Raw genomic sequence first — 144,179 nt, 5'->3', positions numbered from 1 at the left:
AACACACATGCACACACATATCTAGGAACTCTCCGGGTGACCCAGTGTCTGCAGGCGAAGCCCTGCTTCCCCAGGTCTCCAGGTCAATTTTTTCTTTCCCTTGGACAGACAAGCAGTGTTTGGCCACACCCACTTCTCACCCCTCCCACTAAAGGTTGCCCGAGGCTAGCCCTACCTCTTCATAGAAATACTTCCCAGAAGCGAGAGCGCTCCGGGTAGCTTACCCTGGGAAGATCCCAGTTATGTGCGCACATAGTTACATAATACATAAATACATGTGTATCGAGTGATGTATTTACATTCAGCACTGCCCTAGGCATAACCCAGGGCAGTGCCACCAGCTGCCCCCTCTGCACCGCTGTCTTTACTGCTGAACGTGGGATACAATGTCATAGCCCTGCTACGGGTTAATTATGGATGACTGTGCCAACTTGGCTCCTTTTTTTTTGCGGCCTGTTCATTTTATCACAATATGGATACTTGTCACCGTACAACGTATCAATTACAGTAAAAGTGGACCCTTTTTGGCTTTAAACATTCTAAATTATGTATTTAAATGTACTTTTCAAAAGGAGAAACCATTGAAAGCCTTCATCCTTTCCTCAACTTTTATACAGGTTACTAGTGCTTTTGTCCAGCTTCTGTGGTTTTAATTAGAATATTAAATGCATTAAATGCATTTGGTAAGGAGTAATCATTCTCATTCACTAATTCACCAGGAACTATCTCTTATGGAAGGCAGACAATAGTGACAGTTGCAGGAGCCTGTCTGTTACATAATCGCTAATTATATTCCGCACAATTAGTGTGATCTCATCAATGTGAATTGCTAATGGCTGATTTGTGTCATCAGCGTGTTCTGGCTATAAAGAAAGATAACAGTCTGCATAATTTTCCGATCAGATTAACATAAAGTATGGAGTTATTTGCAGGGTATCAGCTATGAAGAGGTTTGATGTATGTAACAGGCACAGAAACTAAACAGTGTCACGTAGGTGTCACTTATTGAGTGCATGCACTCCATTATAAACTTCAAAGCTTCAGGTTTGTACTGAGGAGAGCTGCAGTGTTCTCATGGAACAAAATAAACAATTCATATTATTGAAATAAACCCTTAACATTGCCTATTACCTGCTGATGTGTTTTTATTTGTCTTGATACTTTATATATATATATATATATATATACTGTATTTGCTCGATTATAAGACAAGGTTTTTTCCAGAGCAAATGCTCTTATATTCGGGGTCGTCTTATAATCAGACCTCAACTAGGTCTGACTATGAGACTAAGATCCAGATCCCCCGCAGCGATGCAGGGGACCTGGATCCTCCTGTTTCCCCCCCCCCCAACCTAGCACTGGGCAGCGTGTAGAGCTCTACGCGATACACGTACACAATTTCCGCTGCAGCCGGGAGTAGAACTTTTTTCCTATAGGGTCGTCTTATATTCAGGCTTTTTCTTTTTTCATAAATTAATATTCAGATTTTGGGGGGTCGTCTTATAATCGAGCAAATACGGTATACACACTATATGGACAAAAGTATTGGGACACCAGACCATTACACCCACAGGGACTTTTATGACATTGCATTCTAAATACATAGAATCTATGTAGTTCGTACCCCCTTTGTAGCTATAACAGCTTCCACTCTTCTGGGAAGGCTTTCCCCAGGACTTTGGAGGGTTTCTGTGGGAATTCTTGCCCATTCATCCAGTAGAGCATTTGTGAGGTCAGGCACTGATGTTGGATGAAAAGGCCCAGCTCGAAATCTCTGTTCCAGTTCATCCCAAAGATATTCGATGGGGTTGAGGTCAAGGCTCTGTGCAGCCAGTCAAGTTCTTCCACACCAAACTCATCCAACCATGTTTTTATGGACCTTGCTTTGTGCGCTGGGGCACAGTTATGCTGGAATAGAAAAGGGCCTTCCCCAAACTGTTCCTACAAAGTAGCAGGCAAAGCATTGTCCAAAATGTCTTGGTGTGTCCCCTTCAGGATACAAATGAGGATGTACTTTAATTAAAAATACATTTTCAAAAGTATTGCGCTATTACATGATTTGTAATTACAAATCTATTTTGCATTATATAATGTTTTCAGGCAGCTGCATATTAGTAATTTTTGTGTCCTCTATTGTCTAGCACAATCTATTAGACAGAGTCTTCTCCTCAGTCCTAAACTCACAGACACCAACATTATAATCTATAACAGAAAGGATGTCAGTGGACAAGCAGGAACTCTTTAGCATTGCCATAAAGAGTTAGCTAACTGTGGGAAAGGTCACCCAAAATATCACATGATTGACGCCAAAGGGCAGCCTCTAGGTCTGCAGGTAAAGGAAGTTTTTTGGAACAAAATAACTCCCATCTTATTAAATTGTAAACTCATTTGGGCAGGGCCCTCCTCACCTGTTTCTGTCATCTTGTTATGTTATATACTAATTGATATGTCCTGCCTCTCCATTATACACTGCTGTGGAATCTGATGGCACTATATAATAATAATAATAGATATAATTATTATTATTATAGTATACAGCACTGTATTTTATGCTCAAACTAAATATTTATTTCCATTGGACTTCCCCTTTATTCAATTAATCACTCCAAAAAAGTATACTGACTTTTATGTGTGTTGACACATATATGAACTGCCTATGGGCTCTAAAAGATACAGGGCTCTATTGGGGTTTATATAAGCGATACAAATCAATTAATGTCATTAATTAGAAAGACAACAAAGGTTTATGTGGTTAGACAAGTTATCAATAGGTGAATGTCAAGGTGAGGAAGGAGCTTTTGTTTTGCTAACTTTCTGAGGTTGTTCCTACGCTGTACTTATCCTGTAAAACCTAGAAAAACATAGTTTTATAATAATAGAGTTTTATTATCTAGGGGCCAGTCATCTTGGACTGTTGGTAATTACCTGTAATTAACTTTAACTACAAACCACCGGTTATCTTATGACCCTTGGCCATGAACATGTCTATATTATCTATAGTTTGGTGATGCCATAAATGCTGTAGGCATAAGTTCACATATCACTGGCTTTGGGACCAAAGGTTTCCCATCACTCCTACAGATACTTGTGTATGTTTTGATAATAGTCACAGGTTTGGTACACTTATAGTAAACCTATGAGATCCTGGTCCTTCTCGATTGCTGAAAATCAAGCTGGCTTATGATTTTCTTTTGCTTTATTTTTGCTTTATTTAAAAGATGGGCAGAAAAGTGGTCATCGACCTGGTATAATAAGGACATTGCCTTCACCCGACTGTGAATTACCCATCTGCTGTGAAAGAGGAATGTAGTGTACTATGTTTTGAGTCTTTGATTGAACTATTGATTATTATCATCCACCAGGAGCACAGAACATATCACATAGTATGTACACACTTACCTGTTAGTGACTCAGTGTCTTCTTAAGAATCAATTGGAGGTCATCCTGCAGGTCCTAAGTGCTGTCACAAGTGTTAGAACATCTTACATATGAGTTAGATGGTAACATTCTACACCCAATTAATGAATTCAATGTAAGCATTGTCCTCGTTATTAGTAATTGGTCTGTTATAACTGCACTAAAAATCTGATGCTTACCTTTTATGTTTTGTGATCATACATGCTTGCTTATCAATGCCATTAAATTCCTTTTAATAACTCCTACCGAACCATGAAATATTTCAATACACATGGACAAATTCTGATATAAATCCCTGAAAAATGTAAATAATAATTTAAATAATAATTTTATAAGGAATTTAATCATCACTACTTGTCTATTCGTTCTATGTGATAAAATGTAATTATTTAAAGGATGTATGTGTGTTTGTATATATATATATATATATATATATATATATGAGAGAGAGAAAGGTATAGATATAGATATATACAGTATATATTTAGAACTAGGAACATCTAATATACTGTGCAGAACCCTCAAACCCCCAGGCCTCTAGCAGAGGACCAAAGGTTGAGGAAGACACATCCCACCCATAGGGCTGAGAATGGAATTTTGTTGATACATATATTACTTATAGATATTATTTCCTAAAGAGAAATTGTTCAAAACTTTTGTATTGTTGAAATAACTTTTTAATGTATGTGATAACATTGTTGCCTGTAAGTGCTTCATTTATTGTTTGCAGAGACATAAATAAAATAATGATTTAATTTTTGTAATTGTTTACTTTCTTTTAATCACTAATATGAGATATATATTATTTTTTGGCATAATATAATGTTTTTAGACAGCTGCATATTAGCCATTCGTATTTGTACTCAGTTTTGTGTTTTAGCGCAATCTACCAGACAAGCCCCAGGACTCCTTATCATACTGTCTGGGGTAAACAATAGAATGGCTCAGTTTCAATCACTTAGCCATACACTCTGACTAATGAAAGTTTATGGGGGAACAGACTTCATTAACATCACCATAAAGAATCAGCTCAGTGTGGTGTTTGAGCAAGGAAGTCAATGAAAAATATCACTTCTGACAACAATGGTAAGCTCCGAGTCTACAGAAATGTATTGAAACAAAATGAGATAAAACCTGTTTTTGTCGATGTTAACATACTTAGCACTGTAGTTAATGCTCAATATATTTATTTTTCCCTCTAAACAGACTGATTAAGAATCATTGGAGCCTACTTACAGTGTATGCCTCTAACCAAAGGCATACACTCTGCTATTACAATTTTTATGCTATATCCAGAATATTCACAAAATCTTAATCAGAATTTGATTCCTGGAACCAGACATGGCAACATCAGCAAGAAGTTGACAAATTAACATCAACAGATGAAGACTAGGTCTTAGAATTTCAATGACGGTGAGCCTTTCTGCAGTCCACACTAGTGTTTACTAAATGTGGTCAACCAATTTCAAGTGCATTCTTGCATGGAGAGCCAGGGAAGGCAATGGACAGAAAGGACTGACAACCTCTGGCCTTCAAATTGCTGCAGAATATGATTTCTATTTCCAGGTTGTTTATGGTTGCTTGATGGCGTGACCGAGAGACGGCCGATGCACCTCTTTGGTGCTTAAAAGTTTATGGGTTATACCAAGCAGGCGTTAAGGGATTCTATTTGCATTTTGAGAAAATTTGAGTCAGATTCCCGTAAAAAAATATTATCTTCAGCCCATACATTTTGAATTGAATATTTGCATGTGATCTCTAAAACATAAAAGCTTTACTGCAAACAAGTAAGAAAAGATAACAAGAAATAAAAAGTTTATTGCAAATATTAACATCTCTGCAAACTTAAGGCATTGCGATCCTTATTTTTCAAGCAAAATATTTTCTGTTTTTATAATAATCCCTTTAAATGTGTTAGAGATCATAAACACGAATAGTCAGTAAATCTATATTTTTATGAATTGGATTGAGAACATAATGGTTCAACAGCAGCATATCATGACAATAGATTTCAGGGTGTCCTGATTGCTTTCCGTCTTATTTTGATGTACAGACTGTGGCAGCTTTCACAGAGCCTGCATGCATAATAATAGGACAGCTTCCTCTATCTTCTTATGAATATTTTGCCGACTTGAATTGTTTTCAGATACATCTTTCAAAAACTGTTATCATTCCTTTTTAGTTGTGGGGGGGCACGAGTGTGAAGGTTGGTGGGGGAGTGCGGACTAAATATAGAGCTCTGGGTTGAAGACAATTTACATAATTGCTGTCTGTGAAAAGCAGAAGCTATTCCTTACATTATCAGCAGAACATTTAAATCTTAATGATTGCCATTGTTGTCTAAAAGACAGTGTTTTTCCTGCTGAGAAACTGCATTAGATTCAAGAAATGGAGCTTATTTCCATTCACTCAGCAGTCTCTCTAGAAATGACATGCAGTGCTTGAAACTGTTTATTTCCAAATTCTGGCCTCCTCCGCATCAGTCATCAGCTTCAATTACCAGTTTTCCGGAGCCAAGCCATCAGGCAGTCTGACACCAGGGTCCAACCTAATTCCCACCTTCTCCAAAGTCAAGAGCATAATGTGTAGATGAAAAGGTGGAAAATAGCCCTGACTTCATTAGCATGCAGAGCTTGGCTGTTCATTTGCTTGCTGTGAATGAAAGTTGTGACACTCAGAGCTATCTGCAATATGAGAAAAGTCCTCTTCAGAGTATATGATGTCCTTACTGGAAAGGAAACAGGTCATCACAAAAGGCAGAAGCTGACCTTGCTCTGTGCTCTACAGGACTAGTTTATTGATTCCAGGAACACCTCATTATATGCTGGATCAACATAGTATTGCCATGTTCACAGACTGAATTGTTTACAAGTGTTTGTATCACAAGCTGTAGCCCACCAGATGGGGTATGACTAGACTCATTTGGAAGTGACCTTCCAATTAGATGTTATCCGATATGTTGCTGGATTGCTTGATCTCTGACCAGGTCTCTTGCCCTCACATGAGCTCAGTCCCATTTACTATATCTCCCTAACCTTTCTTTCTGCAAGTATCCATTAACCTGACAGAATGAAAATTGCATCCCCCCCCCCCACCATCTCTTTTCCCTGCAGAAAATCTGAGCAGTATTGTTTGGTGATTTGCAATGCATGAGACCCATCGGATGTAGTGGGAATTGGTAAGAGGTGACTTAATTATTTTCTTTCTGGTATCCATTTATGATAGCCCCATAAGTGACAATCAGTATGTGTGGAAACAGGGTGCAGGTTCCAATTTCATACCTTGCCTTATATGAAATAGCTCTTTCGCTTCATTGTTTTAATCCGAACATGTGCATGTGTGAATAGAGATAGATAGATAGATAGATAGATAGATAGATAGATAGATAGATAGATAGAAATAGAACATCCACATAATAGCATTTCAGGTGGTAATTACAGTTTATATTGGTTAACTGGTAGTCTCATATTTGTTGTAGATTTATGGGATAAAGCACATATTCCACTTCAAGTACCCACAATTAGTGCTATAACATGCCCCCAGCATTTGAAGTGTCCATAATGGGATATCTTTGTTAGGGTGCGTGGCTGGAGGCCGAAAGGGTCAGGATTAGTAGTTGGAGGGGCAGAGCTGGAGACAGGGCCTGGGTGAGGCCTCCTGTCCAAAGAGCCACATCATACCACTCAACTACAGAGTCTTGTGAGGAAGCCATTTTGGAGATGCAATGGTCATATATGCTGAGAAATTACAGACCTCAATACATGCAATCAGCCACTTTCATTTTGCCTTCTTTCATTTTTTCTTAAAAAAAAGGAAGCTGTGGTGGGTTGGCTTACGGGGAAGCACGGCTACTGGCCTACTTAGACCAGCCAATTCTGAGAGCAAGAGGGGGCCACGTAATGCAATGTTATGTAAATTTGCTGTAAAAGCTTGGCTGCTAGTGTAGTATGAGAGCGGCCATGGGCGAAGGCTGTGAACAAGGTAGAGGTGTGAAGGTGTTAGGTGAGTGGTGTGATACTGTGAGGTGTGAGGGAGGGATTGAGGTGCGGTACAGTAAGGTGAAGTGTGATAGTATGTGTAAGTGAGTGTGTTACAGTTTGTGTGTTTTAGTGTGAGAGCGTGTGTGCTAGTCCACATGTTAGTTACCAGTTGGTGGCAAGGATTACCTGTACCCCCAGGCTTGAAGGTACCAACCATCTCTTGAGGGTAATTCATGAAATAAAAAAAAATATTTTCTTTCAGTGCTAATCTACATTATGTTGGACACCATTGTCTAAATGTCCAAACAAAAGAAAATTTTCATGTAACATCTCAATTAAGAGAAAACTAAATGTTGAACGTGTCCACCTTGGTGTAAGATAGAAGAAGGGGGTCAATACCTGCATCAGTAAACTGAGCTGGAGCATTTCTGTGATCTTGTCAGAAGAAGCTAAAGTTTTCAACCAAGCAACAAGAAGAATTAAAATGTTAAGGAAGGTGGGCACTTACTCATTACGTACTGAACTCGTACATTCATTTTGTTTCCCATATTTTCCTTTCTCTCTGGGGCAGACCTGTGCTATTAATAGAGTTGTATTTATATCCTTGATCCTATCTATCCTGATAGATATGTTTTCCCACTAATCTATTTTTCTTATCCTGTAATATTTGTGGGAATAACACATTTTGCATAGTTTTTTCCCAGGTATTACCTTAACTCTACTTGTTTCCTGTATTTCCACCAACACACTGAGCTGTGGCCCACTGCGGTGACACCTGATTCACTCTTTCTTCCGATTACTCAGATTTTATCATTTTGCACAAGGATTGTTCATTATACATAATCTCCCTTGTTTGGAACCAGCCACCCTCCTTCCTTTTGCCTGACGTTGCCCACAGACACAAACCAAGCGCCTCGCCTTCAGACCAGAGGAGTTATAAGCTTAATGGCAAACTAGATAAATAGGTTTGATAGACTGAGAAAACACGAGAGGATGTTTAATTGCCCTATTAAACAGGCCTGGGTACAGTTCTGAGGGACAGCCTTATATATTTGCACAGCCATCCTATTCAAATAGGCGAAATGAGTTCAGACCCCAGAGGCAGGGAAAGGAGAAGGAGGAGGACTTGTCCATCGGCAGTGAAGGAGGTTGAGTAAGTCATCTTGTGGTGACAGATAAATATAATTATGAGATTTTTTTTTGGGGGGGGGGATTTGTGCTTTGAATACAAATTAACTCCTTTCCTGCCTTGTTAATAGTTGGTTGATATTAGCACAGAGTAAAATCACTTATTCTGCATGTTGGGTATTTATCTAGAAATTAACTCATCATGCTGCAGTCTGGCATTGAATATATATATGAATTAGAGTGTTATATCTGAATTCAAAGCAAGTACCTGGAAAAAAGTAAACAAATGCACACTCATAAGCTGATCGCTGTGCAGACTACCACCTAAAATTATGGAGGAAGCTCAAATACTACTACTAATAATAATATAGTTATACTGGTAATCACGATTCCTCACAATTTACTTGTTAAGGTGTGTGGGTCATCTTGGCATGTGTACACTATCCCTAAAATACCAAATTCATATTTGATTTATCCATTCACAAAATATTTTGTAGCCTCTTTATAAGACATACATACAGGAATACTTGTTTTTCATCCAACCCAATAAAAAAGGAAGAATTTTAAAATTGGCAGTCCATAAGTACTCAACTCACTCATAAAAATTAAAAGTTTGATTAGAACATCCACCATTTTAATCACTATAACAACATCAGTTGAATATGTAAGTAATAATGTAAGTAAAGGCAATCCACCTTCACTGACACAGGATGGAGCTGTGAGACAGCAGGCCAATATACATACATAAGTACAATATACAACATTCATACAATTTACGCAAAGTGCCAGGGGTAGGTGCCACTTGTCAGTCTGGATAATATGTTTGGTAACTTTCTAGTATTTTCCTCTCGCCACCCCTATCTAGAACTTTGAGATGTCACCCATGAGTAGGAAGCAGTATTGGGTAGGATAATGCTTTTGCAAAGCTGAACATTGTAGCATCTTTGTGTGTTATGTCCGTCTCGTTCTCACTCAACCTCCTAATATATTGTAAGCTGACAAAAGCAGGATACTCCTCTACATCCGTACCAATAGTTCTCGACCCATGTCAAAGTTATTATTAATTATTTATATTGCTACTTTTAATGTTATAGATAACTTTCAGTGTTCCCTATTGTAATAGTGCTACTGAATGTTCTGGCACTATAAATAAACGTAAAAGAAAATATGTTATACAGAAAATGAGAATAAAGAAATTGTAGGAGGGTACATCAACATCTCGTTCAAAATAGCAGTACAAAGCTCAGAGGAACAATACTCTTATAGATAAAAGAAATTGTGACAATTGTGTGTCTAAAGGTTCTGTGGCTGGAGAACCTTTAGATACATCTGCAGAATTTGTATAAAAAGTGGATGACAGACACATTGCTTTGAATGCTGAAATGGTCATGAGCTTCATCAATTTAAACAAGATCTCCATACAGTCTGTGACTAGGATCAAGTCTCATCCATGTTCTATCTCTTCTCTTTAGGAGGGAGCTTGAGGGTATTTCCAAATAAAATTAAGGGTACTTTTGTAAGAGTATATTGTGCCAATGTGTTTCTTTCAGTTAGTATCATCAATATTACAATTACAAGATGGAGGTGAAATTATGAATAATGATGCAAAATGTATGTAGAATAAAGACAAAGCAAGAAACCACTCCTGGACCTTTCTTTTAATAATGTTCAAGTTTATTGACATTTTTCTTCTTATAATACTTCCTGCAGCAGGATATCGAATTAAATGAAGGTTACCATCAACACAAAGCTCTGAGGAAGACCTCCAAGTAGTGTCTCATATCGCATAATTCTTAAATTATGGACCTAGGTGACATCGAGGAATGATATTAAACATTATACCTCTTTGAAAACATTCCATATTTGTTTGTTTCAAAAGCAACTATCCCATTTTTCAGCCCAGAAGAACTAGGTTCTGTTTTGTATAGAGATCAAAAATACAAGATTATTGGCAATGGTTAGAACTAAGGAAGGACAACTAAGTGACCGCTACACAGGACAGAATAAGACACATACAACGTTAGTACTCTAGCGCTGTAATTTCAGCATAGGACATTTATTAGATCTGGCAATTTTGTCACTCTTTGTCACAGATCCCATCTACCTTAAGTCTTCATTTTTAGTTTTAAAGCATTTTATGAAACAATTACACTATACTGTTACACCAATTTATATAAGTAACCAGATGATGTAGCAAAAAAGCATAAATATATATGTTTTTCTTATATATAAATAAAAGATTTAAGAAAACTACAATACTACCTGAATATTGAAATATACATTATATGTATAAGAATATTGAACTAGCTTTGCACTTTACAGAAACCAGTAGCCTGACATTATTTTATTTTGATCTGTATATTTTTTGTGCAATGACCCTTATTTGAATATAGCAATGTTCTCATTGGCTCTTAAGCAAAATAATCCGAATATAGCTCATTGAAATGTGTCATATTTAATGTTTATGATGTATGCATACGTGAGATTCCACTTAAAATCACATTGGAATATTTCAAACAATTTAATTATTTCATATTAAACAACTGGCTGGTAAAGGTACCAATTATCCACAGGATTATGTTTTCTCTTCCCTGCAACAATACATGGCTGCAGTTGATGACCAAAACAAGATATAGTCATAGTTAAATTTGAATAGCATAAAAGCTCTATGTATAATCACTTTTTTTGTATAAGATTTTGCAGGGAGATGAAAAAGATATAAATTATGTTAGAAAATTTTATTTATAATCATTGTAAAATAAGAAATTTGGGAGTCTTTAAAGTGGTCTTTTCACCATAGAAACCAATAGAATGTTGGAGCACTCGATTGATTATTATAGACCATTCCATTGTTCCATTCCATTGCGATGGTTCTAAGACTGCTTTTCCATATGTTTCCCAGATTTGCTTTTTATACATAACCCCCAAATTAAGTGTTGTGCACTAGCTCTCCATAACGGGAAGGAAAAATGAAGCAGAATGATTATAGCTAGGTTAGGACATAGTCCCTTCAGGGCTAAGACAGGGGGATAAACTCAAATGCAGGATAATCATAACATTTTGGGTTAATAAACTGTTAAAAAACCATATTTTATTAAATGTCAGATACAGAAAAGAAAGTTGGAGAATAGAAAATACAAGATATATTTATGTCTCTTTATGAAGTCAATATAAATATGTAAAACATTTACTCTTGTATAGTGAGAATGTGAAATTAGATTTTAAAATGAAACAAATATGTGGTAGTTCTATATTATAGTTTGTATGCAACCTTGGTTTGCTGACGGAAATATGTGAAGTATGCATGGTGATATTCATTTCAACTGAAAACATATTTAACCCTGTTCTCTGGATCAATATAATGCTATTTAAAAACTCCAGTTACATGAATAATTCCAGTTCACTGTGCCAAAGCAGAGTAGTTTATGAAACATCAATTAAACTCATTAGAAATACTGATACGGTTGTTTTGTTTGTGTCGCTAGAAAGTTGAAAGTAGTAACATAACAATATAGAACTATTTTTTCAGATCAAGACCATTTGAAAAGAATAACAATATGAAAACACCAGGGCCAAAAAATTGGGTGACATTCTTCTTACTTTAAGCAATGAAGCAACTCAAAGGACTTCGGTAACTCATTTTTACTAAAATTATTTTATTTTTCTATTTACCAGAAATAGCAAATGATAGTAATTCAACTCAAACACCTTCTGTGTGTTTGGAAGCTGTCTGTCCATTCAATGTGAAATCATCTTCTGTCTGGGGTACCAGCTACCCATCAGGCAAGGACTCATTCCATTGCATTTTTAGATGGGTCCTTTGGCTGTGCACAATGAGAATGTGTGCTGCTTTAAGCCACATTATATAACCCAAGCTTGAACTTTATTGGGTCCATCATACACCAGGGAATTATGAGGTCTGTGCTGTCCATTGATGGGACCTAAAAGCGTTTAGGGTGGGTTTGAAAATTCTGATGAAAAGGTGAGAACTATATCAAGTTGGTCCACTTTAAGTTTTCCCAAAGAGCATGGTAGTAACACTGATATGGTAACTTTATCACTGTATGTCTAACTATATCCCCTTTAAACTATGGTAATTATCTTCGAAACAGTTCTATTGATTGGCGATTAAAGAAGAAACATTTTAGTAAATTAAGTTTGTTATGTTCTATAAGCGATAAAGGCGTCAGCACCTTTTTAAATTGAAATAAAGGGGTATGGATACGCACTGCATGGTACACATAAACACAGGGAAATGGTTATTATATACACTGTTAACTACAAATGTCTGCTTAACTCAAGGCAAAAACATGGATCTATGGCTGAACATATTCAAAAATAGTGCTGAATTGCTAAATTATAAAAACTAACTCTTAAATGCCTCTTTATGTTTTCAGCAAATGTTCCTGTATTATAAAAAGCAAGGTATGCAAAAGCAGGGACCTCCAAATCTATCATAAACACTTAAGAAGTCAAAGACGCCATCAATTCCATGCACTTGAAATGATTGTGTTAAATAGCATTACTTTTATCTAATGCATTTTCCTTTTATCATCACTTCAGTATCTGCATATGTTAATACAAAAGAGTTATATACAAAATTGCTTAGTGATATCTCATAGGTTATACCTACATTTTCATATCTTGATAAAGGTCTGTTGTCTTCATGTTTGTTAGAGTCGTTGATTTGTGGTCCCTTGAGTCAGGACCGTTCTTAGGTCGGGGAGAGTGGTACTCAAGCAAAGTACTTAAATTTTCCATTTTGAGTTACCACTTGCAGCTATAAATAAACTTTCTAGTTGTCCCTAGCAATGTATCTATCTTTGGCTGACTTAGGCCCGACCAGGGGCAGCATCCCCACCTGCCCCTTCTGAAGTTGCCTTCTTCATTGTATTAAAGACACGGCGCTCCATCTGGCACGGCCTCCATTGTGTATATGGGCTGGTTGAGGAGATCACTGGCGGGCTGGATCAACCAAGTTGACTTAGGCTAGGATATGTTAGGATAGGTTTGTTTTGTCAATTTCTTTCTGATCATGTGACCATTATTTTTTGGTTCTAAACACTAAAATTTAGTGGGCTCAGCCAGCCTCACCTATCACTGCCCTTAAAGAGAAAAATATATACAATTTTAATGTTCAAGAGAATGCAATGCTTTCTTTTAATGTTCCATGATTTGCAAGTTTAATAAAAAGAGTAAATAGACATCAAACAATGGAGACGTTGTAACAAAATTATAAAGAATATGTTTGGGTCGATTAAACACCATTTAGAGCTTTGTAAATAATGGCAAGTTTAGCAAAATATTTCTTTTTTTCAACAATAATTAATTAGTTACCTTTTCACTTATTTTTACAAATTTGTTCGACACAATGACCACAGTTTATTTAGGACTCAACTTACAGCAACTTGCTGAAGCAGGGATGCAAATAGCAAATTTAGCTAGAGCTTCTACTGTTAGTATCTACAAGATTACCATGTAGGATTTAGTAAATTTAACCTTTTGTTGCTGTAGAATTGTTTAAGAAAATCTTAAACAATTTATCTCGCATTTTGCTTGTCTGGGTAGAATAGCACCTTATAAGTGAATATTTTCACCCATAGGAAACTACAGTAGAAATTCACATTAAGTACTGTATATAAAAACTACTGCAAAGAACATCATACTACCACAGAGACCATTTAATTGTCCATTGTGATCTGTCATGAAGTCCTTTTATAAGCATGACTAATAGGGAACAATAGACAAAATACTTAATTACGTATCTGTGTCTTTTTGTTTGCCATTATATATATATATATATATATATATATATATATATATATATATATATATATATATATATATATATAGTGAATATTCTACGTAGCAAAAGCAGTATCCATATACCCAACCTATTTAAGCAAATATTCATATAGTGAGAGCATCTTATTAAAAGTCCATTACAAAGCTTTGACAAATGGTTAAATCACTGCTGTTCCGGCAGATCATTCAGAAACTATTTGTATTAGCTGTTTATCAAATTATTAACTGCACAGATGTTGCTGGCTTAAGAGCAGATGATCCTTCTCTCTGCCAGAGACACAGACAAAGGTCTGCAGGAATAATTGGAGATGTGAACAGAATATGAAATAAATTTGCCGCTCTTAATTCCTATGCAAATCCTGACCTCTAATAGAGACTATCAATTACCCCGCATAGAATGAAAAGAAAGGAGACAGTTTCCTTTTTAAGGAACTTAGAAAAGAGAAATATTTACAATAAGCAGTGGGTTTGTAAAGAACCGAACATCATGGAGTTCTAATTGAATCTCTAAATTTGGAATGATGCCTCGAGGGAACAGAAAGAAAAAAAACTACTTTCAGTGAACAAATAGAGAAAGAAATAAAATATTCGGCTTAATTGGTGGCACATCTGTGACTGTCAAGAGGGGGGGATATCAGTAAATACACTTTGGATTTTTCTGCACACAAAAGGTAAGAGTAAATCATTGAAAAGAATGGGAATGTTTTAGACGGTGGTGACAGACGAACTGGAAGGCATATGCATGAATAGAAGACTTCTACAGGTTAACGTTATGGTATGTGTCATCTGCGTGTGCTATAATAAAGCCGGTTTATATCTCGGTTTACTAAAAGATGACATGACTAAATAGCCTTAATGTTTATGGGTGTGTAATATGTCATGCTATTTTATTATACACAGTTGCTCAAATGTAGATATTATAAAAAAAGGTTATATATAATGGATAATATATATATATATATATATATATATATATATATATATAAAAAAAAAAATAACATATTTTCTTGTAAGCTTTTAAACTAAATTTTGATAACGAAGATAACCGCTTTGAAAATCAAGAGGTTTAACTTAAATTTGTTCTATTCTTTCCATCTATGGAAGATATTGCTGCTATTAGTGATATAAAGGATACCAATGTGTTAAATAAAATCCCATTACTAACAAACAGACAAACTCCGATCTAGTGTTCGCACACTCCGAGTGCCTTGGTTTCTCTATTATGAGGCCGTAGCGTTATAAGCCACAAGAATTATTATTACCTTTAATGCGCTATAATTAGATGAGCTCATAGGAATAAAAAAAAAAATATGCGCCTAAACAAATGAGAATTTACCCTATAAGTGCATTGTTGTGTTTTGTGATATGATCTCTTCCATGAATCCTGTCTGTGCCCTGTCTCTTTATTCTTTTATTATATTTTCTAATGAGCAAAAATAAATAGAAAGAATAGCGTGATGGTCGTATTTGTCGACCCCTGAAAGACCTGAGCATTGAAGTGATGTTGTGAGCTCCTGTCCTCACATCCAATATGCTCTGCCTTTCAGCTCCCTGCAGCCCAAACAAAAGCTATACAACGGTATCAATTAATCATGCAGCAGGCAAACAAGCAGATTTATTCCACTACAAATAGCCTCACAGAGAGACGCTGAATGGGTGTGATTAGCATGTGAAAAGAAAAGCAAAACTCCACAGTTCAACAGCTAAAGAGCAATTTGATGGGGCTGGGATGGGGAAATTACTTGATTAGTGTCTGTGCTAGAGATCACAATTAGAGCACCTCAGTCATGAATCCTGACTGGCAAACATAAGGGCCAGCAAAATAAGGCATAGTATTGAAGAGCACGAAACCTGGAATGACAAAATAATGTCAAAGGGAAGCTGGGGGGAGGTTGTGGAGTGAGAGGCTGTTTGCATACATAGAGGCAATGTGTAAGAGCCAGCTCTTTGCAGAATGTATGATCTTCCTATACTAAACTAGCCTCCTTCAGAGGCCTGAATGCTGGGAAGGTGTGGGCAATTCCTGGCCCAGGAAACTTGGGCTAAAAAGATAGCTAAATATCATGTGACCCCCTGCCACTCTATAACATCCCCCTCATCTATTTTTTTATCTTACGCTCACACACACGCTCTCACTCACACACTTCCTCTAAGACACACACTCCCTCTCATTCCCTCTCTCGCACTCGCACACACAATCTTGTGCTTGGCTGCCGCGCTACTACCGTGGCATCATATAACTTCCCGCTATGTGACTCTGCTGGGTGCCTGCCTCCCTTTCCAGTGTTAACGGTTATGTTAGACCGCCCATGCTTGAAGAATATGGGCAGAGCGACTGTCTGTGTGTGAAGAATTTGACTGGGCCAGGGGACAACTGCCCAAGGCCCACCCGTCCTGCGCTAACTAACCATTATAAAGTGTCAACTAGAGATGGCCCTGTAAAATATATAATTCCTGTGGCATTATGAGATGTTTTTGTTTGTGAAGAAACACAAGAAAATGCTGAAGGAATAGGAATGTAATCTCTAAAAGGAGAGACCGGGCATGTATGAATGAATTAATTTGAGAATGAAAGAGAAAGCAATAAGACACAATATTAAACTCTATGAAAGTGAATGAGACAGACATAATGGGAAGTAAAGTCATATTAAATGACGGACTCTCATGAGCAGGCCGGGGCAGCGCTATTATATAAGCAGAATAAGCAGCGTCTTTTTAAAACAGATTTGGATCATAAATATTGTATTCCATAGTTTTTGTATAGTTTTTTTTGTTACCTCTTATGGATTATTAAATCCTGGAGCTGCACCGGTGAGCAAGAGCAGGAAAAGCGTCAGCAGAAGGGCGCCATTTTGTATATATGGGATATTTAGTGAAAATTCTGCCACATAATTTTTATGCTTCTTACCCCTGCCCAAATCTAGCTTTATTTGTCTACAGATTCTTACACAGAAAATGGACTCGATTCCACTCGAAAAGGATATTCTGCTGTGGAAGACGCATTTGGATTATGACTTGGGAGTACCTGTGGATCCAGAAAAATCCCTCATACAGCTTTAAAAATGACTTGTAGCATGGCTAGTTTCCACCATCACTGGGGTGGACTTCAATAACAAACTGCAGAATCACACAGTATTTTGCTATCTACACTTTTTGGAACACCTGAACAACAATTGGACGCAGTTACACACTTTGACATAAAAATGTGTTTCTCTGGCTTTCAAATCTTGAGCAGGCATAAGGACTGTAAAAGGATACATGGGTGAAAGACCCCTGAGATCCTGAAAGCTTTGTAACTCTATGTTCTTTTCTACATTGGACCCGATAAAAGGTATCAATTTCAACAATACTCCACCGTTTGCCACACACTACAGTTACAATAATTCTCCTAGCTTGTAATAGTACAAGGTGATGGGGTGAGACTCGTTTTCTTCTGCTCTGAAGTATTACCAATTTTCTTTCTTTGTGAGCCTCTATTTTGAAAATGAATAAACATTATTTTTACAAAAAAGATTTCACTGTTTGACTTAGAAAATCAGAAACATTTTACAGTTACCAAGGCTCAGATTCTAGATACAATAAATCTATCTATCTATCTATCTATCTATCTATCTATCTATCTATCTATCTATCTATCTATCTATCTATCTCAACAGTTGATTTAACTAATACAATAATAGATGATGACCCTTCACTGCATAGCCAAGTTGAGCTTGTGTAATGAGAGCTCACTGTTGGAAGACACTTATCCTTCTGGGGATTTAGAATCCATAAATACAGAAACATTATATACACACATCTAGGAAAACAAAAATAAAGTAATAATGTAATAAAGTTACTTTTTTATTTGGCATTCCATTTAAATTCCATTAAAAGTCAGCCATTTCCAGCTACAATAGTCATTTACACTTTTAACAAAGTCTACATTGTACTTCTGATCAATTAAATGTGATTTAAAAGGAAAAAAAATTGGCTTCTCTTTCAAAAACAAGGACTTTTTTATGCATATTATTCACACATCTGATATGGTGGTCCCTGGTCTTCATTATTCCAGTGACCTTTTCTTCTCTATACGTACTGGATTACACCCCCATTAGGCAGAGGGGCACTAATGGGAGTTCTACTGCAACACAGACTGGAGGTCTTCGGATTAACCAGTTCTGCCCTAGATGCGTGACACCTAGCCTAACACCAGTAAATAAGTGATCCGGTGAAAAGCTGATGAACTGTCAAACAAGAACATGGCTTTGCTTGATTTCCCATGGCATATGCTTCTTCTCCATTATTCTTGTTCAAGACCAAAAAGGCCCATATGGTGACAGATGTTTAACATCTGATCAGCTAGATATTCTCCGGGGCATTGTTGTGCTAAAACCGATATTGTAGAAAGAGATCCACAGCACCCACATAACACAAGGGGGTAGATCTACATACGAGCAACTAGGGTTTCAACCAATGGGTTATTAGCAAGTTGTATTACAGAATAATTGTGATTTTTCAAGCTATTTGCAAAAAAAAATAAAGATGTCAAAGTAAACTCTAATGCTTTAGAACTGTACTCTCATACAACATCTAACAACAGGTGGATAGTTGGTGGGTTTCATTGGTTGTTGTAATTGTTTAAAAATGTATATATTTTATTTTTATTTTACAGTTTATAAATAGAACTTGTACCCAATGGTGAAGGACTTAGGAACGACCCTAGCTTAAACAACAGGCTCTTGATAGGCCTGTAGGCCCTTTATGACTCCCATCACTCCTATGTTCTAATGGCACCTCCTGTCCCCTAATCAAAGCTTAGTTTAAAAGGCTGCATTTATGTTACAGCTAGAACTTTCCTTGTTTTTTCATGGAAAACAGCAAAGTGACTCCAACAAATGAACAGTAATATATCTATATATATATATATATATATATATATATATCTATATATATATATATATATATATATCTATATATATATATATATATATATATATATATATATATATATATATATATATATATATATATTATAGTGTGTGTAAAGGCTCTTTTATTGTCAGTGTGTTGTTACAGTGTCTGAGTAGTAACCGATCACTGCCGATTCCAAATCTCATGAAGGTTGCCTCTCCTTACAGGACCTTGGATAGCTGCTCCCCATAGAAAGACTCCATGCCCCATGGCATACAGACACAAACCTCCCAGACCTCCTTACAATATGCTGAAGGATCTGGATCAGGGCCTTTGACAGCCAACAGCAGGCATAGCAGTGTTTAGGCTGCCTGAGCATGATGAGAGTTTATCCCAGGTTAAATTCTCCTCTATGAGACGATCTTGTCTGTTTTGCAGGCAGGGCCACCCTGTAATCTTCCAAAACCAGACGAGTCATTATTTTATCCTGATCATTTAAAGGGACAGGGATTATATTAGAATTACAGGTTTTGGTTAAAATATACTACTTCTTTTCACACGGGGGAAATATCTTGTGAGGATGTTGCTTTTATTATGGCACCTGCATTGTGTCAGCCACTGATTTGGTCACAAGTGGAGTCTGCACCTTTTATCTTTTTTTTTTTTTTTTTTAGATATACACCCGATTCACATCATATTCATGTGAAAAAAAAGAGAAGCAATTTATTCCAATGGGTGGTTTTTAAGAAACTGGCAATTTGAAGCCGTTGGGTGTTATTTAGTGCAATATGAAATGGAATGATCCTATTTCTCAAATAACAGTGTCTGTGAGGAGATGTGAATGGTCTCTAAGGGTAATTGTCTTGTGATGATATTTCCATTAGACGCAATCTTGGGCTCTAATGACATTCACTGGCTGGGCTGAAAATAAAGAAAATCAACACAAAACTCAGCATTTAACAAGTTAATTTGAGTCCCAGGGATCCCGATCGTTGCGGATTCTGAAGTAGGGGAAATTACAAGCCGATTCCTAACAAAAGGCGTAAGGAGAACTTTCAGTTTAACCCTGTGTTGTCATCACTTCAATATTACACGGGAATGATCATTTCTAAAGGCACAGCATTCGAAAAGACGTAGGCTTATTGTGTCATATTAACACAACACTGTCCCACACATTCTCACCGAAAAACACATTGTGTCTATTGCTAAGATGCTATGTTATGAATCCTGTAAAATTCATAAACAACATAACGTCTCCAAATAACGTATACATTTTTTTTATTCACTTCAACTGAATAATATATAGTGTATATATATATATATATATATATATATATATGCAATATATATATGTATGTATACATATATATATATGCAATGTATATATGTATGTATATATATATATATATATATATATAGTATTAATGTATACTGTATATAGTGTATAAATATATGTGTATATATATATATACACACATATGCACTATATAGTATATAGCATACTAATATCGATATATCTATCTATATATCTATCTATCTATCTATCTATCTATATATATATAAATAGGAACACTGATGGGATTTGTAATGTGAAGGAAAAATGTTTATTACACAGGAAGCATGATCGACGTTTCATTCATAATTGTGGGCTTTTATCAAAACAATATAATATACATGTATATATATATATTCATCATATACAATATATGTATATATATATATATATATATATATACATCATATACTATATATGACATATATTAATAAGCACACATTGTAAAAAAAACAAGAAACCACACACTCAACAATAAGGTTAACATAATTCTGTTAGATTCATGTCCGACAATATATATACACAATATAAAAACCATGATTATTTTTTACATTAAATGAAACTAATATAAATGATGGATATTGTTAGATGTGCTACCGATAAAGAAACACAGTCAAAAATAAGCTTGCTATAATTCTGTAAAATAGATTGGAATAGAAAATCAGAATATATATATATATATATATATATATATATATAGTTGTTATATATAAGTTGTATCATAATATATATAATGCTACATATAGTATCTATATTTCTATATATATATATATATATATAAATCACATATAATGATAGACATACACATGTAATAAAAAAACAAGATAAACTTTTCCTCAATTAAAAGAAGACTAATGATTACAATAAATGATAATAATAATAATAATAATAATAATAATAATAATAATATCAGATGTGCTGCCAATAAAGGAATGGACTGTGACTTTAGATTTGTGCTTAAGTAGAATTGTATCTACTACTATATTCGTCCTTTTAAATGCAATATATATGTATTAATCTCCGTGTGTTTGTATGTAGTATGTGTATAAACACATATCTATATAACACAAACATACATGGATGTATATTCACATTTTTTTATCGCTTAACCCTTCCACTGCCAAGGGGCAGAGCTTGACGATCCCCCCCTCCCCCGATCCGACAGTGAAGGAGCCGAAAAGTTTCCGTGTCCTTGTTTAGTTTTCGTAGCCCTTCTGCCGTGTCCTCCAGTCCGTGTGATTCGGTTCCACTTTAAGTGCAGATTAACACACACAGGGCACAATTACGCGCTGCCTTTTAAACTGGGAACAAATGAAGTTTGGGCTTATCTCCTCGCCTTTGACGTTAACAATTGCAGATGTTTATAGATTTGCAGACGAGTAAGTGGCTCATATTAAAATTTAAGGATAGCGCAAGAGCAGCAGGGCTGAGTCAATCTGCCATCTCGTATTGCGGAGCAGTCAATCAACTAACATCTTATCTTGCACTTGTCTTCCTTAATATTGGGCTCGGCTTTGCTTTGTGTAAAGGGGTTTTTTTTTTACATCAAATTATCATCAAAGTTCCTCCGTTGGGGACAAAAAAAACCCTATTAATCAGAGATTGTTTTTTTTTTCCAGCTCTTCGGTTCCATGTATTAATTGATGAATTTATATAGGAAATGTGGTTTTGGAATGTTACACTCTTGGCTCAGTTTTCTTTGTTTCTTTCTTCTTCTCAATCTATAATTCATCAGATCCATTAAAGAACACAATTACAGAGCCTAACAGCCAGGGATAGAATGGGGACTAGTGGCAGACACAGAGCACAGACCTACCTTGCACATCCAGGATCCAGGAGATGTCCCATGCTGAGCTGTTGTGATGTGACTGGAATAGATGGGATTTTCTTGGAAGGAAAAGAAGGTACTTAAACTTCATGAGGAGGCGAGAGGTTGGTTTTCAAGGCATATCCCCAGTCCTTCTAATTGCTGCATGGATCAGTCTCCCTGTGCTCCTCCATCAGTAGCACATATACATTCACACTGTATGTTTCTATATTCTGGCTTTCTGCATTGTACATTTTACATAAGCATGTGCATATGTCCACAATGTAGGTCCTATAAACGCATATACACTCATATGGTCAAATGGGTAGAAAGATAATGTGTAGACACAAATACACAAATAATAGTCATATATACATTACACAGAACATACACAAAGCGTATATGCATATGATAAGTATATGTAAAGTCGAAGAAGCAGTGTCTAACACCACACTGAACGCAGAATACGCTATTATTTTTTTATAATTTTATATATAAATATTCTTCATATATATATAGATATATATTAAAAAATATGATTCATATATATATATATTAAATATATTTATAAAAAATAAAATATTCTGTATATATATATATATATATATATATATACACCTTGTTGTCTACAGTACCTACAGCACCTTCTCCTTCTTTATGTGTTAGTAGAAGAGATGACCTTAATATGGTAGTGAATATTCTTCTTCTGCGTAATTTTTTTAAGTAAGCTCTCACCTCAGTGTATGTAAGAACAAACGATCCCTGTAATTATATTCGATATATTGACATTTCAAATACAGGAGCCTAATTTTATTGATTAATGAACCATGCCATAAAATTAACTAATGATGCACATGAGTTGGGAATCACTGTATTACTATAAACTCCTTATCACCCATATAACCCGGATTTCTAAATTTAACAAAATCAATATTTAAAATAATATTTTCCAAATGTTTAAATGCAAAATCCCACATATAATTCGAAATACATTGGTTTGATCTGTAAATGGGATCTCTTTGTTAATGCTTATTAAATCATTCTAAAAAAAATTATCTATTTTTTTCTATGAATCAATTGTGCATTAGCAAAAAATCATACTCATTGTCAATATTTAATTCGTTTAAAACTCTAATAAATTGTGTGGAATAATTTTGTTTGTTTTATTAACAGATTAACAGATGCCGTTTTTTCACTGTATTAGGAACAATAAAAATATGTACAACAAATTAATTTATGTATTATTATTCAATTTATATTTTTTTATTATATACTTAATTGGAATTAATATATATATATGTATATATATATATATATATATATAATCAAATGAAAGCCTGTGTTACTATGGCGGAGTGGTGCACTTTAAAGTTGGGTTATAACACACTACAAGGTAAATTGAGGAATCAACGTTCAAATTAACCCCGTCAATGCGAAGACGCCTGACAAATAATCGATCAGAAACTGGAGCTCCCAACCGACAATCTAACAATTACATGAACATATTCTTCCTGTAAAAGTAACACAAAGCTAATATTTGTCAACTTTTGCAATTGTTAAACAATTTCATTAAACAAAATTGAAATTTTGTTTGTGTGGAATCTATTCTCATAGATGAAATTATGTGCACGTATATATACATTTTCTCCTCTTATTTGTGTACATCAAAACACCTACAAATCTCAAAATTACAATTTGTTTACCGTTTATTCATATTATGCAGTGATTAGAAATACTGCTGGTAATGCAATAATAGCCAATGCAATAGTTACATGCTAAGAGTAGGAGGTCCACTGTCCTTGATCCAAGCATGAAACTTTGCTCACTTTTGAGTTCTGCCAGATCATGTTGTAGTCATAAGTATGAAAGCAGCAAGTGAGAGCAAGACAGAAAACAAATGGACCAGTTGCTATAAAAAGAAGACCACCAGTAATTCATTTACTAAGATATCTGGAGATAAACCTACCAGACTCCAGGTAGGAACCTTCCACCATATCGGTAATAGCATTGATCCAGATGAAAGCAATAGACACATTAGTAAAACACTCAGATGGATTATGGGGGTTAATACAGTATTTTCCTAATAATGGTTGCATTTTTTTTTCTTTCATTAATCTATGCCCCAGTTCCAAGTGGCTTCTCATTGTAGTTTTTCTTTCCATTTCCTGATGATCTAGAGACTAGAAAAAAATGTTTTTTGGGAAGTAGGAGAAAAAATAAAAAATACTCTTATGTCAATATGCACATGTATAGACATGCACACAAGGACCCAAATATAGGTACATCCATTAACCAAGCATCTGTATCACCAGTATTGGCAAATTAAGAAGATACATCACACATAAACACTTAGGAACCCAATCTGAATGAGGATTGTGCCAATAACAATGGAATCATTGATTACAAAAATGGCCTGGGTTCCAAACAAGGAACAATAACCAATGGCATGGGAACTGCTATTCTTCTTGATACTAGGCAAGTAGTCAGTGAACCTGGGCATGCAGTGTAGGGTCATGTTATGTTAGAACAAAAGTGAAATAAATAACCAGCACATGCACTGAGAGAATCATCTAATCTTTTGAACACCAGAATGAATTTAATAAAATAAAGTGTTAGCATACCAATTGACCATGTAACTATTGCAGATATTGGATTCTGGGTTGGAGTGGACACACAATATATATTGACATGTCTTTGTATGCTATTAAATAGATAAAGGGCATGTTCTGGATAAGATGCAGAACAATGTTTCTCAAGTGTGGCCACGGGGTCAGACAGTCTCATTCAATATGCCGCAAGTTACCTTGGATATAAAGTGGTGTTCCTGAATTATCTCAGTCAAGATGGATTATCCATTAGGCACACTAGGTACATGCCTAGCAGACCCTGAGCTGTGGCAACGCTTTGTGCTTTACTGCATAATCTGACCACGTCATTGCCAAAAAAGATGAAAAACCACACTGCCAGGGCTACTGGAAGTGGAAGGCAGGTGCTCATCCAGGTCATGTAATGTGACCCTGTAATACTAAAGTGGCAGATCCTACTGTGAGGGAAGTTGCACCTGACCGGTAATAGTAAGGCAGTGAGTGTAGTTTAGTTTTGTTGGGAAGTGACATTAGAAAATATACCTAATGTGTAGAAGTCAGTCTTGTACTTGACTGGGTTGTAATGGAAGCCTCTACAAGGAGTAGATGATGTGTGCAAGAGATCCAACCTCTGTATTTCAATTCTTTTTTTTTGGATATTTTACATTTTTATTTAATTTTTAGTTTACATTAGACAGTACATACCTGGGGCACAGAAGATAAAGTAGGGTTTTACATTGATGGGGTACATTCCAAATACTGAATGTTAAACCACTAGCACATCTCCTAACAAATCCCACAAATGATGTTCCATCGGTATCCCTCATCCAATTTCCCCTGGATTTAAGTACTTACAGAAAAAATGGAATAGAATAAAGAAGATACATAGGAAAAACAGAAAAAAGGTAAGTTTACTTAAAAATAAAGTTAGGTTCTACTAAATATATTAGGTTATACATGAGCCTGATAGATCAAAAAGGAAGGAAAAGGCAAAAACACCCTCAGCTCACTTATCATTAGTAACCCCAAAAAATCTAAGGGTCACATATCTCTAAAAATGTATCATTCTGATTTTGAGCATTGAAAAAAACCTTTTCATATTGACATGCAAGCATCATAAAACTACACACATCTTGCAATATTGGAGCTGTAGGATTCTTCTTAATGTGTGACATGTAGAGGTCAACAAAGAGGCTTCTTGTCTGGGACCCTATTTGGTTTTGGACTGGCCCTAAAACCAAAGATAAAAAGTAGCAAAGTTTAAAGGCTTGGATGTAGGCATGGTAGAACAAAGTATACCAGAACATACAAAGCATATGCCACAATGATGTGCCCAATATGCCTGATACGTTAAGTGCTAAATATCCACCACATCTGGGCTACTTAGCTACAGTCATTGCATTAAAAAATATGCAAAACTAACAGGTCCTTAAGTAGCCAAGAAATATATCATCATATCCACAATGAAACTACTCAGATATTCAGTAAATGTTCAGTTACAGATTATTTTGCCAATGGTCCAAATAGTACATTTTGATAATGGCTTTTGCGTTTGAAATCTAAGAGCTGTATTTATTAGATTACAACAAGAATGTATACTCTGCATTTTTATTTAGAACATTAATGTGCAGTTTTAATAACTTCATCAATTCTCACGCAACCTTAAAACATCAGTGAAGATGTAATAGATCTTGTAAAGGCAGGAAGCGTCTTTGAATCCTAATATATCCGAGTTCTTTTAAATTCAGGCATGGTCGGGATTCAGTTTGTTATAATAAATGGTGTGTGGAATTCATTGATTAGGCTTAAAACAGTAGGGGGTAAAGCTAGTGTACTGGCATGGTTTACTCAGTACAAACAACAGGACTTGCCTTGATCTTAAGGTATATTCACAGTGTAAAAGGGAATAAAAAGACTTTTTTTTTTGGCTGTGTATGCCATTTATGACTTTTGTGAAATTGAAATATTTTAAAAGTGTTAATAAATACAGAAATAAAAAAAAATGGTGATTAGCGTAATTGGGTTGTAGACAGTCACACAAACTACACAATATACTGTATACAAACATGGATCAATTGGACACAGATTTAGACCAATTAAAATGCAAGCCCTAGTGAGCTTCCTATTTTGTAAGCAAAATATGTTTATTAGTGTGTCTTATAGTAAAACAATATACCATTGCAATAAAGAAAGGCAAACGCATTTCACAAAAATGGGAAAGGATGGAGAACGGGCTCCTAGGGCTCTGTACGATGAAACTTAATTTACATTAATGGTGGTGGGAAAGACAGGGTAAGCAATTCAACCCCTTCACTATACCCCCAAATTGCAATTATGGATTCAGTGGGGTGCACAGACCACGATTCGCTAGAAATGCTTTTTTCAAGAGAAACAAAAGTGAAATAAATAACCAGCACATGCACTGAGAGAATAATCTAATCCTTTGAACACCAGAATGAATTTAATAACATAAAATGTTAGCATAGCAATTGACCATGTAAGCATTGCAGATATTGGATTTTGGGCTGGAGTGGACACACAATATCTATTGACATGTCTTTGCATCTTTGACATGTTGTTCCTCTTGATGTGGTTTACACATAGATAAGAGTTACTTTTCTGGGCTTCATGCCTGAAATGTATCACTTGCTAGTTAGTTAAACTACATAATAGTGATTGATTAAACTGCTTTGAAACAAATGTATCAATTGTAAGTCAAGTTTCTTTAACTTACATTACATTTATTTATAAAGCGCTGGCAGATTCTGCAACGTTGTTACAGTCAGTAGAACAATTTCACATACAAAAACACATACAATAACAAACCGGTGCAAAGGAGAAGAGGGCCCTGGTCTTGCGTGGTTACAATCTAGTCGGTGGTTGAGGGGGCAGTGAGACAGTAGGAGAGGACTGCTTGGATGGGGATGAGTTGATCTGGTTCCAATGATGTGTTGAAGCTGTTGATCGTTCAGATGGCTTGATTGTGATGGTGGTTGGGAGTAATGGGAAGGAATGTTGTACGCCTGCCTGAACAGCTGGGTTTTCAGAGAGGTTTTGAGAGTTGCATACGAGGCAGAAAGTCTGAACAGAACGGAGAAGGGAATTCCACAGGAAGGGTGCGGCGCGGGTGAATCCTTTCTGCAGTGGTACTTGGTATGTAGTTTCCCTCCAGTTTAACTCCAGTGTAACTCTTAACTGCCCAGTTATGAAGAGTCCACTGGGGGTAAGGCCACAGCAGCTACATTTCCAAGTGAGGCCTGTGAATTTATAGGGCTGCCTCACAAGTGGTCAGATAAGGTGATTGTATACAGGAGGCATATGTTTCACACCTTGGCTAACAAATGCAATTAAGCTAGACTAGAGGGCACCACATTTAACCCTTTGAGAGCATCAGGGTATGGAGACATGCAGGATAAAGACATACCGGGTGGAAAACAGGGGCAACAGCAGGAAATGAGGGGTTCGGGTGAAAGATGTGATAGTCATACTGGGTGGAAAACAGGGGTAACAGCAGGAAATGAGGGGTTCAGGTGAAAGGTGTGATAGTCATATCTGTAACAGAAGGAGATATGGCAGACATTGGTGATTGCCAGAGGAGCAGTTAGATGAAAGCATGAAGACCAGGGATGGATGTCTGGATAGTCCAGTGTAACTGCCCACTTGGGATAAGGCCACAACAGCTACATGCATTACATGCAGTTCAATGCATACAATAACTGCATGGCCCCTTTATATTTTGCATATATATTCGCCCCTTTCCTCACCACCAGCTAAATGTCCTGCAGGAGATGTGCTCAGCCAAACACATCTTCCTACCCCTGATGTACTCACCTCCAGTCAGCTCCAGCACTGGCTCTGGAGAATTCTGCACACAGGGGACTGTTCGAACCCCTAGTTCTCCCATTTATTTAAGTGGGAACACTTTCCTGTCACTGATTGACAGCTTGTGGCCCTTAGTGTTCATGCAGCAGTTATTTCTCTTTCCTGTTGTTTTTTTTTTCTTACCTCCTTCTCCTTGCCTTACATTCTTGGCACATGGCCATAGTGTGATGGGCATAGTATTTGCATAATGTCTGCTCACAGCGCCAGCTGGGTCTTAGACCACAATCCATATATAAGATAAGAACACACCTTCACTGACCTGTCCTGATAGTAATAGGAAGACCTGTTGCACTGTTATTAATTTGAAGCTCCGCTGGAACGTGGGACTACATTGTCATGTCCTGCTGTTGCCTGGCGTACTCTCAATGGTGGGCATTGGCTGATGCCGACAGGAGCTTGCCCTTCATTGCTCCAGTAACCCCAAGCTAAGTATATGCTCTTGATGTAATAAACTATTTCTGTTCTTTAACCCCTTAAGGACAATGGGCAGTCCCTAAACCCATTGAAAACCATGTGTTTTGAGCCCGTACATGTACGGGCTTTGTCATTAAGGGGTTAAGAGCGTGGTTTGATGTTAAGTTCATTTGGGATCTTAACTAGTTTACTGACATAAGGTATCTTCCCCATCAATTCACACATCTTAAAACAGCCAATCAGTGGCAAGATATGTAAGGTCATGAAGAAAGTGGATAGCTGCGCCTGGAGGACTGCAACTCTTGTTTCAGCTAAGTGCATTAATTTTTGTTTTGTTCAGTAAAGTTACTCACAGAGCATATTAATAGGTATTCCTCTACAGTGTGGGTGTCACTTTAAGAAAAATGTTAGGTCTCTGCATCACTGATTTATTTGCATACATCAAAGGCATAGTCAAATCTTGAAGCTAGTGAAAGCTACTTTGGTAGGATTCCTTTACTTGTGCTATATTTCCCGCACTGAAATGAAAGAGGGTGGTGGCAGCCAATCTCATCTCTGTTAGCCAAACATCAGTGCTCAAAATGGACACCAATGTGCAGGTTACTTAAGTATATAAGAACAGTGTACCTTTAAGGGATGCTAATTTGATTCTAAAATGCACAAAGAAAATATTTGGTATGGTAGAAACTTATCCTTTCTCTCTTCTCTTTCTTTCTTCTTCTTGTTTATTTAATTCCTTCCCTGCACACAACACTATCCATCAGCCCCCATCACACTATGCACAACCCAACCCAGTCCCCCATCTACTCTACCCTACCTGTCGGCTCATCTACCTTACTTGCAACCCTACACAACATTTAGGTTAGCCTTTTCCTCCCTGCGCACAACACTATAATACAGTTCCCATCCTAACTACTGTACACAACACGATGGTAGCCCCTCTCATACCTGCAAGAAACACTGTGGGTTAGCCTCTCCTACCCAAAAACACCAGTGGGCATTCTTTATCCATACTGCACATAACACTGTGCGGCAGCCCCTCCCTCCTCACACATACACACAGCACCATACTATTCAATACGATGGGCAAAACTGGCAAGGCTTTCCAGCGAAAGGGACTGAGCCAACCAATGTGCAATTCATAATTCAAATAAAGTTTTAATTTATTATTTGATTTTCATGTAATGGGAAATAACAGGGACAATGTTTTTTTTTATTAATTTGTATTTGTACCATTATATGAATGTGATGTATGATTTGTCCTAAACCAGGAACTTTTCTGGAAGTTAATAATAATTACTATATGTATCTTATAAGGCTGTCACCTAAACACAAGTGCAGCGAAACTAAGAAAACTGTTCTGACCTATTACTAAACGTGTTAAGACATATTTACTACGACTTACAGCGTGATTTTACGATACGATACTAGAGAGAAAAGCAGTTCATGTATTTCCAAATAACTATAAATCAGAAAGACACCCTCACACAGGGGTAAAGACAGGGCCGGCCCGACAGTGGAGCCGAGTGGGGCAACCGCTCCAGGCGGCACTCTTGAAGGGGCGGCACTTCGCCGCCCCAAGCCCTTTTTTTTTCTTTAAAGCGAAAGAGAGAGAAAGGGGCGCCGCTGTCAGTACCCGCTCGGCGCCCCTCGCTCTCTCCTCTGCGGCGAGTCTCCCTGTTCGGTCTCGGTGCTGGCTTGTAATGCTGAGTGCCGGAAGATTTCCGGTGCTCAGCATTACAAGCCGGCACCGAGACCGAACAGGGAGACTCGCCGCAGGACTGCTGAAAGGTAAGTACAAGGGGGGGCGGCAGGGACGGAGGAAGGGTAGATAAGGTGGGGGCGGCATTTTAAAATTCGCCCCAGGCGGCATTTTGCCTTGGGCCGGCCCTGGGTAAAGACATACACATTCATATACATATGTATACATACAATACTGTTGGAACTGTTGAAAGGTGCAAACGTCGACTGTCTGCCTTTACTACATAAAAACACATTAAAATGAATTGACTACGTATGTTGATGTTTTGTTTTTAAAAAAAAACGTGAGAATATAAATACTCTTTATATGACATTCCATAAGAAATTAAGTTAACCCCCTACGGGACTGTATTGGACTGATCGTGTACATAAAGAGCAGAAGCATCATTTCCTAATTCGCACGCATGGCACAGGGACTTCCGGCGTCTCTGGTTCCCGTGGGTTACCAGCGACCGTGACGTCGCTTTGCATGATGGGAATGGTTTCCTATAGCTACAGTTTGTTACCCTAGACAGATCATTAGCAGAGGAAACAGAAAGAAAAGAGCAAATGGCGGAGTACATAGAAAACCTGCCTCGAGCTACCGATTACGGTCTGCGAATTGAGGAACTGCAACGGAACCTGAGGGAGTGGTAAGAGACGGAAGCCGCAAAGCATACCGGGAGAACTCAGCTCAAACAGAATGGCAGTGCTCTAAACACAATGATAAGGAACACACAGGGGTGCAGGCTTTATGGGCTTGCTGCTAGACCTCTCTTCTACTGGTTGTCAGATCCTGTAAACACTACTGATGGACTGATATACTAGTCTGGGTCTACTAGAATGCAGCTCTATCTAGGACTAGAATCCCAGTGCTCCTACAATTGGCATTTAACTAATCCTGGACTAAAATCAACGAAATCTTGATTGCTAATAAACTAATTAAGAAACTGGTATTGTAAAAGGGTACAGTGCTGACCGTAAATTACACGAAAGTGTGTATTCTTCAGTCAAAGGTCATACGTTTTATAGAAAAACATGGAAAAAGAATTGCTTATGTTTTAGAGACTTCGGAGGTATCTTTTATGGGTGGAATGCAAAAAGATGAGACCTCTGAGATCCTGAAGGCTTATATGATATCTTGTTACGTTAGAATGTCGCTGATCATCTCTCTGCACCACAGGCTGCTTGTTCTCAGGTTTTGGAACGTTCTTGATCATATATTTACTAGAACTTTGAGAACATGGACCCACCCAGATGTCTTACGCAAACAGATGCTCAGTGGTAGTTCATTGTGGGTTGATGTGCCCCATGGGCATTAGGCCACTGGCGTTCTCCCCTATTGTTGAGCCAGGGCTAGCTAGGCGCTGAACTCGAGGCAACACGCGTGACGCAAGTTATACTCTTACCTGTACCAGAGACGTTCCGCACAATCTTGGTGCGCGTAAAAGATTAATTGTTACCCGTGTAATGCAATGTATTGTTTGGTATATTCTATATATTATACGATTTGGTTTGAGCAAAAAAAATAAAAAATCTTTACAATTCTGTTTTATTCCAGTGAAAAAAAGAGATCAGAATTAGAAAAAAAGTTGTACAGCTCATCCGATGTCAGTTTGTAAGTATTCTAAGTAAGAGAAACACTGTTGGTCTTTTCATTAATCTGCTGTTTTCCTGTTAAGGACTCAAAGAATTAAGAAAATAAAACAAAAAAACAGTTAACTTCTAATTTTAAAATTTAAAAATACTGTACAAAATATAAATAGGCATTGGGCTAATTCATATAGATGATAAATAGCGTTTCTGGTTTTTTTTTTAGATGTCATCTGAAGTACATGAAGCTGAAACATTCTTTGGAACAATTATGTGAAAAAGAAACAAAAGCCCGTGTTCGCAACCAGTCATATTTACAGGAATTTGAGCGCCTTGAAACTCACCTGCATGCTCTTATATCAAACACAAGGACACTTCAACATAAGCAGGTAAGACCTTGAAAGGAACAGAAGCTTGATATTTTTGACTTGAAATAAATACAAATTTAAACATATTTTACACTGGGAAATATAAACGCTCTGTGCAATAGCTCGTATGTTTATGTTCACTCGTATAAATGAGTCTAAACCAGGACACCAGTGTCTAGGGGCAGACCGGCTCTACTGCCCAAAATTTGTAACTGGCCGCTCACGGAGGCGAGAATGCAGTGTTGCGTGACCTTGCAGTGTAAGTGTGAAGGTGTAAGGGAAAGGAGGGAGACGATAGAGCGGTGTGGGAGTGAGTATTATGTACTTATGTGTGTGTGTATGTATGTTAGCATGTGTGTGTGTGTATATGTGGAAGTGAAAGTCTGGGTGTTAGTATGAGTGTGAGCATGCGTGCGCCAGTGTGTATGTTAGTTACCAGGGGGAAAGGCAAGGAGCCGATAGCGCCACTTTACCTGCTCCCAGTGAAGATGCCAGCTCTAACACAGCTTGCGGAAGTCATTGCTGCTTATGGGGCTTATTTTAGCTGCCTATCCCGGTACTAGAGGAAAATTCTTTTTGGATGGGATGGGAAAATTTACTAAGGTGTAATCGGACAATTTTCTTTTATAGTCTCTCATTTACCGGAAGGACTTCTAAATGTGGTTACAGGGCTTAATCAAGGGGGTAGGTGAACAGAGCCTTAAAAATGGGCTTTTGAGATATTTATAATGAAAGATCTTTTTCTACCTCTCGTTAAACTGGTTATGAATTGGGCTTTGATCTAATCTAATGTCTGTTTCCTGTTATATACGCCAATCAAACTGAATATTTTAAAGTTCTTAACTAAGCAGCCAGTCAGTAAGCAGGAGGCCCTTTGTATGCTGGGATTCATCAGAAACAGGAATATAAGTGCAAATAGTTTATTAGGAACGTTATGGAAATACTGCCATATGGTGAGATTCAAAATGTAACGCAACATGTAACAATTTTAGCCCCCTGCAGAATGAAGTAATAATGCCACGTTTACATTTGGTGAGTGGTGTCAATAAAAGGCCTGGCAACATGAATATATACGTGTAATGTGTATGAGTTGGTATTGGTGAGCGCGATGGGTTGTGTGTAGATGGTGAGACTCTCCCAGATTAATGCTCGTATTGATGCTTGTAGACTCTTCCAGATTTGGCATATTACTTTCAGGTTTTGTGCGTTGGGGACATGGCAAGGGTTGAGCCTGTCTGAGAGACAAGGGGACAAGAAATTTGGGGCAGCATCTGCCTTACTGAATGTTACAAGACCAATAAACCCATAGTTACATCAGAAATAGTGTTTGGAGAATTCCAGCCTCTATTAACTGCTACAATTAGATAGGAGTCCTTTAGTCCATGAATCAAATGGCTACTTAAATGCTCAATGGATCATTATAGAGATGTTGATTAAACCCATGCTTTCTGTTTTCAGCAGTATAGTACACATATATATTTAAACAGACCGACGTCAATATCACTATAAATAGTTTTATGCAAGCTCAGGCTGTAATTAAAGCTAAAGTGGATAATACCATATAGGAGTCATTTCATTTGTTTGAGAATTGTACCAATTACTTTCTCATAGAGTAACATGTGTATCATATATAGTTTTCGCTGCTATACTTTGTGGCTAGAAGTTCAAGTCCTTTAAAGAAGAAGTCACATGGAAAAATGTATAGTCTTCTGGGAGCATGAAAGTGCTGTCTAGAACTGGAGGCTACAATTGTTGTAAGTCATGTGATTGTCCTGCACAGTCACCATGCGAAGCTAATTCTTTATACCAATGCTAAAGACGCCTGTTCCACCATACATGTTTATTAGGCTGGGTGATTATGACTGAGCCATTCTATTGTTTACCAAAATGATAATGAGTCTGGGTGGATTGGGTTAAGATTAACAGGGCTAGAACACACCCAGATGACTAATATACTGCTGAAAAATATATTATTATTCAAAAACCAGGACTGTTTTAAAGTACAGGTTCGACAAAATTCACATGGTAACGTGAAATCTTTCACCTCCTATGTCAGAAAGCTTGACTGTTTCATTTGGATTTCTTCCCCGTCAAACGTGAAATAATTTAAAGAAGCACACTCGACAAACACTTCTCAGAAGGAGTTTCTGTGAATTCACTGTGTGTTAATTTACTCAGAAACATGCTGGATTGTCTCATTAACGTCCTTTGTCTGAAATGACAGAGTTGTCATGCCAACTTGGACTCAAGTGGAATAAAGACGAGCATGAGTTCTGGGCCAACTTTTCATGAATGTATTGTGCGACGATGCTATATTTTCTTTTTCTCTTTCCAGTTTCTGTTTTTTAAGTAGTTGTTCTTGAATTATAATCTTTACAGATGTTCTCTTTGTATCATCGTATTGTTGTTGTTGTTTTTTTTAAATCTATTGAAAGGAGCTTAATTGAAAAGCTGTATACTGTGAAGTATCCACACATAATAGACATGTTTTATAGGTGCAACATAACAATACTGGCTTACATGTCCTCAAATGGTTAAAGAAACAAATATGCTCATTTTAGACAATTTGCTGAATTTACTGGAAAAAAAAAACCCCAAAAACCTAAATAACCACACTTTCGCTGCAACAAACACACAACAGAAGAATTCATCACTCTACTATATATATAATAAACAGTGCCCTCCACAAATGTTGGCACCCTTGGTAAATATGAGCAAAGAAGGCTGTGAAAAAAAGTAATTATTGTTAAACCTTTTGATCTTTTCTTCAAAAAATACACAAACGTGCTTTGCTCTCATGGATATCAAACAATTGCATACACAACACAGGTTTATCAAAAAAAAATAAATTGTGAAATATATGTGTGGCACGGTCATTGGTGATGTCGGATTGTAGTTTTGGAGACTTTCTGACTAACTTCTGCAGTTCTCCAGCTGTGGTCCTTGGAGAGTTTTTGGCCACTCAAACCTTGCTCTTCACAGTGCGTTGAAACAATATAGACACACACCTTCCTCCATGTTGATTCATTCATGGAAACCAGTTGACTGGAACGTCTTAACTATTGCCCTGATAATGGAAATGGGGATTTTCAATGCATTGCTATTTTCTCGTCGCCACTTCCCATTTTGTGAAGCCTCACAACCTTTTGCCGCACATCACAGCTATATTCCTTGGTCCAACCCATTGGGCTGATTGGCTAAGGGAATTTGGCCCGTGTGTTAGTGAATGTATATATATATATATATATACCCCTGTAAAACAAGAAGCCATGATTGACAATTTCCTGTCCCTAGTCACCCAGGTATACTAAAAAATGTAAAATATCAATGGGAATATACTTCAAATATATTTATTCTCATATGAATACATAGGGGTGACAAGACAAATTTTCTTTACCATTTTTGCTCTACACATTTTGTGGAGGACACTGATATAACACTTTAGCCACAAATATGTTGTATATATTCATATAATGAATTAATATAATGAACTCATTACAACGTAGGCAATTCATGTCAAGCTCAACAGAGAACATAAGATTTCTTTACCATTATAGAGTACAAATCTCTACCAGTAGATCACACTAATCTTGAACATTAGGGCAGACTCAATTTGAGATGAAAAATGTATTATGCACAGTGAAACCAACAACCTGGGACATATGGGGCTTTGGCCCCAAAATAGTGTCTTTCTTGGAACGTCAAGAGTGTATGCCAAAAAAGGTATCTTTGCCAACTCACTTAGTGATGGTGGCACATCTCTGGGATTTTTTTGGTTGGGAGAAATTCTTCTCCTAAACTAGACAACTAGGCTATTGCTATTTTTGAAGGACTTTTTGTAACTTAACAGATAATAAAGTATTATTCTCCTGCGTTACCTTCTGTGCCTTGTCATGTAAAATGCGCCAAAAATCAGACTAGGAAGCCAGCATTCTACAAAAAAAAACAAAAAACGTAAAGTGTAGTTCCATGTTTAGACATTCTATATAGGGGAAAAAATAAAAATAAAATACCCAAAATAATACTGCAAGCGGATCCCAATCTGCCTGCTCTCTATTCATGTATACCAGGTTAAGAAAAACTTTCCATCTTATAAAGAGTTGACTTATAAGACATCACAATGTATTGATGAGTTTTTTTCTGGCTGGGAAGATAGCTATCACAAAATCTCATTTTGATAATTTTGTAGATAAAATAGTTGTAGTTAGAGTGTATAACTGTTTTACTAATCTATAGATCTATGAAAAATGTGTTTATTGTGTACATCAAATGTATATATTTTTTTCTTCTTCTCAAAGAAGGGGAGGCAGATTCCATATCTGCAGCCCTGGCTAAAGAATGCTTTAAATGTATTCCGCTATGTATCTGTAGTAATGCAGGCTTCTAATCCCTCCTACTATCTCCTTATAAACGATTCGGTTCAAGACCACGGCTTCTTTCTTCGCTAAAAGCGGCAAAGCCCTTTCAGATGAAATGTCTAAAAAACATTGCGTAATAACTTGGAGCATGCTGGCAAGAGCAGTCACTTGTTAGCGCGTGCGAATCCCCCTCAGCAAGTCAATATTGTAATAAGCAGAGCCGGTAACATCACTCCGTTATTCAGAGGAGCCAACAGCGTGCTTGTCCCTTAGGCTGTAGCATTCATTAAGAACAGCTTACTGGGCTGAAAGCTGGAAACAGATGATAACGGGATATGATTTTCATATTTAATACATCCCTTGGAAGAGTATGTGTGCTGCAGATTGATAGAAGAATCAACTGATACTTTACTGAAAGACTTTCTAGTTTGCCCTATAGCTACCGATGGAATCATTCAGCCAAGAAATTACCTTTTCCTCCTTTTTACCTGCTTTATGTATCTGCCAAGCAGGCAGCCTGACTGCCAGTTAATGTTATTGTGCAGTTAACTGTTTGGTATTTAAGACTCTTATCAGAAAAGAAACAGAGGCCACACTGTTTTTTTTTTTATAGCAAGTAGTGTAAGGTTTTATGTTTTTTTTTCTCTCCTTTGGTATATTAGCCAGAATAAATTTGAGTTTACGGGAAGTTGTTTATGTACTTTAACTTCTCGATTTTCCCCCCTGTACTGAATCGAAAAGTTTCGATTTTGAATGCGGGTGGCAAGTCCTCTCGAGGGATTTTGTTCTGTGGGTTATCTGGGAAACATTCGGAAGAGAAAGGAAAATCCTTTTAGTGGACCATTTTTTGTAGAGTTTGTAGGGTAATAGTGATTTGTGATCAAAGATTCCAGTTTTTTTTTAATTGGTCATAAGCGGGGTATTTTGGGTCTTCTGTATTGGGCACCATTTTTTCTATACCTGTCTTAACTTTGATTTCTTACTTCTGTAAGTATTTGTCTCAACATCATCGTTACAGGGACTGAATTTTTTCCCCATTTAAGGTTACATAAAGAGGCCTTATTACCATAGCAAATGCTTCTGGTTCCACGTATTTAGAATCACTTTATATACATAACCTCCGTTGCCCACTATTAAATCATTGTAGCCATTATGGAGTATTTTTTTCCGTTTAATTACATTTATCATACCCAGACACATTTTTGTAGAGGAGACAATTGTTCAGCAATCCTTAAGATGGATCCCAGAGGAGTATAATAAATTTGCCCAAAATGTTTAAATTTGTATAATAAACTGGGTGTTGAGTTCTCCGTGAGGTTGGCAAAATGAGGTGAATAAAAAATGCACTACCTTGTATGACATTCCTTTATATATATATATATATATAATATAGTTTTATGATACTCAAGTGTTGTTGGTGGTGAAAGAGCCGAGCAAGTGTGTGATAATATGTGCCGTGGATCAAGATGAGATGATTCTTGTTTTGGGCTTTACAAAACTGACCCTAGTCAGCAGTTACGAACATCTCTAATTTTTAAGATGCATAATTAAGATTTTTTTTTTGCTGATTAACATACCTGGGAACTACCCGGAGCCTTCCCTTGCGGGACGCGGCCAGGACTGCACACTGACGTCGGGGGCGGTCCCGTGGCGTCAGTGGGAGTTCCCCTGTCGTTGGGGACGTTCCCGATGACGGTAGCTGGAAACACCCCCATTTGAAAGGAAAATGGGTGGGGAGCTGTCAGGACCCGACCCGCAGCCACTCACCCGAGTACCCGCGGGTCGGTCCCCTGCCGCGTCCACGCTGATCTGGCCGGCGTGCGCGCTCGATGACGTCATCGCCCGGGAACATTTAAAATTCCATCTTCGCTACTGCTCGTTGCTTGATGTATTTTCGTCTGCTGTTTCGTGAGTTTCTATATCCTGATTATTTTCCTGGCTTGTTTAACGGATTCTGCTACCTTTCTGGAGACCCTGACCACGGCTTGTTTAACGGACTTTGCTACTTTTCTGGTGCCCTTGACTTCGGCTTGTTTCCTGAATTTCGGGCACGATTGCCTAAACTGTGCTTTCTGATAATCAGCTGTTATTAAGCCAAGTCTACCTGTTCCTGCATACCGGACTCCCTTATACCCGTCCTCACAGGAGCGGGGCGTGTCAAGACCCCGCTCCCATGACCCGGAGGATTCGGTCTTGACCCGAAGAAGCGGTGCTTCACCCGGCAATCTCCGGGTCAAACCCGGAGAGTTCCCAGGTACGCTGATATACCGCAGGCTCATATATGGCGCAATATTGCATTTGTTATGTTTAGTGAACATACATGAGCCCTTGTTTCACATGTTCAATTGCATGTTATAAGACACCGCTAGTTAGATCTAAAACAGGATATCTACATGCAACCCTGCTTGTAGGGGGACTGCAGGATTTATTGTTATGCCGCTACCTCAAAATTGCCCATCTATGGATTGGAGGCATACTGGGATGCTTGGCAGAAAGCACATGCACTGCTCAAATTAATCTGCAGATGCATATAGCAAGTGCCACTAGGTCATTAAAATAAAAGTAATGCATAATCTATACATTAACGGGATCTTTGGCTAGTGGCATAAATAGAGAAAAATAAAAGATCAGTAAAACGATACACTTTTTACATGATATATATCTTTAAAATTTGTTATCTGTTAATTTTAAAATTCACTCACTATTTTAATTGAGTTTGAGCCACATAAAGTTTAACCTTATCGTCAGATGAAATTCATGCTGTTACTGCATCTTATCTTCTAGATTTCCTTTAAATGCTTACATTTGAAAGCATAGCACTTTTTAATATAGTTGTAACATAATTTGCATTGGCAAGATTTTTTCAGTGTGTTCATGCGGTCTCCTGGTGTGAAATCTACAGAAGTCAGAAGAAAGCAGATGTTTGACAGCTACAGATAATGAAGCAGTTTGGATCACTCTTCCAAATATAGCTCCAACATTTCATTATACTTGGGTAGACCCTGATATAAATGCTGCAAATAATTTACCGACACCAAGCTATCTTCACTGTTGCTACATCAGAGGAAGAATGTTGATATAATGGCAATAATGAATCTGTCAAGATATATTTTATTGCATGCTAAGCTTATATAGCCTAGAATTACATACACTATATGGACAAAAGTATTGGGACACCTAAACTCTAAATACATAGAGATTGATATGAAGTTATTTCCCCCTTTGCGGCTATAACAGCCTCCACAAGATTTTGGAGTGTTTCTGTGGGAATTGTTCCCCATTCATCCAATAGAGCGTTTGTGAGCTCAAGCACTGACGTTAGATGAGAAGGTCTGGCTCGTAATCTCCAGTTCCAGTTCATGCCAAAAGTTGTTTGATGGGGTTGAGGTCAGGGCCTTGTGGGGCCAGTCAAGTTCTTCCACACCAAAGTCATCCAACCAAGTCTTTATGGATCTTGGTTTGTGCATTGGGTGCAGTCATACTGGAATAGAAAAGGTCTTTCCCCAAACTGTTCCTACAAAGCTGGAAACATAGCAAAATGTCTTGGTAAGCTGAAGGGAACATGCCAATATATTTTGGATGTGGTCTCTAGAATAGCTTGATATATATATCAATAGCACACTGTACTATATTAAATATGTTCAGCATGGGCATTTGAATTATTGATCCCAAAATGTTGGTGTATCTAGTAAAAAATCTAAGAATTTGGTTAATGCTGAGCAGGGTTACAAGGCTTTTGTGAGCATAAGACAGACAGGACTAAAAACCCAATATGGTTTGAGGTTTTTACAGCATAAAACATAGGCAGACTGGAAGGGTTGAATGGTTTTCTGCCATCAAATTCTATATTTTTATGTTTCTGTACTTGGATATAGTGATTTATTGTAATGTATTGCACTGGTTCTGTATTAGCCATGCGTCCCATAGTCAAGATATATAAGTAGTGCTTTGGTTTTAAAGCAGTGAGAAAACAGGAACAAAAGTAAAATATATGTGGTGCTGGGAAATGATGCCACTATTGAACCATTAGAACATATGTGGGTTTAGAAGGGATCCATTCTCTAGCATCCTAAAAGCATCTTAACAAAAACCATTTTTTAAATATAATTTTACAGTCTTAAAGAGCGACAACCTCTATTTTCAGATGCTGCAAGTTTCACGACAAGCCGAAATTAACACAGGACGAGATATGTCAGAGAGAATGTATCATCCAGCAACAATCTTTATGGGCCGCCAAATGTCAGCCAACTCAAGCATTGAACATTGCCTTACACAGAAGAAATCTCCCCAGCCCACAAAGAGCTTTTCAATTTCTGACCCACATTCAGTAAGACAGGCGGCAATAAACAGCACTGTGACAGACAGCTGTGTAGTACCATCTAATAGTGATATTCAGTGCTTAAATAAGCCTGACAAAATAGATGGGAAGACATCCTTCCAGATTAGTCAAAAAATGCCGGTCACATCCATAGAATCTTCTCAGGATGGAAGAACACACCGTATAGAGATCGACAAGACTGAAAGTGGTAGTAAACATTCACTTGAAAGCAGGCAATCTGCACAATTTAGCTCACTGAGCCTGGAAAGATTAAGTCCAGGGAACAGAGCAGAGGATTTACAGAATGACAACCCACGCAACAAGGTGGAAGAATCATTGATGTATGAAAGCCTGGTTCCTAATGAAGAAAGATTTACACACACGAGTCCCTCTGGATATTCACCTGATGCCTGTGATTACATAAATAAACAACCATCAGATAAACATAGTGCCTGTAAAAATCTGGCCGGTAAGTTTTTGTCCTTTTTTTTTTTTTTTTTTCCCCTTTATTTACTTTTTGGCATCCTTTAGAGAACTTTGGGATCTTTTTACCTACAGACTTGTTATATAGATAGTAGTCAGCAAGCTCACGTTCAAAGTTCTACAAAAAATGAAAAATCCCAAAGATGTTATTGACTGCGTTAAAATACACAGTCCCTGTTTTTTTAATGAAAGCAAGGAGATGTTAAGGTGGGGGTGCGGTGGTCTTGAAGAAAGCTGTGCTTTTTGATTACATGTTTTTTTAGGCGAAGCTGAACTATGGTAATGCTTTGAGGGTGGAGGTAGGCATGTAAGGGTGTGCTGCCATAATAGAGGCAGGCATAGCCACTGGCAAGCATGGCGCTCCCATGTTCTGAAGAAGGCACTTTAACCAGAGACTCGGAGTCAAACCCAGAGAGTTCGGAGGTATGAGTTTCAGGGTATGTTACCAACTGGCAGAGAAAAAAGTATGGCTGCCTGTCTAAACTACATAAATTGACTCTTCGAAGCAACTCTGTAACTGCTATGATTGAATCCTGTGGTTGGATTAGAGCTTCAGACTTACAACAACTGGAGAGCTGTCCAGGCTCCGACTGGCCATCTGGCACACTAGGCTATCTCCCCATAGTCAGCTGCAGTGTGTGTGGCCTCTCATATCCTGCCATCGCCTGCACTTATGTCATTGGCGGCCACTGTACTTAAAGTGCCAGGGCAATCTTGTCCCTATCATGACCAGTCTGTCTATGGATCTTTCTGTTGGAGACCCATTCTGTGAAATCAAATATAAACCAAATATTCAATGTTGGATTTCTTTTGTTTTGCAGTTGATAAAGTGCAAGATTATCACTCCATCCAAAATCAAGAAGACCATGAATTTGGTGACCATGGAGACAGCAGCAGTGACCTTACAGTGTCTTTTAGTGATTCTGACATTAGCGATGCTGAGCCCCATGGTTTGAAGGAAAGAAAGCCTCAGCCTACTAGAACAACAAACCCTAAGCAGGAGGAAGGTGTAATAACAGCCAGTAAAGGAACCCTAGATTTAAATTCTAAATCTGCAACAGGTCAGAATTTGAGTGAAGATTCTTCTACCGTCTCTACAATCAGTCGGTAAGCTTTTAAACAAATTGCCCCATCACATTAATTTCTTTCGGTTTAAATATTCATGTTCATTTATATACTTGAGATTATGCTGTTTTAAGTACACCAAGTAAGTAGCAGTCAATACTATTGATTGCACAGGAAACATGTGATGCTAATATCTCTACTTCCTGTTTCACAATAACTACCAACATCCTCAACTTTCTGCATGTAACAAACATGAATAGCTATATTTGCTACCACAATAATCAAATACTGTGCTATTTAATGAGGATCCAACACTTTCCCCAAATCTTACATTTTATAGTTCCGTACACTAAATAAATCTATATAACAGTCTTTACAAGTTTAAATTAGCATAATATTTGTATTAGAAAACCACATGAGGCGCATGCCTGGTAACTTTCCAGAGATGACTGCCCAGAGCCCACTAATTCTGGTGGTATGGTTATGATTAGTGGACAGGGCGACCCTCAGTTAGAATTTAAAGTGTCAGGAAATAGGAGAAAAACCAGGATGATAAAATTCTGCCTCCCTGAAATTCATTACACCCCCATACACCACTCTGCTACCCTGAAATTCATTATACCCCCATACACCACTATAACTCACCCATACACCACTTTGCCTCCTCCCCCTCCCATACACCACTCTGCCTCCTCCCCCTCCCATACACCACTCTGCCTCCTCCCCCTCCCATACACCACTCTGCCTCCTCCCCCTCCCATACACCACTCTGCCTCCTCCCCCCTCCCATACACCACTCTGCCTCCTCCCCCTCCCATACTCCACTCTGCCTCCTTCCCCTCCTATACTCCACTCTGCCTCCTCCCCCCTCCCATACACCACTCTGCCTCCTCCCCCCTCCCATACGCCACTCTGCCTCCTCCCACCTCCCATACACCACTCTGGCTCCTCCCCCTCCCATACTCCACTCTGCCTCCTGTCAGCAACGGAGGTTCACAAGACACCAAGGAGCCGGGTAGAGAGGCAGAGTGGCGTATGGGAGGGGGAGGAGCCAGAGTGGTGTATGGGAGGTGGGAGGAGGCAGAGTGGCGTATGGGAGGGGGGAGGAGGCAGAGTGGCGTATGGGAGGGGGGAGGAGGCAGAGTGGTGTATGGGAGGGGGAGGAGCCAGAGTGGTGTATGGGACTCCTCCCCCCTCCCATACACCTCTCTCCTGACTCCCTGGTGTTTTGTGAACCTCCGTTGCTGACAGGCACTTTCACTGCAACTTCATAGAAGCCTCAGTGTAAGTGAAGGACAGTAACGGAGGCTGTCTGTGCGATGCAGGGGGATCTGGATTCTAGTGTTATAATCCAATCTCTGTTTGAGGTCGGATTATATAAGGAGAGGAGTTTTTCAGAGCATTTGCGTTGACAACGATTTATCAATTGGTTGTTTCAGCCCTACTTGTCTGCCTGTTCTCAGGATCTGTATGTTTATTCACCTCCAGTGTATTATTTCTCCTCTTTTATTAAGTTTCTGATTGCGTCAGGCAGCCTTTGTAAGGGTGAGAGGGAGAGAACTTCAGCACAGCAAAATGATTAGATAATGCTAGTCGTGCCACTTTGAGACACACATCTTAGCATCCTTGAAGTAAACACTTAAACCGCATGATAAAATAGACATAATTCCACATAGTGTTTTATTTTACTTTTACAATTTTTCAATGTAGGTAAATTCTTCACGCCTGTAAAATGCCAAGTAGTAGAGTTACCATAGTAACCAATGTACAAATGGAAATCATAATGTTAGGTTTTTAGAAATATCCCAGAGGTTTTAAATACAGTATTATAAAGAAAGGGAAAAAAAAAGGGCGTAAGGCTATGCACCCTCTAATTTGACAGACCACTTGTTGGAGACGTAAACAATATGTATAGATCTACTGGAATATAGCTAACCTACTTCAGACAGCTGGCTCAGCATAAGAGCCCTGCGCGGGACGGCTGATTTTTTTGCCCGCTCCCGCAATGTGGGTGTTCCACTCCCGCCACATTTGTGGCCAATCCCGCCCGCTCCCGCCACATTTGTGGCCAATCACGCCCACCTCCTTACCTGAACTGCAGAGTTCCTGCGCAGTCCCGCAAGGCTGCCTTCTCGCTGCTCCCTCACAGTGTCTTTTCTCTTTCTCCGCCCAGGAACAAGGCGGAGTCACGGGAAGTGACGTCACATCACGTGACTCCGTTTTGTTCCTGGGCGGAGCAAGAGAGGAGACTCTGTAAGGGAGCAGCGAGAAGGCAGCCTTGCAGGACTGCGCAAGATTACCGGGACCCGCAGGTACAGTGCCTGACCGCCCGCAGCACCAGCAAGACCGCCCGCGCCCACAAGTTCCTTCCACCTCCCAAACCAGTCCTCTACTTGGTATACCAATTACCAAGTGCAACCTGTGTTATGTGTTTCAAGGCTCGGGGATTATTCATCAGAAATTTTTATTTTTCAATAACAATTTTTGGAAACTGTAACCGGTAAGGGGTACTTGCTACACAAATACTTAGTTTCTCTTAAGATAGTTCCATAGGAATGGGTATCCGTCCGTTCCCAAATGTAGTAGTTGTCTACACTACAGAAACCAATGTAACTGTGCTTACAGTTTAAGATAACCAACATACAGTATTGTGTACAGATTTATACAGGTGTGAAAATGCTGTAAAGTATGAATATTTTCAAAAATTTTAATAGGTTGAATTTTGTTAATAAATAAACTAAGTGAACAGGAGAAAAATCTAAGTCAAATCACTATTTGGTGTGACCACCCTTTGCCTTCAAAACAGCATTAGTTTTTCTAGGTACACTTACACAAAGTCAGGGATTTTTGTAGGCATATAGGTGAGTGTATGATTAGCACCTATTTGGTATATCTGTTTAATCATCATCAATTTAATATATAGCTTGAAACACAATTATTAACTAAAACAGAAAGAGCAGTGTAGGAGGAGTAGAACTGGGAGAGGAACAGCCGATCTTCTCGTTCCTGAGGTTAAGGTCCAGTACTCGCTCTATATACTCAGGTTGTATTCAGCAAATGTCAAACTCTATGGGTAAATGGTTACTGGGTTTATTCACTTACAGAACATCGAGTATATTACAAAGGGTAACCCATGGCAAGTTTCTTCTGCGGGAAAAGCCTTATAATGCAAAGTCATTGTAATGAGGTCATCGGTATTCTGCGTTATAAGGCTTATAGTGTGAAGTCAAAGTGAAGAGGTAATCAGTATCCTGCTTCATCATGAGCAAACAACCTAAGAAAACTGGGTTATTTTCTAGTAGTAACGCTACATGATCCAAAAAAAATTTTATGCTTAGTTGCACTACGTACAATTATTGGACGTTCAATAGATGATTCTGATGAGTAACACAATAGCAAGTTTGGGAGTTTACCCTCCAGTTCAGATCATAACTTGGATGTGTAGTACATGTTAAGATTTATGATTAAACACATGAGGTTCACGTATCCTGCCAACTGCCATTAATATCGATATAGTTGAAGAATGGACTTCTGATTTTTTTCCAGAGAAATGTTTTCTCATAAACACTGGTCTCCTGTCGATGGCTACCCAGCTTTACACCCACTGTGGTCTCATTTACTTATCATCCATGAGTTCCTTCCGTCATCCCCTTGCTGCATCTGCTCACCAAACCATTGCACCGTTTTTCTGGTCCATTTAGATAGGGTCCGGTTCACTCGCCATGGCAACAAAGTCTAATATGTTTAATAATCCGCACCTGTCTGCCAGTGTCTAGTGAACTAGCTGAGTGTGGATCGCGTATGCAGGGAGCAAAGGGGCCTGAATGAATATAGTCATATTAACATAAAAATCACAATGCTTATCTAAGATCTTTAATGCTTGTGAAGAGATTTGATGACAAGGGCCAGTAGACATATTAATGTTCATTTAAAAAAAAAAAAAAAAAAAAGAAAGGGATTCTATCATCCCTTAAAAGATCAGAAATAATTGTAGTGTTAGGAATATGTCAGGTCTGACATTATTATTTTTATTATTTTATAATAAAAGTACTAGGAAATAATGTAAAATGAAGAATAACGATTTCAAGGCGCCTAAGCTGTTTTTTTTATTTATTTTTTCCTGTGTGTGTCTTCGGTAGGGTTGACGACGGCCTTGCACAGATGTATTGTGCACTACAAAATGTAACAGATATAATTCAGGCTGTGGGCTTAATCAGACTGTTACCAGGAAGCAACCTGTTCAAGAGAAGAGGTTCTTGTTTGGTGACCTTTGATCCCAATCCTGCTGCAGATTGTCATAAATTTAGTTTCTTTTTTTTTTCCCTGCTAGTGTCCTTTCCTTCCCCTGCGTTTTTTTTTTATTATTATCCTCTTTAAGTGGCACCCTGAAAGACCACCCAGTTATAGCCACAATGGTAAATGAGCTATCCAAAAAATAAAGCTTTTTAGTGAAACTAGTTAAGACACCAATGAAAAGCTCAGCCTAGCTGTTATATGGGTTATATATTCTTCAGGGTAGCTTTGTGCATTGAGAGACGTATAAATAGAAACGGGAAACAACCGTCGTTTGCAAACACTGAATTATCGTATTATTCTGTGATGGATGGAGCTGTCCTTTCAAAGGTATGGTGTTTGAGTACACAGGAGAGAAAAATAACATTTACCACTTATAACAATTTCTTACAGATTAAAAAAAAAAGTCTTCAAAGTCAAGCAGAATTTTGTATGACTGGTGAGATATCTGATTCTTGTCCTGCTTACGTTAAACCCCTACACAAAGCAGGCGGTCTGGAAGTGAAGCCTGAATGCCTATTTACAACGCTGTAAAAAGGATTAACAGATTCCTATTGTCATGATGTTTAAATCTTAATTTGCATTATTAAACAACTGAAGCCTTCACCAAATCCTTATTTGTCCACCAAGTAGATGTGTGTCCCCGCAGGTGGTCCATACATTGGATCTCTTAGGAAAGCGAGAACTAGCAAGCTCTGTACTAGTCTTATCAATTGTTTCTGGGTGTCAAGGCCTTTGCTGATGTGTTGATTTGTACCTCAGCAAATTATTATAGTTTTCACCTCTATGTCTGGATGTTTTAGGACCTTAAGATGCTAATTAATATAAAAACACATTAAGATTGCACAAATATAAGTCAATACATTTATTTTTTAATTATTATTATTTTTACAGTTCAGCTAAACTGACTGTAGAATAAATAGATGTACATTTCTATAAAGGGTATCAAACGGTAATGTACCATGAGTCAGAACTAAAAATTGCAGGAAAAAAAACAATAACAGATGGTAATATATAAAAAAAAACAAAAAAAACCCCCATCCCTTTAGCCAGAAGATTTTGCTTTGAGGAATGCTTTGGGGCTTAAAGCATACATGCCGCCAACTTGCGTGAATAATATCCTAAAATTTGAATAACTACAAACTCTCATTCTGTGCACTAAGCACTCTTAATACCGTTCAGACTCATAAGCAAATGCATATCCACTTATCACCTAATTAAATATGACTAGTGTTATATTGACCAAATTAAATATAAAATTAACATGTTAAGCAATGCACATGCTAGTAGGTTTGGAGGACTAAACTATAGAAACTCCAGAATGCAAAACCCCCTCATATGTTTATCTTTATAAGCATAATCCTAACCAGGGTTCAATTCTGTCAGGGTCAGTATGTTTAATAATAATAGTATGAATATAATATTGCACACAAGTATGTTGAGCAAGTAAATCCTAGCATTTGTTTCTGTAAATGTGTAATCTCACAAATACAACACAAACTTTTAAGAAACGTTCTCAGTTTATATGGAAATTAACTGCCCCCTCCCCAAAAAATAAATATAAATGATGCTAAATTTCACTTGATTAAAGAATTATTTCCAGGAATGGGTTGGGCATTCAGAAGTACTTTAGAAAGATGTTTCTAATGCTGCATTTGGTTACATAAGTGTTACACCTGGTAGAATAAGTGAAAATAGTACCTTGAAATGTATATTACTGCTGCTTAGTGTGTGTGAGAATCCTTAAGAAATAGCTTTGTTGATATTTGTAAGTTTGTAATAAAAAATACAATTACAACTGACTGGAGTCCAATTGTATGTAAACCAACAGCTTAGAAATAAGCTGTAAATGACAATTTAGTACTCCAGCCCCAAAGAATGCAAATTAACCACTAGTTAACGACCGATGACATGCCTGGCATGTCATGGCATTAAATAATCTTAGAAAGTGGTTAAAGGTTAAACGGAGTTGCTGTAATGCCTCAATGTGGAGGCATTCAGCAAACGGAAATCTGCAGCAGGGTCTGCTATATACAATCATTTGTTTGCCTTCTAAGCTTCAATGGTGTTGCTGAAATATCTCAATAGCAATTCTGAAAAACCACCTCAAGACACACTGTGACCACTCTCAAGCGCCATTGCAAGAGATTTTTTTGCAAGATGGCGGTGCCCATAAAAAAAAGAGTCTCTCCAAAAATATAAAAAAAGTTGCTAAACTGCTAAAACTAGCACTGTATCTACCCAAAAATCTTGGCATGGAAAGACTCAAAATACTAGCATTTGAAATAACCATAGGGTGTCTATTTAAAAAAAAAAATATGGTTTAATGGAATTAAATTGAGTGGCCGGGTTTAAAGATGTCCCAAATAGGACATGGGAGCCGATGTAAAAAATTACTACCACAAACATTGACAAAGGCTGGTGGTAGAATTAGAGTGTGGAAAGGGTTAGAATACCACCATTTGAAATACCCTGGGAGGTCTAGTTTTCAAAAATACATTGTCAGATGAGGTAAATTTAATTGTCTGGGTTCAAAGATGTCCCAAATAGGGTGTGAAGGCAGGATGACCAGATGGTACAATTCTAAATTGAAAAATGCACACCTCCAAAATGTGGCTTTTTAGCCCCCAAACAATCAGGTAAACCTATGCAAAGGTGATATGACTGTACTGAGGAGATGAACGGATGTTGTTTTGAAGTGACATATACCAGGTGCTTTTAAGCAGACTTGTGCATTCGGATTCATACAAATCTTAATTTGCTAATTTTGTTCATTTATATGAATGTCTAAAAATCAGGTGAAACCAAAAGAAACTCTCTTACATACACCCTCTCTAACACACACTTTAACACTCTCCTGCACACTCTAAAATGCTCTCTCTCAATGTCTCCCTACCATCTCTACTCACCACTTCTCTGTCACTGTCTCCACTTCTTCTCTTGCCTCTTCTTGTTCTTCTTTCATCTGTCTTCTTTCTTCATCCGCTTCTACCTGGTATCAAGGTTCCTAAAAGGGTGGAGCCTCTGCGTACACCCTTTCCCCCAATTTGGGTGTACACTATGTATTGAGCAAACACAGTATATTTAGCATGTTATTGTTTCTTTTTTGGCAAGTAACATGTGATTTTCTATTCTTAGAAATAACTTGTCTGACAGAGGATTCTTTCACTTGCTTCAATCTATAGAAGTGATGATTGTTCAAATGGAGCCTCATCATGTACATGTATATAACAATACCGTCATAAATCAGGCCAAACTGGATCATCTCATAAGGTAAATACTTTTTTATTATATATATTTATCAGAAATGAAATATTGTCTTTAATTCCCCCAAACAATAGTTATAAGTATGTAGAAAAAAATGAATAAAACTTGTGTGTACTGAAAGGGTTGCGCTCAAAAAAGTAATAATCTTAATAAGGTTTTACTATTGCAGCAGTTGCATTGTTTTTATTTAACAAATCAAGTATGCAAGCATGGGATGGGGCAGGAATGGAGTGTCTTTAGGTACTGGGCCCCAAAATTCTGATAGTGGTCCTGCTGAGTGTGGTCCTACAGTAAATTCAGAAAGAGTCAAGCTAATTATATGTAACTTCAAGAATTTTTTTAACCCCTTGATGACAATTGCCGGTCCGGGCACGTCACGGAAAAACATGTCGTTAACGACAAATGACGTGCCAGGACCGTCATTTGTTAAAACGGGTAACCCAAACGGCGTTGCTGTAATGCCTCGACCTCGAGGGATTCAGCAACGCCATGATCGGAATCAGGGGCCATGTCGGGCCCCTCCCCAGGGCGTCAACATCCGCCATACAATGTATGGTGGCGGACGCCCGTTTTAAAAGCGTTTAGGAGGTGATCAACGATCACCTCCTAAACTTAAATGGTGTCGCTGGAATGCCTCGATCAGGAGGCATCCAGCGACACCAAACACTTACCTCTTGATGGACTGTGACCGTGTGATTAGAAAAAAATAAATTAAAAATAAAATAAAATTAATAATCATTAGAAAAAAAATAGTAAAAAACCAGTAAAATGTAAAAATAATTTCCCTCTGATGTCACTATCAGGGGAACCTTCAAGTTGAAAAAAAATCTTAAAAATGTTTTAAAAAAGGCAAAAAAAAATTAAAATATATATATATAAAAAATATATTTTTGTGAGCAAGTCCTAAGATTAGCACATTAGCTTAAAACAATTCTCGCATGGAAAGAGTTAAAATACTGGCATATTAAATGCCCATTGGGTGTCTACTTTTAAAAAATGTATGATTTGATGGGGTAAATTGAATTGGCCGGATTCAACAATGTCCCAATTAACACGGGGGGAAGGATGGCCACACATCTAATTTCCAATTAGAAAAATGCACACGTACCAAAAGGGGGGCCTTTTAGTTCCCCCCAAAAATGACAAACCCATGCATGTGGGGTATCACTGTACTCAGGAGATGTTGCTGAACACATATTGGGGTGTCGTGTGACAGCGGCATATACCAGGAGCTGTAAATTCATACATAAAGTAGGTGTGTGTGGGAAAAATACACACACAAAAATACTACTGCAAACTTTGAAAAAATGCTGGTGGTAAAATGTGTGCATGCAAAGAGTTAAAATACCAGCATTTAAAATACCCTGGGGTGTCTAGTTTTCAAAAATATATGGTTTTGTTGGCACACTGAAATGGCCCGGCTCAAAGATGTACCAAATAGGGCATGGGCAGTGGATCCCCAAATGCCAAAGTTCAACATTGAAAATGCGCATGCCCCAAATGTGGCCCTTTTGCCCCCAAACAGCCAGGCAAAATCATTCATGTGGGGTATCACTGCGCTCAGGAGATGTTGCTGAACACATATTGGGCTGTTTTGTGATAGTGACATATACGAGAACTTTTTAATTCATACCTGAAGTAAAATGTGTGTGACAAAACAAATGCAAAAACATGACTACCACAAAGTTTGACAAAGACTGGTGGTAGATATGGTGCATGGAAAGAGTTAAAATACTAGCATTTGAAATATCCTGGGGTGTCTAGTTTTCAAAAATATATGGCTTTATTGGGCACACTGAAATGGCCCGGCTCAAAGATGTACCAAATAGGGCATGGGCAGTGGATCCCCAAATGCCAAAGTTCAACATTGAAAATGCGCATGCCCCAAATGTGGCCCTTTTCCCCCCAAACACCCAGGCAAAATCATTCATGTGAGGTATCGCTGTACTCAGGAGATGTTGCTAAACACATATTGGGGTGTTTTATGATAGTGACATATACCAGAACCTGTTTATTCATACCTAAAGTAAAATGTGTGTGAAAAAACAAATGCAAAAAAAATGACTACCATAAAGTTTGACAAAGGCTGATGGTAGAATTAGTGCTTGGAAAGGGTTAAAATACTAGCACTTGGAATACCCTGGGCTGTCTAGTTTTCAAAAATATATGACTTGATGGGGTAAATTGCATTGGCCGGCTTCAAAGATACCCGAAATGGCACATGGGGGGAAGAATTACCAGATTTGGAAAAAAAGGCTTTGAAATAGCAAAACGCTACCTGTACTTTTTGCCCCATAATGTGTAGAAAAAAGCAAAAAAACATAAAAACATTGGGTATTTCTAAACTTCGGACAAATACTTCAATCTATTTAGCAGGTTTTTTCATTACCTTTTATAGATGAGTAAAAGATTTTTCAACTAAAAGTTAGAAACAGTCATTTTTTTCACAATATCTAATGTGTGTGGGTTCAGTAAACGGGAAAGAAGAAAATTACAACTAAACACGAGCAGCGCAGAAATGTTAAAACGGCCATTGTCACGAAGGGTACAAAAAGTAAAATCAGCCTTTGTCACGAAGGGGTTAAACCAGGTTATTAAAAGTCACAAGGAGCTTTTTATTTAAATAGACTGTTCCTTAAAAGCTGAAGAAATTTTATGGTAGGATTTTTTAGAGCAATTCTGTCTTCATTGTTAATGCGTGTGTCATAACACCCCACATCTTTCTTTGTAGAAAAACAGTTATTTCATTTCAGTGCGTTAAATTGAAGTGTTAATCGCAATTCTGATAGAAAATGCATCAATTTGATTAATTTTTTTGGACATTATTTCATCTCCATATACAAAATCAGCATCCAGCACACACTTAATCAAAGCTACAGGTACTTTTTAGAAAGTGTCAAAAACGAAATAACACATACATGCATTTCGTTATTATGAATAAGGCAATTCCCACCTACTGGTACAGATGACTTAATGTCCATGCAAACTACCCCAAAATATGAGCCACGTGCACCATAGTTCTCAAAATACAAATTTGCGTTGATATTGTTGATGTGACATCTCTAACTCAAGCAAGGGCTTTCCACACCCAGGTCAACGTGATTTTTTGTGATAATGACAAGAGCTCGTAAATGTGTGTTTATAGCACATCAAGACTCCAGTATATTTGGTAATTTGAATGTTAGCCTCTATTTATTTGAAGAACGACTTTGATCATACCGTACATCACCTTTCCTTCCATAATACTGATTTCACTCTATTTTTTTATAACGCACAATGAATTTATAAACCATTGTTTGTAGTCCCTGCATTGATTTTTCAATAAATTTTTGATAGATTCTACTTTTCTTTGTGTAATAGGAGCTCTTTTCTAACTGCCTCTGTTCATAACATTGTAGTACCCGTGCTTATGTTTTAGCCTTTGTAATCAGCTGAAGACTCTGAATGTAGAAGACCTTGAGGCTTGTTCAGCACTCGTCCTCTATCAGCTCCAGAAGCTGTTGAAGAGCACACTGACTACATGCACCTCATCTAAGAAAAATCCTAAAGACTGCAAAAGCGATACAGGTGAAAAGAGGTATGACAGTCCCGAAGCTGAAGGACATGTCTTAATTACCAATGTTCCGTTTTAACTATAATATACATATCAGGTTGGTGTATGGTCATATACAAGTACGTTATTGTGGGACTTTGTCTATGAAATGCAATGATGTATTTTATATTTTTAGGGAGTACAGAAAAAAACCTATAAGTAATAATAAAAGTTAAGAAAAAAATCAATTCATAAATGAAAATCACATTTCTAAAAAAATATGCGGTGTAAGCATTAACGTTAAACCAGAAATTTGATAATGTCAGTGTTTGCCAGCTATACAGCTCTGTTAGATAATGTCACCATTAATGTTAACAATTTCCGAAGGTAACGCACCAAGACAGCATCTAGTTAATCCCAGTGCTGTGAGTACAAAGCCTGGCTATTAATATTTAAATTAGGTTTATGCATAAGAACATATTCATGGCGTTAGTCAGAAATGTGACACTTTTGCTAAACCCGGATATTTTACGTTACCATATACTTGCAAATATATGGATATATGCTGTAATTTGAATGAATTGATCGCTACGTCTAACCTCGTATTCTATATTGTATATACACCAAACATTACAATAAGTCATTTGAGTATGATTTGCAACCACAGAAACCATCTGCAGCATCTGAGTTTGGTTTTTTTTGCTGAAATTAAGATGTGCACCATAAATGGGAATCACGTTAAAGGCAAATGTGATACAACATCTGCGTAGCTTTCGTATGTTCTCACACTTGAAAACAAAAAGAGAAAAATAGGTCTGAGAAAAGTTGGCAAAAGTGTTACAGAAAGTGAATGTGTAATATCAGATGAAGAGGAACTTCCACCTTGATGTCACTAGAAATAACTTTTTAGTACTTTTACTACTGCTAAAACATTTAGAAATACATCACTTAAAACAATTAGTGACAAACACAGTTCTTAAGGATGGGCAAAATATACCACTAATGCATTTATCACCAAAGAAAACTCATCATATTCTGGGCTCCAGAACTAAGCATTAAGGCATCTTAATGTGTATCTGAATGTAATCATTTGCAGTGCACCATTCAATAGTCCAGTACTAGGCGACCATGTTTATTGCCAATACAATCTCCATTTTAAGAAGACACTGGCAACATCTGGCAATCCAAATGCTCTGGACTGCAAATTCCCCCACACCTTATATATATATATATATATATATATATATATATATATATATATATATATATATATATATATATATATATATATATATATATATATATATATATATACTTCGTTCACAGCACTATACAGTTAGTGATTAATAAATATATCCATAACATGCAAGAATGGACCATTAAAATAAGTGCCGAAAGCCTCGCTGTTAGGAGCTTGCAAGCCATTGCCAAAGGACAGTGATTTAGAAAATTGTGGAAATATAGACCGAGCACAGAGGGATTATTATAAAACTAGGAAAACGTGACATCGGGGAAATCCCATTGTGCAGCAATGCAGAGTGTAATGGTGCTATATAAATCAATAAAAAATCATTAAGGTCAAATTAACACGTAAAGGTTTCAGATCAAAGTAAAATGGTTAAAAGGGTTGCAGTTATGATAGCCCTTAACTGGCATCATCCCTAAACCCAGAAGGGATCTCCAAACTCCTTTTGTCTGGAATTCGATAATAATTCGATATAATAAGATCTTCTATCAATATAGAAACCCCAAGAAATCTTGCAGGGGGTAAGGATGTTACTGGTTCAGTATGGGGATTGTTTATTCTTACCTACCCCTTCCCATGGCTTATACAGTAATGTTTCCCCCCCATAAACATTTTAAGAAAAAAAAAATAGTATTAACAAAAATATGACTTCCTAAGGTTTCCTTCATTGTGGCCATACCTAGTAAGAGCGCAGTCAAAACCGTCGATTTTACCTTCTAAATGTAATTTGTGATGCCGGGTGATGGTAAATTAGTAAGTTCCACTGATTTTTGTTAATGCACCATCACAGTAAGGAAAAGCATTCTTATATTGTGTTTATTCTTACGTCTTACAGGGCTTTCTCTAAATCATTAGAAGAACGTGTGCTTGATCACATTTCTTTGTTGAAAGAACAAAGAATTTTCAATGAAAGAGATCTTCCTAAATGCTTATCAACAATATTGATGTGGAACAATAAACCTCACCAGGTAATTTCAATTATGGCTATATTTCAAACTTGAATGAACACAAAATGTGTTTAGTAACGAGTGTGTGTGTGTGTACGGCGCTGTTCAATTTTTGCCACATTTAAATGCTTCAGATCATCCCTCTAATTTTAATATGAAACAAAGACAATGTGGATAAACACAAAATGCAGCTTTAAATGATAATTTCATTTATTAGAGAATTGATGAAAAACTATATCACTCTTTAGAAAAAGTAATTGCCCCTAAACCCAATAACTGATTGTGCCACTCGCGGCAATAACACATTTTGTGTTGGCCCACTCTTCTTGGCAGAATTGTATTTAATGCAGCCACAACGGAGGGTTTTGGGGCATTGACTGCCCTTTTAAGGTTATGACACAACATCTCAATCAGATTCAAGCCAAGACTTTGATCTCCAAAACCTTCATTGCGCCATTCAGAGGTAGACGTGCTTGTGTGCTTCGGATCATTGTCCTGCTGCATAACCCAACTGCGCATAAGCTTTAGGTTACAAACTGATGACCGGACATTCTCCTTTTGGATTTTCTGGTAGAGAGCGGATTTCTTGGTTCCATCAATTAAGACAAGTTGCCCAGTTATATATGTGTATCTGTGTGCGTATATGTATATTGGCGATATCATAACTGCCTTGCCCCGATTACAGTTTGCCTACATTTGCTAAAAAAAAAAGGAGGGGTTTTCGGTAAGAATTTCTCATTATTCTGTTGCAGCTTTGTATGTTTGTGAAAAATATATAGACCAATAAAGTATGGTGCAGAGGAATGGAACCGCAACATCCGACTTGCTGAATAGTGATGGACAAAGCATAAACGGTTTAATAATAAATAAATAAATAAATAAACGCTTTGTATGGGTCAAAACTCTTATTTTAATCTTAAGAGTCCCAATACTAAGCAACACTGCCTGCAAATGAAATACTGTTACATCAATGAAATGCAGAGTCGGTTATGAAGCTTATTTATTTAATTTTTTTAACATATTTTTATAATTACATGTTGCAGATGTGTTTTCACCCATATGCAGAGATCAAATCATTCCATGGTTTCACTTTCATTTGTACTTCCCCGATTTACATTGTCCTCTTAATAGCTTATTAGAGTGTTCTTCACTTTGTAATAGAGTAGCCTTGGAGCCTTTTCCTCAGTACGAGAGTGGCCTTGGAATATGGCCTTTGGAGCAGAGCAAATGAACCTTGTATCTGAGCCTTTGTGAGCTATGGAGTCGCTGTGGAATTTGTCTACAAGATGTGAGCATGTATGATCCCTGCCATTCTAGTGAATTCTTGTGTTGCAAGCTTTGTGTAGTGTAAAGCATTTAGCTTAATTACGCTTGGGATAAAATCCTTATCTAACCTTGAATCAAACACAAGTGCTTTGTGTAAAGTGGGTATATATTACCACCATGGAAATACTGATTTTTTTCTTTTCTTTTACATACACTTCTTCCCTTTTTTTTTTTTTTATTTGGGCTTACCAGTCCATTTTTTGTGATCTTTGAATTTCAAAATATTTAGCAATTATGGCTTTTTACTGTTGCTTAGCTTTGGCAATACAATCAAGGATGTTTAACCAAAATATTGACTTGTGAACTGAAATGATCAAACATTGAACGCCAGCTCAGACAGGCAGCTTTTTAATATAAATGAACATTTAAGAACGTTTCATTTTAGGCGAAGTGTGCGCATACTTTGTTTGCTGTCACTGTCAATATACAGTATATACAAGTAGAACTGTATGTATATTTATACTGTATATGTGCACATAGGCATGGAACTTGCCAAATTTTACAAACATTTGGATCCAACGTGGAAAATATAGGATATTTTGGACGCATGGTTGGAAACGGGCATAGTTTGTAGGTAATATGGGGCATAGTTCAGACTAACGTAAATCCTCATCTGTTGATGTTCATCTATAAAAAGCCCAACAGCCTATTGAAGTGGTTTCCAATTTTGCTTCAAAGTGGGAAGAGTCCATTCGACTCCAAAACAGAAATCAAATTCCTCCTTGAATTACCTTTCTACTGGCCAGTTCCATTTTTTTGAAGATTTCTTTTTTTGAAGATCTGTTAACTGTAAAAAAAACAACAAAAAATATAAAAAACTTCATGGATTTTCTTTGAGCATTCTACAAAGCAGATTTTAAGGTTTTGAGGTCCAACATCTTGCTACAAAAATAATGGAACTCTTTCCTCCAGGGACGTTATATTTTATATAGTAATATTCTAGTTAAAAGATAAAGGTCACAGACTCAAAAGTGTTCTAATTATCTCAATGTCCATTAAAATATGTAAAACAGAGTCGTAAAAAAAACAAACTAGTCGTTAATTAACTAAGCCAGCACCTCATACTACTGTATTCTGGAGACTTGGGTGATATAAATTGTAAGAAGGACTTAATTCTAGGAACATTGTTAAACACGATGGTTTAATTGTGAAGCCCGAAAATATTTTGTGGCCTTTTATACATAATAAATAACTCCAAAATGTACCAAAATTGTGTATTGTCAACCAAAAAATTATAGCATCTTCTAAAATCATTTTTATGATGACTTTTACTCGACGGTAGCTTCTGTATTCCTTGATTGTTGCAGGCCATGGCAGGTTTTTTAGAAGATGGAAAGGATGTGTCTTCTTCTCAGAGTTGTGTATCATTGGGTACCACGCCTCCGAAGACTCGTCAAGCTGACCATGATCTTCATGGTCCCCTTCGCTACAAAAATGAGAACTCAAGACAGCAAGGTGAGTTTCATAGAAACAAGTCAACACAAAATGATTTGGTCTTCCTTTAACTGGTGCAATCCGAGTAACATTTCTAAAACACTCTGAGTGTTGTATCACAAATGCTGTTTTTTTATTTAAATTCTAAAAAAAAATGTTTTCAAACTTTTTAAATAAAATCCCATATGAAAAAGCACCCCATAAGGTTATAACGACACTACTTTAAAATAGGAAAAGTACTACAAAAAAAAATTGTCACAGGTACCTTAAGGTTTAATTAAAAGGTTTAATTAAAAGACCATTGATGATTTAGCCCAAGGTGATTAAACTTGCCATATACAACATTTGCCCAAAATGTACCATTAGCTCTTTTGCTGCATGCTATTATTACATATATTGAATTATGTAGCACCATCATATTCCACATAATATTTCTGAATAGGCTTGCTTTTTCATATCGATATATTGAAGAGAGCTTTGGCCTTACATATTAGGTAACTGGAAATGAATGAATTTAACGCGCTGAATGAGATTGTGCCATTTTTACATTGCTGGACACACAAAAGGGTTTGTGAAAATCCATGGATGTGCGTGGTGTAAATAATAGCACGCTATGTGCTTTCAGTAAACTAAATGTTGGATGAAATAAATGTAATTAACTAGGTGTGGGCATTAGATGTACAATGAGAAGTACTGATTCATTTTCACAAAAATACAGAGCATTTTTTATTCTGTAATTTTAGCCAATTTGAAAAGCTGCATACATATTTTTTTGCAGTGGTTTAAAATAGTATCAATAATAATCACCACATGATATATTTTAATTATGTCAAGTCTGTGGATAGGAAAAGCAATTATGTTAGCCATATACGCCAAGAATCCATTTTAATAATCAAAGTTTAGTCTGGGATAATGACTGGGTAATACACACTCGCTGGGTTATCTTCCTCAGCATCCATCTCATCAAAATCTAAAGAGCTAGGTAATTAGGATGAAAAACTCTTTATATGATTAAACCGGGCACATTGATTTAGGTCTGTGGAGTGCGAGCTACTTTCGTTCACAGTGGAGAAGGCAACTTTGATTCCGGCTAATTACGTTTGTTGGGTTTTTGTAGATGCCATGCTATTTAGAGAGAGACTGATGGTATGTATGTACATTTTTTTTTATTATTATTTTTATCTAGTTAGAGCATAAATAATTTAAGAAGCCTGTTTGGGTCAATCATTTCTACAGCAGTCGAAACAGACCTACAAGAAACATATTTGATAAAGAAAAAAAGTTCACAGCACGCTTTTTTCTTTTGAGAATCAGAAAGTAGAAGGCTAGATCAATAAACTTAAGATGACAACAGTATATGGAGAAAAAAAAAAATATTCAAAGCAAGGGGCTCGACAGAAGTAAGCCAGGCCTGGTCATCAGAACTTTGAAACATTTCATTATTTTATGTTTCGATGTACAGATGTCGCAGGCTCCTGTGAAGATTATAGAAAACGTTATAGTAAAAATTGTGTTCCAGGTAAAAGCAATTCTTGCATTAAAAGCTTTATGGTAACACCCACATTGCATAACGGGGGAAATAAAAGTATAACATGGCAGCATGGATTTTCATAAACTTATTTACTGCATTGAGAGCATGAATCCTAAGTTGAAAAAAATGATATCGACTGATATAATTGGTATTATTTTTAAATATCTGTATTTACAATCAACACTGAGCGAATTAGCACACGGTGGAGACACATGCAAATAACATAATATACTAAAAACATTTCCTATTTTGTATCTGTCGGTATATTAATTTTTTAATATTTTTTATTGTTACTATTCCTCATTTGTAAAGCACCGACATTTTGACTGTTTAAGACATGCCTATTAAAAAGCCACATAATGTTATAATGTTCCTTCAATGTTTCAGTTCTTGATTGAGGATAAGCAGCTATTTTCCTTCAGCTCTATGCCTAGGAGGTCATATCACAGTCCATAAAGTTAGATAATTCACACATATTGGTCTTTATGGGAAGACTAGATGGGCTGAATGGTCCTTATCTGTTGTCAAATACTATGTTTCTGTGTTGATTCAGCGACACACCTGAAACCATGAAATTTAAAGAAAAGGCAGATCTCATGCTAAAACCCCACTAATTTGTAAGATAGTTGGTTACTTGCTTCTGATCATTTAACATTGCAGCAAATAAGGTTAACAATGATCAGCTTTCACCTCTATATACACTTTATATATGGATCCCTTGAGAGCAAATGTCTGCTGCACCACAGCTTTTAGACAGAGCTCGGGTGCAGTAGTTCGATCACCTCTCATGAACAGCTGTTTGGTCCTTTATGAGACTTGTCAGCATGAGGTTTGTGATGCGGGCTTAATACTTAAGGCTTGGAGGAGCACAAGAAATGTACACAACAAAAGTTATGGTAAGGTAAAGGTGATGGAAATCCCACTCAAGGGATCCATTTATGTATGTGGATATAGAGGCGAAAGGTGATCATTGTTGACCTACCCAGAATCCCTTGTGGTTGTGGCAGCACCACAAGAGATCTGAGGAAAATAAATAGCCTTCTGATTTGTCTGGTGTTTGTAGATTAGTGTTTAATGCTTCTACTTTCCCCTTCATTTTAAGTGGAAGGGTTTTCCATTGTGCTGGGGTTGGCAGAGCTGGCTTTGGACAGGGCTTCCACATTTTGGAAAGTTCTCCATGTATAATATGGCTCAGCAACTGTTGGAAAGCTAGAGCTTGGTAAAATATTGTCATAGGGTGCCAGATAATTGTGAATGTGTTATCTGAATATTTGCTACACATTAATTCTTTTTTTCATAGGTTTCATACACTTTTGGAACATTTTCTGTTTAGGTTCCTTTTTATCTGTTTAAAGTTTACAAACAAAAAAAAAATCACATAAATGTACGTTTAAGATTTTCACAGGTTTTTATTATATTTTAAAAAGTAAATCGAGAACATAGGAATATTTGTTAAAACACTAGCCCGCTGATGTCAATAAAAGGGAGCAGAAGGGAGAACAAATTCTCTAATATCTCTTGAACCTATGTAGCCTTGAAAGAAGAATAAAATAGATAAATGATCCAAAAATTCAATATGTTTTCTGTGTGCAGGAAACAATGAGCAATTTCTAATGGTACAGAGTTATACGTGCAGACTGAGCAGTAAAGCTGCTTTTGCAGCTGTCACTTTTGCTGACAAGTACAGGACCGCTTCTTGAGATATCTGTATTGGTGGCGGTGAATGGTAAGGTCCTCATCAGTGGTCGCTGGTCAACAGTCCAAGAAATGGTGGTCAGAATTAAACATTTTTAAAACCTGATTCTGGGGAGGAACTCGCAGAGAAAAAGTCAAGCAGGGAAATAGTTTGGATTTTGGGAGAATGGAACTACAAAAATGACAAATGGTGTACTAAAGAGTATCAGAGGGTTAAAATGACTAAACAAGTTATTAAAATAATGCAGAAAACTAGAGTATGGTCTTGGGCAGTGGGTGACAACTTCTAGTAATTATTGAGAACCTTATCGATCATCATGCCATTTATTATATAGGTTTAAACAAACAGTATATATAGATAGATATGTGTGTGTCTATATGTATATAATTATTTCAAAATGTTATACATACATAGTTACATAGTACATAAGGTCCCTAAGTCCATCAAGTTCAACCCTTCTACCTAACCTTCCTACTCTTGATCCAAAAGAAGGCAAAAAACCCTAATTAAGCGATTGCATTCTCTATACATACAATTTCTAACGTGATAGCGATTTGTTGAAAGAGACTGTGTTTCAGTGCTACAGCTCCACACTTACGTATTTGAAGTCAAAGCAAAGCTCAGCATGGAGCGTCAGTCAGCCGCAGGAAACCCACGTTGTCAATTAGGTCTTTGAAAACTGATCCTTTCCAAAATCTCTTGAGAATTAAGTTTTTTTAATTAACATTTAGTAATTTTATATCTTTTTTTTTTTTTTTTTGAGCCAACTAGATTTTCATTTAAAATATCTTATATGTGATGGGACATTACAATTGCTTGGTCTATTTTATAATTTTTATTTATTTTACACAACCATCAATCATTTGTATTAAGCTAATGTGCATTTAAATATGAGATAATGAAATACCTTTAGAGGAATATTACACATGGTGTTAGCTTTACACGTATCATCATTTGTTAGTCTTCCTTTTTTTTTTGCACTTATTACTGTTTTTATTTTCTTACAAAACACAAATGTTTTAAATCGACCTACATATATTGGCCTGTAAGCTAAAGCCATGGAAGTGGAAGACAATGCACATAATCTACTTTTTAGAATTTTTCACTCAAAAGGAAAATGTTCAGAATACTCAATTTTAGAAATGGTAGTTTGATGTGGTGTAGTATTGTAGCAGATAATGACAATTAGTGTTAATATAAAGGGCCAATAAACTTTAAAACTTTAAAAATAACTTTGGCTTCTTCAAAAAACATTTTGAGACAACAGATTGTACTTAACTTTTATTCTCAGACTTACCAGCATCTTGACTAGAACAACAACTTGTATGAGGTCGCACTAAAGGGAGTCCTCACTAAGTACCGAGTTTGATGTACTTTGTATGGTAGCTAAAAGGATATTGGGTGGTTTTTGGGCCAATTTGTGGATAATTCAATACTGTATATATGCCGCTTGTCTGGAATTCCCAAGATCTGTTTCAGTTTTGTTGATTTTTTTACCTGAGTTACATTCCAGGTAGATGTCTGTACAGTTAACGGATTTTAAGAGATTTTTTGGCTGAGCACGTTGGTGCCCTGGGGGGGGGGTAGAAATATTAAATAAAATCCACATAAATAATAGAGAATAGTACTCAATATATATTTAAGAGGATATATATATATATTTCTGTGTGGCTTTATTTAGGTGTGCTATCTCACAATTCATGGTAGATAAGGTTGTAGGCAAAAGATCTCCTAAACACACTTGAGGCAAGTGATAGAAACGTCTAACGTTACTGTAGGTCTTTTGGAGTAAGAGGTGGACAAATGCAAAATTGTTTCATTCATACTTGCAGAGAATCTGCCACTTGGTGTCACTGTATTCAAGGTAGCCACGGTATTGTAGACAACTCCGTTTTTAAACATCTAAACATTCTGTCCTTTGTATTTTAAGTTTAATGATAGTATAGAAGCACTTAATTTGCTTAGTTAAAAAAATAATATGGAGCATGGACTTGGCAAGTTAATTTGAATTTGCCCAATTTGAATTTAATTTCTGCGTTTAACCTTTCTATTTCAAATGAATGTACAAATAAAGGACTGTCATTAATCCCAGTTGATTACTCTGGGTTGGTATATCTCATCATTTTATCTCAAATTCTTCCCTTGTATTCTATGGGTGGATTCATATATACCTACTTGTAACAGATGTGCCTCCAGCATTAAATCCAACCTGATGTGTTTACTTACAAATTGGACAGATGCTACCGCTCAAGACCTCCAGAACCTACAACAAGACCCTCAACACCAAGATGAGGAAGATGACGAAGAGGAAATTAGTGATGTCTCAGAGCTTGAAATCCCTGGTAGGTGAACTCAATAACACTGATAAGAGTCATCTATATTGTTTATATATAGAAAGGTGTTTTTAAGTAGCTTTAACTACAGTCATGAGCATTTATAACCTTTTTGATGTGAGTGTGCTGATTTAGAGATTGTGTGTGTGTGTGTGTGTATATGTATGTGTATATATATATATATATATATATATATATATATATATATATATATATATATATATATATATATATATATATAATTTTATAAACACTGACCATTTATTCTACATTACATTTATGGAAATGTTAAAAAAAATGTTAGGTTTTTGTGCAGTTTGTCAATGGTGTCAAGGGGAAGATAACGCATTGCAGGATGGCAGCATACAGCTATGGAATACTTGCAGAAATTATCCTCCTATAACAATGAACACAATAATATTTACTTTGTATATAACAGCTGATCCAGTATAGATTTAACTCTTTTTGTCACTGTGTATTGTGTACAAGAGGTACTCTACATTCTGCCTGTACATTATGTGTGGTGTGTGTGTGTGTGTGTATGTATGTATATGTGTGTGTGTGTGTGTATATATATGTGTGTGTGTGTATGTGTGTATATATATATATATATATATATATATATATATATATATATAAAATACAGTTTGAAATATTACAGTATTCAAAAAACATTATTCTAAAATAATTTACGTGCTTCTGTGGTCCCAGATAAACTGTGGTATCTTATATTAATACTAGTACATGCTGTTAAATTAAACATGCTATAATTGTTTATGGTAGAGCAAATTTCCACATAGACAGTATATTGTCTTTAAAGGGGGTAGCTTTATTAAGCACAGGGAAGAGTAATACATTCACATAAAATATATAGTATAGAGGGAAATGTATACATTATTTAAATACTGAGGACTGTGGAACACAATCAAAAGGTGGTGGCAGAAAATAATGTAATGGTATAACATGTTTGTAAAGTGTTGACAGAACAAATTGCTACTTTAATTACACAATTGAAAAAAGGTAAAGATACTCATTTAAATGACATCCATACCGAGGTCCATTTTGCACAGACACCAATGCATTTTACTGCGTGCAAAAATTGGTATCTGCTTTGTTTTGCTATTAGAGTTTGAAAATGAGACTTCTGGCCTATTTCCCTCCTCCCCTGCCTGTCTTTACTGAAAACAGGAAGTGTACCTAGGTGTCCTTCCTGCACGTGTGTTGTAGCGCTCCCATTGAATAAAGGGAGTATGCTGACTGAGCATTGTGATTGGCTGATACTGAAATCTATTATTATCTATTATTTAGTTGCTGATTGTTGCGGGTAAGGCTAGTCGAGAAGAAGAGCGTAAACTATTCAGGGCAGAAATTTGATGACATCATACTGGCTCTGCCTTAGATTGCTGCCATTCTCAGTTTTCATAAGGACCTTTAAACTAGATATCTGCAAAACCGTTACGTAGCTTGACAATTATGAAATTAATGGTTTTAGTTATGTTGTAAACTTCTGATGGCAACAACACCCCATTTTATGTCTAGGGAAATAGACACATCATAAAACTGCATTTTTGTTATCGGAATATTTTAAAAGGCAAAATATATTAACATAACATATTTTTATGCTCAACTGAGTAACACACCATGATTGTTTGTTCTTCAAGTTTAAAAGTAATCTTTTAGGCAGATCAATGGAACCATCTTACCCATTCCTCCACCTCCCAAAGGTTGTTGTTAAAGATGCCACAATCCACCATTTCACAGAAAGGCTTCGCTTGCTTTTATATCATGACGTGCAGGAAAGTCTACCAGTTGGTCAAGTGCAAGGCAGATGTGATTATTAATTCCCTGCTCTAAGCAGACGCGATTTCTCTCATGCATCAATGCATGCTGGGAGATTAAGGCATAGATTTCCCAAACAGTGTCATTTTACCTCACATGAAAAATACCATGCTACGTTACACAGCGGGGTTAATTTATCGGTGACCAAACGTTCCACTGTGATGTTTCCTTCTTTGAGATGAAAGTTCACCGATACCCCTCGGTCTAAATAAGGCCAAAATCCGCACACATTTAATGATACCGGCAGTGTGTAGGTCTGTTTTTGTGTGTGAATATTTCATAGATTGAAACTAAAGAAACTGCTTACCAAGAGCTTTACTTTATTTTTTCTATACGTGTGGAAGCATGGAGTTCCCGGAGAATGCTGCGTTGCCAGTCAGTGTGACACTAATAGCTTAATTTAGTAGCTTTGAAGTGATAGGTCATGAATGCAAGCTTAGATTAATAAGCGGGCCAACTATAGCTGCAGGAGGGTAGCTTTCATGGTTTTTTTTTGAAAACTTCAATGCAATCCGTGTGACAAAAAATTGAACAAAACATCAGGATATTTTCTTTAATTTATTTTTGTTTAGGCCTCATTTGGCAAATATACTTTTTTTCTCTAAAGATTTTGAAGACACTAAAGGAATGTAATAGCATCAGATACATAATATTGTATTGGTATTGGTGGCCACATGGGAGTGACCTAAAACGTCTTCTATGTCTTGTCGCCTTGTCCCGCGTTTCATGGTTGTCTATGCATATATCTGCTACAACTTAAAGGAGTGCGTTGTAAGGAACTAGATGTGAGAAATCTGCATTACGGTGACCTTCATCAGCTCTGGTTTTATAGAAAGGCTTTTATTTCCGCTGATTTATTCAATTGAATAGGATCCATTGATGAATTGGCCAAATAACAAATTTCCATGAGTATTCTAATAGTACATTAGCAGTGGTGTATTTTAGTTGGTTGCTGCCCAAGTTGCCTAGCGTTGTGTCTTAGAAAGGATCTGTGGTGTCGGATAAATACACTAGAGAGGTTTTGTCGGCAAGGCATAGACTGTCATATGTTACTGGTCTGCTCACAAGGAGGATCTACAATCTCCCCAACTGGTCCATTGAGTATCTGAGCACCAATATTTGGATGCCTCTTAGGGACCTGCCCTTGGCTTAATGAGTATCTGTACATATATCACCTTCATACTGTAGGGTCTATTAAGCAGAGCAGTCCATGCTTTCTATATGTATATCTCACGTTCAGAATGTCACTAAATAACTAAAATATTTTATAATAAAAATAATGACAATATATGAAAGTTTGATAATGAAGCATTGCATACCTGAATCTCTAAAGAAAATGGTGAAATTTGAACATCCTCTCATAGTTTTGAATGCAGTACCGAAAGGTCCGCATGAAGGAAAAGGAATAACACATGCTTTGTGCCAACGAAACTGCACTGTTGTTTAAATATTTTTAAGTAAAAACAATATTAAAATGTTTGTCTACTTCCCTAAAGTAAAATTTGTTATTACGTGTAATTCCTGTTCGCAGGCCATTTTAGTAACTGTATACCAGATGTCTACAAAGGGGCCAAATACAATTTGGTTTGGCTTTGTCCCATTAGTGTTTCAGGTAACAAATTGTGTTCCCTGCCCATTCAGTTCAGACAAGAATTTGGGGGCATTTTTAATTTGGTGCCCGGTGCCCACATTCACTCTGACTCGCTCTCTCTAAATGTTTCCTTACCTTCTCTGCCGACCACTTCTGCATCTTTTTGTTCTTCATCTTCTCTCTTTTATCTTTGATCTTCGTCTGCATATCTGTAGACATAACCTGGTGCCAAAATGGTGGTATTTTTGGTGATATCCCCTCGACAATTTTGGCGGAAGTTCACCTTATGGCAAAATTGCGGAGCTTTTGATGGCGGCCTCGCACCCAATTCGAGGATTGAGTGAGAGCACATTACTAGAACTTCGTGACAGATTTTGTCCGCAGAGATGCGGGCGAAGACAGAAGATAAAATCTAGAAGATGAAGAACAAGAAGATGCAGAAGGAGTCGCCAGAGAAGATAGAGAGTGAACGAGAATGTGAGTGAAAGGGCCTGCGAATTTCAGAAGAAAGTTCTGGCCTCGTTTTCTGTACGAATTGCAGAATTTGGCTCCATACGATCCGAAAGCGCAAGTCTAATGTGTACAGTGCTTTATTTAAGAATTTGGCAATGATATACTGTATTTATGAAAAGGGATTATGGTTCCAAAGGCAGGAAAGTGGTTTTATCACCATAGCAACCAATGGAATATTAAACAATCTTTTTTTATCTTATTATTATGTTTGCAATTTTTAAATAACGGTTGATTTTCCCCCTCAGTTTTGTGGTGATGCAGTTTTAAGGTATCCGTTATAAGCTGCCTGTATCATTTCTTATGCTGTCATTTACCGTCATTTTATGTCTTTATATTGCAAATCTCGAAGATAACTGTGTGTGAGTAACCTGTCTGTATCTTTATAGGATTAGCTGCTGGTGACACCAATTTCAGGACAAAGACAAATAATAAACCGGGCTCAGATGCTAGTTTATCATCAAGTGAAAAAACTTCTATGTCCAGGTAAGACAGATCTTTTAACACGTTTGAACTGCTAAATATTTGTAATTTTAATTTCCATGAATAAAGTTATACTTTCACTAATCTGTGATCAGAAAATCTAAAACAGTTACTACTTGTTGCCTTTTATTTATTTTTTTTTTTTAAGACCCAGGTATTGTTTTGCAGCTGTTATTTCTCATTTTAAGACTCAATTGACATCTCAGTGAACCTCAAATTAGCGTGTACAGCTGCTCTCTGTAGGGCTACTTGGCGACCAGACAATGGAAATTGTCAGTCTAAGAGCAGACATAATACAGGAAGAGTATTGAAGAAATAAAAGAGCTTGTTTTTTAATGGTGATTGTCGAAGGGATGAAATTCAGCCTAGGCTCAATACCGATTTACATGCCCAATTCAGAAAAGATGTTAACAATGTATTTATTCTTAATGTCGACCCCAATCCTAAATAAAATAGTGTGGTATCAAAATAAACCAAGGAACTGTGTTTACAGATTAAAGGCCACCAAATTAGACACTGTAACTAAATGCAGCATTAGAAACATCGCTCCCAGTAATGTTGAATGTTTGAAATTCAAAATTAACAGAAATCATTATTTAATCATGCTAAATTTGGCTTCATGAATAATTTTTTACCAGGAACTCTTTAATTGTCATACATATAAGAAAAACATATCAAAAATCTGTGTTGTTTTTATGAGATTAAGGGTGTAGAGGAATTGTTAAACGACAGATCTGCCAGGGTTTATTTGCGTAACATATCAGAGCGTATAATGAATGTCTTGCGTACGTTAAACTATTATAAATATATCTGATTGTGAGGAGCCATCTCATATACATACCATAGCCCCCCCCCAAAAAAATAGTCCTCTTTGGTGGAAACTGATTGGTTGTCGCAGCTATACGAGGAGGAGCGATTGGAAGAGAATTAATTAGCAATGCAAGTCTTGCCCCAGTGAACCGAGGGAATTACTCACTCATTTTTAAACCAAATGAAGGTTCCAATTAAAGAATAAAATGTATAAGCTACAAATAACTAGTCTGAATGCGTTTAATGATGCTGAAGATGACAGCTCTGTTTTGCTATATAAAATGCTCAGTTCAATTTGACTATATTTTTTGGCAAAATAATAATGTTTTATAATAATATGTATTACTTATATATGGTAAGGGTGTAATATATCTCAATTATTCTGAAATTGTTTTAGCAAAACAATGTTAAATTAGTAATGAAATTACTTATTAGCAAACTGCAATGCTGCATCTTTCCAATAAGCCTCCTTTTCTTTGTGAATTGACATTTCTTCCATGCAGAATTTAATTTGTTTCCTAAATGTCCTAAAAGTATGTTAGCTCAAGTAGTCATATGAGAGAGCACATGGCAACTAATGGGGAGGAAAAAAAAAGATCACACCCAGAAATGTATTCTCCGTATAAGGTGTAATCTGGAGCGGGTGCACCCAGTTTAACAACGCATTCTACGAGGCCAGCTAGGCCCTTCTTGCCGCAGAAACTTTCTGGGGTTGGCCCTTCATAGCTCTGAGTAGACGGCGCTGGGATGTTCCCGGGTATACATATTATCTAGTTCACTAGTAAAGTAATGTTTAATTAGGTTATGGTGGTTTCTGCGATAAAATGACTGTATTAACTTTTCTTTTCTTTCCCATAATTACAGGGAATTTAAATGCAAATGTTCGGTACAATTGTCGCATAGCATAGTAAAAAAGAGTGATATCGCTGCCAGCACAGTCGCTAAACCCGCTCTGATGACAGTGTTTTCCTTGAATCAGGCTAGTTTAAGATGTTTTCATTAGAATATGGTATAGGAATAAAAGCAGGTGCTTAAAAGCAACGCTTTAGTATTTACTCCATTGACGTTGGTCATGTTGGGACAATGAGATATTTCAGTATTCAGTATACAGACTACCTATTTAATGTCCTTATGTAGTATTTTACATCAGACTTTGACATCATAAGACCTACATGTTGCTCAGTTCGGATCTAGAGTCTCTAGAATCGAAAGCCCTATATACAAACTGTGTCACAATAGTTTTTCCTCCTCATTTTGACAATGAAACATGTATTCTTATTGTAATGATTCCCACTCTTGCAACAGGCAAAGGACCAATGCGCTCAGTAGATTTGATACCAGTGAGGGGACACATGCTCTCTTGTTCAGTACTACTTGTTAGAGTACTTCTTCGGATGACAGCCCTCTCTGTGACAAATAGTATTGCCTTACGTTGTGATGACCACAAATAAGGAACACTACTGTAATTATCACAAATCTTTGCCACTTAATTGATGGACTGTCCAGATGAATGGAGAAAAGCTGCAGCAGTACAATGTACAACTCATAAGCACTCAGCAAGATGCCTGCATCTGTGTGCTGTGGTCACTGCAATCCTTTATTGAATACAGAGATATTTTTATCAGTGTTTCCTAGTAGCAATTATCCCTCAGCACCATTGACTATAGAACTCCCTTTATTGCTGATCCACATAAATCATGCGTGGTCATAAAGAGAGTACACCATTAGCAGGAATCCACTCTCCACATTCAATGGTAAGTATGAGCGGTATCAAAACGAAACCTAGCATCAGACAATGAAAACCATGATACGGAGACATGTAATTGCAGGAAGCATAAAAGACAGTTTTATTGGAGATAATATATTGATCGTGGATTTTTGAGTTGGAAAACATAACTGGTGGCTATTTACCATATATATTGCCATCATTAAATTTCTGGTGTTCTTCTGTTTGCTCAAGATTAAAGAACTCTGTTAAGTGTAATAAATCTAGAATACACATATCGAAGGCTTTCTTTACACGCACAGATGTAAAAAGAAAAAAAAATATTCAGATTTGTTTTATAGAGCTATACAGTAATAATACTAGCAAACTGCTCAGTTGTTGAGTAGTTTCGGAATTTATTTTATTTTTTGTCATTATCTCATTTATAGAGCATATTCTGTAGCGATGCTACAATGGGGGAGGGGGAAAATGAACAATACCAAGACAATATACAAAATTACCAATAATATGAATGCACATTAAAACATAATAGTGCAGAATCAAAAGAAGCTACTGCTTTTGCAAGCCCCCGAGAAAGGCATCAGATCTATTACAACACATTGAGGACGTGGGACCTGGGGTGACTACAGTCTGAGTCTTCTTATGACTTAATCTGACCCTGCTTACAATTTTAGGAATTTGAGGTACACCAGAACACCTGGGAACTCTGGGATCCTACGTTTTCGGCTGAAGCACTGCTTTCCCCAGATCTCCGGTTTAATTTCTTTGGGCAGGGGCCACTCCCTGCCTACATTTTTGCCTATTATCCAGCCAGGTTTCACTGTTCCCCACCCAGTTCCTTCCTACTACAAACTCCTATGGACAACTACCCACAGCCCTATGCGTGGTTAGCCCTGCCTTCCATGAAGCCATTCGTGCAGAGCAAGACATCAGCACATACCCAGCAAATATCATTCAAAAAACCCGCTCTTTCATTACACTGTATGGCCATATATTGCTCCCTCCGCCATTATGTCAAAGAACCCCAATTTTGGCGAGTTGTACCTTATTTTTTATGGCTATATTGCTTACCAGGGAGCTGAATTGGTGATTATAATTGACTTTTAAAGCACTGCATCTAAGCCATAATTATTGGGAAGCCTTTAGTGCTCTTTATATTGTATAGGAAGGATGGGGTCTTGTGTGCTTTTAGTATTCACCAATTCTCTGGTGATTTCATGTATGGTTCTGGCTCAGGAGGTTCCATGCAACCTTGGGCAGAGTAGCCTGGACAGACATTATACATTATTACGCTGATACGGCACCGACCAATGACTGTGCTCTTTCTTTATCCTTATCCATGTGCACATACAGTAGGATCCTGCCTCACTGTTATTTTCTCGGCTCCCTTTCAGCGACAAATTGTTATGATCCGTTATACAATAAAAATATGTATTTCCTTAAACACTGGGAGCTAGTATAGTACAAAGGTCTTATATTTTTGATTTGTACATTCCAGCTCCGTGTTTAACAGCGTAGTGTTTGCCGCCATGCTTTGTAATTCTGCGTATCTTTTGTTACAGAGCTGAATAGCATGGTTTTTTTATTGCCAGCGCAGTTTTTTCCCCAAGAATCGATGTATAATAGGCTGTTTTTATTTTAAGTTCAGTAGCGACACATGGTTGTGCCTACTTGACATCAGTGTACCGTGGATGAGATTATACAACCAAAATAAGGAAGGTAGCCTGGTGGCACGGAAGACATGGAGCTCAGGTGCTAGCTTGTTTGTGATTGGCACCCTGTGAAGTTTCTTCCAGGCTTTTAAATATTCCACTAAACCGCAGTCACTCCTTGTGCTTTATTGCTTTTACAAGTGGTCTCAAAACCCAGTACTTGAAAATAAACATAACAGCGCAGTGCTGCCGCGGTACTTTTTTTTAATTTTATTGATAAAAAAGGTCTTCTGTACTTTGTTTAGTCAGCGAGCTGATGAGTGACATCAAAGAAGACCCGGCAGGACCTAAATTAAAAAAAAAAATGGCTTCCTCTGATGTCCTGGAGACAATAATTATGATGCACCAGTTTAGTCCAAACTACAGCCGAGGGATTTCACTTTAAAGCAGGGGATTGGGCGCAAAAAAAAAAATGCATTTATAGGCCTTTGTCTGGCACCTCATTATGTGTGGGTCTGATTCATTAAGTAATTGGTTTGCAGTTGTTTACATGAGTATTAAGGCCTCCTATTCAGCAGCCTTTGAGAGATACATTGTGCAAATGTTGCATGTTATGAATGCCGAATGAGGGCCAGGGGGCCAGTCCTATTGGCTAAACACTGCGCTCTGTTGAAAAGTGAGAGAAAGGGATTGGGCACTGCTTTGCATAGCAATGACTTTCCCTTAATAAGCTTTACAGATTAATACACACAAACTATAAAAGATGCAAAGAGATACTCTTAGCCCATTTATACATGCTCATTTCACTATTATGGTACTGGAGACCGAAAGAATTGAGTTCTTTCATACTCGGCTTTTTTTTTTCTTCTTCTTCTTCTTCTCTCCAGCACGCAGTATCTTTAGAGCATGAAACTTAATAGAATCCAATGTTTATTGTATTATAAATCAAGGGGAATAGGCAAATCTGTAACAGTTTATTATTAAAGATTCATTCAATGTTAATCTTTTTCTACTATTGTATTTCCCCTAGCAAAATCAGTCTGTGGTTGAATGGGGATAAAAAGGCGAATGTGTGAAGCCGCGAGCCTTAATAGGACGCTGCTCTCTAAGTAAAGACCACTTGTTCCCTTTTTGTCCGAGACTACATGCCAGTTCCCTTCTCTTCTAAACGCATTGCCCTGTTCTGCCTTCCAACATTCAAACCCCCGTTTTGTTTTGTTTCCCATAAAACATTTTTGGCAGGCTATTTAAGTCTAGCACTCATACGCTTGCACTTTGCCGGATATTTTAAAAATAAACCTAGGAGAAAATATTCTCTCATTGGAATAAAATAATATTATTCATGACAGCCTTTTTTTTTTTTTTTTTTTTTTTTTTTTTTAAATGTGGAGGCTCGTAACCATGTAATGTTGAAACTGATGTATTCTTTAATGACCTCTGTGGATTAACGCAGATTCCCCTGGAGGTAGAGACAGCGTGTGTGGCATTTTTTTCTTGCTCTGTAGTAATGGAATGAACCAGAGGAGGTCACTCGAATTCTAAGTATCCAGCTTTTACAATGGTGTTTTGTGGATATCTTATGTTCTTCAGTTAAGTTCCTAATCATGCAATAAACTGTGAAAATAACAGTAAGCTACATGTGCAACTGACACTTTGTTCTATGTTTGCACTTAAAACAAGGAAATCGTGTTTTTTCTTATAAAACTACTTGAGTTTTATATTCTTAATTCCTGGTATATTCTCAGTAAGTAAAAGGCCAATATTTACTATAAATTTGTGAAATGTAGTTAATTGAGTCTCATTCTATGTCCGGCAGCATTTCCTCATCACCTATCAAGGCGTATCAAGGCTTCTGAGCATCTCAGAATTGAATTGGATGATCAGACTCTGTGGGGTGCCACTGCTCAGGTCCCGTTGAGGAGATCTGGTATCTCCTTTATACCAGTTCTGATTACACTATGAAGGTCTGTGTCCAACCAGCACAGCCTCAATAGTAACATACACAACGCCACGCATCCCTCTAAGATGGTGTGGCAGGACATGATAGCACATTCCTGCACTCAGCAACAAGGATGGTGCATGTAAGTGGCAACTGGGAGAAATACACCACAGCTGGGCAGCAGGTGGCAATAACTAGATCAGGGTAGAATATATAGTGTGGAGAAGAAACGCTGATCTGGCAGGCAGCTCTACAATATGAATGACTGGATAGTCTCGTCTGCACCCATTCTCCTGCACTCCTTTCCTCTTCCTTTGCTGTATTGCCCGCCTTCGACAGGGTCTAAATTTTAACCATGTGAATTGCCTACAGATTAAAGCTACATGATTATCCACTTTCCTCCACTCGTTCAGTAGTTCAAATATTAGAACACTTGTTACTAATACCATCTTTAGCTGTCAATGTGTTTCTCTCTGTCTACATGTTTTCCTATTTCTCTCTCTCTCTCTCTTTGTTAGTCTGTCTGCCTGTTCATGGCTGTCATCCTGTCTGTCTATTTACCTGACACTCTGTGATTGTCAATGTATGGGTCTGAGCCTTTCTGCGTGTCACTTTCTATCAGTGTGTCGCTGTGTCTTGTCTGTCACTGTGACTTAACACATGCATGTCAATAATTCCCCAGTGAATGGCATGCTGTCCCCTTTGAGTTACTTTTGCAGTTAAATGACTGCACTTTCATAATGAGTAATGTTCTTGTATATTCATAGATTGTGTCTTGGCATTCTATTTTAATAACAAAAGGAAGACAAACATTTGTCTGTTTGTTTATTTATATACGTAGGCATGATGTGTTTTTTATGTCTTTACTTATGTGCAGGTCCGATGATCTTTTGATCCTTCTCCATACTAGAGCCCTGATCATATCTGTGTTCCTCCTGGTTGCCCCAGTGTCTCCTAAATAGAGGACCTGTTGCGTGGTTTTGGTTGCAAAGGAGATCAATGTTTTCCCCAGCTGATCTATTTAGGACTGTATGTACTGCTTACGCTGAGTGGCGGGATATGATGTCACAGAAATGACAGCATCAATGGACATAGGCCCTAGGTCTGACCTAATATAAATACATGTCTGCATTTAGCCATGAACATCATAGGTCAATACTCAAACAAATAAGCTGGGCATATCAGAATTCATCACGATCAGTACCCTGTTACCTATTTGCAAATTAGATGTAAAAAACATTTACCTTTTACTATGTACTTTGTCAGGTGTCATGCAAACTCACAAGCATATTTTTTGAGAATTTTTTTTATAATAATGAAATGAGAAATATAATACAATTGTAGTACTGTATTATATATCTATTCCATTATGTGTGGTAGGGAATTTTGTTTCCCGGATAAAAAATAGCTAATAGTTAACTACTAACTAAAAATGTACTTACTGCAGAAAAAAAATACATGTTTTGAATAACTGTAAGTATTGTAGGCATTCCTTTTTTGTTGTACTGCCCCTTTAAGTGAATGCATGCAACATGGATTATGTTTTATTATTTATTTTACCTGGTGCTGTGGATGGCATTCAATCGCTTTAGTCCTGCAATATTCAGACACACAAACAGTAATACTTGTTTGTGGCGTTAATACAACTGTTTGCTTAAGTTGCTTAAGGTGTTCTGCTAAACCATAAAGGGGTTAGTGTTCAGCTTGTTTGTAATTCCTGCAACTGTCCACTAGATGGCAGCAATATTTTTTCTAATTCAATTTCTAATGATTTGGTAGTAAATTGTTCTCAGTATTGAGATGTCAAACATCTGTTTCAGCTAACCTCAATACACAAGGGGTCTACTTTACAAAAGAACTCATCCAATTATACAATACTGCTGTTGGTTGATCAGAAGTTCAAATATGCTAGTCTATCGTGTGAATAGGTTTGCGATTGATGTCTATTTGTTAACTGGGAAAATATGTTACAATTAACAATTCTGTAGCTTAGTTGGAAAGGGAAATACAAGTCTATTAAATAAGTCTACTAAACCTATATTTGTTAATCCAGAGGAAGGTAAAATAATTCTAGATCGTTGGAATGCTGGCTGCATGAATATTCACATGAATGATGCACGATTAAGGTAGCTGTTCTGCATACTCTGTGGAAATTAACATTTGTGTGACTAAATATGACTACAGACCTCATTCTTAGCACTGTACAACGCCAAACGTTTCCCAGAAATAATTCTTTAATAGTGTGAAATTTTACCGTTTGTCATTTTTGCCAGGAATACCTAATTGTCTTGTGACACAAAAGTATGCACTGATGCTTAGATGTTTTGGTGTGTTTGGGATTAAATAGTCAGAGGAAACAATAAAATAAAGGATCTGTTAGCATAGAGCCTTTATAAATGTTAGCATACCCTAAAAAGTATATAGATACATTTTCTGGGCTGGTGTTATTTTTCCCCCCAGCATTACAATCTATGTATTGTTAAAAAGCAAAAAAACAACCGTATGTACCATTGCAAAATACCACCATTGCATTTCAAACAAAAAATATAAAAAGAAAAATGCAAATAATAACATTGTACACATATATACAATATGTTTGATCTCTTAAACATTGGCTTGATTAGCAGGCAATGTATGTTTTTTGTTGCTAACTAGTAGAGATTTTTTGTTATATGATTGCCCCTTTTCTAGCGCTGTAATAATGTGCATGCTGCACACAAAAGATCAAAATGATTTCATCTTATTTGCCAAATTGAAGAGCAATAGACGCACTAGACACAATAGCCGACGTTCGCAGGCAATCTGTATTACAGCAACATATGCATGGAGGTAGATCAAAGGCTGGAGAGGGGCTACATGTCCCCATGTGGACTTAGAGAATGCATAGGAACTCCATAGGAACAACAGAAGTCACCCTTCATCTTAAAGGAAGCTGGCTTTCAAAGCAGGAATGTCTTGTGATTATACTATGTTAATCCCAGCCTTTAATTGTGCGTTTTAACTATTTCTATACTTTATAAACTTCCGTTTATATAGATTTGGAGCAGTGTTATTATGCTGCTATTTTTTTACATTGTGGTATTATGCTACCTTTTTCCTGCAATGTTCAATTTTTTTTGTTTTTGTTATTCACACAGAAAGTAGATCCACAAGTCATTTAACCTGTGTCCTTAGTAAAAGATGATTCTGTTTTGTTTTTTTTTTAATTCTTCCATTCGCAATAAGTTTTAGAACTTTATTAGTGTTAATAAATATTGGTGTGTACCTAAGGCAATAGTAGCTTCCCCTTTTTAATCAACTGTAAGAAACAGTTCTATGTTTTTTGGCAGGTTATGCATAAGTATTGAATAACAAATAAGGATGATCAATACTTGCCTAAACTTTTGCACAATACTGTGACAACACTGAAGAAATGACACTCTGCTACAATGTAAAGTAGTGAGTGTACAGCCTGTATAACAGCGTAACTTTGCTTTTCCATTAAAAATAACTCAACACACAGCCATTAATGTCTAGACCCTGGCAAAAAAGTTAGCACACCTCTAAATGAAAATGTCTAAATTGGGCCCAATTAGCCATTTCCCCTCCCCAGTGTCATGTGACTCGTATGTGTTACAAGGTCGCAGGTGTTAAATTTGGTGTTTTCGGTCTCACACTCTCTCATACTGGTCACTGGAAGTTCAACATGGCACATCATGGCAAAGAACTTTCTGAGTATCTGAAAAAAGGAATTGTTGCTCTACATAAAGATGGCCTAGGCCAGTGATGGCGAACGCGTGGCATGCGTGCCGCTGTTGGCACGCCGAGCCGTCTCTGTGGGCACGTCGTGACTACAGTCATACACTGTAGTCACGGCGTCGGCTCCCGCCGACTACATCTCCCACAGTTCTCTGGGGAGAACCCTCCCCAGAGAACACTGAAGCCACGCCCAGGGGCAGGGGGGCAATTGCTCCCCAGGCCGCCCGAAATCTAATCTAAACGGCCGCTGGGTGCTGATGCCGCCGGCCGGTGCTACTTTAATACTTTTTTTAAAAATTTTATATGGCGAGCCGGATCAGCTATTAAATGAAAAAAAAATAGTATTAAAGCAGCGCCGGCCGGCGGCATCAGCACCCAGCGGCCGTATGCGATGGCCGCCAAGTGATGGGAGCAGCGTGAGGGGTGAAAGCCCCGCCCCCTCGCACTCACCTTTCACCCCTCACGCTGCTCCCATCACTATGCGGCCATCAGATTGTTGGAAATCGAATCTAAACGGCCGCTGGGTGCTGATGCTGCCGGCCGGCGCTACTTTAATACTTTATTTATTTATTTTGAATATGGCAAGCCGATCCGGCATATTAAATAAATAAAAAAAAAAAGATTAGAGTAGCTCCGGCCGGTGGCATCAGCACCCAGCGGCCGTTTAGATAAGTTTTCCAGCAGTCTGATGGCCGCATAGTGATGGGAGCAGCGTGAGGGGTGAAAGGTGAGTGCTAGGGGGCGGAGCCACTTCACTTGACTTGCCCCCCAGGCCTTAGGCTGCCAGCCCTCCCCTGGCCACGCCCCCTCGTTATTCAGGTTTAATTGCAGTGTTGGCACTTTGAAAAAAATAAGTCGTTTTGGTTTGCAGTTTGGGCACTTGGGCTCAAAAAGGTTTGCCATCACTGGCCTAGGCTATAAGAAGATTGCCAAGACCCTGAAACTGAGATGCAGCACGTTGGGCAAGACCATACAGCGGTTTCAGGGGACAGGCTCCACTCAGAACTGGCCTCGCCATGGTCGACCAAAGAAGTTGAGTGCACGTGCTCAGCGACATATCCAGAGGTTGTCTTTGGGAAATAGACATATGAGTGCTGCCAGCATTGCTGCAGAGGGGTCAGCCTGTCAGTGCTCAGACCATATGCCGCACACTACATCAAATTGGTCTGCGTGGCTGTCGTCCCAGAAGGAAGCCTCTTCTAAAGATGATGCACAAGAAAGCCCGCAAGCAGTTTGCTGAAGACAAGCAGACTAAGGACATGGATTACTGGAACCATGTGCTGTGGTCCGATGAGACCAAGATAAACTTATGCATGGTCTGGGCCTGCATGAGTGCTGCTGGGACTGGGGAGCTACAGTTCATTGAGGGAACCATGAATGCCAACATGTACTGTGACAGAGCATAATCCCCTCCCTTCGGAGACTGGGCCGCAGGGCAGTATTCCAACATGATAATGACCCCAAACACACCTCCAAGATGACCACCGCCTTGTTAAAGAAGCCGAGGGTAAAGGTGATGGACTGGCCAAGCATGTCTCCAGACCTAAACCCTATTGAGCATTTGTGGGGCATCCTCAAACAGGAGGGGGGGGGCGCAAGGTCTCTACCATCCACCGGCTCTGTGATGTCGTCATGGAGGAGTGGAAGAGGACTACAGTGGCAACCTGTGAAGCTCTGGTGAACTCCATGCCCAAGAGGGTTAAGGCAGTGCTGGAAAATAATGGTGGCCACACAAAATATTGACACTTTGGGCCCAATTTTGACATTTCCACTTAGGAGTGTACTCACTTTTGTTGCCAAGGTTTAGACAATGGCTGTGTTGAGTTATATTTGAGGAGACAGCAGATTTACACTGTTATACAGGCTGTACACTCACTACTTTACATTGTAGCAGAGTGTCATTTCTTCAGTGTTGTCACATGAAAAGATATAATAAAATATTTACGGGGGTGTACTTACTTTTGTGACATACTGTGTATCTATATATATATATAATATAGTGCACCCACTTCTTTCTACTACATAAACCCAGTTAATTTATATGGATTGTCCACCTACTACTCTAACTGTAAGCTCCACAGGGCAGAAACCTTTTCTTAATAATGTATGCATACGTATTGTACCCCAATGAACATGACTGTAGAAAAATGTACTTATTATATGACTGCACTTATTGTACCTCCCCTTTTATTATACTGTAGCGATAGGTGCATTTGTTAATGTGTAATAAATAAACATACGTGTGTATATATTAGACTTGTGCATTTGGATTCGTATGAATTGCAATTTTAATGAAATTTGCCAATTTCTGCAATTTGTATGAATCCCTGAAAATGAGACGGGACCACCAACAAACATAGCAAAGAGCTCCCAAAAAAGAAAATTGTCCAAATCATTTTTGGTCCATTTGCACAAGTCTAATACGTATACATATGTATACATATAACAGACAGACTTGATAGGCTCGAATACATATGTATACATATAACAGGGAGACTAGATAGGCTGAAAGTTTCTTAGCTGCTGTCAAAATTCTAAGTTTTCATATACATACAATAAACAGGTTGTACACATCTTAACACAAAAATGAGACCTGGGCAATCAATGTAACATGTGTATCTGTTTGTTTGTTTTTTGGGGGGGGGGGTTTGTATTCTTGTTAGATTGTGTCTGTTTTATTTTTTTGCTTTTTACCCACATTTTATATTTGGAGATGTTATTGTTCAGTAGTTACATAGAAATATATAATTGTATCTGTATCCTACGTATGATATATAAACATTAATTTTCTTTCTAAAACTGCTTCCATTTTACCAGCAAAGAAAAAACAAACAAGATACCAGCTAACATAAATTCTCTTCCAATGTCCATCAACAAGAAGTCTAAAGGTAAATTGTTTGGACTATGTAATCATATATTGATTTATGAGACCTGCATTTTAAGCTGGGTTAAGGTCACTGCTGGGTAAATTCTATTTATTAATAGATGCTATAATAACATCCTAAAGAAAGCTCAAGGCTACATTTTTGTTCTGCCATAAATGGATGTGTTCTCATTTCACAAAACATAGACTGGGAGGGCTGGTAAAAGCAAGTAGTTCCCTTCCCATACATTTATACACACGCTTACACACTCATGCTAAGACACACACTTTGTGTCTTTAAAACACCAACATATACATTTTTTAAGATATACCTTGAATTCAGCCATTTTTTTCACTGACTCTATATGGGAAAGCTTAGAAAAAACTGTCAAGAATCCCATGACTTAAAGCAGCAACCCCAAGCTTGAGAGGTTGCACACCTGCCCATATCGCCACTTTGTGGTTGTTGCAACCTTTGTCTCCCGAGTACCCCTGTCATTCTGGGATGCTTACCACTTGCCTGAAGCCATTTGTGTAATTAGCGGTCTTTAAATGCCTCATTGTGCCTAGCCTCCAGTGCTGGAGCATTGTATCCTGGCCTTTATTGCGTTCTTCCTACGTCACATAGAACCATAAAATCTGGTAGTCGATCAGACCCATTCAGCCCATCTAGCTTGTAGGACTCAAACCTTAATTAGTTCCTACGTACATCAACTCTATGCTGACGGTTGGAAGTGTCTCAAGATTTAAAAACTATTTATGTTTACTTTTACTAAAAATCTGTTTTTAAGGTGTGCATTAACCAACATATTATACTGTAAGAGACACGTGAATACCTATTGAGTCTGCTTTCCTATCAGAGTAACTGGTTCCCAGGAGTATCTGCTTTTGTGGATATGGAAATTGTCCACTTTCTAGATTACCAGTAAACCAACCCAATTAAAACCCCATGTTTTTTCGTTTTCCCCATTTTGGAATCTTTTTTTTTTATTCCATGCCTTCCCCCCTTCCCACAATTGATCACACTGACCACACATAATATGGAAAGAATGTTTAATTCCTTGTGGTATATGGATATTGAAGAGAAACCGTGATGAACAATTTGCCGTTTTGATACAAATCTGCGCTATTATGAGCAGATAGACATTAGCAGCTTAGCGGAAATAGCTACAATTTCATTCTTTTCATAAATACATTGGAACGTATAAAATGAACATTTCTGCCACTGTCAATCAAATTATATATAACCCCAGCCATTATTTCTTACCCCATCCTCTCTCATCCTTACCTCTTCATCTTTTTGAAGCAATGAGCCTTTGTCAGGACCCATTGCTCATTCAGGAAAGTGCCTCCACAAGAGCGGCGGTGACCGTTTCCAGAAGGCACTTGGATGCTCACCAGCCATGGCCATGCCCTCCCAAAAACATGCTGCCATATTCTGACACCAGTGGCTTATGACACGGTCAATTATTGCAACTGTATCAGAAAGGATACTGATGACTAAGGGTTCCATCTTCATAGTTACACCATCCTTGCCACCCAGTAATTTTACACTACCTGTTGAAAAAATAAATAAACCCAACATATTAGAAGAGAAAATACTTCCTTATTATACTAACCCGCTGTGATGCCTGCCTATGTCTGAAAATTGGTCTTTCAACCTGTTATATATCCGTTCACACATTTACGTTGTAGAAATGATTTGAAATTGTTTCCTAAACACAACTGCTGCCAAACGCCTGTCATCAGTCTCCAAGGGTAGTAGATTTCACATCACACTGACCTTATTGTAAGGAACGCATTTTGCTTGTTACTGGTTCACTTGCGGTCTCGGTAATCTCAGTGGGGTAATTGTACAGCCTTTTGAGTGACATGATCCCTCCTGTGTCCCTGGCTATTTTCCAATCCTTACCAGTGAGACCTTGCAACAACTCTGTCATATTACTTTTACAGGTAATTCGTTGCTCGCTTGGATTGCTACTGAAAACTTTCTTATAGAGTGTTGCTGTTTGCACACATTTAACTAGATTCAACGCCAGAGACAAAACTTTCACATGTCATTGAAAAGCAATCGTAGGTTTCAATTAAAAGAATACGTAATAGTACATAAACATTGTTGCATAATTAGTTTAAAAATAAAACACCAGGTTCATCATGTTCCACCCTTCCAAGTATCCATATCTGTTAATCCAGAAGCCAAAAAACCCTGAATGAGACTTTTATACAATATTGCTCCAGAGGCAATCACAGGATGAACATTATATATGCGTAAGTTAAATTGTAATAACCCTAAATTAATGTGTTCACCTTTTTAAAGTACGGTATTATTTGAATCCACCAAAACGAATTCACATTACAGTGGATGACACTTCTTAACTACATTGACTGTAAAAAAAAATTAAATAAATAAATAAAAAAAATATATCTGAAGCCACCGCCCTTAGTTTTTGTATTAAAACAAATAGTTTCATGATGATGGGTCAACCTAGGCAAGTAGAAATGTAACTTTTAGAAAAAAACTGGACTTATAATAATAATAATATATTTTTTATACCAAAATTACATTGTTTTGCATAAATCTCCTGTTTTGCAAAATGTTGTTGGTGTGACATTCATTTTTATGAGCTAGTTTTTCACATTTTATATTGGACCCAAAAGTTCAAGAGCATTGTTAGTTATGCTTGTGCATGCTATCAGGGGCGTACCTAGAGTATTTGGCACCTGGGGCGGATCCTGTATGTGGCACCCCCCCCCCCCACACACACACTTTAAAACTGCATAGCTGCTATCGTTATATACTGGCACAGACATTGCAGGTAGTACAGCATAACACCTATCATTATATACTGAGGCAGACATTGACGAGGGTACAGCATAACACCTATCACTAAATACTGAGGCAGACAATGACAGTGGTACAGCATATCACCTATCACTATATACTGAGGCAGACATTGACAGTGGTACAGCGTAATCCTTATCACTATACACTTCAGTGTCTGGCTTAGTAGGGATGCACCAAAATGAAAATTCTGGACCGAAACCAAAAATTCAGCATTTACTTGGCCAAAACCGAAAATGACCCCCCCACACCATAAAAAAAAATCTCACACTTTTATTAAAAGTAAGTAACACATCAAAATTGGACAAAAAAATAAAATAGCAATATATATATATATATATATATATATATAATTGTTAACAGCTATCATGCCCATGCATACCCAGGTTCTAGCATATACTGGTTGCCTGGGCATGATAGGAGTGTGACTGCTGTTAGCAATCATATATATATATATTAATATTGTTATTATTATTGTTCACATGTGAACTCAGCACTGGAGGCATAGAATCAGACATACAAATCCCGTATTTGCAGATATACAATAATAATGTACGAAAACAGCATTGCAGGTATAGATCAACTAGAAATCACATAAAAACTCAGCAATAAAAGGTATAGATAAAACCCCCTAAATTACAGGAATATATCACAGATTGCACACCCCAAAGCGGGCGTCCACATTTCCCACATAGAACCTGACCAGCACCCAAATTACACACACACACATAGGACGTGCCATCTTTGCCCCCAAACAGCCCAGCATGAGTCTGCATTGTTCCCAAACAGCCGAGTGTATGCCATCTTTGTCCCATAAACACGCTACTTGTGCCATATTTGTCCCATAAACACCCTGCCTGTGCCATTTTTGTCCCATAAACACCCTGCTTATACCATCTTTGCCTTTTTGACAAATCAACTATACACCTATGATTAACACAAACACTTTTAGTCACTCACTAATTCACTTTCATTCACACAATTCATTCACACAATCATTTATTCTTTCACACAAATTATTTACACATTTTCATTGATGCATTCTCACAAATTCATTAATTCTCTCACTCATTCACACAATTCATCCACTCATTAATCCATTCATTTTCTCTCTCTCTCATTCTGACTCTTTATTTCAATATTCTTGCTACCCTCCTTTCTCCCTATCTACCCCCTCCTATCTACCCTTTCCCCCCTTTGAAGTTCACTTACCTTTCAGGAGTTCAGGAGTGGGGGTGCAAGGCCTCTGTCTCCCAGCTCTGCCACTGTATGGAACAGTATAGAGTGATGGGAGTTATGATGTACTTTAGAGCATAATTATATAATGAAAAAGACATTGTAAATGGTACAGCATAACACCCATCACTCTCACACATTTACCAATCCACACTTACCAATCCACACTTACCAATCCACAGATTCCACACATACCAATCCACACATACCAATCCACAGATTCCACACTTGCCAATCCACACATACCAATCCACAGATTCCACACTTGCCAATCCACACTTACCAATCCACAGATTCCACACATACCAATCCACACATACCGTGTTTCCCCGAAAGTAAGACAGTGTCTTACTTTCTTTTTATCCCTAAAAGCCCCACTATGTCTTACTTTCGGGGTATGTCTTATATTGGGAAAAAATTGTCGAATTTTTTGTTTTAACCATAAAATTAACATGGATGGACCACGGAAAACATTATTGCTGCTCCAGCAGAGGAGAACTGTAAGCCCACACAGCCCGGTATGTTGGGACTTGTAGTCCTCCTCAGCTGCATCTTGCGGTTACAATAAGAGCTGCAGAGAATCTCTTCACACCCCCCTCCCCCTCCTTGGTCTCTCTCTGTATGACCAGCACTGACCTTTTTCCGGGAGGACACAGAGCCAGTGACACCTGTCGGCAGACTGATCAAAACGGCGCTGTCTCTTCAGTCGGAGGGGGAGGGCACTGGAGGCAAATCCCCCCGTGTTTCCCCGAAAGTAAGACATATGTCTTACTTTCGGGGTACGGCTTATATTAGCTGACCTCTCTGAAACTCCCGATATGTCTTACAATCGGGGGTGTCTTACTATCGGGGAAACACGGTACCAATCCACAGATTCCACACATACCAATCCACTCTCACTGAATGATTTCCTACCTTTCCTCTTTTCTTCTTACAGCAGTCAGCTACTTTTCTTCCTCTTCGCTCTGCTTCTTCTGTCTTCTTCCGGGTTCAGAGGGCACAGACATCGGTGGGCGCAGCTTCAGTGTTGAGCGCCGGGATCTGAAAACAAACCCCGGCGCACAGCAGCAGTTGCCGCGCGGATCGCAAGGGAGCAGTATCAGAGGTCTTTAACAGACCTCCGGCTCCCTTGAGTGATTTTAAGCCGGTTCAAGGGAGCCGGCATAAAATCACTCAAGGGAGCCGGAGGTCTGTTAAAGACCTCCGATACCGCTCCCTTGCGAACCTGCTCCTCCAGCGGCGGACATTACTGTCCGTCTCTGGAGGGGTGCTGGGTGCTGGCAAGTTGGCACCCCCCTGATGAGCGGCACCCGGTGCGGACCGCCCCCCCCCCCCCCGCTAGGTACGCTACTGCATGCTATTTTAATGTTGGTTATAGTTACATAATATGATCCAAAGTGATTTTATTTTATTTTTTTAGCATTCTGGGGTGAATCTGAAGACAGCAGCTCAGAAATAGAAGCTATCCTGAGACCCAAAAATCAGACTGGAGAGAGTGATGATTTTGATGATTTCTTTGACTAGAACATTTGATATAAAGATGTGAACCTGGAAACAAGAACATAATTTACACTTGCAGAAAGTCTAAAGACTTGTTTAGCAATATATTGTGGTACATTTTTAGGTTTGTTTTTCCTTTTGTCTTGGGATTAAAATTATCTTAACAAGAATAAATGGAGTGGTATTTCCACTTGAATGTTCGTGACTTTCATTTCCAGATTGTGTATTACAAGATACCTTCTCAGTGCATCTAGTGAGTGAGACATAGTTACATATAGTGAAATGCATCCATCAAGTTCAGCCTTTCCCATATCTGTTTATTTCTTGCTGTTGATCCAAAAGAAGGCAAAAAAAACCCACCTGCGGCTCCTTCAAATTTTGCACAAACTAGGGAAAAAATTCCTTCTTGACCCCAGAATGGCAGTCAGATCTCTCCTTGGATCAAGAAGCTGTTTCTCCATAATTAAAAAATTATATCCCTGAATATTATGCTTTTGCAAGTATTCATCAAGTTGTTGTTTAAATGTCTGTACAGACTCCGATAAAACTACCTCTGCAGCAGAGAATTCCACATCCTTATTGTCCTTACTGTAAAAAAAACCTTTCCTCTGCCTTAGACTAAATCTCCTTTCTTCCAGTCTTAATGCGGACCACGTGTCCTATGCATAGTCCTGTTTATGAACAGATTTCCACACAATGGTTTGTATTGGACCCGAATATATTTGTGAGGCACCGTTTTTCGAAACTAAACAGATTTCAATTAATTAACCTTTCTTCATAACTAAAGTGTTCCATTTCTTTTAGTAATCTTGTAGCCCACCTCTGCACCCTTTCTAGTGCTATAATATTCTTCTTTAGAATAGGTGCCCAAAATTGCACAGCATTACCATTGATTTATACAGAGGCAAAATTACTGGCCTTAGCAACTGCTGACTGACATTGCACATTGCTTCCTAGTTTGTTGTCTATAACAATTCCCAAATCCTACTCATTTGTTGTTAATCCTGTTTTACTACCATTTAGGGTGTACGTTGCTTCTGCATTCCCTACCCCGAAGTGCATAACTTTGCATTTATCTACATTAAATTTCATCTGCCATTTGTGTGCCCAGTCCCTCAATCTAAATCCCTCTGCAGCACAGTAATATCCTGCTCACATTGTATTACTTTACAGAGTTTAGTGTCATCTGCAAACACGGAAACATGACTTTCAACGCCTATTGCAAGGTCATTTATAAATATGTTAAATAAAATTGGTCCCAGAACAGAACCCTGAGGGACACCACTTACCACTTTTGTCCATCTTGAAGATTTACCATTTCTAACAACTCTCTGTACTCTATCTCTAAACCAATGTTCAACCCAAGAACAAGAATTTGCATCTAGACCAATTTCTTTCAGTTTGAATACTAACCTTTTGTGTGGGACCGTTTTAAACGTCTTGGCAAAATCCAAGTAGATTACATCCACTGCAACCCCCTGATCTACACTTCTACTTCTTCGTGGAATGCAATTAAATTAGGTTGACATGACCTATGTTTCAGAAAATCATGCTGCTTTCCGCTAATAACACTATCTACTCTCTTAATTATAGAGTCCCCTACCACCACAACCTTTCTAGCCTTTCTTACACTCTCAACCCCACTCGTACTAGAGGGGCTGTTCCCTCGGCTGTAAGAAGGGCAAATCTGTTAGGCTGCACAAGGTCAGGGCTCGCTAAACCTTTCCTCTTCCCTCCCTCTCTGCTACCAAGTGTAACTGTCACCCAGCTATGTGCCTGTTCCCCACTCATCCCACTCCACTACCTGCCCCTATTACGCTCTGCTCAGTGAGCAGTAGACTACTTTCAAGATTGTCAATCTGTCCTGAAGCAGTAAACCAGCCTCAGACCATCACACTACCACAGCAGTGTTTGAATGCTGGTACAATGTTCATATTGTGGAATGCCGTGTTAGCTTTACACAAGATGTAACGGAAACCATGTCTTCCAAAAAGTTCCACTTTTGACTCATCGTTATCCCAAAAATCTTGGGGGTGATCAAGATGTTTTTTGGGAAATGTGAGACATTTCTTTTTGGTCAGCAGTAGTTTTCACCTTGCAGTTCTCCCATGGATCTGATTTTTGCACAGTGTCTTTCTTATTGACACTGACTGTAATTTAAGGCAAGTGAGGCCTGCAGTTCTTTATATGCTAGTCTGGGTTCTTTTGTGACCTCCTAAATGAGTGTCAATTTTGATAGGTTCATCTCTGTTCCAAGTTTTCTCAATTTGTAGATAATGTATCTCACTGTGGTTCTCTGGAGTCTGAAAGCCTTGAAAATGAGAGATGTCAATGACTTTGTTTCTCCTCTGTTCTTGAATTACTTTAGATGGTGGCATCATGTGCTGCCTTTTGAGACCTTTTAGCCTACTTCACTTTACAAGACAGGTTCTTTTTAATTGATGTTTACATTCAGCAGAGCTAGCAGTAATCATGTCTGCGTGTGTCAAGTGAAATTAAACCAAATTATCAATTACTTGGTCAATCAAATAATTGGTTGATTTTGAAATAAAGCGGGAATTCTTTTACCTTGTTTATCCGTTTAAGTATCTATATGTCTCTATTGCATCTCTCCTCTCTCGTCTTTCCTCCAAGCTATACATATTAAGTCTTAGTATTAGTTATACACCCTGTTTAATAGCTCAGGGTTTTACCAATGATTTATGTAGATTAGGGTATAAAGAGAGCTAAACAAAGCCACCTTTTTAATTATGGGCCAGGTGTGTATGGTTCAACGCTGTTTGTTTTTGTTTTTTGCTTTGAAACTTTATGAATGAAAATTACCATGATGGTATAATACATTCACACCCATAGAACAGGGGAAGTATAGTGGCGTGACATAGTCCAGTCACAAACAGTCAGTGGAGGTTACATTTTATTAAAGATTCCTTGTTGAAAGATTTTTGTAATGGTTTGTTGTATCTCTCAGGCTACAGCATGCAAGAACAAAAATGTGAAAAATTGATTTGAAAACCAAGATGTTCAGTCGGGGGCTTAAAGATGGCTGGACACCTCCAAAGATGAAGATCGTTGAACTCTCCATAGCATAATTACATGATAGAACTCTATACTATGTATCTTGAAGAAGAATCCGAAGAGATACTATGATCATCATCACATCCGTTCTGTACATTTAAACATTAGGCTGGTCTATCATTAGTATTATAAACTGTAAGTTTTGGGTTGCACCAGTAGGGTTGCCAAGATCTACAATAAGGTATTACCATACACCATCAACGAGAGTTTATCAGCCCAATCATTGCCATGAGGCGCTTCACCATCGCTCTTCACCTGCTTCTTCCTGAAGTTTACTACTGTGGTTAGGCGAGTGACAGATTTTTACAAGGCTGCTGTAGATCTCCATCCGGTTATGATGCCTATGCAAGGGATATTCAGACCTGGGAACTCTCCAGGTTTCGGACAGAGACTCCGGGAGAATTGCTGCTTATCCGGGTCACCACCACAAAACTCCCATTTCCCAGTTAAGCAACTGTGTGGCCCTGAACATCAGTGGGCCATCAGGGGGATATCCGACTAAGTGGTTAATGTATAAAACTGGTAAAACTGGACCATCCGATTGATTATATATGGCCGCTCTTTGCACTGTTTTTCTTATACATGACCCCTGTATGGTACTGTGTATTAGATAACTTCTGATCAGCTTTAATCATAAAGACATACGGCAACATACTTCTACAGTGATATAATCTCTTAAAATATTTGGATAAGTAACATTTTGTTTATTTGCGACATAATTTTCTCTTCCAAAGGTACAAGGACACTTGACGGGCATTTGCCATGAGTAAAGATGGCCGCCTGTGGATTACCCGCATTCTTCCGTGTATGGTAAAGTCCGTGATGCTTTGCTGCTTCCTTTTCCTTACTGCGTAGCGTGTAAACGCCGCGGCCTTTTCCGTTTCTTCCTTACTGATTGTACCATGGGAGTCCCGGCGTTTTTCCGATGGCTGAGCCGCAAATATCCCTCCATTGTTGTGCATTCCGTAGAGGAGAAGGTAGGTGGTTTCACGGAGAAGTTACCGGGTGAATGATACGTGGAGCCAACGGGGCTGCTGTAGGGACAATGTGGCCTGTGCGCCTCCATGTTACAGAGGGATTTAAAGTAGGCATTAGCGTTATGTACAAAGCATGACGGTGAATGCGCCAATTCTGCTTATGCTGCCCGTGATATCCCCCGTGAAAGGACAACCGAAGCTCCCCATTTCTTAAACCCGTTCTTGTCCAGGCTCTGGTTCCCGTTATTAGGCTGGTTTTTGGAGTAAGTCTCCAGTTTGTTTTGTACCAAGTTCCTGAGGCTTAGGGATGGGGTTTTAGCGGTTTATTCCCTAAAGGTGCAGGCGTCGTGGTTTCATCTCCCTCACTTCATCATTCGTTATGGAGTGCCAACAGTATCGAGTTTCCCAAGCTAGGAGGTCTGGACAGTCCCTGTATTATGTATAATTTAACGGGTAAGGAGACTTTGGAGGCAGTTAATTGTTTTAACTACACATCACACAGGGCTAGCCAATGTCTTCCTGCAGCAGAAGCCCACGGGGATGAGACCTTTGTAATTTAAAGTCAAGAAGGGAAAACAACTCTCGTAAAGAAACCTCTTCAGTAACCACGTATTACGTGAATACAAATTGTGCTCGTTATTCAGAGATATAACATTAATGTGAAATATCTTAATTGTAATGTGTGGGCAGCATGTACAATGAATGAGGGGACTGTCCCCTTACATTATCGGTGATTTGGTGTTGCCGTAGCATATCTGTTAACTCCTTAATGACAAAGCCCGTACATGTACGGGCTCAAAATGCGTTGTCTTCAATGGGTTTAGGGACCGCCCATTGTCCTTAAGGTTAACTGCAGTCCGTTTTTGGAGTTGGTAATTCCCATCCACATTTTCCTGTAACTGGCTTGATCGGAGCAATCACTGCCTTCTGATTAGCTCTAAATATAAAAATGTATACATCTTTTCAAGTGACTCTGGTAGTTCGTTCTTTCCTTTTAACTATTTCTATTTTCTAAAAATGCAGGCTAGATTGTCTTCCAGCCATCAGAAGAGTCGGCTTTCTTTACGCGGACCGAGAGATCTAAGCAGCGATTGCTGTGCTTTTTGGTTTAAAATTAAGTTCTATTAAAACCTCTCTGACTCTGGTTGCCGTGTTGTGCGGTTGGCCGCTCTGAACTTGGTGGACCTGGTTGAGGTTCTTATAGGTTTTTTTTTTTAAAGCAGCACTATATATTTTTGATATATATATATATATATATATTACACACAGTGCTGCGACATTGCTAGTTTTAAATACAAATATCTAAAATTGCTTGCTGCAGCCATTGGGCTCGAATTGATAGTGGAGGACAATTTTAATAACTAATGATATCCGCCACCAATAAAGTTATTACTGGTATTAAATCCAAATACATTTTCAAAGTTGTCATGTTTTGGTATTTTTTTTGTTATGCTTTTGCGTAAGATTAGACAAACACCCTGGACTCCTTTATAATACTGCCTTGTGGTAAACGCTAGAATGGCTCAGTCGTAATCACAGAGCCTGACTAATGAAAGTCTATGTCTGGAATGATTTTATGGTACAAGCAAGACTTCATTAGCATCAGCCTAAAGAATCTACTCGGTGTGGTGGTTGAGCAGGGAAAGTATAGCCTCCAGGTCTACATATAAAGGACCTTTTATTGGACTCAACTCAAATAAAACTTTTTGCGGCTATACTATGTATTCCTTGACGCATTTCACCCAAAGTCTGAGTATAAGTTCAGTTTAGCTCGGGCTCCATCACTCTGCTGCGATTAATTTCACCCTTTACACACTCGACTTTGGTGTGTGAATACAAGGAACAGTTCCATTACACTTTATTTACAAACTAAACAGTTAAAAGCCTTTGAAATCTGACACATTCTGAGAATTTTGTCTACTTTGGTGTGCAAAGCTGCATTAAGGTATTTAAGCAAAATTGAATACCTGGATTACTTTCTTCCCAGCCAAAAGAATGCAACGGAATCAAGATTCCAGTAGACACCAGCAAGCCGAACCCAAATGAAGTCGAGTTTGATAACCTTTATTTGGATATGAATGGTATTATTCATCCATGCACTCACCCTGAGGACAAGTAATTGACTTTTTTTTTTTAAGTTACCTATTATAACGTCTTTTGAATATAATACTTTGAATAAAACAATTTTTATTTAACTTTCCAGACCAGCACCCAAAAACGAGGATGAAATGATGGTTGCAATTTTTGAGTACATCGACAGACTTTTCAACATTGTGAGGCCAAGGAGATTACTTTATATGGCCATAGATGGTGTGGTAAGTATGAAACGGCATAAAATCCTTGGACTTTCTTGGACTGACCTTAGACCTAATCTTGGGAAGGCATAATGCAATCTTGATAAAATAATGTTGATGGGTAGAGACGGGCAGACCTGATGAACCAGGTTACCCTTAACAATAAATTAGAAACATAGCCTTCTACAGCAGGAGATTCTACCCATTGTCTTGATGTAAAGATCACAGGCCTTGGTCCTTGTTCTTGTCTTAGATTGAGGTTAGCTTTGTGTCTATCTCACGCATGTTTGAATTTCCCCAGCATGGACGCTGTTCCATTTATCTGCCACCTTCTCAGTAAAGTAAAATTTCCTTCCATTACATCTAAACATCTGACATCTTGTTCCAACGTATCCCTTTGTTAATAAACTCTAAGCATGTATCGGAAGGATGCTTCCTGATTTCGGTAGATTTAACTTAAATAATGAAGTGCCACAACTGACTTGCATGCAAAGTTGACTACAACATGCATTAGAAATAAAATAAATTTTGCAGCCAATTTTCTTTTTTAAAAAAAAGTTATACATACTGCTTAGAAGTGGAGTGCTAGTGCATAGAATCCTAAGTATATTTATGAAGCACATTAAATAAGAGCTTCAAGATGCTGTTCCACCTACTGTTAAATTTGATTTAACACAATGCTGTCTTAAAAACATTACTAGTACTGTTGGATAATAAATTTGCTAGCGTTTTTGTCAAATTCTATAAATATATACCTTTGTAAAAACACATCTGTATGTCCAACACTTACATCATTCACTATTTTCTAATGTTGACTTTCTTTCTTTCAGGCTCCACGTGCTAAAATGAATCAACAGCGTTCTAGAAGATTTAGGGCTTCTAAGGAGGGTGTGGAATTGACAGAAGAGAAAGCCAAAATACGTGAAGAAGTATTGTCCAAAGGTATTACTGCTTGACAACTTGTTTTAAAGGCTTCTTGTTAGGCATTCTATTTTAGGATTGTTCCAAATGATTTACTTATTCTTAGTATATTCATTAAAACCTTTGCCACTGATGTGAGGTTGTTCTGTGTAGCATATCTTGGCTGCGCTTGCATTGTATGGATACTACCTCTTAACCTGCTGTATTTTGCAGGTGGTTATCTCCCTTCTGAAGAAGTGAAGGAAAGATTCGACAGTAACTGTATTACTCCTGTAAGTACCAGTGCCATTCTAAGTATGCACAGCTTATAATCACGTGACTTTGATTGTAATATATTTTTTTTCTTTTTACTGTTGTATAGGGCACAGAGTTTATGGACAACTTGGCAAAATGTCTTCGCTACTACATCGCTGATCGCTTAAATAACGATCCCGGCTGGAAAAATCTTACTGTAAGACTCTTTACCTGGTTTACCTGCATTCTCTGCATTAAGAGGTGTTACCGGATTCATATTTTAATTTTAAGATTATTCACAGAAAGTTTATCGGTTTATTAATGTTTTGGAGACTTTTCTTCCTGTTGAGTAAAGCCAGAACTGGACAGCTCCAGATCTAGGAGCCAGCTATTTTTTAAATTGGTAAACCGCAATAACATACCCACATATACTTATTTACACATACTCATAGTTAGGCAAGGATTTGAGTCCTGCTCTCTCCCCACATGTAAGATTAAACCACTGCGTCTGTGTTGCACTTTGCATATCAAGGATTTCAGTACGTGGGCATGTCTTGCCTGCATCGCTAATAATGAAGTTGACAGTAGTGGAAATCCTTATGTAAATTCACTGACTCGGACTGCCTCGAGCAAGTTTTGAAAGTATTCTGCAGCTTGCATGATTCCATGCTGTGCTTGTTATGCAGCAGTGCAACTTGGGATTGTTGTGTTACTGGTTTTATTTGTTTTGTAGGTCATTTTGTCAGATGCCAGTGCTCCTGGTGAAGGTGAACATAAAATCATGGATTACATCAGACGGCAAAGAGGTTTGTGTTTATATTTAATACTGAATGTCCTCGGGCATTTTCAAACATGACCTATAGTTTTTATGTTTTTTTTTGTTTTTTTTTATCCAAACAGCTCAGCCTCACCATGACCCAAACACCCATCACTGTTTATGTGGTGCTGATGGTAAGCAATGCATGTAATCTTGTTTGTTAATCGTGTTGTGCAGTTTTTTGTAAATAGGTGGTGGAGGATTAAGCAAGGAGTTGTGAATGTATAGAGTCTGAGCGCTCAAAGAATTGGACCTTCTTATCAAAGACAATATAGATGTTTTTAATTGGATAAAGTAGCCAAGTAGAGTATTGTGTCAAAGTATATGAAGTAATTCTGAATAACTTTATATACATCCTGTGTCCGGAAAATAATACAATTGTGCTGTTTTTTTCTTTGCCACTTAAATGTTATTTGATATGCCGTAAAATTAAATTCTTCATTTGAAGTGTTTAAAATCTGATTTTTGTTTCCAGCTGATCTTATTATGCTTGGATTGGCTACTCATGAGCCTTATTTTACAATCATCAGAGAAGAGTTTAAACCGAACCAACCAAGACCTTGTGCTTTGTGTGGTCAGCTTGGACATGAAATCAAGGAATGTCAGGGGCTACCCAGAGAGAAGAAAGGGGAGGTAATGCATACACCAGAGAAAACCATATAATGTCATCATTTAATGGATATATATCCTTAACTAATATTCCCCCTCTAAATCAACAGCACGATGAATTTGCAGATCGTCCACCAGGCAGTGAACAGGAATTTATTTTCATTCGCCTTAATGTATTGCGTGAGGTATTTACAAATCTTTACATTTTATAGACCTTTTGGATCATTCTCTATGGCTCCCAGGCATGGATTTTAACCTCTGATTTTATTTCAGTATCTGGAGAAAGAGCTGGCCATGCCAAACTTACCTTTTCCTTGTGACTTTGAAAGAAGTGTTGACGATTGGGTCTTCATGTGTTTCTTTGTGGGGAATGATTTTCTACCTCACCTGCCATCTCTTGAAATCAGGTATGCCTCGAAATGGATAGGCTGTGCTTTGCTCTTTAGATTTTTCTTACAACTTCCATCGCAATCACCCTGTGATTTACCGTCATATGTTGTAAACCATCCATGCATCCAAACTTGATTGAGTACATCTAATACAAAACATATAAAACATACGTGATGGATGTCCACTTTTATGTTTTTTCTTTTGTTGTAGGGAGGGAGCCATAGATCGACTTGTTAACATTTACAAAAATGTTGTGCATAAGACTGGAGTAAGTGGTTTTTTTTTTTTTTTGTGTGAACAGTGAGTGAATTTAAACAAGCATGTGGGTATCCCGGATCTAAGATGAGACCAAGGTCTGGGCAGACTAAATGGGCTGAAAGGCTTTTTATATGCTGTGTAATGCTATGTTTGAAATCTTTAATTCATTGTTTATATTCCAGGGCTATCTCACAGAAAGTGGATTTGTGAATCTGGAAAGAGTGCAGATGATCATGCTGGCAGTTGGTGAAGTTGAAGATGGCATTTTCAAAAAGAGAAAGGAAGATGACGTATGACAATTTATAAATTTCCTCACTACCTCTGTCGTCCTACCCTTCTTTTAAATGTGCTATTTCACTGTCCGTTATTTCCACAATTGCTATATTAGATTTTTCTATTTTTAGGAGAACTTTAAAAGAAGAAACAAGGAGAAAAGAAAAAGAATGAAGGTACATTGTTTAACTCTTAACCAAAAAATTAAAATGTATATCTTGCATTTAAGAAAATAACTATTTTAGCTGTAACTAAAGCTGACTTTTATGTAACCTACTGGTTTTGTTTATATAGGTTTTCCCTTGTATTTTTGTTACCGATTTGTTTTGAAATACATAGTGGGATTTTTTTTGCTGCTGTATGTGGCTTCATATGCATATTTTATTTTTATAGAGGGAGCAAGCAGCACCTGCTTTCCTTCCATCTGGACAGTTTGCACCCCAGGCACTCGGTCGGGGCAACAGTTCTTCCCCAAATGCGATTAACAACCCAAGGCAAGCGGCCTATGAAATGAGAATGCAGAATTCAGTGAGTACTACTTTTTACTCTGTGGGCTATGATGTAAAACTGGTGGCGAGCAATCCAGTGCTAATAATCGGCCTTCCCAGCCCTTTCTTTTCAAATGACAACTAGCTGCATGGAATAATATCCTTTTTTTAAAGTGAGGACTGTTGACGCTTCAATATGTGGACATTTTTTTTTATTTCTTTTTAAAGTAAAATCTTGAAACTCCCTACCTCAGCCCATCAGTCTCATGGAAAAGCATAGTGCCAACGTGATTTTGTTTTGCTGGTTTGAGGGTGGGGGGAGAGCAAATTATTTAATAGATGAGTCTGCAATGTAGTCTGCACTGCAACATCCAACATATTAATGCCAAGGTCTTTGCAATCGTTTTTTTCCCTCTCCTTTTCTTACATACAATATGTCCTTCCCGAGTTTGATTAGTCTTGTGTTCTTATAAAACGCTACCTGCGCGTTTTCCTTATTCTTGATCTTCACTTTCCTGTCTATCAGAGTTTCAACCACACAGACTCAAATGCTTCAGGAACAAAACGGAAAGCTGGTGACAGCGACAGTGAGCCTGAGCCAGAAGATAATATCAGGTGAATCCATTTTTTTCCTTAGCACTTTGTTAGCAAATTGCTGAATTAGATTGAGTCTAATGAATGCCATTTAGCGTATGGTGGCAGTGCCTTTTGGATAATTTCCTGTGATCTTTTTATCCACCAGTAATTAATGTGGAGAGTTACAATGTTCAGTATATTCCAGCGAGATGAGTATGCTAGAACTGCTAAATCCCAGCATGGCGATTAGTATGCGTGCTGGCTTTTCTTTCTCCAAGCCACTTTTCCCTTTGAGACCGAGTGATACATTGGCGAGACGCTCTGCGGTTTTGATTTGATTATGTGATCTGAATGCCAGTGTATTGCTGATGAATATTTAACCCTTAAACTCGGCTTTGATTGGGGCATCTCTTTAGCATTCTGATTGTAAGACTTTGATCTGTAGGCTGTAAAATCATACTTCAAAGATATTCTGCAGGTGTCCCATTAACATGGCGTAATTGGGCGTTTTAGCTGTATTTGCAGAAAACATGCATAGTCTTTTGCTTTTTCATAGAAACCAAAAGTAAAACAAAAGCACCAATTCATTACATCCTGCATTGTGCTAAATAACCTCGGGATGTTTGGAAGCAGCTTTGTACTCTGGTGACGAGTATATGCAAAATAAATGCAGTGCAATTAAGCAGTCTTGTATAGAAAACATAAACCCCGGTGTGAAGGAATTGGCAAATCCAGTCTTCTAGTTCTCCTAGTTTAGCAGTGTGTCAGGATAGCATTGAATCATTTTTGTTTCCTTTCACAATTCCTTCCACTAGCATGTTATATGCATGGTTATTCCAGGTATAGGCCATGGTTGATCGGATGGTTGCTAGATGTTTGGCTTCTCAGATGGATCCCATTTGCTGCTCCCCTTTTTCTTAAGATATGAGAAAAGAAGGGTTAAACTTCAAATTGTTGCATGTATCCCCCAGCAGAATTTATTTTAATAAATCACTTGCCAGGTGCCTCGTCTATCACTCATTCAATGTGTGTTTGAAACGTTTGCAATAGTTTATACAGGCCCGAGACAGACTTTTCCTCCAAGGAAAGGTTTTACTAACTTACCTTGAGGAAATAGGCATTCTGCGCAGTCTGCTGTAAAGGTTTAAATAGCATCGTTCGGCTTTATCCAAAGCATGTGATTGAGCAGAATAAGTGCTGCTACGAAGGACGTTTTGGATGCGCCCTTGGGCAGCAAAAGAATCTGTGTGAGAACTCCAGTAACCTGATACTGAATCATCTAAGTATCCATTGCAGATCTCTGTAATTACATGTATAGCCTTGGTATCATTAGTACCATTTTTCAACTTGTATTCGTTAAATAATACAAATGTGTAACGAGGACAAATCAAAGAATATACATTTTTTTTTTTGTGTGTGTGCAACGTTCTAAAAGACTATTTTCTTCACATAATGAAACTCGCATTTTTCTTCTTGTAGGTTATGGGAAGATGGCTGGAAACAACGCTATTATAAGAATAAGTTTGATGTTGATGCCTCAGATGAGAAATTTCGCCGGAAAGTTGTACAGTCATATGTTGAAGGACTTTGCTGGGTGCTGAGATATTATTACCAGGTACGCAAAATGTATTGCTAATGTACTCCTGCCGCTGGCCTCTTAACATTCCACGGTACCTGGGCCACACTTCCGGATCTCTTGTGTTTAACTTCTCCGAAAAGGCGGGCAAGTAATTAGTTTGTAAACCTGGTTTTGTTAGTGCCGCATTAACGTCCCAGACTATGTGCTTCAAGGAGTTATTTGCTGCGTGTGAGGGGAATGTAAAAGCATAAGTGCAAAGAATTGAAATGACTTAATGAATAAGTGTTGGCAAGCTGTCAAAGGAACCGCCAGCGTTTGCCCCACAATATTGTGATGTGATGTGAAGTGCACTGTAATTGAAGTGATCTGTGTTGGATGATTACTTTTGATAATTGAGATGTCAAACCAGTGCGATATTGCTTGCATGTGTATGGGGATTACACCAGTTCAGACTAATAATTGATTTTCTACTTGGAGAGAATAACTTGTTTAGAAATATCTGCTGGGTACAATCCAAAGTTGAATAGTTAAGTAACAATTGGTCCGGTGCTGATTATGTCCACGGACACCAAACGACATTAGTTTTTCTAAATGTTTAAGTGTGTTGCTTATTATATGTAACATATGATGTAGATCTGGTATTAATGGCACTGTAACTGTATCCTAATCAGAAGAAAAGTAGTGGATAAATCTTTTGACAGTTTAAGTGGGCCAAGTGTGTTTAATAACTGCGTCTTTTTCTCTACATATTTGTATTTGCCTTTTGCTAATTGTTTTGGAAGACCCAAACTCATATACAAATTGAAGATTGGCAGTTGTAGTCATAAACCTTAAATCTCCGCTATTAACTGTGTTGCAGGTTAAATATTTTGCCCATAGAATAATTTATTTCGCCGGCCCTGCCTTAGCTATATGAAAGCTGCCTAATTTATAGTAATGCTCGAGGACTATTAATGTCTGTCATAGACTGGTTGTGGAAGCTCTTTTGAGCAGGGCCTCCTAACCCGTTGCTTTTGTAAGACAAATTATGTTATATACTACCTGTGTACCTATTGTACAGCGCTGCAGAATATGATGGCACAATATGCATTATGGTTTTTTGTGTATGAAAAAGCCAGAGGTTGACAAAATAACATAGCTTGGTGTTTTTGTATTCACAGGGATGTGCTTCGTGGAAGTGGTTCTTCCCATTCCATTATGCTCCTTTTGCATCAGATTTTGAAAACATCACAGAGCTTTTTACAGAATTTGAATTGAACACAAAACCAGTAAGTAAGCCGCACTGCTTCACTATCCTGTGGCTATTTTAACTCCAATATAACCCGGTATGTTGTCAGCTCAGTCTACATAATGTTCTATTGTAATTGCTCCTGTGTAGATTTCTCTCTTTATCTTTACTTGTTTTTATGTCAAGGAAATCAAAAGAAATTAATTTCTTTATTTTCATCTCGCAGTTTAAACCACTTGAACAACTCATGAGTGTATTTCCAGCCGCTAGTGGGAACTTTTTGCCAACTACATGGAGGAAGCTTATGAGTGACCCGGTAATCACCTTTTTGCCCTGTGATGTGTGACTAATGTACATTTTGAGTGAAGAATTGCCGTTATGCGTCCTACTCATTCAGTTCATAATTAATGGAGTACATATTTATAGGATGTCAATCGTGAAAATGTATCTTACACATTCTGCTACTCAAAATCAATACATTTTCTGCTCCTTATATAGCCGATCAGGATCTTCTCACTCCAGCGAGTTGGAGACCACTGGTTACTAATATCTTCTATAGTTACCACTGTATCAAAATTAAAGCTGCTGTTGTTAATGTGGAGATTGTAGTTGATAGAGCAGTGTTACCTCAAAAAGCAATCTATAATTTTTATTCTCCCCTCATCTTAATATAGGACTCGAGTATAATCGACTTTTACCCGGATGATTTTGCTATTGATTTAAATGGAAAGAAATATGCTTGGCAAGGTAATCTTTATATATATATATTTTTTTTTTAACCTGCTGTCTGTCTTTTAGCTGATAATGGTTGTGAAATAGATGTCTCTCAAATGAAAAGTATATTGTCATACCAAGTCCAGCTGCATGTTGGCACTTGAGCACTGTGTTTATCTGCTTTTCACATACCCTTTCTTTGTGTTCTACTCTCGGACTTGCAAAGTCTTGGTTTCCCTCTGTTTGTCTTTGAGACATAACTTTTTCTATTTATTCAGTCACTCTATTGGGTTTGTTCACTAAATTGGCTGTTGGCAGGGGAGCTGTGGTTCCAACTCCTTGACTTCACTACTCATTATGAAGTCCCTTCCCCACTGTGTTTTTGCTGCAGGAAGCGTTTGTCCGTCTTGTACAATGTATAATTCAATCAGTGAGACTTCTTGACAGCCCCTCTCCAATTTAATTATGCAGCACACAAAGCAAGCGCTGCCTTTCCTGCAGGATAAATATGTCCGGGATGGCCCTTCCTAATGCGTAGTATAGTTGGTGAGTGGAAGCCGCTCTCCTGCAAACATCTGCTGTATTGAATTAATCTTTCTTTCGCTCACCTATTCAACAATTATATAGTTTGTAATTGGTATAAATGTGTGTTAAATCTATTTTCGTGCAGTTTATACTGAGTTGCCCCAATACCTTCACCAATGTAGCTACACCAAGGTTGCATGATCTCTGTCCTAAGTTTTAGTATCCTCCGGTAGGACACAGACAAATCAATGTTTTCAATTCAAATTGTCTAAAGAGACCCCCTGAAATTGCACGTAATCGTGTAAATGACTGGCTACTGATCTAGTTTTATACAATGTATTTGGTCTCCCACAAAGAGTAGAAATAAAGGGCCTTAATGGGTAGTCTTTAAAAGCAGTGTCATTCTAGATACTTTCAGCTGAGACTTTGGGAATTTATCCTGCTTTGATGACGCTCTGTTATTGTACTGCAAATATTCCCTTCTCTGTTTAATTGATTGCTTCCTGTCTCCTCCAGGTGTTGCTCTCTTGCCATTTGTTGATGAGCGTCGTCTGAGAGCCGCTTTGGAAGAGGTTTACCCTGACCTCACTCCTGATGAAAGTAAAATTATGATATTCGTCTGTGTAATCACTAAGGTTTTTAGCATTAGCGTACTTGGCGTTCGTGCTCCGCTAGGCTGCAAATGAACAAGATCTAATGGATGGCTGCTATTGATTGCCTTTAAACAAATCCGTAACCTTTTGCTTCATAGATGATTTAATTGCAGCAAATTGAATGATCCTTGATGCAAAAATGGAGCCTTGGCAAGTGCAAAGTGAAATGCAACAACCTTGTGTTAAAACTTGTTAATTAAATTCTCATTTACTGCTTTCTTGTGTGACTTAAATATGATCGGTTCTCATAGAAAAGCCTTCTTACCGGTATCTGTTAAAACGGCAACCAAAAACAATTATAAGTTGTGAGGATTTTAGCGGTGTAATTAAGTTTGTAAATTGGTTTATGAAAGCAGAAATCACACACCGTAATAAATTAGGGATGATTTGGATTATACATTAATGAACTTGATGGCAGCGAAGAAATTCCTCTACATGATTTTTAACTCTTCTGTTTTCCGTGTCTTACTAGTAAGAAGAAATAGCCTTGGAGGTGATCATTTGTTTGTTGGTAAACAGCACCCTTTAAATGACTTTATACATGAATTGTACAAGACAAACTCTATTGAGGTAAGCCATGGACCTGACTTTCTCCAAGCTTGAAGGACCTACATCAGGCTTCTTAGCGTCTCATTGTTTGAACTATCCCACCATGAGCGATATGCAGTGGTGGATGAGTAAACATGTACTGTACGGTTAAGTGTTCCATACGGCCCCGCCAGTGAAGAATGCGTATTAATGCACTCTGCATTGAACACTGTAGGGAGAAAATAAATTAAAAGCACATATCTTAAGGAGACGCTGTAGTTCCCGCAATGCAACACGCATCCCTCGCGGCTTGAGGCCGCCATCACTGCCAAGAAAGAGCTCCAATTAAAATGTGTGGAGACTACCTGGCATTGTTGTGCAAGCTAGTGCTGGGCTAAGTGTCTAAGGCAGGGGTGTCCAACCTGCGGCCCCCCCAGCTGCTGTAGGACTACATCTCCCATAATGCTCTTTCAGCTTAGGGGCCGGCTGAGGTTTATGGGAGATGTAGTCCTGCCGCAGCTGGAGGGCCTCAGGTTGGGCACCCCTGGTCTAAGGCATGTGGAGGGTTCTGCTGAATTCCTCCATGCATTTTTAATGAGGGGAAAACGGTAATAAGGGGGCACTTGACTGTCACTTTCATAATGTTTAAGATATTTCCCAACATATGCGTATTTAAACTTTTCATTGTATGTAGGCTGTTTAAGTTTTAAGTTACCAAGTTACTTCTGCAGTAGGAAGCTTTGCATGTCTCAGATGCACGCACAGAAATATGTTCTGGCGGAGACCGATAAGGGGGCTGCTCCAAAACTGGGAAACACATTACCCTCTTGGGTGAGCTGCTGGTTATATCTCGATGCTACGCGGTTAGGGGTGGTGTCCTGGGACAGTCGTCATGTACACGGTGCATTGAACCTGGATGTTTCAGAAGACATTGTCTGAGTTCGGCTGTAATGCTAACAGATATTTGTATGTTTTATATACAATAGGAAATTGTCCTTCTGTAAATACTTACATAATGTTGCTTTTAAAGCAGCTGTGTAACATTTGATTAATTTATTAACAGCCGACTGACATACCCCCCGAATTGTGCCATGGTATTCAAGGAAAACTTGAAATTCACGAAGGAGCAATTTTACCCCATAAGTAAGTATAAACCTGCTTGCTGGTGTAATTTTTAATCACCTTTACCTTGAGCACTCTGTTTTTTTGTGAATTGTTCAACTTGGTAGTGTTTAGCGATCTCATTCTTAAAAAGTCTTACTTGCATAATGCTCTTTGGTGATACGTGATTAAATGCCTTGGTTAAAGAGATGCGGTAAGTAAAGGGCTTAAGTAAGATAAAGTAAGGAAGTGCTGTAGACTGATTTTTGTTGTATCAGTCATGTTAGATGATTAGTAGGCAAAGAATAACCCTATAAAATACCTGGCTAATGCCTTACACTGTGGCAGCTAGCCAGCACATTTCATTCTGTTAATTGTTTCACAAGGACAACTCAAACACATTAGAACAATGAGACTCCTATAAAACGTATTGTGCAAAAGAAGAGCATTCTGGAGTACCTCTGACTTCCATTTTTCTTGTTTTGTTTCCTTTAGGATTGTGGAATCACCAGTTCCTATGTTACGAGATTTGGCTCAGAATTATTCAATTGGGTGGGTATTTTGGCTGTGTGCGTGATCTTCTTTTTAAATACATTTAGTTGCTTTTAGTGTTGTATAAAATCCTAGGTGTACATGTTAGTATTTTTATTCCTCTCAACAGCGTCTAGGTCTATTAGGTTTTCAAAATAACTTGTGTTTGTACGTCGGTATGTAAATGCCTCCACAATGCAAATGCTGAGGCTCGATGTCAACATCTAGGGATGGGACTTAATTACAGATATGCATGTATGTTGTAGGGACTCTTTGTATGGCTGGCAAGAGGCTGACAATTGTACAAGCCTAATGTTGGAAAGCATGACGGGCAAGGGTGCAACCATTTTTATATGCATTGTATTAATGTTTATTTCTTTTGTCTTCAGCATAAAGTTTAAAGATCCAGAGTATGAAGAGGGTTATGTTTTTAAAGCAGTGGTTTTACAAGGTGCAAAGTAAGTGTTTGTCTATCCAGTAATGTTGAAGATGTACGGATTGCTGGGCCATAAAGAAACTGCTACAGCTTTACTATTCTTAAAATGTAGGAAGCCGCCTATAACCTTAAAACCAGGAGACTGGGAGAGGACAAACAACAACGGAAGACCATGGAGACCACAGATTGGCTTCAATCACAATAGAAAGCAGGGTCACCTAGATCAATCTGCGTTCCGAACTTTGGGGTAAGTGAGGCATCTACAACTATTACATGAATTCGTACCTGAAATACACTTCACTAAGACACAAAAGCTGAAGGGCCACAACTTGTCAAACAGGATTTACTGTCAAACTTGGATTTGTTTTTGGGAGTTCAGGATCTGCTGGAGATCGCAGCACATCTGTAGTTTTATAGAACGGTGTTTGCTTATGCACGTCAAGGGAATCCATGTCCTGTGTCCATAGAAACCAAGCTCGCTTCCAATGCCGAAAGCAACACGAAAACTTATTTTGCCTCTCTTAGATAAAGTACTTTATGAGCAGCTGTATTCTCCTTACCCATTTGAAGCAGACAATGAATATTGGGGGCGTTGACGTGTTTGTTAGATGTTTTGAAGGCTCTGAGAACTGGAATCTCGGACGCTTCTGAGCAAGCTGTTGAAATGGTAGAAATAATTTTGTGTTGTATTTAGCTAATAAAGAAATACAGCTGTTTGTACTATGCAAATCTAAGGGTTAAAAGACAACGCTGGACTGCATTAGTATAGTGGTAACAATTGTTTGGTTAAAAATGTGCTTCATGCTCAAATAAGCTTTAATAACTTTATCCCTGCTATTACCAGGCATACATTACCACAAACCAGAGGACATGCAAGGGGTGGGCATTATGGCAACATCCCCCCTCCAGGATCATACAATCCTATAAATACATACAGAATGCCCTCTAGACAACCTCAGCTACAAAGTAAGTTTTTTCCTTTTTAATGTCTTTTCATTGACTTCCTTCTCTTTGTAACTTCTACTACTTTGTTGTCTTGAATAAAAGCAGCGCCTGCTTGTTCTTGAGATGAGTGATGCTTAGATGACTAAGATCCGTGGACGTAAATCCAAGTTTTAATTTAGACTTTGTGTAGTGTAGCTAATCGTTCTATGGATTGGTCTTAATTGTATAGCTATAGATGCTCTGGCCAAGACTGGCTCGTGTCGGTCTTGTTCTCTAGAGGCGTAGACTACAGATTTTCCATGCTACCATGACAGGGACTTATGTGAGGCTGTTTAGTGGGTTTCACACCTGGCATCTCGCTTGTACATAACGGTGTGAGTTGTGGGGAAAGTTGTGTGCGCTAAATTGTTGCAAATTAATCTACTGCTGTGGCTTCCTTATGGTCTATTATTGTTACTCAACCTTTCCCAGGGGGACCGACAGTAAATGTAGTTCTTGCCATTCACTTTCCAAAGGTTGCTCCATCTTTTTTGCTTTTTTTTTTTTTTTTTTTTTTTTTGACAATTTTCAGGGATACCAAAGCTCCAGGGTGAAATTTTTTTGTTATTTTGGTTATCCAAGCTGCTGAAACCCCGGTGCGTTATTCAGATGTATGTCGAGAAATACACAAAATTTAAGGCTTTAGCGGAGAAAGTGTTAAGAACTGGTGATTGCGCAAGATCTGGGTCGTTGCTTATTGCCCTCCGGTAGCACTAGAATGCTTTGAGCAGTTTTCCTGTATATAAAACCATGATAATGGAAATTGCATTGCTCTGGCAGCTGTCCAGAATGACAACCAGGCTGGAGAATAGCTGAGTGTTGAAGGGCAGGCACAGAGAAATGGGTTTTGTATATTTACGTGAACGCCGTCTAGTACATGCACAAAGTAAAATGACTATGGAGAAGGGCAGTGCGGTCAATCAAATGGCCACCTTTTTCAAGGAGCTGTTGTGGGTGTTCCGTTCTGCTTTTCCTTGATTTGACATTGATGTGCCAATTTTCAGCTGATGAGTAATTGGCTATATGCTGATAACTTGAAGGAGTCAAGTGCAGTCTGCCAGCACCGCTCTCTTTAAATGGCACATTTGGTTCGTGCAAACCCGAGTATCTGATTTATGACTTTCTCTTATTGCGGTCTGTAAACTTGTCAGTTAGCTGAATCAGAAAGTGATTTTGATTAGTGCAATCAGTAAACACGAGGTGTTGTGTTTTGATTGCCTAGCTGATTAGGTAAATAGGCACTTAAGTAGCTGTTCGAGCATTTAGTTTATAGTCTAATGCTTTTTCCGCCAATAAAATCAGATTTTTTTTTCTTTACGACCAGTATTTTATATATATATAATTTTTTATTTTTTTTTCTTGAGGGCCATTTTACCTCATCAGATATATTCATTCATTTACAGAGTTTGGGCATGAGATTATGATTTTTAAACACTATCGTGTCTTATTGAAACTTACTGTAGAATGAATATGGTTAAGTATGTCTACTCCTGGATGATTTTTTATGCAACAATACATGTAGGGGTGTGCAAATGTATGTTTATAATAAAATCTGAGAAACATTCATCCAGTTGTTTATGGGAGTCAGGGCAGCGAGTGGGTGATCCTTAAGTTATATAAAGTGAGTACTGAACAGTGGCTGTATATGAAAATATATATTGTACAGTGTTGGTTTCCTTATACATAACTGCAGGTTTCAGCCATGTTTGTTTAATATGTCCTCTTCATTCAGTTCATCTACTGGCAGATGGGCTTGTCAAAAGAAAGGCAAGCAAATTAGGTTACACCTGCTCTTCTTTTTTTTTTTTTTTGTTCGCTTGCATAGTTACTAATGTGTTTGGTAGAACTTTATAGATGGCAATATGGTCTTGTCTTTAATTTTAAGATTTTTTTTTTTTTACAAGACTTTTTAACTCCTGTAGATGCAAGGATGCAAAATTCCTGGGGAAATCGCCCGCCCGTATTTAACCAGCCACCACAAAGGTACGAAAATACACTGTTTTGCATCGTTATCTAAGCCAATTAAAAAGTAAACATTTTTTTTAATATGTTGATAAAAAAGGTACCCGGGAACAGCCGTCTGTTCTTGGGTACCTTTAAAAATAAATAGCATTGTGGGTTGCGGGGGTTTCTGCATGGTTTAAACCTGTGCATCCCAGGGAAGGGTGACGCATTGATCAGCCATGAATCGCACACCCTTCTGGCACTCATACTGTTAATGAGGCATAAGTAATTGTGTTCAAATTTATCAGAACTGTTCCGCTAACTCGGAGCTGCCATTGATTCTTGCTACAGGCCTCTTGAAGTCCTAATCGGCTTCTTTGGTACAACTTTTTCAAGCCTGACAAGCCTATTGTAGAGCAGTGTCACTGTAGGTCAGTAGTTATTAGTTGCCAATGAAAACAGTTTCTTTAACTACTTAAGACTGGACTGAATTAAAAGCAGAAGGGACTTGGCAGAAGATTATGGAATCCTGAGACAAATAAGTAGCAGGCAATGGAAAGAATGTGACATGGTTTGGTAATGAGGGATGTCCCTACATATGTTCACTTCCAAAACACAGAAGCTTCAAGTCCCTTATTTAGCCACATGAAATAATTTTGCAGCATTTGAAAATGATTTTGTTTTGCTTGTGCTTCACACTTTGATTTGATTGTTTGATTTAGGATCTTAGAAAACAGAGTATTTTTGTGTGTATACATGCGTACGTATGTATATATGAATATTAACCTACTACACCTGTATATCACAGCAATCAAACGCCAACATCATTGACTTGCTAGTGTGTGTGTAAATGTATTATTTATATATATATTTTGTATATTTCCTAACTTGCAGGAGATTTTTTCTTTTTATATATTAAATTAAATGACAATAGCTTTTTCTGGTATTTCTAAATTACACCGTTTTTAAAATGTTCCATCTAGAAGAATGGCTCTGTTTAGAGAGACTGTTTCATTTTACCCTGGGGGGCATTAATTTGCTCTTAATGATCACATTGCTTGACCAGTTAACACATTACATTTTTAACTTGGGTAGAAATTCAAGGTGGTCAATCGCTTATGTGCATTTAAAAAAAAAAGTTTGGGAGGATATTTTAGGAAGCCATGGAGCCTGTGGTTGTATGTCCCCCTATGTGTATACTGTTTCAATTGATACATTGACACAATTAAAACATTTGTTGCTGATAGTAATATTGGGCACCAATTTAGGTCATAATAGCCGTTGAATTTGTGTTCCCATATAAACTGTATACCAAATGTCAGTCTCTGCCAATTAGGGCTGATGTTGCTAGGTCACCACGGTCAATTGAAAACCACATCAATAGAACTTGAAGAGGTTCCTTCTAGATCAGACCTTCTGACATATTGTGGGGGAATAATGGATGGGAAAAAACAGACAAGACCCCTACCCTAGATTCAAAATTCTTTGCTGTAAGAATTCATTTGCAATCTGCAATTAACTTGGAAGAAAAGGTAGCCTAAAGGGCCAGGACTGGAACATAAAGCAATTCTCCTGAGTTGCATATGTTTACCCTTTGGATAATGTATTTTGTCTTTAAAACATAGTGTGTGTTTCCTTCTGCGCAGAATGTCAGACCTAGAGTTTTGTTCAGTGGCAATTGAAACTCTACAGACTGAGGTTTTTACTTAATCCACGGAAGCATTTCAAACAAACTCCAATTACAATAGGGACCCTGGTAGATTGTGTGGTGCAGTAGCGAATGCCAAGCTTCCATTCAGGTGATCACCGCCTTATTCCTCTCCTTGTTCTGCCCAGCAGAAGTTATGGACAAATGCAGGCCCCAAACCCTGCTTTCCCAAATCAACAGATGGGACCTGGAGGACCAAGTAATTATTACCAGAGACATGGCGGAGACCGAAATAGACAGGTAATTTCTATTTTTTTTTTTTTTATTGTATCGTTTTGGGTAGGCAGCCACACAGATGTTTGCATTATTAGATTGTAAGCTCTCGAGCGGCACCCTCAAAAGTGCCTCGTTCTTGCCAGGAACTTCTGGATGGCAAGCTAATGTGCAGGGTTCTCATCTCCTGGTGTTTCTGCATACATTAATGTATATTATGTGTGTTTACTGCCCCATTTAAATTCTATAGAGCTGTGTAATTTGTTGGCGGTTAATAAAAGATAAATAAATGTAAAACATAGCATGCTAATGAAACGTTTGCATTGGTTCACAGGTACAGAAATGCCCCAAAGTGGCCAAATTATTGAATTATTTTATTAATCACAATTATAAAATTGGCTGCAGTGTTTTGAAGATTTGTAAATATGGAATATAAAAATATATGTATATTTATAAAGTAACTGTGCATATACATATATATACTACTCGTATACAATTTATATTTGCTGTTTAAAATTGCGTGCAGATAAATGCACCTGCTTCTTCGACTCTCTGCTGTGACCCGCAAACTACATTAAGATGTTGTACAAATCACCAATTCTTTCAGGCTATTGGTGCAGGTTGTTTGGGGAAATACTTGAAATGTTTAGTTTTGGGTGTCCGCTTTTGTTATAATAGCATTGGTACGTTTCGGCTTCGGTGAAGGGAGTGATTTCCTTTGTCTGTCTAATCCAGTAAACAAACTCTCAATTTTGTTTTTCAGGGATACAGCCAAGGAAGGAATTTTCATTTACCACCACCTTCTGGAAGATACAATTGGAAATAATTGCATTCTTTTCAAAATCTACTGTTTTGTTTTGTTTTGTTTTTTTAAACCTTTTTTTAATCAAGGAAAAGGAAAGCATTTGCAGGAGGGTTTTGTAATAGAGGGATTTTTTTAAAGGAAACAAGAAAATTCTTCTCTCCCATGTATATGTTTGTGTTTTTGGTGGATTTTTACTGCTTACTTCCCTCTGTAAAATCATATTTGGATGTGTAATTTAGCTCATTTTTTAAACATTGGTAATTATTATAAACCTATTTTAGCGCAAACCACTCAGAAGGTATTGTGTATAATATGTTTTGACTGTCAGATACTTTTCATGTGCTATTTCACTTGTATTTTACAGCGCTAATGAAATATATTTACTGTTTTTTTAAGAACATTTTTCTTTATCTTGTTTTTATAAGACTCAGCCATCAAACATTTTCTGTTTCTGATTTTAATTCAAATTTCTAAATTAAGAGTACTATTAGACATTGCAGATCGTAAATGTAAAGGGGGGATGTATTTTTTTTTTTCTTCTTGTACCACCATAAAAATAAAATATTTGCCTATTTCTGTGGTATAGGAGAAACTTGTTTCCATGTCTGATTTACTTTGATACCAAGAATTAAGTAGTTGGCGATTCTAAGCCACCCAAAACATCTCAATGATCCACACGGCCCCACACACATTATTGATAAAGGTTTGTCAGTTTTTTTAGCATTTTGTGCTATGTCAAACTTTGTATAACAATTGTGAGTTGTTTTGTGAATCCTTAATCTGTTTGTGTGCCTTTTTACCATTTTCAATTCTGCACAAAACACGGGCAACCCTTGATTCATGTATACAGTGTAAGGGCTTTGCTCTATCACATTTTAGTTTAAAATAATTTGTTTTTCGGATATGTAAGTACGATTCTTGTACACCAAAACATTCACTTTTCATGTTTTTAAAGCTACCCCAAGTAGTCTGTATAGACCTGGCATATATTTTTCATAGAGTGTATCCAGGAATCCCACGACAGCATCTCTTGAAATGAACTATATCTGAAGAGTTATGTCTAAGAATACATTGGCAGGCATGTCGCAGCAAACATGTTTATAATCTGCGTCTACTTGCCTTCGTTTTAAAGGGTCAACTTTAAGGATTTAAGCCCTGACCTGTGCAGCCACAATGCGAGTTGATTTTGATCAGGTAGTATAGGGGGTAATAGTTCTCATTATGGCAGTTGTATTTACAGGTCTTTGTAAAAGGGGTGCATATCCCCTGCTCTATAAGGAAACATCCTGTGATTTAAAATCATGCTCACTGGATTTCATCTGCCTTGCGAAGCTAATCTGTGCTAGGGTACCAAGGAATGATGATTGGTACATAGCCTAGGAAAGGACACTTATAAAAAATATACTTATTCGCAGCTTGTTTGTGTCATCTCATTTGTTTTTACCTTCTCTAAAATACATTCAACTGGTTTACAATCCCATGTATAATATTTTTAATGTACTTGAATTACATAAGTACAAAATGATAGAACAGTTTTCTATGAATTAAGATAAACATAATGTCCAGACATTTTATTAGGTGTAGTTTTTAAAATAAATGCATGTTTTGCTGTTTGTTGTAATTAAGACTGCCTCATGTTACCCTTCATGATTTCTGCCATACACTGGCCGCTATTAAAGCTGCAGAAACATCAATCCAGGCAATATGCCCTGGGTTTCCAGTTAGTGGACAGTTGGACTTGGGCCTGTCCTACCCCCTGGAAAATACCCAGCTGCCAGTATTTTTATTCAGGTACTTAATGCCCTGTTTCCCTTCAGATATTAAAGATTTATATGTTTCTGAAGGGTTAATGTACAGTAACTGAAAGGTCAGGAATACTTTGCTCTTCACATTTTAAATGATCTTATGTTTTCATATTTAAGGTTTAAGATTTGACTACAACTGTTTTCCATCTACCTAGTCTTCATTTCCATTTAAAATATTAAGTCCAATAAACTGGTGTGTGACTTGTGCAATTTTATTTATTTTTATAGCAGCATCCTATTTTTTACATATTCAGAGGTTGTAAATATTTAAAGTAGTGCTTGATAGAGGACCTTACAAACTCCATTCAACAGACAACAAATACTAAAGGTGAAGAGTGCTCTGTTCTTTAATATCCTATAATTTTATCTATGATGGCGATTTATGCACCTCCATACCACAGGAACACAAACCTTGGTCCAGAGGGAAAACGGGTTACAAGAAATCTGCATGGGCTTCTCTCATTTAAAGATTAGACAGAATCTATGTGCTGATTTGAACAAATGTTAAAGATTTAGCTCTAAATCCATATATATATATATATATATATATATATATATATATATATATATATATATATATATATATATATACATATATATACACATACACACACACACACATATAAAATGTGTGATGGGAGACAGTTGGTGATCTATTTATATATATATAAGTATATAGAACTACAACACATTAAACCAGAACCCGGTTGTATTTAATAAATAGGTGTTTATAGATAAGATTTAAAAGCTTGTACTCGGATCATCTTTTACACATTTCACCGTAGGAGATATCGGCTTTTATTGCATACATGTCGTCATTATATCCACAAGCAAATATTGGAATTAAGGATCTTTTCATACAAAAGCAGAAGAAAATCTGATAACTACCAACTTCCAAGCTTCACAATTTGGATTTGGGAAATGTAATATTTCGTCCCCCCGTATAATTCTGGATGTATGTCTTTAAAAGAGTTTTAGATACATCCCTTGTTATAAAAGATATTTAGCTTACACCATCACATAAACTGCATTTACATTTATCCTTTAATATTCTTTAATGAAATGGGAAATACGGATTTTCTTCTAAAATTCCGTTTGCGTTAATTGTATCTCAATCAAGGGTTCAATTCGTGTTTCATATATACCAATTCTTACATATTTGTTACGGGTGGAATAAATGCCGTGTAGGCTTGCAACGTACATCAAAGTTTACCATTAGCAGATATGTGTTATTTACTAAAATAATAATTCTCTTTAATAACTATTTACTAGAGTAATCCGTATATATATATAAATATATATATATATATATAGAGAGAGAGAGAGATAGATATATATATATAATTTTAGAATAATACGTACAGAAATTACAGAATTTGGACTTTGCCTTTACAAACTTTTTGCCTTTGTAAAACTGTCGTTAAGCAAATAAAATACCTATAATTAGTTAAATTTAATGTGTGTCGGCTGTTACAAGAATCAAAAAGTTTTTTTGTAATTGCATTCATTGATAAAATTGACTAATTCAGAGAGCTTTGTGTATAAATAAACAGCTCCTAATCGCACACGAATCAGAAAATTAAATCTTAAAGGTAAGATTTACTAAACTGAGAATCTATTTGGTGTTTTAAGCGGACTCCTTAAAAAAAATCAGAATGTTGCGTCTAGAAATGTAGATGGCTATTTGAAACATGCAAAAGTTTAAAAAATGAAACAAGTCTCTCCCAAAATAACCAGAACCTTACTTACCAAAACCAAGCTGGCAAAATTCTCAATTCTCAGCCCCCTTTATTAAATTCCCCATCATTTTGTTGTGACAGCAGAAAACCCCAAGTTTTATTCCAGATCTGTATACTGCATAAGTATTATCTGACTGGGTTGGTGATCTGCGTACTCAGGTATGCTAGTGGATGTTTTTAGGCACAGTTATAGAAGCCATTAAAACAAATTGGAACGAAAAGGGTACCTGTACTCTACACTCCCATCCATTCCTTTGTATTCCTGGCTTCTTGGTTGGATTCACAAGTAAACAAGTAACAATGTAGCTTCCCCAGTTGTCTGGACATTTTAATATCTCCAGACCTAAGTTTTAGTGGTGGGGCCTCTGAGATGCTGCTGAACTCTAAGGATGGCTTTGTCCTCCTTGGGCCAAGTACTTTTTTATTCTGGCTAGTTCTCTATAGGGACACTTATCCCCCTCTTGAGTTAATGAGTTTCACCTAAGTCAGCACATTCGTATGCTTATTACAGATTTCATCTGCAAAGCTTATAGAAATGTTTCTTCTGAAAAGCAACAAAGATCCCCTATTTCAATGCATCCCATACAGCTTTCAGTGTCACACAGGAATGGTCCCCCATGTGTTACTGGTATTGATTAACCCTTCATCTATTAAACAGCGGACACTCATGTGTCTAGCATATGGTTAATATGAATCATAACGAATCATATTAAATAAAACCACATTTCAGATCAAGGGATATTATTTGCAATAACTTTATTTTTTTCTTTTTACAATATGGAAGGGAAACATAAAAGACGTTAGGACATACAAACTTCAAAAAAAGAATCTGATGAATGTATACACAATTTCCTTATGTCTTGACAAAAAATGTATTTCAACTTAGAAATATAATACTGTTCTAATGGGGGGGGGAATTACTGGGTCTCCTTTAGATTCTAAGGTGTGTTTTGAAGAACTCGATAATATTCTATCTAAAATTATTATTATTTTTTTAAATTAGAGTTCATTAGGCATCTGATATTTATTTATGCATCAATTTAACTCTCTGACTGCCGGGGTGGGGGTAAATAATACCATGCTGTCCATCCCAGGCATACAAAGTGTTAATATCCTTTTTATCGATGTTGATAAACTTACATATTTCTAGGAAATATAAACAATTTTTATTACAATACAAGTTTAAATAGTTTAACACGATAAAAAATAAGTTACTTAGAGCAATTCTAAAAACCGTCAATATCAAAACATCTTCAGGTTTTGTACAAATGGTAGATATGTAGCATGTATATTGTTATTTTATTAGATGATATGGATTTTGTAATGGATTGACTCGAAATTAATGTTTAAGCTTACTTTATAGGTTACGTATATTTTATAAAATGAGCTAGAATCTATTTTCTTAAGATTAAATTATTTTTGAGAATCAACTGGTATAAAATCACTCCAGAAATAAGGAGTATTTTTCTCTATGAAAACTCAATATTCTGTTACATTGTAAGTTATATTTTCCTATATTTATTGTGATTTATTTAGGTGCTTCGATAAATTGGGTAGCGTGATCATGATCTCAATAATAGGTAAGCAAGGTCCACTTTATGGTCCAAGCCACTTTAAACAAATTAATTGGCAATAACATTTTCCTAAAACATTTCCGTTATATCTTTACTTAGCAACAACCTGCTTCTAACAAAATAAAAAAAAATCCACTTCTATAAAAATACAACAAAAAATTAGACATATCCTTAACAGACCAAAAAAATGGCATATTTGCAAATTATTAAAAGTCCGACACGTTTTGAAAACAATCTAAATAAGTCTGATAGTTTTGAAACTGATCTACATCAGTTACATTCAAGTTATTTCTTGTTAAATATTTACACATTGAAAAAGAAAAAAATAGAAAGTTTTTTCTTCAGTTTCTTGCTTAAAAATTAGTTTTTCACCCCCTGGTCCTCCTGTGCTTTATGTTGCCATATCTGCAGTTGACAGTGAACCTGAGAAATTATTTGGAAATGTCCAGTAGTTCCAAATTAATTTCTTTTAGCTGCCCCAAAAGCCCTATTGTCGTGATATTGCAGTCCTAGCAAACAAGTCTTGTAGTAGTATATTTTTCCCCCAGCACAAAAAAAAATCACATATTCTGTTGCTCTTCACCTATTCATAAAACCACAGTGGTGGTGGGTATCCATTACCACGTTCGGCCGTAGAGCATACTAGCACTCACCATTCCATTGCTGTAATCTACACTTGAACTGTCCATTTGAGCCATGTTGGCTACCTGACTGTGAAGCGACTGGGGACTTGGAGATAATTCTTCTAGTTCTGGAGCTTGATTAATGGAGTTAACCTGTTGATTCTGGTGCTGATGGACAACGTTAGTAGAAGAAGACAATACACCATTAGAGTTGTTCTGTTGTTGGGAAACTTGCTGGCTTGGGGTTGATGAGTTAGAACTGTTTTGACACGGCTTGCCATCTTTCACCAACACTGGCACAGCTACTCTGCGTGGGGATTGCTGCTGGCATAGATTACTTTCTTGCTGAAGTTGTTGAGTAACTTTATCCTTTGCCTGTCTTTTCATTTTGTACCTGTGGTTCTGAAACCATATCTTTACTTGGGTAGGTGTAAGATGGATCATACTAGCCAAGTGTTCTCTTTCTGGGGCAGAGAGATACTTCTGCTGTTTGAACCTCCTTTCTAATTCATAAACTTGAGCTTGAGAAAATAGGACTCTTCTCTTTCTTCTTGGGGCTGCATGAAGGGGGGCCATGGACTTTGCAGCTTCAGCTATACCTTGCAAAGTACCCATGCCTGCCATGTTCATGCCAGTAGATGGTCCCATAAATCTAGAAACTGACATACACGCAATTAGCTTGTTGACACTTAAAATTCTTCATCCAACATTTAATTAACCTAACTTGACCATTCATTGACCATAAACATTCCATATTCCAAGCGTTCATAAAATTCTCATGGATGGCGTAGCTTTATCAAATAGTTTCTCAGACAGTTGAAACTTAGAGAACAATTAATAATAATTCAAGTTACTTACTTGTTGAATACCTTGGGTCAGGGTTGGTTCCATACCATCCTGTAGCAGCCGCATTGTTCCTCATGGTTTCTTGATAAGAAGGGATGTCTGCCATATTACCAATGCTACCATTACAGTATCCTCCTACTGCACCATGGGAAAACTGGGAGACACTGTGTGGCATATGATATGTGGTGGTCACTGTGGCATTGTGGGCCATGGTGTGCTGCTGCATACCTGTCTGGGAGACATGGGTCTGTCTGTAGGCTCCCAAAGGGTTGCTGAGGTTTCCAGCGTTGTCCATGCCACCAAATTTCTTATAGGTTTCTTCAATGGGACTCAGTATGTCAGTCACTGAAAAGGGTGTAGTATGCTTTGGGCTCAACGACATGGTTCAGCAACCAAGCAGGTAAAAAACTGATGATCTGATCAGTCTGTTGTAGTGTCAGTTCTTTCTCCTTGTGGATGACTACGTAAGAGAGTGCTTGGAGGACGCCTGAGATCCGATTGATCGCCTTGGAGAAGTAGGCGAGCCCTAAACTCTCTTATCTCGGGTTTAATTTAGCCTGTCACCAGGTTTACAACATACACCAAGGTGGGAGGGGAAGGGAGAAGAAGGCGGGGTAACATCAGACAAGCAAACAATAGTCATTCACACATTGGGGAGATAATTGAGTAAGGATGCAGTTAGATTCCAAATGGCATTCCATAATGTATCCAATCCATCAACCCCTGGATGAAGATCTGTGTCTGAGGTCGGGGTTAAAATGTAAGCCTCTCTGCCAACCTCAGCTCCTTTCGGATCCTGCATATAATGCTTTACAAAGGTTGAGTTACTTGGACTTCCCACCTGTAACCAAGATGTAACCAAGAGGAGAGAAAGCCCTCTATGAAGGACCAGAGAATTAATGATCACTCACTGTTTTTTTTCGATAAAACGTTATTAATTTAGGGCCACTCTAAATTGTTCATTCTCACTTTAAAGGGTTGACTATTAACTGTAACTTGCCACGTATGAAGCCAAGAAGAGAAGAATATTATTCACTGCAAATTGTAAGTATTTGAATTGTTTTCTTGGCTGAATTTTATTCTCCAGCTATTATCGTGCAGGATTTAATCTCATTGTTACAAAATTGAACGATACTTTTTATTAGTTGTTTTTTAAAATACAAAATAGCACATTATAACACACAAGGATTTATGATCACACCTTAAGAATGTATCTTCTGATTTATTTTTATTATACCTTTTTGTTTCTGTTGTAATATTGCCTACAAGCAACAAGTGATTTTCTGTGTCAAATAGAACACCATTCTTTGAGTTTTTTGGACTCCATATTTTTTTGTGGATACTCAATCCATCTCCAAAGGCATCACTCAGCAAAAGTGCGTTTTGATTGACAGAAAGATTACCCCCAGTCTCTCAACCCATAGGGCACATTCTTGAGACATCTTGAAATGGAGAATGGAATGGAAATCCTCACCTTATTCCTTGTTTGGAGAAATCAAGCACAGTTAATGCCTTGGGTTTATGTGCCATAGGGACAAACCGCATTAAAGAGCTGTGTATCACATATAGCTGTGCCAATTAAAATTCCAGCACCTTTGCTTGACATTCATGAAAAAGACTTTATAGGATTCCCCCTGCAGTCACAGCTAAGAAGAACTCAAAGGGTTACACACCCGATCGCCATTCTCAACCAATTATTTAACAATAATTAATAATCAGCAAAACTGAGAACCGGGTTCTTTCTATTGTGAATCTGGCGATAAACGAACAAGCTCAACAGGTGATCATTTTCCGATTTGTCGGCGATGAGTTCATTTTCATGCTCTTTCTCGTTGGGTTTCGTTTAAAGTTTTCTTTTGTTTTCTGTTTTATACAGCCTACGTTTCTCTGTTTAGTGCTTTTTATTGAAAATAACGGAAAAATTGGATTTCTAATACAACACGTTTCCTTGATGAATAAATACAGCAATACATATCGGAGAAACAAAGACAGCGTCCGGTAAGTCCACTTTTAAATATTAGGCATTTCTTTATATATATATTATAGATACTTATACATAATAAATATATATTTTTTATATATATTATATAATATATATATATATATATATATTTTGGCATATAAACGGGGATCAGATATTATATCCTTCTAGTTTATGTTTGTGTATATATATATATATTATTATTATTTTTATTATATATACATGTATGTATATATATATATATATATATATATATATATATACATATATATATATATATATATACATATTACATCTGTATGGGGCAGCGACTTTGAGATATTCTGGACTTTTTCTATGCTGATTTTATAACTCTTGAAGAAGAGATTCCAGGTTTTTGGGAGATATTGTGAAATTGATAAAGGGATCTGTGATTGTGCAGGCAAGGTCTTCTCTGGGTATCTGTATAAGGGTACGGGAGAACAACCCCACTGAGTGCTGTCAGGAGAACTCATCTTATCCACTCATTCACAAGTTAACCCTAACCGGTAACGAAACGGTTAATGGCTCTTTAGTCTTCTTGAGAGGTAAGCGATATATACCGGTACTAATATTTCTTAAACAGTTCGCTATATATATTATATGAGATTATATTATATTATATTACCAATTGTCGCCACTGCTTGCCAAAACATTTCAGTGTTTCTTACTAAATATAGTATTTTTCGGTCAATTTGAAAATATTTAACTACTATAAAACACACCAACATATAAATAAGAGCCACCCAGAAGAAAAGGGTATTGTATTATTGTGTAATGCATTATATGAAAATGTTAACATATTGTTCTTTCTTTCAGTTTGATGGTCCAAGAGCTTAGACTCTTTTTTGGTTCTTTCTGAGGTTTTAATGAGCTAGCCATTGGTGAAGCTAATAAAAATAAGGTTTGTTTGGTTTTTGCTTGTAATTAGAATTGTCAATATTTGATTGTGTTTAACTTTTATATTTAATTGCGTTGCATTGTTTTCAACATATAATCATTAATACAGCTTATTTTCCATTAATATTAATGGATTATTTGATACCCTGGAGTACTCTTGCCTCTTAATATAAAAGGGTCAATATCGATCTAGAAAGTTCCAGCTTTTTGTGATGAAGAAATTGAATGGCAAGGAGAAAACATGCTTCAGAAACATTGTATGATTGAAGCCTCAAAAATACACAATTTCCATCAAAAACTACTGTAATTTTTGTGTTTATACAAACTGATCTAAATATATAGATCTCTGAGCTCCAAACTGATAGAAGCAGGAATGTTGTACAGATAACAGGCATCTGAGTCCTTTTCCAGATTTTTTCAGTAATATAACACATTTCTAAAATTAATGTTATAATATTTAATACTAATATGTTACAGCTATCCAACTTGAAAAGTGATTCAATATGTTCATTTAATATTGTTTATTGATCTTTAATAAAGTCTTAATTGTGTATTTTCTTCAAATACAGAATGTGGTTGTAGGGGTTGGTACAATTAATATAAACTTCAAAGAGTTGGTAGAAATAGCTTCTAATCTGGGGGTAACCTGACTGAGGCCAAGGGTAGCCAATTAAGTGCAGATATTAATATAATGAGCTGAATATGTTATTATCATTCATGTAATAAATACATACACATGCATTTGTGTTTTAATAAAACATTCTTTGAATTGTAAGTGAATTGTATTTATTAATGGGTATTCATGATGTTAATGTTTGTGTACATATTTTTGTTAAGGGGTATTAAGTCAAGAAAATTGAAAATTCTACATACTATATACTGTCACACTATTATTAAGGCCTTATCTACTAAGGGGAAAGTTACCATACTGTATAGTTAATAATATAAGAAACCTTTTTTTAAAAAAAAAAACCACACCAAATTATTTGAAATAAACATAAATTCACCAGATTTTATTGATATTTAAAATAGAACATACTGGAATACAATGGCAAGTTATTTCCGCAAAAGGCAGAAAAAGATCAATATTAAAAAGCAGATTAGTCTGTAGCATTAGACAGGTACATCTTCTATTTGAAAGAAATTGGCTTGAGATTTTACTATTCCTTTAAAATCTTTTTTTTTTTTACTTGGTTTTCGGGAAATAGATTCATGTTGGGTGCTTATTGTTCTCCACAAGGCATCATAATTGGGTTAATCAAAACAAAGGGCAGAGCCCCAATTAAACATCTCCCTGTAGATACCTGAATGGAAGAACAGTCTAATTACTAAACAGATTATTTATATAGTTAAATGGACATTGGGTAACCATAGAAACATTAAACGGTGTATTTTTAGTTTAAAAATGCATTTTTTTCTCTCCTGACAAGAGCCAGTCTGCCTTTGCCTTACCAATTAATGATAGGTAGCCCTTGATCAACACAGAACTGAAACATACAGTCATCCTATTTCCAAACTAACCTTTATACGCACTCTGTGCATAGACATATCCTTTATTTTAATCATTGTATTTCTATATAATGCAAGTTAGTAAACATGACTGCTAAAGCTAAAGAGCTGGTACAATTTTGTTATACCATAATAAGTAGAAATATTGACAACGGGTGGACAACAAAGTGTTGGTTGGTTTATTCATCCTTTATCTTTGAACATTAAAGTTTTTTTTAATCAGGGCTCTCCCCATTCTCTCTCTCTCTCTCTCTCTCTCTCTCTCTTTCTCTCTCATGAGCTGGGAAACTTAGGGCTCCCCCATACTTCGTTGATCCTTTTGCTCAAAATTATTTTACCACCCCTAACAGAGGGAAATACTTCTCTCACCAGTTAGTGATAGTTATTCCTCAGCTGAAAATATGCAAAGGAAAACTCTCTTCTGCAATCAGACTAAACACAAACCAAAACACTGCCTTTTTTACCACTACATGAACACATTAAGCCCACCAAAAAGGGACATGTTATAATACAAATACATCAACCTACTAAGTGTCCCAACAATAATACCCATATGTGCCAGCTGATATCAAGATCAGTGCCAGTCTTAGTACCAGAAAGCCCAGGCCATCTTAACCAGGGGGCACCCTCTGCCGAGGAGCAGGGCCAGTTGGGAAGACCACAAATCTCCCTCTAATCACCCCAAAATGAATGTAACATGAGGTCTGTTCCTTCAGACCTCTGCTTCAGTCCTCCCTAGCACAGTGTGCCGTCGATTGATGCCGAGCGCCAGGATATGACATCATATCCAAGACCTCAACACTGAAGCCGTGATCTGAAGGACTGAAAGAGAAAATGAGGAGGAGAGTTAAAGATAAGGAGAAAAAAGAGAGATAAAGAAAAAAAGAAGGTATAGTGAGAAAAGGGAGGAAAAGTGTGATTGTATTTTGAAAGAATGTGTATTTTAGGGCGTGTGTTTAAGGTTAAGTAAGCATGTGGCTTCAAGGGCATGTGTGAGCCAGTAGGTTTGGGGTAGAATAAGTGTGGGTGACAGTATGGAATTAAACTGTGTACAGTATGTGTCAGTGTACTATTAGACTATGTGTGTCAGCATATGGTGTTTGTGTGAGGGCAGCGCTACAATGAGTGTATGTGTGATTGTACAATGCTTTACTGGGTGGAGTGTTAGAATGAGTGTGTGTGTTTTTGGGGTGTGTCAGTGTACAGTATTAAACTGTGTTGGGTGTTAGTGTATGATGTTAGAGTGAGTGTGTGTTAGTGTACAGTGTGGTGTGTCAGTGTACAGGCTTAAAGTGAGTGTGTATGGGGTGTCAGTGTATAGTGTTTGACTTTGTTGGGTGTCAGTATACGATGTTAGGTTGAGTGTGTGTGCGGGGGTGTCCTGGGTGAAGTGTCCATGAACGGTGTTTTTAGTGTATTGTTTGTGTGTCAGTGTATGGTGTTTGAATGTATATTTGCATATAGCGTGAAAGTATATGAACCTGAAAGGAGAAGTACTGTAGAGAGTAGGGGCAGAGGAATTATTTCCTGTGCCTGGGTGGTGATGCACCCTATGTACCTGGCTCAGCTGACCCACATAAGGAATAATTTCTCTGTAGCTTCTTCCCTGCTCGATCTTTCTAGGATTTAAAAATATTGCTATCTCTGTAAAAAGAATGGGGGAGGGGCAATTTTCTTGCCTGGGGGGCCACTTTGTCTAGGGCCGACCCTGAGCAAGACACTACCAAACTATAATGTGCCGCAGACAGGTGATACAAACTAGTAATGACATGGGACGTTCCATATTTTTCCTCTTGTGGAAATTTGTGATGTAAGTGCAAAAAAGGCCCAACTGAAATGAGAAACACCTGAAAGTATTTTAATGTACCCCAAAATCATGCAAGTTAAGTGCCCATAATAAATTCCTACTCTGCATGAAACACAGTAGTCCAGGTATCTCCAACACCTGATCTCTGTCTATTTCTGAGTTGTTTTAAGGCAGCCAGTAAACTTCTTATCTTAAGGATGGGTGGTAAATGTATCTGTTTTAGCACAAAAGACCCTCAGAAATACATAAAAAATAATATCATTTGATTTAATTAAACTTTGGTAGTAGATGTAGAAATTGTTCATTAGTCTCAAACAATTCTCATTAAATGATGGATTGGAGAACCTGGCAGTAGGCCCATCCAGGCTAACAGAAGAAAAAATCTCATTTTCCTTTGAAAATGTGGTCCGCAGGCTAAGTGCTCTTTAAGTTGATTCTACGTGGTCCTCATGATGACAAAAAAGTTTTTTGAATATATAATTAATGTGAACCAGAAAAGTGGATCTTTGTTTTTTTAGGTTGTTCATTTTGGCCAGTTAAATAGTATCTAGAATAGGAAAGTGGACCTTGTGGTTCAACATTCAAATTTCAGAACCACTGATTGCACAACATTGTTTTAGCCCGAAAAATAAAACTTACGATTATTGTCATATATACAATATAAGGTTTGTGAAGATATTAGTGCACCTCCGAGCAGACAATATAACCAAATAACGTCAGCTTAGTCCATATGAGTAAAAAAGTAAATGCTTTATTTCATCCTCATAAGACCAGCAACATTTTCACTCATATACGCACATAGTCATCTTTACTGCTTATGGGTGAAGAATAATGTATTTGTTTTTGCCCTGCTGGATGCTCTGTATATACTGTATACTGTACAAGATAATACACTTGAGGGTTGCACTTTTTTTCCACCAATTGAAAAAAATGAAAATGAAAAATAAAACAAACGCCCACTACTTTCCATCATCTTTATAAACAAGTATTTCTTACTTGTTTATAACCAAGAACTAACAGGTACTTAGAAAGATAGCTACCAAATCACACATATGCTTCTCCAAGTTGACAGCTAGTACTTTAGGAATATGTCAGATGGATATGAGCAAATTATTTATTTTAGTGATATTTTGTTGGAGTTTAGCCTTTATCCCTGGTATGAATGTTATTTAATTATAGTGAGCGGCAGTTGTATGGGCGAAAATGCCTTGTTGATGTCAGAGGTCAGAGGAGAATGGGCAGACTGGTTCGAGATGACAGAAAGTCAACCATAACTCAAATAACCACTCGTTACAACCAAAGTATGCAGAATACCATCTCTGAACGCACAACGCGTCAAACCTTGAAGCAGATGGGCTACAGAAGCAGAAGGAAACTGAGGCTACAATTCGCACAGGCTCACCAAAATTGAACAATGAAAACTTGAATAATGTTGATTGGTCTGATGAGTCTCGATTCCAGCTGTGACATTCAGATGGCAGGGTCAGACTTTGGCCTAAACAACCTGAAAGAATGGATCCATCCTGCCTTGTATAAACAGTTCAGGCTGGTGGTGTAATGGTGTGGGGGACATTTTCTTGGCATACTTTGGGCCCCTTAGTACCAATTAAGCATTGTTTAAACGCAACAGCCTACCTGAGTATTGTTGCTGACCATGTCCATCCCTTTATGACCACAGTGTACCCAACTTCTGATGGCTACTTCCAGCAGGATAATGCACCATGTCACAAAGCTCACATCCTCTCCAACTGGTTTCTTGAACATGACAATGAGTTCGCTGTACTCCAATGGCCTCCACAGTCACCAGATCTCAATCCAATAGAGCACTTTGGGGATGTGGTGGAACGGGAGATTCTCATCATGGATGTACAGCCGACAAATCTGCAGCAACAGTGTGATGCCATCATGTGCATATAGACAAAAATCTCTGAGGAATGTTTCCAACACCTTGTAGAAAGTATGCCACGTAGAATGAAGGCAGTTCTCAAGGCAAAAGGGGGTCCAACCCAGTACTAGCAAGGTGTACCTAATAAAGTGGCCAAATAAATCAGGCCCCAGGTTGGCCACTGCTTAATGGGCTGGTTGAGGAGATCAGATAAATCCTACATAGTCAGCCCAGTTACAACATAGTGGTCTCCATCTTGATCATTACCCAGAACCTTGCATCCTCTGAGGGAGAACACTGAGATATAATGTCATATACTGAGACTCCGCAGAGCCATTACACATTGATAAAGGGGTACACTCCCCAAAATGTTTGAGGCCTTGTCACTTCTCCTCTTGATTTACTTAATTAAACGTAGTGTCACTGTACTGCACATTTGTTCTTTATCCATGTGCACTTGGCTCATCTCTTTTGTTACATGTAATATTTTCTTCACTGAGAGGGGATGGCGGTGACCACTGGAGGTTTATCTCTTAATAATTGGGTAATTGGGAACATTTAGAGGTACTAATCTCACAGATCCAGCATATGGTGCCCTAATTGTGGATTACGGAATGTTTTTGAGCCTTATTATATGTTTGTGTAAGGTGATGATCATAGGTCTGGTATCTTTAAACACATGATTAAGGTATGAAAAGACTCAGAACAGAAAAAAAAATCTGATTGCAGAATGTAATGTTGCACATACAATTCAAAATATTCTTGCACCAACAATAAAGGTGGTTGGTGTTCTATGCGGCTGCCAATGATATAAGGATGACCAAAGGCAAATTTCCTATAATCCAAACTTGGAATTGCATTTCAACTGTCACTGCCCAGGGCATTAGTGAAGAAAAAACATATTCCAGAGATTAAAATGCTGATTCTGAAAAGGGCCAGCCCTGTTTTAACACGATGTACAAGTGTAATATGTGGTTGAGGGTTTCTAGCGGTGGGGGTGTGTGGGGGGGGGCACATGCTACAGTATTACATTGCAGGGGGTCAGAGAGATTGTCAGTGGCCTGGATTATTTGTACAGGATAATTCACACTTATTATATGGTGTTTATTGTTTTAGAACACAATTTACAAATTAATAAATTAAAATGAGCACATATTGTTCTCTTATTTCATGGAAAAAACCCACCACACGTGACAAAGGTTAAACCATAAAATAATTTAATTGAGAGACATATCAACAAGGCATTGTAGAACACAAAATGCATGTGATATTAGGGTATTTGTAAGATGCCAGATATCTCATATCTATTTTCACTTTGTATTGATCTAAAGAGGATTACTAAAATATTTCTTGTGATAAAGGGCTTTTGTTCTGAATGAGGGTTGTCCCCTAGCAACAGTTCAAGAATGAATAGTGTGCACCTCACAATACCTTTCAAATAAATCTATTTTCTCCTTTTCAAAATGTCAACTAAGACTCTTTGAAAACGCATGTAACAATCTGGAAATGGATGTTGGAGAAAGAGATCGAACAGCATATTATTTTCTGGTCTTTACAGGTCAAGTATGAAACAGAAGTATTATGGTGCATATTGTAATAGTGACCTTATTTACGAACACCTTGAGCCTTGTATATTACGCTCAGTCATAATACTGACAATTATCTTATATAGTTCGGTTTCTGTCCGCGATTATCTATCGATGTCCCTGATATTAAACAATGATGCTTTTAGACGCTTCAACCCTCAAGTTGGCGTAGACAAAATTATGCATCTTCGGTGAAATCTTTTTTATGCGAAATGATGCATCTTCGGTTAATTCTTTTTAACTTTTTTTCACACACTGTTCATCAGCGTTCCTAAGTACTAGCTACATCATGCAAATGTCAATGTATAACATATTGATAGGTGCCCTATACATTCAACGTGGGCAAGCAAAACAAAATGTGTCCCATGAAAATCATGTTTGCAGAAGACATTTACTAGGAAAGAAGCTGATGGTACTTGAGATGCATTTAGCTCTCTGTGAGAATAAGGACCCCATCTTAGGTTTCAATGAATAAAAGTAGAAATGACAAAATGCCTTTTGTAAACTGCGTCTTTGATAAATTCTAAAAGGTTATGGTCATCGGAACAAATTTGCGTGAAACATAAACAGAACTGTAAGGCAGAAAAAAAGTGCATTTTTACTAGTAGAAGAGAGAATGGAGCCGAATGAAGCAGGAACATGCATTTAAACTATAGAGCAAGTCAGTACTTTTTTACAATGTATTGCAAGACATGGCAATATATTTATTATCTATTATTATTTATTATTATTTCATACCAAATGAAAATGGAGAGTAGGGAGGGAAAGAGAGGGGACCCAGCAGTTCTTGTGAAAAGAAAGTGCAGCAATGAGTAACAAAATTTAGTTGTTGCTATTGGGATTGCGCCACTATTTTGAATTGTATTCATATTGTATCAGAATTGCTCTTTCAACATAAATAATTTGGATTAATTAAAGGGAAACTCCACCAATCATATGCACTTAATGCATATGACAGCTAAGTGTTCTTTTTAAGTTTTCATGGTGTCTCCCTTACTAAATCATGGGTGCATTCTGCAGACCCCACATGTGCATGCGCCGAAAGCCATCCCAAGCAGCCAATCATTGGTGTGAAATGTTGAACCATGGGCAAATAATTAAATTTTTTTACCAAGTCTAATGGCTACCTTGGACACTGGAGGGTTCATTTTAGTTGTTCTTGATCCGATCTAGGACACATACATGCCCTAAATTCACAGCATTTTGTGCTGTTGGCATTGATCCTGAAGATGCGTTGCCATGGAGTGAAGAGACTTGGGGCAATTGTAAGAATCCATCTAAACTGTACATTTCTCTACCACTCATAAGACCGATCCTATTTACTAAAAGGCTATTGGTACAAAAGCTTTTGGGTAAAAATCTGTGTTTCTGTCCAGTGCATCCATGGTTGCTTACATCATGCATGTCATGATGTCACAACATCTGTGGAAGTACATAAAGCCATTGGGTGTGATATTATTTCAACATGCAGATATTCAAAATGTCCATACTAGTTCCACAAGGAATGCAACAGTAATTTCACCTTTGAGCCAGGTTTAATACCTTGTGAAGTGAAGTATGTGGGCACTTACATCATCAGGCAGCAGCTGGCCTTAAACTCTGGCCTGGATGCAGCTAGAAAGTGAAAGTAACCAAGTTCTACATGATTTTTTCACTTTCCCTAATTTTCCAATTTAGTACACTAATAATGTTTACTGACTAAACAATAAATATGCATTAGATGTCCATGATGAGAGCAACCATCTTCACTTCTTGTTCTCTGAATTTGTATTACTGTTGATGATGCTCATCCTTAACCTGTAAAGTGCTAGAAGAAAAGCGCTTTTGCGAGTTTGTAGAGTCAGGGAGTATTTTTGTGGTTTTTGTTTACTGAAATGTTTCACTTTTCATAATTTTTTTTAAACATAACAGTCTGTAGAAATTACAATTACTAACAAATTCTTGTTATATCATAATTTTAAATTGTTAATTGATTTTAAAATCACCAAAAGCCTATATTTATTTCCAGACATTAACCTTTTTGTGTGTTATATTTCTATTTATTTCTATTTGTATTTTATATGTGTGTTGTTGAAAAAAAATATTCTACAGATAGCATCGACTGATATTCTGTTTTTAGTGCTTCTTATTTTACGGATAAGCAAGAATGAATGCCTCTTCTGTGTGGATCTTACAAAGCTTTGTGAAACTGACTGTTAATTATCCTCATTCCAATGTGTGCCAAAGTATGTATTCACTAAGTCAAATACATTGCCGGGTTTCTTAGATGAAAACATGTTCCTCTGGAATCTTATCAATGAAGGACCATCCATTGCTCTCCATCAGAAGAGTCACATGACTCTCCACTCCATATAGTATCTGATAGGGATGTGATCATGGCATACCAAGTATACTTCAAAAGAAAAAAAAACCATTTGAGGCAAGGGGATTGTAAAAGCTGATAAAGATGTTGTTAACAGTGAGTATTCAAGTGGAACTTAAGCTAACTGCTGGAATAGTTTCAACAGCTCTGACCACAATTAAGGACTAATTGAAAGAAGTGCTGCAATCTTCCAAACTTGGGTAAAGAATAAAGAATTGTAGAGGGCTAAAAGCAAATGTGGCGCAACAAGAGCACAATGTTGATGTTTTATAGATTATAGATAGATAGATAGATAGATAGATAGATAGAGATAGATAGATAGATAGATAGATAGATAGATAGATAGTCCCCTCATGTTCATGCAAATTCTAACATTTAGTACAAATGTATATTTACAAAAAAATTAACCTTGCTTATTTTTGTCATGCTGGCAGGTTGGCAGTGCATGCTTGTAAGTATTACCACAGCACTATTGGACATGTCATAGAACAAAATGCAAACAACTGACACCAATGCACACATACACTCATAGACAAATGAGCTTGTTAGAGATCCCATTCCAAAACCATTGGCTAGTTAATATGGAGTTGGCAGCGCCTTTGTGACTATAAAAACCTCCACTCGTTTGGGAAGGCTTTGCACAAAATGTTAGAGTTTGTCTGTGGGAATTTTTGCCCATTCATCCAGTAGAGCATTGGTAAGGTCAGGCACTGATGTTGGACGAGAAGGCCTTGGTGTTCAATGGAGTTGATGTGAAAGCTCTGTGCAGACCAGTTGAGTTGCTCCACACCAAACTCGTCAAACCATCTCTTAATCGGCTTTGCTTTGTACAGAGCTGTACAGTCATGCTGGAAAGTACTTTCCCTAAACTGGAAGCATTCAGTTGTCTAAAATGTCTTAGTATTCTGTAGCATTTAAGGACAAACAGAGGACAAGTAGTGGAGCGAAGAAGATCGAGAAGAAGAGACACAGGGAAGGTAGGGAGACCTTGACAAAGAGCATGAGTGAGTGTTAAAAAAAAGTTAAAACCCCCCCCCCAAAAATACAAAATTCTGAGCTCTCTGCTTCGTTCTAGTTCCTTTATGTCATGCTACGTAGCCCCATTCTGGTGAATTTATGTTGCACAGGGCTGAATCTCAAATGTATTCTGATCCATTATGATAATGTACCACCTGGCTGATTAACCCCCATCCCCCCAGAGTGGAAAATGATGCCCACCTTTCCTGGTTGAATTTGAAAAACAACAAAAACCTGGCTACAAATTTGTAAAACACCATCCCAAAGATGACAAAATACATATATTGGGTAAGTCTTTTAGAGATGAAGTATATATTACAAAGATGGTACTCTCTAAAATGTACTCTACATATGTTGGAGATGTAATTGGCATCTGTAAACCTTTCTGCATATTTGGTGGGACTGTACTAATATCAAAATGATGTGGGAAATGATGCTTTTAACTATAATTAATAAATCTTCGTTAGTAGCTGTGTTACATCTAGGGTGGCCAAAGATGAGTAAAACAGACCATTATCTTATAAACTAAAGTTAAAATTTCACTTGCAAGGTGATGGAGAAATCAAGAAACCCTTCTGTGATAATAAAGATGCAAATCGCCTACCAACTAGATATGAAGACACAAATAATTTGACCAATGATGGGTGGGACAATGGCAACAAATATAGACACTCCTGATTGACTGGGGAATTAAGAGAAATACAGGTTTCAACTTAAATAGAGTAGAGATCATACTCACTAAAATACTCACTCTCCTGTAATAGGGACTCTTATATGTTTGTATTATTTGTTTTTATTTTATTATGCATACAAACATAGATAATTAATATTCACATTGTGTTTTATGGTATATGTGTGGTATACTGTTGCTTTAAGAAAGGCAGCCTACACTACAATATGTTTTAACAAAAAGTTGGCTACAAAAACCAGCATGGATTTATGTGAAGGGAGCGCCGATATTGAATATTTTGTTTGAAAGTGTGTGCTACTTACACTAGGATTATGTGTTTTGGATGCCAAAGGCTATGCCAATAAAGAGTGAGGTAGGAAACAAAATAAATCTCTGGATAAGACACTGGTGCTCATGCAGGCCTCTGTAAGTTAGTCTCATCATTATACCATATGGCATGTTTGTAATGGCATGACTCAAATAATTCATACAACTATGAACTTCACATTATAGAAAATTGTACATAAAAAGAAAATCTTTTGATTGCGTTCAAACAACGACAGCTGTGCAAAGTCAGACCAAATGACAATTTACAGATCTCCTTTGTGTGCTGATTTTTATCCAGCTGCACCTAATCTGAAGAGCTAAAAGATTTTTTTGTAAAAAAATGGCATATATCTATTAAAAAAAAAAGTTCAAAAGAAAATCCTTTTTTGCCATTTGTGAACCCCTTTGTGAAAGGTTCACATTGGAAAAATATATTTTAAATTAGATTACCCACAAACTTGCGTTAACTACTTTATTTTTATATTTTATTTATTTACTATAGATATAAAAGGAATATTTATTAAAAGCATAAAGAGTTGATAATGTATAAATATCCAACTCAAGTTGCATTTATTTAATATAAAAAGGGTTTATTATAAAACATGGATTGTGAATTATAAAACATAGATTTTATACAAAAAAACTATGTACTGATATCCATATATTTTACATCCAAATTGTTCTCTGTATTTTGTTTATTTGACAGCTTTGTTCTGATTACACATTCCTATCACATTTAACTGCCCTACACAGCTGCAATGGTGATTTCAGCACTAAGTACACTATTCAACATTATTAAATAGACTAGTCCAATAATTAGTCAGTGATACAAAATAATAAGTGGGTAAATCCATCAACAGCCCCCTCTTTTAGCAGAATTTCACATAGAAACATAAAAACTTGCTTTCAGATGGCATACATAATATTTGGGTGCAGATGGGATTGTGCACTTTATGATTTCAAAATACATATAAACATGCACATGAGTCCATCTGTCATTAATTTATTGATGAATCACAATAACAAAAATTGGTTGGTCTGGTAAATAACACAAATTACATTTCAACCATAGTAATTGTGAGAAAGTAAGGATAATTTGATCCTCCCAATCATGTCTACCTAGTAATATTTATTTTACATTTTGCAAACATGACAATAGGAAAATGAATGTTATTTAAAAAAACGAGACTGTATTTAGGAAAACCTGCCTACAATAGAAAATCAAAATCATTAAATGCTATGGCACACAATCCATGTTGAGACTAGTGGGCTATATATTAACACCTTTTTGTTGAGTTTTACTGCATTTGTTTTCAGGCAAAGAGCTTTGTTTTCAGGCTGTTCAGTTTAGATGGAATTTGTGGGCTTTTTTGATTCGGAATGACATTTGAGGAGGTGCCTGATGCCTTCTGGACCCACATTCCACCTACATCAGCACCATCTCAAGGTTTAAGAAGAGAGCTGGACTCGATTTTGCACTGCACAACTGCTTTTTGGTCCCGATAGCTTAGAGGGTCAGTACTAGGAGGTAGTGAGAGTTCCTCAAGATATGCTTTGGCCATTTCAGAGGAGCTAGTTTGATTTTGGACAACTTGGGTGGTACTTGTACCCACCAAAGTAACAAGAGCCGACGTCAAAATGCCTGATGCTCCAGTGGATCTAGTGCTGCTGCTTTGCATGGGATTGAGAATTGGACATGTCAATGCTGCTGGGAATTTCCATTTCCAACTTCTGTATCTCTCCTTCGCTTAGCATTTTGTGCTGCATCTCACTCAACCTATGGACAAGCATGTCCACCCAAGTTTTTACATTTTTAAGGGCCAACTTGTTCTTAACCTTTGGGTCACAGAGGTTGGCCATCATGTACCTTGGGGTGTCCATGATGGCTTGCATGCGACCTTTCAGCTCCTCCAGCAGCCTACAGCTTCTCAACCGCCACATGTAAACTGTCACACGGAAAGACCTATTTTTTTTCCAGAAATGAATTCATGTTTTGTTGAGGTATGCAAGTAAGGGGACAACATGGCCAAAAATGGTAGTGCTCTGGCTTAACTTCTTGTGACATTCCTGAATGGTTTTAGGACTGTCACTACCTGCCCCATTAATGCCCAATGTTCTGCTAAGAGGACATGGAGTGAAGAGGCCACTGCTGCTCTAGGATTTGCTATATTATGGCCAGAGTGAAGTGCCAGTGGGTGACTATGTCCTGAGGTAGGCAGTAATAAGGTAGACCTGCCTCCCCTGACTTTGCCGCCCCAAGCCCTTTCTTTTTTTTTTAAAGCGGAAGAGAGAGGGCGCCGAGTGGTTTTCGCTTACCAAGTTGTCAGCACCCGCTCGGCGCCCCTCTCTCTCCTCTGCGAGCACTCTAGCTCGGTCTCGGTGCCGGCTTGTAATGCTGAGTGCCGGAAGATGACGTCATCTTCGGCATCGAGACCGAGCAGGGAGACTTGCCGCAGGACTGCTGAAAGGTAAGTACAAAGGGGGGGATAGGGTAAATAATAGGGAGGGAGGGAGAGTAAGGGTAGATAATAGGGTGGGAGAGGAACGGTAGATAATAGGGAGGAAGGGAGAGGAAGGGTAGATAATGGGGGGGTGGCATTTTAAACTTCGCCCCAGGCGGCATTATGTCTTGGGCCGGCCCTGTGCGGAAGCCCATTTTGCCTCAGTTAATGTTTAAAGAGAAAAAAAGAAAAGAAAAAATAAAACAAAAGGGGAAAAGATGTCTGCTGCAATTCCTGCATAGGTGTATATAACTATTATACACTAGAGTACTCTTACTACACCAGAACAATAAACTATTAACTTGCAGTATGGCATGTAAGCAATGAGCATCAATCTCAGCCTCTGCTAAGCTGTCACTGTCCCAAACTCCAACTCTCATCAGTGTGTAACTGCTACTGACAAGTTAAAATGGAATCAAAACATTTATATATCTGATGCTTGTCCAATCCCCTTGTAAATGCTGATTGGCCAGAGTGAAAAAGGTAAGGGAAAATTCCCACGTTTTATGGGACCCATCAGGCACAGCCATAATCACCCATGAGACCACCCCCTGTTTTATTTTGACTACTTCTACCTATCAGTCATTGATATGTACCCTCTTATACACAGTCCCACCCACTTTACTTCATCAGTCAGCGTCAAAACGGCTTGTAATGTTGCCAAAACAGCTTGTAATGGTGGCTATACTTGGCAACAAATGGACAAATCTTACCGTAAATTCACCACTTTTACAATTTGTTTTCGACAGTTTCATGTGGGAGTCACATTGTTATCGGAGGTTCTTCCAAACGCATGAAATAGGACGAAAAAGACAAGTTCATACAAATCCAAATACAGAAGTCTAGTAGCATCAATAAATACTGATCATGCCATATTTTACAACTCAATGACAACTGAGCCAACAACATTTTTGAGCAGATGTGTCTATACACATAGTGCCAGTACAACTGTATAAAAGAGCTAGGCCCAGTAGCTTCCAGAGACCAAGAGGGGCAGCTACCCCTGGCACCAGGCCCAGACTGGGACAAAAATTAGGCCCGGGCATTTAAGACTGAGCAGCCCATTGTTATTTATTTATTTATTTTTAAAGCCCACCCTTCATGTACCATCTTTGCATTTCCCCAAATCACTTAAACATTCATGATAGACACAAACACTTACTCACTCATTCACACAAATCAATAACACATATTCATTAATGCAGTCTCGCAAATCATTCAAGCAATTTATCCACACATGAATTCATTAATTCTCATACGCATTCACACAATTCATCCACACATTTATTCATTCATTCTTGTACGCATTCACACTACCCCCTCTCCCCATCCCCTTCTTATCTGCCCCTTCTAACTATGTTCCCCCTTATCACTATGTACCCCCTTCCCCATTTCTCAATATGTACCCCCTCTATCTCCCCCTTTCTATCTAACCCCTCTCCCCCCTCTCACTGCACCCCCCTCCCTTACTCTACTTATCTTGTTGCCAGAGTAAGCAGCAACTGTGACCGGGTTCCGCCACTCTAGGAGGCCGGGCAGCCCCCACCAGGGCCGGCCTTAGGGGTGCGCGGCCGCACAGGGCTTAAATTAAAACATCGGGTTTTTTTTTTAACTTTATTTAACATCCTCCATGTTAAATAAAGTTAAACAAACTTTATTTAACATGAAGGATGTTAAATAAAGTAAACAACCCCCCTCCCATGTTTTAATTTAAGCCGTGTGCGCCGCGCACCCCTAAGGCCGGCCCTGGTGGGGGTTGCCCGGCCTCCTAGAGAGGCGGACAGGGTCGCAGTTGCTGCGGGCTTAAGGGGCAGGTGCCCCTTATGCCCTGTGTTAATGCGGCCGCATAGGCCCAGCCCCTACGTCAATCCGGCCCTGGGCCGCCCGGCCGACCGGGAAAATGTCCGGTGTGCCCGATGGCCAGTCCGGGCCTGCCTGGCACTGTAATGCTAGGGGCGCACCTGAACCAGCCCAGCGGCATACCTCCCAACATTTCAAAATGAGAAAGAGAGACACTTTTTTTAAAATCTCGTGGAACTCACCAATACAAGCAATTGCACTTTACAATGTCGCACTTGCATCGCCACTTAAAACATGCTTCGTTTTTGTCAGCACAGTCTTGCATATTAAAGATAACCAACACATTGAATTGAATTTCCATGAGGCTCAGCCAGACATACTACTTCCATGATGCTGGCTGAGCGTCATGGGAAGTGCAGCAACAGTAAAGCTGCAGATGCTAGCTGTGAACTAAAATTCCCATGATTCTCAGCCAGCCAGGTGTCCACCATAATGCTGGCTGAGCATCATTGGAAGAGTAGTCCACAGCAGCAGAGACCCTTGCACTGTCTTTACACACACCTGCCCATAAAAACCCATGTACACATACACTGCCTTTACACACACATATACACTGCCCTTACACACACCTGCCCATAAACAGACATATACACATACACTGCCTTTACACACACACATATACACATAAACTGCTCTTACACACACACATATACTCCTACACTGCCCTTACACACACATATACATGTACACTGCCCTTACACACACACATACATGTACACTGCCCTTACACACACACACACATACATGTACACTGCCCTTACACACACACATACATGTACACTGCCCTTACACACACACACATACATGTACACTGCCATTACACACACACATACATGTACACTGCCCTTAACCACACACATATACACATACACTGCCTTTACACATCAGCACATAAGAAATACCTATACTGCTCTTACACACAATGGTCCATACACACACACACGCTTACAAACACATACATAAAACATATACACTGCCATTACACCCCTTTCTCCCAATCTCTCTCCTCTTCCACCATCCTTCTGCCTCCATCCTGTATCGTGTATCCTGTGGTGGGAGCGGGAGGTCTGTCACATCAGACTACGTGTTACTGCTCCTTCATCACTATGCGCCGGCTATTGCTGCAGAGCGCAGTGCTGCCGTTATATCCCCGTGCTCGGCATTATTTGCCAGCATGTAGTGATTAGAGAGCTCCCTAATGTTGAGCCGACTAGAGGGAGATTGCGATCTCCCAGCTAGTCTGCAGGCTGCAGCTGCTGATCGGGTGGCTGTGCGCCCTCCCTACCCCCCCAAAGCGGGACAGAGGAAGGGATAGGCGGGACAGAGACCCAAACTCGGGACTGTCCCGCCTAAATAGGGACAGTTGGGGGGAATGCGGCAGCAAAACTCCTGCATATCAGTGTGTTTCTCTAATAGGATGTGATGCCAACACTTGTCAGACACCAACCTACTCAGCCTGGACCATGCTGTGATTATACCCTCAAGGATTATCAGCAACCACTAATGCCCGCCCTTCACTCTCTGGAGCACCCAGACCTCATTATTGCTAGCAGCTGTGCCTGGTTTCCTGGATTAGCCTGCCTATATTAACCTGCCCTTCAGTCAGGGCCTTGGCATTAACGTTTGAGGACCGCTTTGCTCTGGTCCTGTACCTGACCCTGTATTGTTCCTGCCTTCAGCCTTTCCAGTGGGCTTCCTGCGGTCAACCCTGCCAGTGGGTTTCTTGCTGTCAGCCCTGCCAGTGGGCTACCTGCCATGCAACCTGCCATTGGGCTTCCTGTCATGTGCCCTGCCATCGGGCTTCCAGCCAAAGAGACTTATTACCTGTATTTACTTGTCCTGCCAGTTTCCTCAATATAGACTATTTCCTAGTATTCTGCCTCTGGTGTCTTCCTATGCACCTGTCTGTATCATCCCTTAGTTATGAGGCATCATGGGGTACAGACAGACCCCCAAGTATCTCCTGCTACTGGGCTCCTACCCGACCTGCTTGCCCTGTTCCTGACAACACTGTGCCACTAAAAGGTCAGTATTAGTCCGAGGTGTCACAAGCAACAACCTGGGCTGCCTGAATCAGGGGCAGGCAAATTATTCTGTTTATGTCTGCTTTCATTTCTGGTCCTGCTAATACTTCCTGTCCATATCCATATACTTCTTGCTGATTGTCAGAACTTTCTTAGCAATATCCTCCCAACTCTGTCCCTCTCCTTCTTGTCTAGCAAGCACATGCTTCCGTGGAGGACTCTGTATGTTACACTGTTTTTTCACATGTGAAAACCCTGGATAGCCAATCTCACCGCGGACCTGGTACTAGAGTAAATAAAGGTTTACATGAAAATGTAAATGATAGATGAGATCGTGGACCTTCAAGTTATTGAACTCTCAGAATGGACAGAACCACCCAATTTTGTGTTGAAAATTTAAAGACAGCACTGTGATAGATGCTTAGCCTATGCCTTGCTGGCAGATGACCTGAGATCGACTGGCAGTGGGTGACCTACGGGTCAGCGCTTGATCTCAGCACAGGGTACCGTAAGATACTCCTTACTATTCCAGTTAAGGTCCTGCTGTTTGGAATTGAGAATGCCCAGGCATGTTCCAGTGGCTAGTAGACTGACTGGTCAAGGAAGAAAAATAATTTCTTTGCGTCTGCCTCAAAAACATAGCCATCTATAGCCACACATGGGAGGAACACCTCCTATATGTAGATCTTAAGGAGGGTCCAGTGTGCCAGTATGATTATCCGACCAAATGTCAAATTGGGATGGCCAAAGTATACTACCTAGAGTAGGGAGTGGGGGACGAGCTCAAGTTGTTGTTATCCTGAAGTGGTCGGGACCTAAGACTAAGAAGCAACTACCTGCATTCTTAGAGACAATTGATTAGTGTAGAAAGTTTGTTTCAAACTATAAGTACATTGCCAAACATTGTGGACAGGGAGCAGTTCTAAACCAAGTTGATTACCATGGGCATGGAAGGTACTAGCTCTAGTATGGGCTCTCAAGAAGTTTCAGTGATACCTCTACAGTCATACAGTCATCACTAGCCACAACCCCCTGGTTTGGCCAAACAGAGTGTCTGGGGATAATGGTAGGCTTTTGTGGTGGTGGCTGGGATTGCAGCCATACAATTTTACTGTAGAATATTGGCCTGGTAAGGACAACAGAAATAAAGATGGACTGTTCCGACAAGAGGATTTACAGCTGGTTAAATGTTCTGGTCAGAGTACCCATGCAGGCAACTTTGACCTACTTGGGACTAGAACGTTTATTTGTTCTTTGTAATGCGTGTTCCTCATTGTTCTAGCATGCTGGCACAGGTAGAGCTGTCAGTGGATAATGATTCCCCTCTCATCCTGGAGTCTATTAGTAGTTGTATTTAAAATGTGGACTCTTTTCCCGATTGGTCTCTCCCACAATACCCTCCACCTCCTTGACTATGTATTCATTGATTTTCTGGTTAAATGTTTCTGGCAGTTACATTCAAAATGTGGACTTTTTGTTGATTGCTTCCTTCAACAGCGCCTTCCCCCGACTGTAAATCTATTGGCTGTTTTGACAAAATATCTCCATTCCACTCAAAAGTACTATGTCATTCTGATTGATTATTTTTCTGTGCTGTTTGTTCTATCTGATTGGTTGCAATGCCCTGGGTACTGGATGCACATTAGCTAGAGATACTGGCAAGCAATTCAATTCACTTTCTGTGTTCTTTGCCCCCAATAACCTTTTTTCTGACTATCCACAAAAAGCCCTGTTTTTTTCCCTATAGAATGTTATGCATCCTGACTGCAGAGGAGCTATGCTTTACTCTAAGAACTGGAGTGGCTGCCCATATGTAGCCAGCTCAAAGTAAGCTGCCTTCATGGCTAATGTCCCTCCACTTTACATGGTTCCTCTTAGAAGCTACTGACTTTTCAGCCTGCTTGTTGGTAATGAAGGGGAACTCCTGCAACTATGTCCATTTAAAAAAAAATAAAGCATTAAGTAGGTACTTAGGTTATCTTAAACCCCCCATATTTACTTAATTTTACTTTAATACTTCAAACCTGTTCATGATTATCTGGTGCTCTTCAACTTCTGTCTGGAAGTCTCCTGGAAATCCTACGTTTACAGTGATTGAGTTGTATGCAACATACCATGTGACGTAATCAGATATATAAGAATGACACAAATGGTGTCTGACATCCCATTTAGAAGCTGTGTAATCTTGAAAAGAGAATTTTCAATGCATTATTATTATCAATACACGGGCTCATTAATGGGGATTTGGATGTCAGTGAAGGTCCAGCTGCCAAAAGCAATACAAGAAAGCTATGCAAAAAGAGGTTACATGGACAACTTCAAGTAAGTTTTTCAACATACTTCTTCATCTAACACCTACATTATAAGCATACATAAAGTTAACTTCTTCAGTATAAGAGTGCAAGTTTTCCATGTGTGTCATGGCATAATATAAGCAATGTACCAAATTGATCGGTGGGTGCATGTCACTATGGCTTTACTAATCCCCTGCTCTTAGTTGCTTACTGTCTGATGGGCATGTTACATCAGATGGCTCTTGGTGCCTGATGTAGGTCAGTAAAGGTGAGCTAAAAAAAGGATGGGGGTAAGAAACAACGGATGATAACAAATATGAAACTGATACATGTATGCTTGGGTATAAGTACAAGCTGGTACAAACAGGGCCACCTTTAGAGAGTACAACCATGACAGTTGAACCACTGCACTGCGCCACTAATTAGAGGAGGCTGGAGGTGGAGTCCTCAGTAGGGTAAACATGATCTCAGCCAACCAGGAGGGACTTCTCAACTCTCCTGATTAGCTGGGAGTTCAGAAGCCTCTCATGGCTCCCTATAATAATTTTTTTATGTGTATGTGACGGTGTGTGCATTAGTGTGTATATCTTTGTCCCCCAAATGGCTTGTCAGTGCCCCCAAACAGCTTGTGTGCACCAGCTTTGCGCCCAAGTGGCTTGTTTGATCCATCTTTGCACCCAAACGGCTTGTCAGTGACTTCAAATGGCTTGTCTGTTCCATCTTTGCCACCAAAAAACATGAGTAGAAGAGAAAAGCTTGGTGGTGTGGAGGGAGGTTCATCTGGGGAGGAGGACCCAGACCATTTCTTCTGTATGGGGCCCAAAAACTTCTGATGGCAGCCCTGGGTGCAAAAGGTGAATAAAATGGACAAAAAAGGGGGAATACCTTGAATTTGAGGAAGATATACTGAAAAGGGGTATAGGCTGCACCTTGGTGAGGTGGAGTGAAGTAAGAATAAAACAAAATGAATGGGAAAGTGACCTATGGAAGATGATAGCATTGAAAGGTGAAATAGAGGAAGGTATTTCAGGATCTTAAATTTGTAGAATGTCTCAAAGATTGTGATATGTGTGTCAGTGCATATGGGTTCCTTCAAGAGTGCAGTTCACCAAAGCGCAAGATTTGTTGGACCTCTACTGAAGAGGACCGGGTTTCAAATCACCCTATAGGGTTTACTAAACTCTCTGTTAGGCTTTCTTGGGAGTATCGTGTGTGCAGCCTCCATTTTAATCAATCATTACTGCAGACCCCCAGATCTGTAAAACCAACCTTGGTGTGCAGCGCTTGTCTAGTGCATTTCTGCCTTTTCACATGTTTTCATATAACAATAAAAAATATTTACAATTGAATATATGTATGTGCTGTGTAAATGCATTTTTACAATTACCTGGGGTTCAAGAAGAAATATATAGCATGCCTAAATAATCATTTAAATTCTTATTTTTCTCTGAGAACTCTTGAAGCAGATGCCTCATCTGTCCTTTCACTAAAGGCATATTTTCTGATTTACCTTTAGAAATCAAGGCAGAATACTTCAAAACAATGAATCACTGAAATTGTCCTGAAAACAAAAAAAAATGTTCTGGAATGCAATTACAAGAACAATGCATAGAGACCTAATTTCTCATCTGCATTTTGCAATAAAGAAAAGAAGGTGATAGTGTTATCACATTCATTGTCTGTATAACAACAGATTTCTCAAGTGGCTGGAAACGTATGTGGAGAAACAACAGCAAATCTGTACATCTCTCTATGTCTAGTTTGTTTTTTTTTAAAGAAAAATGATTACGTTTGATCTGTGGCACTTCAGTAAAATAGTAGCTAACATTATGCAAATTTGGTCTTAATGTATTGATAGGAATCACTTGGTATGCACTGCTACCTTTTACTGAACTTCTGACTACAATCCACAGCAGCTGGAATGCCAGATGTGGTTTGTACATGTAGCTTTACAGACCTGAGTGTTGTGCATATGATCTCTCTCACTATACACTCTACAATCTAAAACTGTGTGGACACCTGCCCATCACACCTATATGTCGGGCATTCCATTCCAAAATCATAACATGGAGTTATTAGCTGCCCATGGTGGCTAAAAGAGCCTCCATTCTTCTGTGAGGGCTTTCTACAGGTTTTGGAGTGTGTCTGGGGACTTTTGTGCCCATTCAGCCAAAAGAGGTTAAGGTGAGAGCTCTGTGCGAGCCATTCAAGTTACTCCCCCAAACTGTGCCATAAAGCATTTGGTTGTCTAGATTGTCCTTGTATGCTGTAGCATTATATTACCCTTCAATGGAACTAAGAGGTCCAAACCCCGATAACAGCTCCAGACCATTATCCCTCCACCATCAAACTTTGCAGTAGGCACTATTCATCGGGGTAGGTAACATTCTCCTGGCATCCACCAAACCCAGACTTCCAGATACTGAAGCATGATTCATCACTCTTGAGGGCAGGTGGTCACTGCTCCAGAGTCTGGTGGCAATGTGCTTTACTTCACTCCAACTGAAGCTTGGCATTGTTCATAGTGATCTTCGGCTTGTGTGTAGCTGCTCGGCACTTGAAACACATTTTATGAAGCTCTTGATGCACAGTGCTTGTGCTGATGTAGCTTCCAAAGGCATTTTGAAACTCTGCAGTGAACTCTGTTCTGTGAGTATGAATGGTTTATGGCTTTGTGGCTTTGTAGTTACTCCTAGATGGTTCTACTTCACAATACAAGGACTTAAAGAGGACTATGCCCGATCCACCTGTTAGCAATTGGTGTGGGTGAAACACCTAAGATCAATAATTACGAGGGGTGTCCACATACTGTATTTTGGTCATATAATGCAAGATGTTATGGAAACATCCATATTTTATTGATTTAGACAAGGGAAGTAAAGACATATTATCAGCATGTCTTTGAAGGTATGCCATTCTTAATAGTCAGGAAAGTCACAACTAAACCATCACAGACAAACATGTGTTGTCAGTCAGGTTATAGCTACAACTTCAACAAGTCATGGACACTTCAGCAATGCTAGCAGATACAAGTGTTCAAAAGTCTGTGTCTACTATCTCAATTTCAGCTTTCTGAGGAAATGTATAGTATTTCTCAACAAGCCAAGTCTGGTAATGTAAAGCAAAAGTGTCAGGGCAAGCCAAACCAGGAGACAAAAACATGGTTATTGGAACAAGCCGAGTCTGGTACCTCAAAGCATACAAGAAGACTACTGGAAATGCACACAAAGTTACAACAACCAAGTGCAAATGAAACAAGGTCATCTAGGTTCAAAGGATGCTGGCAGAAGATGAAGGACATCAGTGTCTTCATTCAGGTTCACTGATGGTAAGTACACGCCATGTTGTTTCCATCCATACAGTGAAAGGAGGGGATGGTACCCATAATCGGCACTACCATTTGAAAGTGTGCCTCCAAGTAGACACATGCTCTACTGTAAGTCCCTGATGAAGCTGTCTTGCCGGTGAAACACGCGTCAGACTTTCT

General features: G+C 37.9%; 3 protein-coding genes across 4 annotated transcripts; 2 read left to right on the top strand and 1 right to left on the bottom strand.

The window, feature by feature from the left end:
- The first annotated feature begins 31,554 nt into the window (after nucleotides 1-31,554).
- LOC149303292 (centrosomal protein kizuna-like) lies at nucleotides 31,555-87,527 on the top strand. Its single transcript, XM_089481422.1, has 16 exons — nucleotides 31,555-31,637; nucleotides 32,546-32,602; nucleotides 32,804-32,966; nucleotides 41,448-42,090; nucleotides 42,926-43,211; nucleotides 50,601-50,735; nucleotides 54,148-54,306; nucleotides 56,343-56,475; nucleotides 59,088-59,235; nucleotides 60,677-60,733; nucleotides 62,339-62,426; nucleotides 64,626-64,783; nucleotides 68,145-68,225; nucleotides 69,104-69,200; nucleotides 81,880-81,950; nucleotides 87,424-87,527. Exons 1-16 carry the CDS (start codon nucleotides 31,555-31,557, stop codon nucleotides 87,525-87,527), a joined length of 2,463 nt encoding a protein of 820 aa, XP_089337548.1.
- Nucleotides 87,528-91,480: 3,953 nt separating this feature from the next.
- LOC149303291 (5'-3' exoribonuclease 2-like) lies at nucleotides 91,481-111,385 on the top strand. The gene is made up of 30 exons (XM_089481420.1): nucleotides 91,481-91,555; nucleotides 93,543-93,670; nucleotides 93,759-93,870; nucleotides 94,680-94,791; nucleotides 94,984-95,042; nucleotides 95,132-95,221; nucleotides 95,738-95,810; nucleotides 95,905-95,955; nucleotides 96,297-96,454; nucleotides 96,541-96,615; nucleotides 96,704-96,837; nucleotides 97,031-97,088; nucleotides 97,261-97,368; nucleotides 97,483-97,527; nucleotides 97,745-97,879; nucleotides 98,366-98,454; nucleotides 99,895-100,030; nucleotides 101,155-101,262; nucleotides 101,449-101,538; nucleotides 101,897-101,969; nucleotides 102,978-103,061; nucleotides 103,587-103,684; nucleotides 104,706-104,785; nucleotides 105,239-105,295; nucleotides 105,664-105,732; nucleotides 105,823-105,957; nucleotides 106,555-106,676; nucleotides 108,617-108,677; nucleotides 110,478-110,586; nucleotides 111,323-111,385. Exons 1-30 carry the CDS (start codon nucleotides 91,481-91,483, stop codon nucleotides 111,383-111,385), a joined length of 2,787 nt encoding a protein of 928 aa, XP_089337546.1.
- A 5,714-nt stretch (nucleotides 111,386-117,099) lies between these two features.
- LOC149303290 (homeobox protein Nkx-2.4-like) lies at nucleotides 117,100-118,333 on the bottom strand. 2 transcript variants are annotated; one of them, XM_089481641.1, is made up of 3 exons: nucleotides 117,964-118,333; nucleotides 117,337-117,764; nucleotides 117,100-117,267 (listed from the first exon to the last, which is right to left on the bottom strand). In XM_089481641.1, the coding sequence occupies exons 1-3, from the start codon at nucleotides 118,331-118,333 to the stop codon at nucleotides 117,100-117,102; spliced, it is 966 nt and encodes a 321-aa protein (XP_089337767.1). The 2 variants fall into 2 exon arrangements, with proteins under 2 accessions (XP_089337767.1, XP_089337766.1); XM_089481640.1 differs by having other exon boundaries at nucleotides 117,100-117,764.
- Nucleotides 118,334-144,179: the final 25,846 nt, after the last annotated feature.

This window comes from Sceloporus occidentalis, unplaced genomic scaffold (assembly GCF_023333645.1).
Source record: "Sceloporus occidentalis isolate IW3139 unplaced genomic scaffold, rSceOcc1.0.p SCAF_15, whole genome shotgun sequence".
In the NCBI taxonomy this organism is placed as follows: domain Eukaryota; kingdom Metazoa; phylum Chordata; class Lepidosauria; order Squamata; family Phrynosomatidae; genus Sceloporus; species Sceloporus occidentalis.
This window is presented reverse-complemented; position numbering and strand designations above follow the sequence as displayed.

Excerpts from the sequence above, each read along its gene's own strand:
- LOC149303292 (XM_089481422.1), top strand. The coding sequence starts at position 31,555 with ATGGCGGAGTACATAGAAAACCTGCCTCGAGCTACCGATTACGGTCTG. Across the intron at positions 31,638-32,545 it reads CAACGGAACCTGAGGGAGTG|TGAAAAAAAGAGATCAGAAT; the intron begins GTAAGAGACGGA and ends GTTTTATTCCAG. Across the intron at positions 62,427-64,625 it reads GCTGTCACTTTTGCTGACAA|ATGTGCCTCCAGCATTAAAT; the intron begins GTACAGGACCGC and ends TACTTGTAACAG.
- LOC149303291 (XM_089481420.1), top strand. The coding sequence starts at position 91,481 with ATGGGAGTCCCGGCGTTTTTCCGATGGCTGAGCCGCAAATATCCCTCC. Across the intron at positions 105,958-106,554 it reads TCTGCGTTCCGAACTTTGGG|GCATACATTACCACAAACCA; the intron begins GTAAGTGAGGCA and ends TGCTATTACCAG. Across the intron at positions 106,677-108,616 it reads TAGACAACCTCAGCTACAAA|ATGCAAGGATGCAAAATTCC; the intron begins GTAAGTTTTTTC and ends TAACTCCTGTAG.
- LOC149303290 (XM_089481640.1), bottom strand. The coding sequence starts at position 118,333 with ATGTCGTTGAGCCCAAAGCATACTACACCCTTTTCAGTGACTGACATA. Across the intron at positions 117,765-117,963 it reads TGACCCAAGGTATTCAACAA|TTTCTAGATTTATGGGACCA; the intron begins GTAAGTAACTTG and ends CGTGTATGTCAG.